The 122,141-nt window shown below is 34.2% G+C and overlaps 1 long non-coding RNA gene across 1 annotated transcript; it reads left to right on the forward strand.

Moving 5' to 3' along the window:
- The first annotated feature begins 53,208 nt into the window (after nucleotides 1-53,208).
- LOC106003242 lies at nucleotides 53,209-120,619 on the forward strand. Its single transcript, XR_001175989.1, has 3 exons — nucleotides 53,209-53,327; nucleotides 63,566-63,663; nucleotides 120,480-120,619. It is a non-coding gene; the product is annotated as an uncharacterized LOC106003242 (long non-coding RNA).
- Nucleotides 120,620-122,141: the final 1,522 nt, after the last annotated feature.

Here is a 122,141-nt window from a genome sequence, read left to right on the forward strand (position 1 = left end):
GATCAGAACCAAACTACTGTAGTTAAAACCCTTTTATCACCTGAAACTGACTTCTAAGGATTGAGTGATAAAACATGCTCTCAAGAAATGCTGCAGAAATTGTCCACTCATTTTAGTAACTCATCTTTTTGCTTGAGAAGGGTCAAAAAAAGGGTATTAACACAGATCTGGAAACAAGGAGAGAGATTCCTGGTGACACCTCTTCTCCCACTAGTTGAATCTTTTAAAAGGTGATTTTTGTGGCACTATAATAAAAGAGCAATAGGAGAATCAAAGAAATTAAAATGCAAACCATTTTCAGATTAAATGCTGGGAAATCCTTTGGAAAGCAATGTATAATTAATCTGTCAAATGCTTTACCTCACACAGTATTCAGACAAACAACTGAGAAAAATTCTATCGAAAAGACAATGGAATGTAAACTAACTTGTTGGGAAAGACTACTTTTAATGTTCTCCCTGTATTGTGTATTTTTTTTGTTGTGACAAATCCTCAATATGTAAGAAATATGAATAGCATTTGTAGTTACATTAGCATACATAAAATTACAAGGATTATCAATCCCTGTTTTTATGACACATGTTTGTTATCATCTTTTTATGAAGATAAAACTACTGTTCTTGAAAAAATTGATAAAAGATAAGTCTGTAAAATAGTAGCTTGTCATGGGAAATAAATATTTTTCAGACCAACAGAAGAGTTCTTTGTAATTCTCACTTTTGAGAATTTCAGAAGATGTTTCAAAATGCAATCTGAACTATGAATCAGCTGATAGAATTCTTTTTTTTCTTATTTCAGGACAAAAACACAGATAGTAAGCAGCATTTTCTATAACAAATAAACTCATGTAAATAATTTTCTTAATGTCATATGCATATTTTTTTTCTGATATGCCATATGTACTTTGGTCTCCCTAACTTTTATTAAATATTTTCTCCTCTAAGTTCCATTACAAACCTTTCTGATCTGGCTATTGTACTCACTGAGAGTATATCTTCATCACCTACACACACCATTTTATTTGGCTATACTTTATTCCTGTATAAAGAATAAAGGGCTTGCAATGTCTCAGGGAAGGTTTCCTTTAACCTTTGTGGTCTAGGGTCACAGCTTTCTACTATGCTTACTTTGTCCATTATACTTCCCTCAATTATCCTTAACATATTGCTATAGAGCTGCCCTCCATTCACATGGCTCTCTTTTCTATTCATGCATGTTCCTAAGAATCATATACCCTAACTTCTGATATTTCTATAAGTTGTCAGAGTGTCTATTACAAGGTAGGCATTCACAAAATAGCTTTCAATGAATAAATGAATCAATAAGTCAATGAATAACCTCTTCACCTTAGAAAATAGTACTTAGAAATCTGTCTATAATAACAGGGAATTTGAATGAAAGTATGAAATAAAATCTATACACATATATTTACATATACACACTCTTCATAAAATTTCAATTTGCAGATGTACTAATGTTTTGTTAATATTATGGAAATAGTAAGTAAACAAAACATTGGTGTATTTTCACTTGAATATTACATTTTTATGTCATCTTTTAACCAAATAAGGAAAATTTAAAGAATATATTGAAAAATGTCCCTTATTCTTATGAAGTGGGGAGATCAGGTCTGACCAGTGCCACCTTGTCCACAGGGTGGATGACTGGGTGTGGTATCTTGTCCTCCTGGTGGGGGAAGTTGAAGCCCCCAACTCCCAGGTGACAGGCATGCCTGAATCCCTGGAGACAGGAGCAGGAACTTGAATGATCAATTAACAAACCTGTCAGTCCATTGCCCAGGATTTTCTGTGACCTTGCCCGCTGACCTGACCCTATTTAGGCCCAGACCAGCTCAGGCACCATTATACCATGCTTCCTGTCTACTTGTTCCTATCCTGTCTCTGGTTTCCTGGCTCTTCTCCCATCACCCTGGCATCCTACTTCAGCTCTCCATTGAAGCTGAATAGGCTTGTTGATACTGTTTTTGTTCTTTCTTACCTCTCCAGCCTTTATGGCTCAGTCTCCTCACAGTGTTAAGTGTATTTGCTGGCTGCTGGTTTTTGAGACAAGGGTCCATCATGCAGTTGCCAGCCTTTTAGTAAAGACTCTAAGATTGATCCTTCAAAATGTAGCTTCTCTATAATGGGCTACGAAATTCACCTTACAACAATTATAAAATATTCTTTTCACAGAATACATCAGTTATCAAACAGAATAGTATTCATTGTTTTATGCCAATTAACATTCATTTCATAAAATAGCATCTTTTATTCTGATGATACATTTTTCAACTATCCAGAGTTGGACAGATAATCACTAATGTCATTGATAGACTCCTCTCTCTCTCTCTCTCTCTCTCTCTCTCTCTCTCTCTCTCTGCCTCTCTTTTATCTTTTTCTCTATCTTGACCATCTCCACATGGAGTGAGAGACAATTTCAGTAAAAATTATATATTCTATTAACATTTTCCTATATTCTACCCTTTATATTCACTTCTCCTCATATAACAAAAATTTTCTTTACTTCATAGCTACACAATGAAATTGTCCTACGCTATGTGTGACATCTTGAACCATTTATATCAGTGATAATTAGGTTCCCAACCACTGAATCTTCTGAACCTGACTTTCAATTTTTAAAATAGGGACAATGATCACATTAGTTATTGCAAGAAAGCCTATGGAGAGCAAATCTTATAAATTATGTTGTTGCATGTTATAAATTTACAATTAGCAGCTATAAAATGATGTTCACTGCCTACTGATATTTCTTTAGCAACTGTAGATTACCATAGATTACAAACTAGAAGAGCCTAACACTATTAACAACAGCTTCTTTCATACCACTTTATACTTTGGTGCAAAGAGGAACATATCTATATGTCTTAAGTCTTCTCTTTATATATTACTTCTTTCATGTATCTCTTAAATATTAGAAGGCAGATTTCATTTTTATATCCCAGTAATTATGCAAAAAAATTCAGGACAGAAGACCAAGTTTTTCTCTTCATAGGAAGTAAAAGTATGGAAGAAAAAGGGTGTCCACTTTTAAATGATTATGATTATCCTATATTATCTATAGACATATGAAAATTAAATTATAATTGATTTCTATTCCAGTCAATGAAAAGATTTCATACCTAGGAGGGAATTTTAACTGAGTTAAAACTTCTATTTTGTTTTTTAGCTGATTATTGGATGATTTAAAGTGACTTTGTTTGGTTGGTTTTGTTTTGTTTTTGGTATGCAGTGAGCACATTAGGAGAAAAGGTGGAAATTGCATGAATAGATGTTTTGGCAAAGATAAAATTTTTAATGGCATACTTAACTAGATAATTATGATAATTCTCTAATCGACTATTTATGTGTAGATACTCCCAGAAAAATCTGGATGAAACAAACATATCTAATTGTTCTGGTGTGCTTTGTTTTAGGTTTTTTTCCTTTTTGTCTTTCTGGTATAAATCAAATTGAATGGAAAAGTTTTGTCAGAGCAGCATAAAGACATTGTATTGAATGTACATAGAAATACAAAAAACTGTAACAGTAGCTTCTAACCTGAGGTGGTAGGGTAGGCATCAAATTATTTCAAAATGCACTAGAATTCACTAGGCTCAAATGGTACTACTATATTTCAGAGTTAGCTACTTGAAATTTCCTGTGGTATCTTTAAAAACTGAGGCTGAAAATGATTGAATTGGTCTTTCAGGAGTCTTTTCCTGCAGTTTGGATATTCGCTTTCTAAAACAAACTATTTTTGTTAGGGCTGAGAATTCAGCTTTTTCTACATATGTCAGGCTAACTGATGAATTATTGGGCTGATGAATTATTTGAGCTTGAGGTATATTTTTATAATATGAAGACAGAATATTCGAGTGGAATCACTTTTGCTTACCAGTTGTTTTTTTTTTTTTATCAATAGTACCAGGAATATTTTGAATGAGTACTTTCTTAGTCATACAAATAGTAACACAGAGATCAATAAGCATCACGCGATTTGAATATTGAATTCTCCCTTAGAAAAGGCCTTAGAAAGTTAGCTCATTGATGTGGGAAGTCTTTAATTGCAGTTGACTTTAGATGAACACAAAATCCAAATGTCAGAGGCTCCTTTGTAATTGGGAGAGCAATGAAGTTAAAACAGCCATGGTCATCAAAGTGCTGAGTTCAGGAAATTCCAGGAAATCACCAGTCCTTTGAAAAGCCAGGAGCAGTTGGGTCAACATTAGCATATATTGTGTGGATAAAGGGCTGCTTTTATTCACTGTTATGTCCCATTTTTTTAATGTAAAGATATATTTCAATTAAAGTGGCAAGATGATAATGCCTAAGAACACTTGAATGGCTTCTCTAATATGCAAGATTAAAATCAGTTAACAGAGCTAAGTAGGCAGTTTAAGAGTCTAGATTTGAGGCTAGGATGTCAGGGGTGAGGCTCTCTAATACATACATAAATCATGAACTTCTGTGTCTGCATAGCACCATAGAGCTTAAATCTGTGATTTAAAAAAATGAGCAAAGGAATAATGATATAGTTTAAATGACTTGAGGAATATAATTTTGCATTCAGGTGGTTAGACTTGAATTGTGGAAATGGTGAAGAGAGAATCGAGTGATAAATTGGCCTGAACTTTGAAAACTGATGGTTGTACTGAAGACACACAATTTTTCTATTATAATTACTTTTCACGTATTGAAAATACAGTGAATCTTAGTGAAATTATTTACAATAATATTAACAACAACAAGGACTAATGGCACTGTTAATGATCAATTGTTAGGATATTCATTTCTTATATGGTAACCTATTTAATCATATTAAACCTCAACAGAGCACATTTGTAATTGCCCAAGTCTGGTCATGTGAGAGAACACCATGAAGCTTGAAACTGATGGTCTATAGAATTTGTCATTATAAAGATCGTTTTCTGAGAAGTTTTATTATCTATTTTATATTCACTGGTCTCTGCATCCTATCTTTAGACTTGGGAAATGGAGTATTTTTTGTTTTCTATTAGCAGCTTACATTCTAACAATATTAATTTCACTTAATATTTATACATGTTAGCTACATCTGGCTAGCAGTTTTTACTTTGCCAGGTTAATTAGTAGCAAAATTTCTTTTGTCTAGTGATCATTTAGTCACAAACACAGAAAATGAAAATAAGAATGACTTTTGTTTTTTCTTTTTGGTGGATCTGGAAAATTAAAGGAGGAAGCACACACACTCTTTATGTACTACTACTTTCATGTTCAGCAAGAAGAGAAAAAAATGGACACATCTTCAACAAAAAGCAGTGCAAGTACATGCTGAATATGTGTAGCCAACAAAACACATCTATAATACATTGACGTGCAAGATAATTGAAATTGGTAAACACAAAGGAAAATGTTGCCACTTTCTTCAGTGATTAAAATGTTGCTCTGTTAAATGCTGATGATGTTATATTACTGGTCAGGGTTGAAAGCAGTAATTAATACTTGGAGTCTTTATACTGAAGCTTATTGTACTTGGAATACAACATCAAACCTTAGACATATTACCAGCATTTAAAGTAAAGCAGCCAAAGTAAGGAGAATATTTGCTTTCTGATGTAGCTACAGTTTATACTCAACACTAATTGCTAATATTTGTCATTTCACAGTTTATTGATTGGTTGGTCTTTGTTGCTTATTAAGATATGAGTTGCCAAGTACTTGCCAATACATTCAGTTGTTGAAAGTTAAAGAAAGAAATTCTCTCAGAAAATTGCAGAAAGAATGGCTCACAATTATAAAACTAGGTCTCATTATCTAAAAAGTGGGTCTGTCATTTCCAATGACTTTGCTCTCTTATGTTGTCTTTTCTTCTGTTCAGGCTTTTATATGCAGTGCCCTGCAGCTCTGTGAATTCAAAGGCTAACTTAAACTTTCTGTTATTTTCCATTCCCAGGATTTGTTCATTATTCAAGCTGACTGTTTTGTGGTGGTGCTTGTTCAGTACTTCAACAAGCATTTATTACAAGTTCATTTATGTGCATGGGACAGTGTGCCAAGTGCTCTATTGGTTTTTAAAAAATCAGATTTGGTGGGTACTAGATTCTTCAAACAATTTTGTCAGCACCACTTATTTCTTTAGTGATATTATTTGATATAACTAAAACGCTATTAGTTTACCTTTGCCCTCGAAATTCTTTTAGCATGTGTTCTGAATTAATAATCATATGGTACTTTGTCAGTACCTTTAACACTTTCTCTACCTCCACTACTAGCAATCTAACATATTAATTCAAAGATACATACCACATTCGGATTTGAATAGTTTCCATGTTTATAAAATTAAATTAATCAAATGAATCCTGGTGAATTAATTTCAGTTTCCTCCAGTCACATACAAACCCCACGTTTTCCATGTCATTCCTTATTACAAAAGTACTATATTCATTGTTTTTGTGTGCATTTTAAGTTTTCTTAGGCTCTAACCTCTTTCCAAACCAACTCATCAAACTATTTCTTTATGCTCTCCGCAGTCCACATCATTGTATCAGTTTGCTTACCCTAACCATAGAAAGTACCACAGACTGTAAGAATTCAACCTTAAAAATTTGTCTTCTCTCAGTTCTGTAGAAGTCTGAAGTCAACTAGACTTCAGGATTGTTTTCTTGTTCACAGCTAACATTCTACTACTTGAGACAGGCCTCCAGTCCATTCATGACTGAGTTCTTCTGAAATCTCTCAGTAAGCCAGTAGACATCATTCTTTCTCCTGTGTCCTCACATAGTTTTCTCTCTGTTATTATCTGTGTCTACATTTCCTCTTCTTAAAAACCACCAAATCTATTGCACAGGGATCCAGTTTAATGCTTTAATTTTCATTTAATTACCATTTTAAAATCTTGTCTCCAATCACATTCCAAGGTGCTATGGCTGATATGTCAGTAAACAGGGCAAGCAAATAGAACATCAGAATGGGGCCAATTAACAAGGAGAAGAGTGGACTACAATGAAATGAGAAAGTAAATTAAAACTGTGCAATGCTAGAAAGCACAAACCCAGGGAAACCTTCCCACCACAAGAGAAAAAAAGGGATGGCAACAATTAAGGCCCTTTTCCAAAATTCAAGCTATCCTAAGAAGTGCATATACTTAAATTACCCAAAAGAAAAGAAGAAAAACAACTTAAAGTGGAATCAGATAAGATTAAAGCCCATGGTAGTCAACCAATGAGGAACTTCTGCACATTAAGGAAAGAATTACTTGAAGTAACCAGAGTGTGTTTGCCTAAGAGACACACAACTTTTCACAACACCAGTAAAGCCTCAATTCTGCTGCAGTTTGGTCTCTGAGTCCATTCTTTGAGCTTACACAGGTAAATTTATTTCTTGAAGACAGTCCATTACATAATTCCTTCCTTATTAAAAAATCCTTTACCTCTTTCTATATTTCAAATACCATAAATTGATCATTACCTTAATTTTGGCATCTTCAGTATTATAATTTTGTGTGATGTACTTCGCAATAACCCATTCTAGGACCTATATTCTAACCATCTTCTAACAATTGAGCTAACCAATTAATTCTACCTATTTGCCACTTTCAGGCATTTTCTATTACTTGGTTTTAAAATGTAGTTTGGTTTCCTTTTCCTCCTTCTATTCTATAACATCTGAGTAAACTCCACCCTGTTCAGGTCGGCTATCTTGACTTTCCACTAGCATTTGAGAAGATTAATAAGACTAGAAGCATATGCCTCTGTAGTAATGTCACTGTTTTAAACAAATGACCCTAATTTGAGGTGACCCTTATAAGAAATATTTCTTCTTTATGTGTCTCGTCAAGTCCGTTTCCTTATGTCTGAGTTGACATTTTCAAACATTAATCCTCTGTTAATCCTCCTGTAATCTCTCCTCTGTTCTCACTTCTATCTGAAAATTCAATTTTTTTTACATTTAGACTATCATATATTACCATAAGAAATGTGTAGTGAACTGAATAATGTGCTCCTCCCTCCTCTAAGGATGCTCATGCCCTAATTTCTGGAACCTATGAATAGTTTAAAAATAGGATATAGTCCTACTTACTCAATTATAAGTGTATTTATTATAAACCACATGTAGTAAAGATGCACCTGAATATTTGATACTGACATGTAAGTTAAATCATATTATTAATCAATTTCTTTTTTATTTCTTTTTTTTAGATTTATTAGGGCATTACAGATACATTAAAACTATGTGCTTGGTGGGCTATTTTGTATATAGATTTTCTTTTAGGGTGATAAAATGAATCTTAAAATGCATAATAGTATGAGGGCAATGGGCATGGTGGGTTGAAGTCATAATAATAAGTGATCTTATATACCCTTGGATAGTAAAATATATCTATTGATTAAATTTTTTCTCTATGTCTGTCTCTTCTAAACTAGAGTCACACTTTCAAGCACCAGCTTACCATTTCTATTAAGAATTCAAGCAGACATTGTAAGTGTGAAACTATAGTTTTAAAACTTCCTTCCTAATCGACCCTTTCTCTAATGTTCCCATTACAATTTCACGAAAGAATTTCACTCTTCATCCTGTTTCTCAAGCAAAACACCTACAATTCTTCCTTGATTCTGTGTGTCAATTCCATGTCTGTCACTGAGCAAGTTCTTTCTGCACCATCTAGTATTTTCCCCAGCTCACTAGTTCCCAGTCTCCTCTCTCAGCAACATTTACATATCTTAGCTTGTGTGGGCAGTAATAACTTCCTTTTGTATTAGATTTGCATTATATTTCTGGATGCTGGGGTCTGGGTACACAGCACAAAACTTGCCTCATTTCCTTGAATTAGGAATGAAAAAAAGCAGCCAAATTGGAAAGAAATGGTTTTTCATTTAGTGTAATTAAAATTGGATATAGATTAAGAATCTTAGGGGCTGGGAAGGTGGCTCAATGGTAAAGTGCTTGCCCTGCATGCATGAGGCTCTGGGTTCAATTCCTCAGCAATACATAAGCAGAAAAAGCCAGAAGTGGCATTGTGTCAAGTGATAGAGCACTAGCCTTGAGCTGAATTGCTGAGGGACAGTACCTAGACCCAGAGTTCAGACCCCAGGACCGACAAAAAAGAAATACAAAAGAATCTTAATTACAAAGCAGAGAAAAACTAAATGTCTCATGTAAATAGCCAATTATATTCTGAATTTATAATGAGAATCTCTCACTTTTTTTTAACCTTCCTTTATTCTTCATTCCCTCTTTCTCTGATTTCTTCCCTTTCTTGTCCCTCTATTTCAACTTTCTCTGGCTTCCTTTCTTCATTCCTTCCTCCTTTCTTTTTCTGAAATTTTCCAGTTCTATACAGGGAAACATAAACAAATAAAACCAAACTATGAATAATAAAATAATTTAATACCCATCTTTAAATGGAAAACTAGAAGTAGGAGATAGGCATTTCTTTATTCAGCCATATTTATTAATCTCCTTTCTGATACTAGATATTTTACTGATAATAAGAAATAAATAACTAATCACATAGTATTTGTTTTTAAAGAGTTACCTTATGAGGTGGACATGGATGTACATGCCTATAATTTCAGTACTCAGGAGGACAAGAAACAGGAGTGTAGTTAAGTTAAAGGCCAGCCTGGGCTATATAGTGAAATTTGTCTCAAAGATAAAATCGTTAATGTATAGTAAATAGTTCAGAAAATGATCATTTGTCTCAAGAGATTAGAGTATCTGAAAAGGATGATACTTAAAAATCAATGTTTGGGCTGGGCGCTGGTGGGTCATGCCTATAATCCTAGCTACTCAGGAGGCTGAGATCTCAGGATCATAGTTTAAAGCTTGCCTGGGTAAAAAAAGACTGTGAGACTTTTATTTTCACTTAACTACCAAAAAACTTAAAGTAGAACTATGGCTCTAGTTTTAGAGAGCTAGCTTTGTGTTAAAAGCTCAGGAACAATGCCCAAGTGCTGAGATCATACTCCAGGACAAGCATGTACAAACACACACAGACACACACAGACACACACACACACACACAGACACACACACACACAAACACACACATACAACCAGTATTTGGTAAGATAAAGTTGGTTGGTAAGATGTCTTTATGAGAAAGTGACTAAGTAGAGACTTGACCAATGAAAAACTATCAATATAATACTCAGTGTAAAAAGCTGCAAAGGTCAGTTGTGCTTTAGAAAGATCATTTAAACATTGGAGCAATGAAGAAGAGGATGTTGTAAAAAGCTAAACCACAGAACATGATGGCTGTTGTCAGGTATGACAAAAAATTATTTTAATTGCAAGTGTGGTAGGAAGCTCTGATATAGTTTTAAGAAGCACGAAATCCTAGTTTACCTCAAGAAAATAATCTGTTCTTGTGTGGAAAATACATGGTAAGGAGACAGAATCACAGGAAGACTGATAAGTGCTCTGCCATCAATTTGTGAGAGAAAACAGTGAGTTTTCTCTAAAAGAATGTTTATGTAGAAGAATGAAGAGACTCTAAGTTTGACTGGACTATAGTAGAAGAGAAATGATAAAAGGTTTACCGAGTGTGAGGGATTGTATATGCTATCTGAGATCACAGGTATTAGTGGCCCCAGGGCATACATATGAGAACAAGACCTCATCCATATTTTGACAATCTGAAGTAGAGCAAGAATTAGCATGACCAACACTCTCTGTCCATATTTCTGAGTGGATTTCATATGAATCATAATGGGTTAACTTCCAAGTAAACAGTATATTTTACCTTCATGTGGACTCTACCTTTTGATAATGGACTGTACAACCTGATGTTAAAGGATTTTAATAGTGCATTTGTCTGGGATTTTTGAAATGTAATATTTTAGACATATCATGTGCAATACAAGTTTATGAGATTTCTCAAGTCTATAGAAGCCTGATTGAAATGAGTGAACTCATCAAATCCTGTTCTTACTAGGATAAGAATAAATCTAGTTACAGCTAAGTGCCCCATACTTCACCGGGAGTTAATGGATGCCATCAAATAAAGGTTAGATGACACAGTGAGTCATTCTCCAATTAGGTCTAGTGGTCAGCCTCCTGATAGGGAAGAAAGTGTTGTGGACATTTGCATGGTTTTGCCTTCCCAGAAATGGAAAGAAAGGCCATAAAGTAGGAATTCAAAACTCCTCTTCCATCACTGGGATATAAGTATAAAAATGAGAATATTAACATTGCTGGTGCAACATCCTGGCATTCTTCGGTGTGTTATGGGAAAACCACTCTGAGGATTGCAATTCAAAGCCAGCCCTGGCAGGAAAGTCCATGAGACTCTTATCTCTGATAAACCATTAGAAAACCTGAAGTGGCGCTGTAGCTCAAGTGGTAGAGCGCAAGCCTTGTGCTGAAGAGCTGAGGGACAGCGCCCAGGCCCAGAGATCAAGCCAAAAAAAAAAAAGTCCATAATTTAAGTATCAAGTAACAGAAATATTTAGTTGACCCTTAGCCATTTGTGCTTTAGGGTCATCTTCCCTACTCATAGTCCTTGTACAGTTAAACATGCAAATGTAACTTTCATAAAACATATGTAAACTCATGCAAAATGTGTGTTTTCAGTATTTTGGCTTTATTGGTGAGGTAACTACTAATTTCTACCACTTCTCTTTGTGCAGGCTAGTTGGAATCCTGTAGTCAAAGTGTGCATATGATGTATAGTTGGCACCTGTGGCAGGGCTATCTGTCCTCCGGCTGGAATCCCCAGTGCTTGCCTCTCCAGCATTCTTTTGTCTACTTGCACTCTTCTGATAATTCTACTGCTAATCATGTGTAGAACAACTATACCTTGGAAAGCATCTGTAATAGTTATGAACTGCTGCATAGTTACAGGCTTGAACTGCAGTCACACTGGGGCATTTGACACTCCTCACCCATTTTTTAAATTCAATACTAACACCTAGAGGTTCTTGATCAGCAACCATACTTCCTAGCTTTTTCTTTGTAAAAGTTTGTCTCCTTCCTTGCTGATAGTTTCGGCGATGAAAGTATGTTCATTTTTTAAAATTATTGAATGATGTTAGCATTTTCACAAAATGTATTGTGATGACCTGGTCAGGCCTCAATTCTTGTGTCTTGTGCTACCTGCTGTCCATGGTACCAAGTGTAATGTTAACTGTTTTGAGGTTTGGTGCTGCTGATTGGCTGGGGAATTTGCCTTGCTGGTCAGATTACAGGGATAGTGACTGAGCTATGTGCTATGCACATGTGGATTCTTTCTGGATGTGGTAGCAACTAGGCTTGAAGCATGGTGGGTCTCTTTGGGACTCTGTGAGGTTCCTTCTGTTCTCTAGATATCAATGAAACTCCTATATAACCATAACTCCTTAATTTTAAATACCAATAGTGGTGTCAAGTATATCTACATACATTTTGCATGTTATGCCTAATTATTTACAATGAAAAATAGATCATCTCACAAAGCCCAATCTTTTAAAGGTCCATAGCCACTCTTAATTGCTCTACTGTGGGGACCAGGCCTTTATATATATAGACACTCAATATCTGAACCATAGAGAGAGACGCAGATAACAGCACTGCATGTTTGAATGTAACATAAGAAATATTTCCTAGGTAATTAAAATTTTCTCTTCGGTACAATGAGAGTAGAAACTGAATAGAAGGGAAGATAGAATTTATAGGGAATAAAAAGGTTATACCTTACAAAAAAAATAGAAAATAACCATAAAAACTAAGTACATGAGCCGGGTATTGGTGGCTCACGCCTGTAATCCTAACTACTCAGGAGGCTGAGATCTGAGGATCAAGGTTCAAAGCCAGCCCTGGCAGGAAAGTCCGTGAGACTTTTATCTTCAATAAACCACTAGAAAACTGGAAGTGGTACTGTGGCTCAAGCGGTAGAGCACTCGCCTTGAGTTGAAGAGTGCAAGGACAGCGCCCAAACCCAGAGTTCAAGCCCCATGACCGACCCAAAAAAACCCAAAACAAAACAAAAAACAAAAAAAAAACTAAGTACATGGCAACTCTGAGCACTAAAGGATGGAAACTATCCTGTAATTGAACAAACAGTATTTGTCAGGATACTGCATCTACTGTAACCAAAATGCAGTGCTAATTTAGTGATTTAAAATAAAATTATGTAATTTGAAAAAAGTATTCTGTTTTTGATAATTATGTAACAAATTCAATTTGTTAACTCTCCTGACTCTTCTCAAAGATGTGACTTAGAATCTTCTTATTTTCAGCCATGACTCTATTTATTTGGAGAGAACATACAGTTCTATCCAATGAAGCCAAGATTGGAAGCAGCACTCACACTAGTCCTAGTATGGCATTATCCCAAATAGAATTTCATGGTCACACTTATTTCAAGATATTCTCAGGTCATATACTCAGTGTGGTCAAGTGTATTCAGCACTTGTTTTTGAGTTTTGCAGACTAGTATTGTCTGGAGAGACCATTTTTACTTAAGGCAAGGTGCTGACTAAAATTTTTAATAAAAAGAGAGGACCCAGTGCACAGACCAGGGAGTGATCAGGGATGGCTATGAATCAGGGTCAGAAGAGAAGAAAGAGAGATTATTAAAGGATGAGAGTATGGGATGATGTAGATATCTTGAGATATTTACATGCTATGTGGTGATGAGAGTAACCTGGAGATGAAAGTGTATTGGCTAAGATCAAAATTTCCCCTTGGGCTCAAGTGTACCTTCTAGATACTCTAGACACAGGGAATTTTGCTAAGTATTCTGACCCTTGAAATCCTGTGACATGAAGTCTGAATAAATATACACAATTTGTGCCTATGAAATGCTCACCATATATATCAACATATAATCTATTCTTTTCAATTTTTGTTAATGTCTTCTGCTATATTCTATACATAAATGCAATTTTATGTGATACTACTTTGGTATTCTCCCTTGCCATTGGATATATCTTTCTAAAACCTATGTTATATGTGTATAATTTATACTTGATTATATGAGATATTTGTAATTATTTATGTAAAGATGAGCATAGGTCCTCATGATGAACAATGGAAAATCCTATTATAATTATGTTCTAATAGGAAAAAAACATTTGGGCACCATTATTTCAAATTACAATCCCTTTTCCAGAAGTTTAAACTGCAATAAATATGAAGATTGTCTTTTGAGTAGAATATGTTAATAAAAACATTTTTATAAGGAAGGCATAGTTTAATACCATATAAGAAGTTATTATTAGTACTGTGTTAGAAATTCTTAGGAATAGGAGAAGTCCTCAGTTGTTTCAGAAAAAAATGAGTTCAAAGATTCATATGCTAAGCCTATTCCTTTTTGGAATAAAACAACACCACAGTATTTTTGAATGCATGCAACAGTTTGTTGATACAATTGTTTTTCATCATCCTATGTGCTATTACTATGCATATGCTGCTATCTACATATGTCACTCTATATTACTGTAATTGGAAACAAAGAACTAGAGAAGACTAGGAAGCCATTAATCAAGCAAAAGTTGGGAGTTGGGAGAATGTGGTGGATAGACATCAGGGAACCAACAGAAATCTCTCTGAGGAAGCAGAGCTTAAGAGTCCCATCAAGTTATCCACATCTAGAGAGTCACATCAAATAAGCTATAATTACAAAGCCAGTTATATCAAAGAAGAAAATTATAAGCTATCTCCATAAAAAGACAGAATTAAGTGCCTGCTGGTGGCAGTGTTGACAGTGGTGGCAGCAACACAGGGAGCTGGGGCAGAGACAGAGACAGCACACAAGTTTTCTACTTACTTTCACTGTGAATTAAGAGCAGGAATGGGAAACCACATACCAACTGGCTACAGACAGACAGGGAGACATCACATCACATTGCAGATTGCCCAAAACACCAAAATAATGTGTTAGTAGTCTACAAAAGACATACTCCCTCCCAGGGAACAACATCTGAGGAAAAACCGAAAAACAAAAAACAAGAGAGAAGGGATAGTAGGGGAAAAACAAAGGAGGAGGCAACAATGCTGGATAAGAAATGTACTCCATTGTTCATGTAACAGTAACCTATCTGTACAGAATTTTCACAATAAAAAACTTAATTAAAAGAAAAAAAACCCTTCTTCTACTCTAGAAGAACACCATTTTTGAAAGTGGCATAGAGCCTGCCAGAGCATCTGGCCAGAAACACTTGCTGGATACGTGGTGCCCTTTTGAAGATGAAAAAGGAATCTGATATCCTTGTACCTCCCCTCTCTGGCAGAAAGCAGAATAACTCACCCAGGAGGAGGCAGTCCTGCCCAAGGGGAGGCAGCCCTGACCCAGGGGGGACAGGTTGAGCAGGTAGAGGCAGCCCTGCCCATCAGCAGCAAACAAAGAAAAGCTCATGCTGCAACTCAGCCCACAGCTAGCCAGGCACCTTGGAATCGCAAGATCAAAAGTCTCAAAAAAACTCACTTAGAAAAACCGGACAGGTCATAAAACTGAGGGTGATTTTTGGGCTGGGTCAAAAGGAGGGTCTCAGGAGCTTTCTTCCACCCCCAGGAAAACCCCAGATTCTAGATATATCAACAGTAAGACAAACACCCAAGCTCACTGCAGAGATCCTAAGCAGCATAATATAGCTATCTCCATCCTGTTCTATCACACAAAGCAAATCCTACCTCAGTTTAAGTTAGGCTGTGAGGAGGCCTACAAAGGCTCCAAGTTTGTAAGGCAGACATTATTCTGGCCTCTCTATCATTTGAGAATTCATCTGTTTACTTTGAGTTACAAGTACTGTTTAGACAAGCCTGAGTGAGGGAATTTAGGAAACAGTCACACCCCCATATCCAGAAGGCTTCTGCCACAAGGAAAGCTGACCACAAGAAGGAAATCAGATATTCCATTAAGTGACTGAATAGTGGACATCAGGGAGACACAAGGTCCCCCAAACAAATTGGAGAACGATTTTCTTTCTTTTTTCTTTTTCATAGCCTCTGTATTTAGTCCAGATATATAGTCTACAGTGATTACTCATCCTCTTTCTTAATTATACACATACTTAATTCTGGTTATATATATATTTTTTTTTTTTTTTTTGGGTCCGGTTGTGGGGCCTGAACTCTGGGCCTGGGCGCTGTCCCTCAGCTCTTCAGCTCAAGGCTAGTGCTCTACCATTTGAGCCACAGCGCCACTTCCGGCTTTTTTTCTTTTTGCTTATGTGGTGCTGAGGAATCGAACCCAGGGCCTCGAGCATGCAAGGCAAGCGCTCTACCACTGAGCCACCTTCCCAGCCCCCTCTGGTTATATTTTTGATTGCTCAATTTTCTGTTTCTGTATTTTCCTTAGTATTTTTAAAATTTCATTATTGTTTTTATCTATGCAATTTTTAAAGTTTTATTTATTTATTTATTCATTCATTCATTTATTTATTTATTTTGGTCCAGTGGTGGGACCTGAACTCTGGGCTTGGGCGCTGTCCCTCAACTCTTCAGCTCAAGGCTAGTGCTCTACCACTTGAGCTACAACACCACTTCCAGCTTTTTTCTTTTTGCTTATGTGATGCTGAGGAATCGAACCCAGGGCCTCAGTCATACAAGGCAAGTGCTCTACCACTGAGCCACCTTCCCAGCCCTTTAAAAATTTTTTGATTTTAGGTGTTTTCCTTTTATTCCTTTTGCTTTCTTTATTCTTCTATTCTTATTTGATCCTCCCTCTATTTTACATTATATCTCTTACTACTTCTTTTAATTCTTTTAATTTCACTTCATCTTGTTTTCCTTTATTTCTAGTCCTCACCTTCATTTTTTTAGTGTATTGATTCTTATTTGTCTGTGAATTAGAATATATGTGTTTCCTTTTGACTGTGTCTAACTGGCTCATCTTGTTATCCTTCCAGTTCAGATTGTTTTGTGGCTTACAACAGATTTGCCCACTGACTACAACTTCCAATATTCTCCTTTCCTGAGCCACAATGCCTGTCCCCAAACCGAGAAAAGGAGAGCTAGATTGGGGAATACTTATCTATGACTTTGAACCTCTGAAGTCTGTGCAATTGCACATAATTCGAGCATAGAACATAATGAGCATAAAAAATGATAAGCCCATTCAGATACAAGAAGCCATGGAAACCCCAAACAGACCGGATCAGAACAGAACATCCCATTGTCACATTCTAATTTGGACAAGATCAATAGAGACAATGAAAGGATCCTTAAAGTTGTGAGGGAGAAAAAAAATTATCTATGAAGGAAAACCCATCAGAATAAGTACACATTTCTCATCAGAACATAGAAGCAAGGAGAACCTGGAATGAAGTATGCCACACCTTAAAAACAAAAAAAAATTATCAACCAAGAATAGTGTATCCTGATAAATTTTCCTTCATAACTAAGAGACAAATAAATACTTTCCATAAGAAGGAAAAAATTGAAACAATTAATCTCTATCAAGCCAGAATTGCAGAAGATACTCAAAGATGTACTACACATTGACAAACAACAAGAACATAATATTGGCATAGAAGTGGCTCCTTATCAGAGAACCAGATAAATACTGTAAGAAATGATAAGACACAGCTCCTAAAAATGTGGATAATATGCCAGGAACTACCAAATACTTCTTAGGCATAACTCTCAATATTAATGGACTTAACTCTCCCATTAAATGACATAGATTGACTAATTGGATCAGAAAGTAAGATCCATCTATCTGTTGTTTTCAAGGGACACATCTCGCCCACAAAAATAAACTTATTCTGAAAGTAAAAGCTGCAATAAAATCTATCAAGTAAATGGTTCCTGTAAACAGGTCAAAGTTGCAATTGCAATATCAGATAAAAATAGACTTCAAATTAAAATTAGTGAAAACAGACAAAGAAGGATATTACATACTAGTAAACGGATTTCTCTTACAGGAGATTAACATAATTCTAAATACCGATACACCAAATGCTAGAGGACCCAACTTCATCAAACAAATAATCCTAACCCTAAAACCACACATAGATTCAAACACAGTGATTGTTGGTGAATTCAACACATCATTGTCACCTCTGGATAGTTAAACATGGCAAAAATTACAGAGAAACCTCAGAACTAAGTAATTGCATTGGCCATTTAGGTTTAACAGATATCTACAGAATATTGCATCAAGCAGTATGATAATATTCTTCTCAACAGCACATGGAACATTCTCCAAAATATATCACATTTTAGGCCACAAAGTAAATGTTTGCAAATTCAGAAATATTGAAATTATTCCCTGAATTCTGTCAGGCCATAACTGAATAAAATTAGAAATCAACAGCAAAATCCACAAACAAAATTCAGTAATTCATGGAGACTGAACAACACCTTTGTTGAATGACCAATAGGTCATTTAAGAGCATCAGAATGGAAATTCAAACCTTTATGGAATTTAACAGAAACAAATTCATACAGTACCAGCTCCTCTGTGACAATGCAAAGGCAATGCACAGTTGAAAATTTATAGGTCTGAGTGCCTACATCAACAAATTGGAGAAATTTCAAACCAACAATTTAATGATGCACCTTAAGCTCCTTGAAAAAGAGGAATAAGCAAAAAATCCCCAAAGCAGACAGAAAAAAATAATTAAAATTAAATTAGAAAAAATAAATTAGATACTAAAAAATCATAAAAACTATCAATAAAACAAAGAGTTGGTTCTTTGAAAAAATTAACAAAACTGAAAGACGCTCAGACAATCTGACCTATAAAAGAAGAGAACACACCCACAAAAATAAAATTAGCGGTGAGAATGGGAACATAGTGACAGAAACAAGCAAGGTTTAGAACATTATAAGGGAATATTTTGCTAACCTTTATGTGAACAAATTCAAGAATTTGGAATAAATGGAAGAATTCTAGCAAATATTGATATATCTAAACCAAACAAAGAAAAATTAAGGCAATTAAATATATTCATAACAAGTAATGAAATAGAAATAGTAATAAAAGAACTCCCATCCAAATAACCCCAAGACCAGATGTATTCACAACCAAATTTTGTAAGGTCTTCAAAGCACAACTCATTCCAATTCTTCTAAAACTCTTCAATGAAATTGAGAGTGAAAGATCACTACCAAACTCATTCCATGAAGCCATCTTAACCCTTATCCCAAAACTCATCAGAGAAAGAGAACTATAGACCCATCTCTTTGATGAACATTGATGCAAACTTCTCAATAAAATTCTGGCAAAACGACATTAATAACTAATGAAAATAATCATACACTAGGATCAAATGGGATTCATTCCAGTGATGCAAAGCTGGTTCAATATAAGCAAGTCAGTTAATACAACTCAAAGTAACAATAGGATCAAGAACAAGAACAAAAGTATCATCCCAATAGATGCAGGAAACATATTTGTCAAGATCCAACACCCCTTTATGATAAAAGCTATGAAGAAACTAGGAATCCATGGAACATTCCTCAGTGTAATAAAGACTGTATATGACAAACCTACAGCCATCATTATAATTAATGGTGAAAAGTCAAAAGCATTTTCTCTAAAATCAGGAATGAGATAAGGATGCCAGTTCTCGCTGCTCCTCTTCACTATAGTATTGGAATACCTAGCTAGAGCAATAGGCAAGAGACAAACATAAAGGTTTTTCAAACAGAGAAAGAAGTAAAACTCTCCCTCTTTGCAGATTATATGTTCCTATATTTAAAGAACCCCATATATTTCTCTCCCAAGTTACTTGCACTGACCTGAAACTTTGGCAAACCAGTAGAATATAAAATTAACCCAGAAAAAAATAGCTTTTCTGTATGTGAATAATGAGAAAAGTGACACTGAAATTGGGAAAGCAATTCCTTTTATAATAGTCCCTCAAAACAAAACAAAAACAAACAAAAAACCCTAGGAATTATCTTAACCAAAGATACGAAGAAGTTCTATAATGAAAAATTTAAAAACCTGAAAAAGGAAATTAAAGAAGATTTAAGGAAGTTGAAAAACCTCCCATGCTCCTGGATTGGGAGGATTAACATTATGAAAATGACAATAGTGGTCAAAGCTATCTAAAATTCAATGCAATGCCCATCAAAATTCCAAAAACATTCTTAAATTATATAGGAGAAACAATTCAAAAGCTCATATAGAATAATAAAATACCCTGAATAACAAAAATAAGAAAAAAAACAATGCTGGAGGATAACAATACCAAACTTCAAGCTCTATTACAAAGCCAGAGTTATAAAAACAGCTTGGTACTGGCACAAGAACAGGCCTGAGGACCAATAGAGTAGAATCAGAGACCCGGAAAGGAATCCACAGACCTGTAGCCACATAATATTTGATAAGTGATCCAGAAAGACAGAATGGAAGACAGCCTCTCCAACAAATGGTGCTGGCAGAATTGGCTATAAGTGTGTTGAAAACTGAAACAAGATCCTTATCTATTACCCTGTACTAGAATCAATTACAAATGGATCAAAAACCTCAATGTAAGACCAGATACCCTGAAAATATCACAGGAAAGGATAGGGGAAACACTAGGGCTCCTTGACACAGGTCAAAATTTCCTAAATAAAGACCCAGAAACACAATCATTGAAGAAAGAAAGGCTGGATAAATAGGACTGCATACATTGAAGAGTTTCTGCATGGCAAAGGACATAGATAGCAAGATAAATAGAAAGCCCACAGAATGGGACGAGATCTTTACTAGCTATACATCAGACAAAGGCCTCATACCCAAAATATACTTAGAGCTCAAAAATCCTCCAAAAACAAATCCTCAGAAACGAAAAAAGGAACAATCCCATTAGTAAGTGGGCTAAAGATTTAGAGACTTCTCTGAAGAAGAAATAATAATGGCCAATAAATACCTGAAGAAATGTTCAACATGTCTGGACATAAAGAAATGTAAATCAGAGCAACAATGACATTCCACCTCACCCCAGTAAGAAGACATTATCAAGAGAACAAATAATAACATATGCTGGGAGGAATGTGGCTACTACACTGTTGGTGGGAATGTAAACTGGTTCAACCCTTCTGGAAAGAAGTATGGTGGATCCTCAAAAGACCAAAGATGGAGCTCCCCTCTGACCTGGAAATCACACTCCTGGGCATTTACCCAAATGTCCACAAAACAACCTGCACTAATGCCACCAGCACAGTTCATTGCAGCATTATTTACCATAGCTAAGAAATGAAATCAACCCAAATTTCTCTGAGGAGATGAATGGATCAAGAAAATGTGGTATATATACACAATGGAATTCTAAGCTTCCATTCGAAAGAATGACATTACTCCATTTGTAGGGAAATGGAAAGACTTGGAAAAAATTATATTAAGTAAAGTAAGCCAGACCCAAAGAAACATAGGCTCCATGGTTTCCCTCATTTGTAATAACTAGAATATGCCTAGGATATTCTTAAGAGAGGACCATGATAGCTCAATAGCTATGTGCAAATGACCATATAAAATGATGCTTATTGAAATGAACTCCAAGGAACAGAAACAAGAGGGGTTTTTTTGGGTTTGTTGGGGGGTACTATTTGCAGTTACTTCTTTTTCTTTCTTTCTTTTCCCCTGGTGTATTTCATCATATCACCGTTTTTTTTTTTTTTTATGTCTTGCATGTAAGTTTATCTGATTTGGGAAAGGAAGGGGAGTGACAGAAACAGTGGAACACAGGGTGAAACAATTCAACAATGTTCTCATTAGACACTATGTTGGAAATTAACTTTACCACTTGGGGAGGAGGGGGTTTGGGAGGAGAGCATTGGGAGAACTTCAAGGAGTGGGGGTAACATTGTTAAAAAAGAAATGTCCTTGTTACTTGACTTGCATAACTGTAACCCTTCCATACATCACCTTTGGATAAAATTTAAATTAAAAAGAAATTAATTATGGGGCAATTAAAAATGAAATTTAAACATGTAGTTCAAGTGGTAGAATACTTGTCAATCATCTTCCTAAGCCTTGAGTTTAATCCCTAGTACTGCCAAAACGTAAATTGTAGTATAATGTTTCCTTAGCTGAGATCAAGTACAGCATTACTTTGATAAAATTAATTTAAAAAAAGAAAAAATAGAAAACAAAATTTACTCCTGTCTTATAGGCATTGCTTCATCCACTTTTTTGACGAGTAACTGAAACTTTATTCACCAATATGTGTTTCAGCTTTAGTTTCTCTCCCAATTTCTAAGTTTATTGATTTTAAATTAAGCAACTATTACATAGTCAAGTTTAGTAGATTTCTGATTGGAAATGGATCATTCTTCCTTTGTAATGGCTGATTTACATGATATATTTATTGTCCTCTCCACCTACTTTAATTTTTTAAACAATGAAATACAGATAGAAGAAAAACGTTATTTATATGTCCACTAAGACATTCATTTCTTTCTTTCTTCATGGATATACATTTTTAAATATTATATCAAATGCTCAAAAATATATAAGCTACTAGAATAAGAGGTGAAATTATAGCTAGATTTTGTGAATATTCATTTTAGAATAAGTAAAACTGTAGTTAGATTTTGAATTATTCATTGTTAAAAGCATAAAATGTACACAGTTCTTATAAAACACATAGGAAGAAAAGATCAATCTTCAACAAAAAAGGTCAAAGCTGGTCTGATCTGTTGTCTGATACTGTTTAATTGGCTTAAATCCAGTTAAACTCAGAATAATTAAAAAGGGCTAAGAAGCTAAAATCCTTCTCAGTTGGCTTTCAAGTGTATGCAACGTTGTCAGAAAATCACGTAAGCAGATGAGAAAATACATCCACTGCATTGGAAGGCCACAGAATTGAGCTGTCTGAGAATCGAGTTAAGACAGAAGACAAGATCACGGTGACAGCTATTCTAAGTCACTAATACAGGTGGAGAGGGAGATTGTTATCAAATTGCTGATTATAAATACAACAATTTAACATTAATCTAAGACATTATAGGGAACATTAGTGTGTAATTACTTCAGTTGATAAAGTATAGGCTTTGTTTCATACAAATTTTAATGGGTAATTTCTATTTCCCTAAGTGTATATAAGATAACTAATAAAATTGTTATTAAATATTTTAAGTAGAGATCCTCCATATTTTTATACAAGTACTTTAAATTGAGGGAAAACTAATACAAGTCTCCTAAGATCATAAGACTAAGTCATAGACCACTCACTGCTGGAAATTTCTTGGAAAGATTGTACTATGATTTCTAAATTCATATCAATCTTTTAGTCCCTTTCAGTTAATATGTAAATTGTGCAGAGTTAGCAAAAGAATTCTAGGGGAAAAACATCTAACAAAGTACCAAGAGGATTTGGGTGCTATTCTTGATTCTGATATAAGCAAAAAAAAAAATCATCTTGATAAACACACTTCAGTATTTCCTAACAGCATCCTCTTATCAACAAAATGGGTTTATCATACCCTTATACAAGTATGGGCTGATCAAATGAGCTGAGTATCATAGAGAGAATTCTCAGATATTGCTTTCATAAAATATTGCTATTTTCTACAGTTATGTATGTATTTCATATGAAATAAACAAGTATATATCTATGTATCTATAATATTGTATACTGTGAATCAAATCACTAAATATATAGTTGTAAATATGAGGATCATTTAAATTACTAAAGTTTACTAAGCCATAAGTTCACATTGAAGGATTTTTGCTGTATTTGGAATCAGATGATCTTTGTTTGAATGAAAAAACAAAAAACAAAACAACACTGATGAGACATGGAACTTTTGCAAATTACCTAATCTTCTAAACTTTAATTTCTTCATTAATAATTGCTTACAGCTGAGCAAATAAAGACATGTAATGAAAAACTATTTACTTCTACCTGAAATTTTATTCACCTTATTACTGAAACAAAATCACATACTATAAAATATATGTATTAAACAATTTTAATTATGCCTATATTTTTCCTCAATAGGTGAATGGATCAAGAAAATGTGGTACATATACAAGTGAAATTTTTAGTCATCCATTATAAAGGATAGTAATGTATCATTTGCAAAAAAAAAGAAAAATGTAAGGATCTGGAAAACAGTATGTAAAGTGAATTAAGTCAGGCCCAGATAGACAAAGGTTGTGTGTTTTCTCACATATGTGGAGGCTAGAACTATTTTACAAACATGTAAGTAAAGATGTTGGATGTTATGCAAATGCATATGAATGTGTTAACTAAAATATGGTAGGTGCAAGGGAGAACTCAAATAGTATAATTCTTAAAAAAAAGCAATATCAAAATTCAAGAAAATAAACAGTAGGAAGTACAGCGTGCAAAGGATGGGGTTGGGCCAAGGGAAGAAGAGTAGACAAATGAAGAAGAGAAGGTGGGGGAAAAAGCAGCAAAAATTCAATGTATATCTGACAAAATTAATAAAAATCGAGGAAAGGTTTGGGTTGGGAGGGATGAGTGAGAATGTTTGAAAGGAGTGACATTGATCAAGATGCATAATATTCATAGAATGCTTTGTTAAATGGAATCTCCTTTATTTAATTACTTAAGGATAATTTTTTTAAAAAAGTATGAGTATATTGGATATAAGCATATTTGAACGTTTTTTATTCTGGAGAACTAAAACTCTGCCCATTGAACAAGTCCACCTTCCATTACATTTTATTTTATTTCTGTGTATCTTTGTATATCATACCATATAGTTTGGTTTTAATAGCTCTGCATCATGTTCAGGAACTAAGAAGTATGAGGCTCCAAACTTTGTCTTTCTCAAGATTATATAAGGAGCTGATAGAGTGCCTGATTAGCAAGGTCAAGATCCTGAGTTCAAGCCAAAGGATTGCCCTTCTAAAAAGTGATTGTTTTAGCTGCTCAAAAGTCCTATGACACTTAACATATTTTTTGATGTCTGGTATATTCTGACTATATTTTATTGTTTTATGCATTTTTATTGTAAAATAATACTGTACAGAGGAGTTTCAGTTACATGAGCAAGGTAATGAGTACATTTCTTATCAAGCATTGTTACCTCTTCCTTTGTTTTTCCCCTACCATCCCTTCCCTTCCACCTCTACAACTACCCTCCCCTCCGCCCCGCCTAAATTGTAAAGTTCCTTTTTCAACATAATGTCTTGTGCATCTCATTGTTACAATGGGTCAACCTGTATCCCTATTTAAGCGTTTTGCTTTTTTCCCTTCCCCTCCCCGAGCTAGAGAAGTGTACATACAAGATGCAGGGCACAGCAATCAAATACAGTGTAAACAGGGGTTCTACTGTGGAGGAGGAACATACAGAGAAACAAAAAATCACACGGTACATTATAAATTCATTAGAAACAATAGCAATAAAGAAAAAACTACTTGTGTCCCTATCTTAGGGTTCCTTTTGCTTAACATCATCTTATATGGTCATATGTTCATAGCTGTTGACCTTTTCTGCTTGTCCTAGACATATACTAGTTATTGCAAATAAGGAAAATCGTGGAACTTATGTTTCTTTGGGCCTTGCTTATTTCACTTAATATAAATTTTAAAATATGTTTTTTTCTATTTCTACAAAAAGTAATATTGATATTTTGTAGGGATGGAATCAAGTTTGTACATAATTGGAAGTAGTGTGGACACTTAACCACATTTTATTTTTAAATCATGAACCTCAGATTTCATTCATACTTATTTCAAGAGCCACAACATAAATATTTCCATCAATTACATTCTCCAGTAAGGCTTTATCTTCTTTATGTTAAACAAACAACATTCACTAATACAGAATCCAGGCAGACAGTATCTTTTGGTGCAAGTGTAGAAAGACTAAACATACTCAATTACACGCTGCTGTCAGCTAATTCTTCCACGTAGTAATATTGTTCACACATTTACAAACAATGTTTCCAGAATGTTTAGTGTGGCATAGACCTGTGAGATATGTGCAAATGACGAAATTGAAATCAGTGTGTCTTATGAGATGTAGTAAAAACATATCCAAATTCAGTCTAAAATAATAAGACAACCTGTGTGTTAGAGAATGAGAGGAGAGATGTATCTTCTTCAGTAAAGCTGGCTGGGCAGAGAGGTACCTGAAGAAGTGAGATTTAGGTTAAAACCTTGGAAGCATGAAAGAGCATGTCACATAAATAGTGTGATAACCTCAGAGTGCATTTTTTTTAATAATTGACTTATCACACTATTCCTTTTCTAGAACTGTTCTGGACTGCAAATTTTATAAGACACAACTGTGAGACAAACTTAATACATAGCTACCAGAAATAGTGGGAGAAGAAACGTGAAAATGAATGCAGGTAATAGCATACACAAATAGTCTTTCTAGTATTTTCCATATTGATCAACCTTAGGAGATTTATTTTACCACTTTCTTGGTGACCATAAACCACTCACATTTCACCCAGCAAAGAGACTTTGCCATTGACCTTAACATTATTTAAAAATGATGGCTGCCATTTTACTCAGTAGACTTGTGTGATGTATCACAACTCTCTTACTCTCCCTGAACTGGATGTTTTTCTAATAGCTCAGTGCTTGTTAACCTAGCAAGCAGATATTGTCCTCTCCTTCTCCCTGCCAGAATAGCTCAACCCTCATTACAAAGGTTGAAAAGGCTTGGTGCTCATTTTCCCATTCTCCCTTACAGCAAATACACTGATAAATTATTCTCTTTTCCAACAGGGCACAGCGTAACGTTTCTAGGAATGTCTTTTTGCCTTAAAAGAAAATATCCAACACAACTATGTCTATCACAGCATTATTCACCATAGCTAAGATATGGAACCAACCCAGATGTCCCTCAGTAGATGAATGGGTCAAGAAAATGTGATAAATATATATACATACATGTATATATGTATATATATATATATATATATATGAATTCTATGCTGCCATCAGAAAGAATGACATCACCCATTTGTTAGGAAATGGAAAGACTTGGAAAAAATCATATTAAGTGAAGTAAGCCACTCCCAAAGAAATTTAGGACCCATTGTTTCCCTTCTTTGAAATACTTATATATATATATATATATATATATATATATACATACATACATACACAATCTTATCAGATGAGCAGAAAAGATCAAAAAGCATATACAAATGACCATATACGGTGATGCTAAGTGAAATAAACCCTAAGATATGGACTCAAGAGGTCTTTGTTATTGCTTTAAATGTACTATGTGATTTTTTTTGTTTCCTTTGTATGTTGTTCCCCCCTATGGTATCTATGGTATATCCTTGTTGTTATTGTACTTGATTTTGATGCCCTGAATCTCCTATATACATTTGTCTAATCTGGGGAGGGGAAGGGGATTAACAAAACGTGGAAGTAAGGACATAGGATGACCCATTGCAACAATGTTACCCACAGGACAGTATATTGGAAATGAACTCTACAACTTTGTGCAGGGGTCAGAGGTAAGAGTGGGGTGGGGTGAGGAGGAGTGTGGGAGTTGGGGGAGGGACAGGATATTGGGACAACAGCAAGGGAAGGGGTAACAATGATTGACAGGTAATGTACTCATTGCCTTACTCATGTAACTGATCTATACTGCATCTTTACAATAAAATTTTAAAAAAAATACCTAATTACAGAACATTTTTCTTCTATTTTACTAACTTTAAAAATTGGCATATTTAAGATGTACTTATAGAAGCTTTTATAGTTTTTTTTAAATAAAGAAGCATTAAGACCCTTTGGCATTATTGAGTTTCTGAATTAACTAAACACATAACCACACAAAACCAGACTCTCTACAATATGGGATTTGTTGGTAGATTAATTAAGTTGTACAAAACATGACTAAATGTTCTAATTTCTACAGTTCTAATGATTATTTGTATAACATAGATCTTAAAAATCATGGTAGTGTTGTCATGGACACATTTCTTCACCATGACATACCTTGGATTTCTCCATATTGTGTGGATAGCAGTATAATTATCTCAGAAGTTTGTTCTGAAGATCAATGCAAGAAAATTCATTAAGCATTTGCACTGATACTCAGGAGCGGCTATGTAAGGAAACTGTTCTCATCTTTATTTTTCATGCCATTTTAGCTCCCTTTCTTCTTTAATATGCTGTCTCTGCTATTTGCAATTCTTCCCCACCCATTCCAACTTGTCAGCCTTTCTTTCCCCTTCATGTCAAAGTCACCTTCATGTTGAAAAATCTAATGGTCCATTCTTGCTCCCATTTTATATGAAAAAGGGATAGCATTCCATAATTATTACTATTATCTCTGGCTCCCAAGTCATTACACTCAGTTTATTTTTGTTTACTTTTCTAACTAATTAATTTGTTTCTATTTTTGTTTCATCTTCATTGCTCCTTGTGTGACTCACCCACTTTAGAAAATAAAACAAAACAAAATCCCACAAATCTGTTCCTACAATAGTTAATTTCCGTAAAATGAAATGGAACTTCTTAGTCTTGTCCAGATAAATCCATCTTAAATCAGCTTAGTCTTCTTACTTTCAAACCTTATACTTTCCTATCAATCTATACAATTGGTTTTACTTTTAATCACCTTAGTGCAAGAAAATTATTCTAATACCATCAATTCTTACCTCATGTCTGATAATTGCAATAGGAAAATAGATTTATGGAAACTGAAGGATAGAAAAAGTTTTAAAAATAAGAATTATTTTCTATTAACTTTTATATTCAAGATAGATACATTTTTAATGATATAAATTTATATGCACATTTAATTTTAAATAAAAATAAATTCTCATTAAGGACCTTAACTTTTTGAAGATAAGCCTGTGATGAATTTGAAGGTATTTTATTCATAAGGAAATGATCATTATAATGCATATCTTTTGCCTAATCCCAAGAATACTTAGATTTTGCAGTAAAGGATTAGAAATACTTCTATTTTATGTGACATCAATGGTTAAAATGATAAGTGTATGAAAGATTCATATACACATAAATATGAGAAAAAATCATTGAGAGGTCATGGTAGCATCCCATGAGCCTAGAGACGAAGTTATTTAAAGTAAGACATGATGGTAAGATAATTTATCAGATTACTAAGATTTGAAGCCTAATTGAGAACTGAAAATGTAATACTTAAATGAATTACAGACCATACTGAAAAGAGAAAATATCTTTGTGCTAATGCCCACAGAAATATCAAATGAATTCCCTGACCTGAACATTCACATGATTTTGTATTAGTACATTTGCAGTGTACAGAATGTTAATATACTAGGAACAGAATGAACAAATAAAGGATCCATTGGCAATATTTTAAATTTTAATTTAAATCTTTATTTTAAAGTTAAATTTGGGGGCTTGGAATGTGGCTTAGTGGTAGAATGCTTGTCTAGCATGCATGAAGCTCTGGGTTCAATTCCTTAGTACCATATAAATAGAAAAAGCCAGAAGTGGCGCTGTGGCTCAAGTGGTAGAGCGCTAACCTTGAGCAAAAAAACGTTCAGGGACAGTGCTCAGACCCTGAGTTCAAGCACCAGAGCTTGCAGAAAAAAAAGTTAAATTTTATATTATTTATGGTACAGATATTCTGGATTTTCTAAAGGAAATATTTATTTTAAACTCTATTCAATACTGTTCAGAGCATTTTTTTTCCATTTTGCTTTCAGAAAAATACTGTCTTTCTTCTGAGCTTTTGAATATTCTTGCTTTCACAGAATCCATGATGCTATTCTGAAAAAAATAATTCATGTAAATCTTCTTCAAGACACTGTAATTCTTTTCTCTAAACATTAAATTTTTCCCATGTGTTCAAAAACGTCTAAAGTTTCTCAAACTCCAATGATCTAAAGATGACTACATCACATGTTTAAGTTTAAAAATTTATTATATTACAGTTCAATTCTGATATATTTTTTCTACCTCATGTTAATTAAGATATTTTTCCCGGATTATGAAACTGGTTTGTTTAGTATTATAAATGAAAAATTTAAACAAATATAGGATACAAGGGAAGATTACAGATACTAAAATTTTTTACACATTGTAAGGAAAATAAAATTTCATATGTAAATGTAGTGAGTTATGATTTGGCCATATTACTTATTATGGGCTTTCGTTTGAAAGACCATTTCTTTCAGAAATCACTGATGGGTATGTGTAGTTCTTAGTGAGTAATGAGTATGCATTCTTCATAATCTTGACCAGGACTCGATAGACTAGGTAGTATCATTATTATTACTAATGTGTCACTGTTGTTATTATTGTTATCAGTTATGGAGATCTACAAATTGAAACTTCATAAAATTAAGATGACCAGTGTTACAACATGAATAATGGTGGAGACATGTTTCAAACCCAGAGTTCAACCCCAAGTCTGTTGTTATACAATATTTTAAATTCTGTGTATTTCAGTAATTATTAAGTAACTGCATAGCATGTATGACTATAGGTTTGTCCTATTAAAAATGTCATTTTTGAAATGAATTTAGTACTAAAATTCTTGGGACATGAAATTCCACTTTTCTGGTAGAAAGGTTAAATTTGGCTTCACTAGATTATAGTGCATCACATTGTGGAGTAAACAAAATATCAACAGAAAAGATAATATCCAGCAATGAATTCTAGTACAAATAATATTCAGAACCTAATATGTAGACACTACTATACTAAAAACGGATGCAGTGGGAAACACAGAGGATCCATCAAGCATGATATATGAGTGGAATTTCTTATTTCAAAGCAGTTTGAAAGACAGTAACTACAAAAATGTGCTTGAAAATGTCAGTGTTACTATTTTCTTTATGTGCTTTTTGTTCCATAAACGTGATTTACAAAATGAAATAGATGCAGTAGCTCACTGAATGAAATCATTTTGATAAAGGAACATATGACATGACTAGTGGGAAACTTATACATCATAGATATACTGAAAATAAAATACAGAAATCATCTTACATTGTGATAATTATACACCATTTTTCCTTGCTTGATAAATTGATTCTCCTAAGATTGTGGATGCCTGCACCCAACTTTCCATCTCTCAATTTTCTCATACATAAAGTAGAAAAGATATTTAAAGTAGATCACACAGTTTATTTTGGGCTTAACATTTTTCAAGAGACTGTCCATTGGGCTAGGAAAGAATAAAAAGACTCAAGAAATAAAACTAATTGGTAATTTATGGAGACATAAATTTACTTTTGCTTTGCAATTCAACTGCAGACTTTTAAAAAAGGTTTTGTCTCACTCCTAGTGGCTTCCACTTCTGCCCTATCCATTAGTGTACATCGACTTTCTGCCTCTGCTGTTCTTTAGGGAAAGTCTGTGTTGTCCGGGTTAAACACACTATGTATTTGAGTAAGTTTTCTATTCTAGATTTGGTTCTTTTGAAAATCCAGTTCCCAGACGTGATTTTATAGAGGAAAAACATAGAGACATCAATAAACGAGGCAAAGAGGAATGACAGGATGATATGCCAAGGAGAGATGGGGCAGCCTCTGAATATCAGGTGGCCCAGATCTATAGGTAAATGTTCAGTAAACTTTCCAAATCAAGAAATAACTGCTTCACTGCAGCGTTGGCACAGAAGAAACAGTACCACTAAGTTTCTAAGAACTGTAGTGCTTAGCATTCATGTTATGCTGAAGATTCAAGGTCTTTGCCTCCTTTCCTAGGTCCATTTCATCTTTGGCTTTTCATAAAATCCTTACCACAAAAGAATAGGGAGCTGCAATCAGTCTGATCTCAATAGATTTTTAAGAAATGAAGTATAAAAAAATGTAAGGCAATGGCGCTTCATCCACATGATTTTTTGAATGAAGCCTTATCACTTGCTCATAAAGCATTCAGCCAAAAACTATTTTAAAAAAACATTATTATAGGTGGAATCTAAGTTCTGGAATGATTTCAGCCACTGGATTGAGAACAACAGATTGAAAGATCTATTTTTATTAGGCGAATTTGGGGTATTCTTGTCATTGGTAATAGGGCTTTAGCAATGGCCTGGTAGGCTATTTAAAATAATATATAGAATGAATAAAAGCATTAAGGCTGGCTGTGTACTCCTCCAAGTGTAGGCCACTCACAGGCATATAGAAACATGAGCAGTTGCTTATCTAGAAGAGAAGTGATAATCCAAAATAAAATCCTGAATATTTCAGGGATATTTTAATCTTGGTTAGAAAACACTCTTCAGTTGGTGCAGAGGCAATGACTTATTGAATAACTGACAGCTGTGGCCTCTGAGGCCACTTTCTCTCTCAGGAACAGAAGTCAGATTTTAGTGATGGGGAAGGTAGTGTAAATCTTTACAATCTGAGGTCATGCTAATCATCTGAAATCCATTTGTCAGACAGATAATGCAAAGAAGTGTCTGTTAATATTGAGATTAAAGACTTAGCTAACATGGATCCTGGACCACATAGCTTTTGAGTCAGAGGATGTAGAAGAAATCTATTTAGAATGGATGTGAGCAGGCATTTAATAAGTATGCTGGATCGTTGCTGCTGAAAGCTACATATGATTGAAATTAACAATGTCTTCAGAGTTAGTGAAGTCAATGGAGAAAATAGATCAAGGAATATTGTCAGGCATAAAATATTGTCAGGTGAAAAGGAGAACAGGAAAATATCCCTTTCTTTCTGTGGCTTAGCCTCAGTTTATCAGCTAGCATGAGAAAATGCTCATCAGAATTATGAAAACTCCCCAATGACAGTTTGCTGCCTTTGGTATGCTTTCCACTCAGTCTTTTTCAATGCTCGTTCTTTTAAGCTCTACGCACCTCTAGCACCAATACAAACATGAATAGATGATCCAGTTTGTGCATGTACTGGTTTCTACATAGCTTCTGAAACTCATGCAGCACAGACCAGACAAAACTATTCTGGTTCCTAGTCACCACTGTTTCAGGACTCTTGTCAATGATCTGTATTGAAACTCTTGGGGCCTTTCAATCTATTCTCAAACCTCTTGTTACATCTTATGATCAATATTCTCAGAAAGTGAGCAACCTCCTAAGTCTGAGACCATATGGGTATGGGACTGGACTTCAGGTCTGTTTGCTTCATGTCCTTTAGGAAACAACTCTTCCCTCCCCTCACTGCATTTGTTCTGACAGGAGATCCACATCTCCCAAGTCCTAGAAGCATAGGAAAGGCCGGTACCTAGAATGACTTTGAAACAATGCAATAGTGTCATTACAAAGGTGCTTGTGAAAAGCTCCAACTGCCCAGTAGCCACCATTTAAATCACTTGATTTTATAATTGTGTAACAATTTGCTACAAAAGAAAAGAAGCCGATGTAGCCTGCATGCCTTTAGATTCAGATAGTCTTAATTACAGAGAAATATGCTTCCATTCTGAAGGCTGCAGTGAATGCCACAGTGGCATTCTGCCTTGTCGACTTTATTATGTGGGGGAATATTTCCAGAATACAACAGACTTTCTGGCTGGGTCTTTTGTTTATCAAATATTTTATATGTTGACATTGAGAATTTTCTATTTGCTTTATTTCAGATGGTCATATATTACATAAAATATTAGAAATGATTATTGGTTATAACTTTTCCTAAGTCAGGAAAAATTCAATATCGACTTTATTGTTCATATTTTTCTCTATGTAATATTGAAAAGTAAATTTCTAACTTCTGAATGCTTTCCCAGCTTTACTGCTGGTAATGACAATGGATTATATTTTGCTAGCAGCATTTCTGATTCTAACCCAGTTCAGCTATTTGCTCTTATGTCTTTATGTTGTACAAGAAGAATAGGAGTGATCTAAATTGCTAAACGGTATATTCCTGGTGTATGCATTGCTCTTCTTTATGTAGACTCCTTCATGATTCTTATTAAGGAAAAAAATCAGAACCAGACATTATGTAAGTAAAAATATGAAAGTGAAGAATCAGAAGTCCTTGAAATGTAATACATAGAGCACACTGACATTTGAGGGTGAACTCAAAGAAAACATAAGGATTAATAGTAACTAAGCAGGATATGGCTGATAAGAAGTAGAAGTTGAACTTTTGAGGCTTGTGTTAGCATTCAGTCATGCAGCTTTATCTAGGCTTCAAGAACAAAGGGAGAACTATGCAATAGAATGAAGCTAAGACGTAATATGATAAGACTGTCATCAGATAAATATGTCACCTGTTCGCCTTCCACTAAAGTGACATTGGTTTTAATATAGTAATTATTGGAGCAAGATATGGCCCTTATTTCAAAAATCCATTTCATCTTTAGTCATATACATTTTACAGATAGAGACAGCAGTTGCCTTCACACTGCCTTAGTAGTAATACATGTTTGAGTCCTTTTGTTTGTGGTTTTGAAGAAAGAACTTGCTGTCATTTCTACATAGTACCAAGATAAGCAAAGCAAAACCACTCTATGATTATATGAAACTGGCTTAAACATTCTTATTTGTGAGGATAAATTAAACTTCAATCTTTTTTTTTTGCCTTAACCAATCTTTCAGCATTACTTTTTTTTCACACAATGGGTATGGTTTTCCACTTTTTCCATGCTATTTATGGTACCTATGAAAATACCTGCTCAGTTTATTCACTGTATTTGTTAATAGCCTACTATGTGGGAGACACATATTCTTCTTCATATGAAATTGAACATATATATCAGAAAAAGAAATGGCTTCACTGATAGCTAACAAAAGAGATACTATATGATTTTTAATTAAAAGTGAGACACAGGCACTTCCAGAGAAACTTTTATGTATCAGTATTTAGGAAGACCATGAGAATTAAATTTCTCATTGTTTGTGATAAATATGTTTGCTAAAAAATACTGCTTGGAATGTTAAGAAACAGGGGCCTAATTTACCCAAATGTTTACAAACAAGACCACACTAAAGCTACCAACACAACTATGTTTATTGCAGCATTATTTACCATAGCTAAGATATGGAACCAACCCAGATGCCCCTCAGTAGATCAAGAAAATGTGGTATATATGCACAATGGAATTTTATGCCTCCATCAGAAAGAATGACATTGCCCCATTTGTTAGGAAATGGAAAAACTTGGAAAATATTATATTAAGTAAAGTAAGCCAGGCCCAAAGAAACATAGGTCCCATGGTTTCCCTTATTTGCGATATCTAGTATAAGAATGAGTCAATCGGAAAAGGTCAGATAATGTGATGTCAGGAAAATGACCCCTTAGATATGTATTTTAATGCTTTTTTATTTCATGCATTTGTTTCTAACGCATTCATAAGATTATCTCTTTGTTGCTTGGTATGTCCCTCCCCCACAGTATAACCCCTGCTTTCACTATATTTGATGTCAGTATAACTTGTGGAGGAGATGGGGAAAAACAAGTCGTTTAAGGATACAGGTGGACCTGTTGCAACAATGAGAAGTACAAGGTTATGTCAAAACGAGCTTTACAACGTTGGTGCGGGGCGGGGGGGGGGGTTAGGGGGGGGGGGGGGAGGGGGGGAGGCTGGGAAGGGATGTGAAGGGTAAACAAAGGAGGAGGCTGCAATGCTTGGTAAGAAATGTATGCATTATCCTGCCCATGTAATTGTAACCCTTCTGTACAGTATGTTCACACAAAAAAAATTAAATTAAATTAAAAAAGAAACAGGGGCCTAAAACATTAGCTTATGGCTCTCATAACTGTTGCTTTGCGAGAGCTCATTGTCCTAGCCAGCTCTACAAAGAAGCTCTTCAGTGTTTTATTGAGCTGTCAGAATTGTCTTTCAAAGTTTGGCTTTGGCTCAGCTGTGGATACCTGAACTCTAAGATTTAACCTGCTCAGCAGGGCACAACTGTCAATCTGTCAGAGCCACAAAACTATGAAGCAGACCTCTCTTACACCTGGAAAATAATCCATTGTTAGACAATCCTGTGGTAGACATTGTAATACACAAACATTTCATTGCTAGAGTCTTATTTTGTAGATTGCTTCTTTGCTTATTTAAACAATACAAAGAGTTGACTCCTATAGGCTTTTCTACTTTGAAAAATATGATTATTTATTTATAGTAGGTTAATATGATAGTAATGAAAAAGAAACAAATGGCATACCTTGAAGAGCCCATAAGGGTGGGCACTTTGAAATATAATCAGAAAACCCTTATGCCTTTGTATTTTGATGTGTTTTTTTCCCCTTAAAAGTAGGGCTTGTCTTAATCCTAAATTTCAAATGTCAGGGTCTGAATTTGTGTGCTCTCATTTTCACATCATTACGCACATTCATTTGGTTTATTAGAATTTTTATTATGTTATATTGTCTTTTCTAATATATTTTGTATTTCTTCAGAAGTTGAGCTTTGCTCTTATGCTGCTGCTTTGTCCTTTGTGCTAAACATATTGCCTAGCAAATATTAGGTCTTAATATTAGTATATAAAAAGAACAAATTAATTCTTCATTGATATCTATTCTCTAATGGGAAATAAAGATTATTATGTCAAGGTAATACTAATCCTATCTCACTAGTTGCATAGGTACGTTTTTACCACAAATTTTAAGTTTAAAAAAGAATAAATTAAAATATTTTTCCTTTGTGGGAGAAAGTGGAGCTGTAAGGAAACTGACTACACCAAAGTACCAGAGTATTCCAATACTCAACAAAGTGTATTTTAGTGTTTACAGATACAAATTCATTCACTATAAATTCCATTACCAAAAAATTCATATATTTGTTCCTAAGATCAGGTGTATGAAATTTAAAATTATTTGAATAGCCAAATATTTAATAAAAATAAGTGTGTATTAATTTATCAAATTATTATAAAATTGTAATTGTTCAGTTAGGAACATTTTACTTAGAAAAGACAAACCCAGATTTATAAGAAATGGCACAGAATGAAAGTAAGATACTTGACATTTGTGAAGCTTTTTTTTTCAATTAGTTAATCACATTTCCACACATTTTCTGATATGATCATCCTGAAAACTTGATGGCAAAATGGAATCAAATCTCTCATTTTACAAAATCTAGGACTCAGTAAACAAAAAAACTAATGAATCAGTTCAAGAAAAAAATATTAATGACTCAATTCAGGACACACTACACACATTACACACACACACACACACACACACACACACACACACACGCATACACACACACTTGCTATGAAGAAAAAGGCAGGAAGAGGGCTGAGATTCATTCTTGCTTTACAAATATCCTCATTTTTGTACTAAGGACAGGGTCTTGAGTCTCAGGAGTAGATGTGTAAAAAGGACCAGACAAACAGCATAGATTTCTATTTCTAGGCTACCTAAAAAGGTTCAAAACTGAATCCAAGCCAACTGCTAGAGTACAACCTGTTTCTGAGCCTTCACTAGAAGCAGTTGGTGTTTCTGCAGTACCTCATTTTTATCATGTCTCTACCCTTCAATAGACATTTATACTTGATTGACACATTTCTCCATTCTTACATGAAAGTTTACATTAAAATTCAGTTTAACAATTTTCAAACATTGATTTCATTCTTTCACATCTCTTCTGAAGTCTTATCTTTCAACCCCACGTTCAAACTTATGTTGGGAATTCTTTCCCATTGCTGACAGAATCTCATGTCTTCCATCCTAGACACACTTGGTTTTTCTCTCTCATATAACTACAAGGTCTTTCCATTTATTTTACTTAAACATCAAAGAAACAATATACAGAGCCAGGAACAGAAGTGATAGAACTGAAAGGATCCTCCTCCTTTTCCTTCATTTATTAAAAGCATGGTAAAGGAAAATAGAGATCATTCTATTCAATATGGAAAGTGTTGAAGCAAAGATATAAATTTACTTTTATATTAGCATGAATTAATTAGACAAACATAATGGGTTTTATTACAATATTTTCACACATGTACATAATGTGTATCTTTCACATATGTGTAGTAAGAACGCCAAACTTCTAATCACTCCAGTAGCCCAGGAACTTACATCTGTTTAGTGGAGCCAAAATTGATTCATATTGTCCAAAAGACAAAAGAGATGCATTAAATGTGAAGGTATGTCTAGAGAAACAGCTATGCATCTGATCATGGCAAGGTTTAATCCTATCTAGCCAAAATAGTTTTATATGTAGATCTGGCTGTATAAGAAATACCAGGAAATGTTATTAATATAATTATATTAATGTCTGATTATTGCAATGTAAGATACAAACCTCTAGATTTTCCAAAAAGTGATTCTGATCTAACACAACTATAGGAGCTAGTGCCCCAGCAATGTATGAGTTACTTTAAGTGGGTAAATCACATGTGAATAAATTATGTTGTAGATAGATCTTTCTGTTAAAAGAACAGAGGGAGGATTTAATGGGTGCAAACAAGACAGAATAGCTTTAACCTGAAGAATTCAAATCTTGAAATGCCTCAAAAAGTTGCTGTTTCCAAACCCCAGTGAATAGCTGCCAGGAAGCCACCAGCGAGCTCACTATGACCTTATGCCCAACCACAGGGAACTGCTACTCAAAGCTGCTATTATCCCACATGGAGCCCTAGCAGAAAGCTGGCAGGATCCCATGAGCACACATAAATATCAGAGAGATGCCATTTCATAAACAAGCATAAGCATTTGTAAGCACAGTGGGGGTTGTGTTTGTCCACACTTATCTTGGCGATTATAAGAATTATTCTTATATCCCCTTCTTGCCCACCCCTCTTACAGTGACATGCATTCCTAGCTCCAGAGCAGCCACAAACATAGCCAATCTCCATCATTTTCCCACCCATGAAAAATCAGCTCAGTAACCATGTACCCCTGGCACGTAGACTCTCATTCTTCATCTTTCACGTGCTTTTTATTTTGCCTTACATCTTTAATATACTAGTGTTGCAATTCTCTCAAGCAAAGAGTCTTTCATATCTTCATAAATTTCCAGATGTAAGAGCATGAAAACTTACTTCCTTATATATTACTTTCATCCCTTTATGTCTTTATTTCTTGTTTTCCTAGAGATCTATTTCATCAACTATGTTCTTAGTAATATACTCATTTCTCTTCCCTTAGCCTCTTTCTATATAACATTAACTAGCAAATGCCCAACGTGAATAAGACTTGGATTCCAGATCCAATTTCTTTCTTTTCTTCTTTCTTTCATTCTTTCTTCCTTCCTTCCTTTCTCTTTCTTTCTTCCTTTCTCTTTCTCTACTTTACTCTTTCTTTCATTCTCTTTCTTTCTTTCTCTTTTTCTTTCTTCCTTTCTCTTTCTCTACTTTGCTCTTCTTTCTTTCTTTCTTTCTCCCCTCCTTCCCTCCTTCCATTCTTCCCTTCCTCCCTTCCTCCCTCCTTCCCTTCCTTCCTTCCTTCCTTTCTTCCTTCTTCCTTCCTCTCTCTCTTTTTCTTTCTTTCATTCTTTATTTCCTGTCCTGCGGCTTGAACTCAGGGTCCTCTGTGCTGTCCCTGAACTTCTTTGTGCTTAAGGCTAGCACTCTACCACTTGAACCATAGAGCCATTTCCCAGCTTCCATTTCTTTACTTCAACAGGCAGATATTGATGGAGAGCACCACAATACTCAAGTACTGTTTTTGAACTAAGTTAATATTCTTGAGGCCTCTTTATTCCTCTAGTAAGCTTGTCTTCTAATTCCTACAATTTAATAGTTGCTCACTCCTACAGCCTCACCCTTTATTATTCACCTTCATTTTTCTTTTCTCTCTCTCTCTTTTTTTTTTTTTTTTTGGTTGGTCATGGGGCTTGAACTCTGGGCTTAGGCACTTTCCCTGTGCTGTTCAGCTCACTGTGAGTGCTCTACTGCTTGAGCCACAGCGCCACTTCCAGTTTTCTAGTGGTTTATTGGAGATAAGAGTCTCAAAGACTTTCCTGCCTGGGCTGGCTTTGAACCGCGATCCTCACATCTCAGCCTCCTGAGTAGCTAGGATTACAGGCATGAGCCACCAGTGCCTGGCTCATTTTTCTTTAAATGGATAATATCTTTAGGTAAGTCCACCAGTGTTTCATATCCCATTCTCCACAACAGAATACAGAATAGCAGCTTCAACTTATCTGATATTCCTCACCAGGAATGTATCATCGTTGTAGCAAAAATACATGGATGATGCTACAGAATTGCTTTAAAATCTCTCAAGAACTTTCCATTATATGTAGAATAAAAGGTAAACTCGTTTTTCAAAGATTCCAGAAACTGCATATCTGGTCTTTTCTGTCTCTTTAATCTGATGATATTTTAGTCACATTAGTACTTGTCACACTTTTTCAAAAATACCAAGCTTTGTCCAACTTTGAATGCTATTCTGGACCTCTGGAGCTCCTTGCCAACATTCTGCTACGACGAAACATGTGCTTACATTTTTATCTTAATTTACGTCTCAGGAAAATATCTTTCTAGGCCAGTCTTTCCTGACTGTGCTCTTAAAGTTGTTCTTGACTCTTACCCTCTCCCTCAATCTTATGCTTATTTCTTTTTCTGTAAAATAACCAGACTAAAAATGAGACTTACCGCTAATTCAGACACCATGAAATAATACCTTGTCGTCTTACTCCTTCAGAAGTATGGGGAGGGACGGGGAGGCAAAGTTCTCAACTTTTGTTCTACCTTAGGGTAGAGAGGATGTTTTTGCATTTAATTTGGCTTTAGCATTATATCACAGCAGGCTTTTAAATTGTAGTTCCTGCCTACTGAAATTTATTGCCCTAAGATACGAGAAAGAAGGTTATAAGTAGAGGGACTACTTCATTCCCATCCAATGTTTATGTATATAGTGCTTGTATATCTGTACATATATATAATATACTATCTGTACATTTTATATATAGTGTACGTATAACATATATGCTATATTGTGCACCTAAAGTATATATGCACTATATGGTATATACAGTAAATATAAACCATCACAGTGTCTATAATATATAATAATAGAATGCACAAAATATATTATATTATATTATATATACCATATTATATTATATATACCATATCTATATATGGTATATATATATATATATAATATAAAATATATACTATATACATTGTGTGTAGTATGTGCATGTGTCCCTTTGTAGGGACATACTACCAAACCCATTTCAACAAAATTTAAAGCACTTGGTATGTGATGTGTGTATCCATTTTTACTTAATTCAGAAATCTTAAACTTTCCAAAAAATTTAAAACTTTACATCTCCATAAACCTTTGTTTCTTTAAGCATCTTTACGCCTCTTAAAATTACAGGTAAAAAGGAAGTAATATTTCAAAAGTGTTCTTACACAGACTACTCTCTGCCTCAAATATTTCATGTATCCTTTGCTCTTATAGCATTTGATGCTTGCCAAGTACATTAAGAAGAACACTTTTTTTTGTAACATATTGGTAATGGTTATAGAGAATAAAATGTTGCTAAGTAAATTTGGCAAAGGCTAACTTAAAAATAATAAGTTTCTCTACCATGGAAATTTCTTTTTTTAATTTTTATTTATTTTTTATTGTAAAAATACTGTACAGAGGGGTTACAATTACATGGGCAAGATAATGAGTACATTTCTTATCAAGCATTGTAGCCTCCTCCTTTGTTTCCCCTTCCCATCCCTTCCCAGCCTCCCCCTGCCCCCCACCCTACCATGGAAATTTCTTTAAGAATCTCTACCATGGAAATTTTTTGAGTTGATTCTTAAGATGTCTTGCAAGATCCTTATGTAGCCTTGAAACTTTTATCGTTTTGTTCAAGTACTGAGGCTTGAACTCAATGCCTGGGCAATATCCTTCAGCTTTTTTCTTCAAGGCTGGTGGTTTACTACTTGACCCACAGCTCTACTTCTTGCTTTTTGGTGATTAATTGGAGTAAAATTCTCATGAACTTTTCTGCCCAAGCTGGCTTTGAATTCCAGTTCTAAGATCTCTGCCTCTCAAGTAGCAAGGATTATAGAAGAGGGTTGCTACTTCCTGGCTAAAACCTTTCCATTTTAGAATGGCTGATGGTATGAATACCCAAGATACATTAGCTGGTTAAACCTTGGTCTAAACCCCTCATATGCCTATGAGTAGAATATCATTGCCAGTATTCCATAGTACTCAATCACTTGAAGTTTAACAAGGATGGGGATTATGCCTTTTCTATTTTAATTTTGTGTCTAGGTATTTTTGGTAAAATAATATTTCATTACTAGTATCTAGCTCACTTAGATGTACTAAGAAAGGAAGCATTCATACTTACCTGCTATGAGCAATTCTCTAGTCTCTTCCCTATTCTTACTCTAGAGGGGCACACATGCTATATCCCTATATATTGGAAGTATCTAGTTAAGCATGCTGACTTAGCTGTGTCAGCTTAGTCAGCTCCAAAGTGCTTAGCTAATGGACTACAGTTACAAGGTCTCAGTCTTTACTTTCTTTGTGACTGTTTGCAAAAACTGTACTACTGCATTGTTTCCTTATTTTTCTCCTTTCCAATAAATCCTATTATTGAAACTAAAGGTACTTGCAATCATCTGGAATAAATGGAAAGAAGCTGAATATGAATGAGAGAAAAGGCAATTCACTTTTGATATTTCCTGAGTATATAGCCATATTCTCCGAAAGCAAAAATACATTGTAGTCTATCATGAAGGTGTGTTGTAATTCTCATTCCCAGGATACGTGGATTGTAATAAACTCACAGACAGATTGTAGCATTACTACATATAATACATATTTGTGTCAAGTGAGAGTTAATTAAGAATATATTTGCTTTACTTGGTATATTTTACAATTAGTTTTTAAACTACTTTATATTTACCATTTTATATTATGTTTTAAACATTAGATATTTTAATCATCATTTAAAAGTGTGCATATTGTTATTTGATGTGTATCTTTTATGTAACTTTTTGTTGTTGTTGTTGTTGGTTGTGTGGCTTGAACTCTGGGTTTGGGTGCTGTCCATGAGCTCTTCAGCTCAAGGTGAATGCTCTACCACTTCCAGTTTTCTGGTGGTTAATTGGAGATACGAGTCTCATGGATATTCCTCCCTGCGCTGGTTTTGAACCATGATCTTCAGATCTCAGCCTCCACAGTAGCTAGGATTACACATGTGAACTACCAGCACTCACTTATAACTTGTATTTTTTTAAAGTTACTTTGATTAGAACTAGTTTTTGGGGGGTTGGGGAAGGGCAAAAACTGCACTATATATTCACTTTTTTCCTAGCTTCTTAAATGTATTGCTCAAATTTCCATTTTTTACTAATCTGGTTTTTAACCTGATCTATAATTTGCCAAGGTATGTTTGTTAAAATTTTCCATTATGATGCTGGTTTTGTTAAATTTACCTTGTAGTTTTCCCCTTCATAAATATATAGATATATATTTATTAAAATTATATTACAGAGATACATTTACACAGATAATTATATTTTCTTCATGAGTTGATTATTTCATGATGACATAATGACTCTTATTACTTATTTGTATTGTGTGAAAATTTGTGTTCTGGTAAAATGACCTCAGCAAATCTCCTGTGTTATAAACTCTTTGACACTTCTCTTTGTGAACTATGGATCTTTTTTTCTCTCTCGTGAACACAGCAATATTGTAATTAGGAAGGAATACAGGATTGCTTTTTTAGGACTAAAATATAAAAGGGTGTAGATGAACATGAGGGCTATGTAGAGAGGTCTCAAGTAGGTTTTCTGGCTGGTTGCCAACGTCCAAGATCATAGTAGCATCAACACCAAACAAGAGAATACATTTTCTGGATGACTTCTTTTTCTTTTCTTTTCTTTTTCTTTCTTTCTTTCTTTTTTTTTTTTTTTGTCGGTCTTAGGGGATGAACTCTGGGCCTGGGTGCTGTCCCTTGGCTTTTCAACTCAAGGATAGTGCCCTACCACTTGAGCCACAGCGCCACTTCTGGCTTTTGTCTGCTTATGTGGTGCTGAGGAATCGAACCCAGGGCCCCATACACATGAGGCAGTACCACTGAGCCAAGTTCCCAGTCCTAGATGACTTCTCAACAGAAGATACTGCCTGGTCTTTCAATTTTTCTAGATATTGAATGATATTGTGAATTGTTGACTACAGATTCTAAATAATTACTAATATTATTTTAAACTCTTATTTTTGTAGTGATACATTATGCTTCAATAGATAGCTGGAATAATCTGATCATAATCCTGCTAGCTTTATCTCATTATATTCAGGATATGCATTTGGGGACTTTCTATAGCTATATGTGACTGAAAAACCCAAAATGAACTACACTGTGACTTTTATTCTTTTTTTAGGAAGGAAGTTTGCAGACGGGCAGTCCAGAGCTGAAAGGGCAATCCTTAGTTACCACGGAACAATACACTTCATCTCTTTTTTTTTCCCCTTCTGTCATTTTTAGCACCATGCTTTAATCTTAACCTTCACCTCATATCCACATTTCAGGCATTAGTGAAGGAAAATGGCAGGAAGTACACAATGGGTCTTCCCTGCAATTGAGTGAACTTCTATTAAACAGATTTCCTTGAAATGTTTATGTTTCATTGGCTATACCTACTGCAAAGGAGTCTGGAAAAATGCAGTTTTAAGTCTAACAAATTTCCATTTGAAGAAAATCAGTGTTCAGTTGCTAAGGAAAAATGAGAGAATGTATTTGAAGTAGTTCCTACAGACATTATTTGCTGCAAGTGGTATATCATGTCTTTTGCTCTAGTTATGTTTCTTCTGTTCTACTTTGTTTCTTAGATAGAGGACATAGCTGGAGTATTTGCAGTTGAGCAAAACAAGTTTAATACATTCATATTTCCTATGATTAGGCTGACATTCTACTAACTTGATTTATATTTCTTTTGCTTTTTAAATAAAACTGGGAATGATTAAAAGAGGCATATTTATAAAGGACTAAAACAACCATATATTTACATTGACAATGATGAATCATAGCTTTGTGATTTTATCTTTAACACTATGATATCTAGCAATAAAGAAGGTTTTTAGACAGAATTGTTTCTAAATGAACTCAGATATAATTTATTATTATCATTATTTTCATTATTATTATAATTATTATTATCAAACAAAGCTAGCATCAAACACTTGAACATAATAGGCTAGCACTGTACCTTGAGCTTTTTTCTCAGCCCCTGGTTTTCTAAGACAAAGTCTCATATTGTGACATAGGCTAACCCTGAACTCCCTATGAAGCCTAGGCTAATCTCAAACCCAAGATCTTCCTACTTCAGGCTACCAAATGCTGGGATTTAGAGATGTGCTGCTGTAATGTTGTAATTTTAATTTAAATCTCATCTGAAAATAATGATATTAATGATACATTGGTTCTGAGAGATCAAAGAACAATTTGTGCCAGGGGAAATTAAGTCTGATAGCCAGGGAACAGAAATGGTAGTAACACATGGTGGCTAGTGTAATCCTAAGAGTTTGTTAGATAAGTTCTTTTTATTATAGGATAAGAGCTGAATCCCACTTGTTCTAGAAAAGAGAGATTTTGTGTAAGAAAATGAGATAAGGCTAGAAGTCAAAATATGACCAGGCTTTAATATGTCCAAAGCCAAAAATTGGAGAGCTGTTATTATAGGGCACAATTGCCTCGAAGGCAGATTCAGCATGTTATACTTTTTCTTCCCTATTTCTCATCTCCATGGATGCCCAGCTTGATTCATAAGTCTATTTCATTTTTTTCTTTCCTGCATTTAGGTTCTCAGTTATTCTTCTCATCCCATAATGGTTGACCCAGTTTATTTCACTTGTGGCAAAGTAGTATGCATTATTTTTGTCACTACCGAACACTAGCAAACTATCATCCATTTTGTTACAGTCAGATTTTGCTGAGCAAAATTTTTGAACCAGATCAGAACCATAGTTCATTGGCTGGAAAATGGACCAACTTTCCTTGATTATTTTTTGGACATTTAATCCATTAAAACTAAAATTTTGTGAAGTCTTTTCTGATATACATTGGTAGGGATAGTCAGGAACCCACATGGAGATACATTTCTTTCATCAAATATTTACATAGATGTTTCATTACTGGCAATTCTTTGAGGATGCAATTTTTGATATTATATTTTAAAACTCACATATGCACCATTTACTCATTGGAAAAATTTCAATAGTCTCAAATTATGAAAAAAATACTAATTTTAAGTTTTTTCAACTCCTAAGTGCTTTTTCTTTCATGTTTTTTTAAAAACAAGCTTTTAATTAGAACAGAATCTGTGCATGCTCCATATTGAGTTTATTGTACTATTAACTACATTACCATGGTACACTTGTCACAATTATTGAATCAATACTAATATCTTACTATTAACTAGCAATCACAATTTATTCTGATTTTCTATTTTCCCCATGATCCTTTTTCAGTTGCAAGATCTCATCTAGAGTATCATAATACATTTAATAGGCATATCTTCTTAGGCTTATTTTGATTATAGTTTTCCTTTTTCTTTTCCTTTTTAAATTCAAGGTTGTTTCTAGATTTTCTTTGAAATTCATATTTCTAGAGCTCCAGAAATTATGTGTCAGAGTTAAAGCTTTAGTAATTCTGTATGTTAACGTATGAAATTATAAGCAAAATAAAATTCAAGGGTAAAATATTCATATACAGAGATATTATTTTTTTAAATGACATTTAAAATCCTGTGATACAAATAGTCTTGGTGCAGTTGTTTTACTTAGAACATGCATTTACAAAATTTTACTGGTGAAATAAATTATTGCTGCATTTAGCATGTACCTAATTAAACATTAAAAATCTACAAGTCACATTTGTTTAAAGTTCTTTAATAATTTTCAATTTAATTATCTAAAAACTATCAATCATCTTATTAGTCAATATTTGAAACTTCATGCATGTCAATGTAATTATTAATGCCAGCCCATTTACTGGCTCATTTACTCTGGCTATGCACAATTATATGTGACATTTAAAAAAAAACATTGTTTTCATCATGACAGAATCATTTTTCTGAAGATCAACAGAAGATCTATTTTTTGATAATTCTCTCCTGTATTGTTTTCATGACTAAATTCATAGACTGAGATGAACCAGATGGTAATGGAAAATACACCAGTGGTACTCCACTTAATTAGCATCTTAAATTGTTTTTCTTTTTACTCCAAAATAATCTATATTTTATTATAGGAAGCCAAGAAAACACACTATCTCCTATCTGATGATATTTTTACTTTCATTTCTCATTTGATGCTCACACATATTCAGCTATAGATAAAGTAAATAGAAACTCAGCACTCCAGGACTCATTCAAGTTTGAATAAAAGTGGAAGCAGGGGGCTGGGAACGTGGCTCAGTGGTAGAGAGCTTGCTTTGCATGCATGAGGCCCTGGGTTCGATTCCTCAGAACCACATAAGAAAAAAGAAAAAAACCGGAAGTGGTGCTGTGGCTCAAGTGGTAGAGTGCTAGCCTTGAGCTGAAGAGCTGAGGGACAGCACCCAGGCCCAGAGTTCAGGCCCCACGACCCACCTCCCCTAAAAGTGGAAGCAGTATTAGCTTCCATATTTTGTTTATTTAACCACACTTACAATATATAGTGTCTCTATCTCTTTTCCTAGAAATTCCATTCTTTCTCTTGAGAAATGCATTCTTATACAGCCATTGGTTAAGATGTAATGTTAATTCTTGCTGGCATACTAAATATACCTTTTTTTTGACAGGGGTTTGTGTAACCCACTTTTTCCCAATCACATCATTTAATCTTCCATTTAACATATTTGTATAATTCCTACTTTATGACAACTCTGTTTTAGATGTAATGGTTTTAGCATTCAATAATACACTGGCTTTTCAGCTTTAGGGATTTTGTACACGTAAATAGATAACTAAAATAAACAATAAATATGCAAATCAATAAGCATAAGAAGGTAATGCTACTATGAAGAAAATGAAATACTGTTGTACAGGAAAGGTGATATAGATGCTACAGAGGTAATAGATAGGTGGAGATCCAGTGAAGAGGAGTCAAATACAAAGAACCAAAGGAATGTGTTCCAAACAAAAGGGATAACGAGTTAAAAATCTTAGGATGGGAACTTTATGCACTTGAGAGTTATTTCCAAAAGTTATATTACTATATTGAATAAGTGGGAGAATTTAAACAAGTATTTCAAAGAAGCCCTGCTTTGACCAGACTACCTTGCCATTTCACAAAAGAAACAATCCTAAAAGTAAGATTCTTACAGAAAGCAGTCATCTAAACTAATTGGATGCAAACTTTCAGTCTTTCTGTTATACTTGATGTTACCTTTTCATATACACATACATTTTTCAGTTTTTGTTTTGCCTTTCTGGATCTCATTTTTCTCTCCTATCTCCACAGAAAACCTTATTCAAGCCAGGCATTGATAAGCTCATGCCTTGAACCTAGCCATGTGGGAGGTAGAAATTGAGAGAATATGGTTCAAGGCCAGCTGGGACAAAAAGTTCATGAGATACAATAGCTGGACATAGTGTCATGTACTAGTCTTCCCAGTTAACATGAGAGGCATGAAAAGAGGATCGTAGTCTAGTCCTAGCAAAAGCAGAGATTTTTTTTTAAATTTAAATTGTATTGTAAAGGTGATATACAGGTAATGAATATAGGTGATTCAGGTAATGAGTACATTTCTTTTTGAATAATGTCACCCCCTCCCTCATTCTGTTCCAGTTTTTCCCCTCCTGACTCCTTTCTCCACAGTTGTATTGTTCATTTCCAACATGGTGTCTAGTGGGTTTTACTGCTGAACTGTGATTTTTAACTCCAACCAAAAAGGGTTGGGGATGTGGTTTAAGCAGTAGAATACTGTGTTGAAAGTGTAAGGACCTGAATCCAAATCTTAGTACTACTTTCATCACCACCCCTTCAAGAAAAAAGACAGATTCATTTTTTATGTCACCTTTTGATTGTTCCCTTCAAAAAGAAATTCTCAACCTCCCCAGACTCTCAGCAACTAGACTACTCTGACTTTTCTTTAAGTGAACTTACTATGTAAGGCACTACAAACTGCTCTCTTCACACTATGCATTTGCCATTGAAAGATGCTTGCTCATTTGTTTTTGTATTTTTCTATCCCTGCTAAGCCTTACTTGCAGAACAAAATTACTAATTATTGGTTTAATAATTATTCATTATTATTAATTATTATAGTTATTGATTTAGTAATGTATGAATTAATGAACATGAAAATCATAAAGAACTTTAATATTCATGAAGAAACATTTTTATTTGAGATTAAGACAAATTAGTAGAAGAAAATAATGACTCAAAATTAGGAATATAAAAATAATAACAGATGCATATTGATTATGTTTCGTTGGTTAATGGAGAAAACTATAGGAAAGCTGGTAGTGACTTAGCTGCTCTTTTAATTGTCTACAAAGTAAGAATTTGGCTGATTCATATCCAAATATTTAAGTCAATTATTACTCATAGACTTTTTGGAAAGCAACAAGGAAGAATACTTTGACTATTTTTAACATTCTTGGCATTTTATTCTTGAGGCAAACTTGAAAGTATGTATTATAAAAAGTAAATTCTAAGTAAACTTCTGGCTGGGATTTCAAAATATATTTCCAGGCTGACATCTTTCTCAATGTTAAAAAGAAGATGTCAGTGTATCTGGTATATTGTTGACATTTTGGTGACAACATTACCATCAACTATTAATGTTAACTTACCCTGAAAGGGTTAAAAAGAAATCCTATAAGGGAATGAATAATGTTCTCATGCAAACAAAAAGACCGAGCAGAGATTGTTAGTACAAGTGACACAGGTTATCTAGCTAGCTAGCTAGCTAGCTATCTACCTCCCTCTCTCTCTATATATATTTTTTTTCTTCTCTATAACCAGAAAATGAAGATTTCTGTGATTATGATTGGGAAAGTGCTTAGAGAGATAAATTTAAACAGATGAGGAATTTGTTTGAAGTCACTTTACGCCTTTAAACAAGATGGGTTTTGTGATAAAGTATAATTGAAATTTTCAAATGTTTAACTGCAATTTTAACTATCAGCCAGACTATATTTAACTTCACAATATAAAATGTTTACATGGAAATATCTAGTGCAGTAAAATGGTAATACTCTCTCCTAAAACAAACAAACAAACAAAACCCAACTATTCATGTCTATCCAGTAGCCTTAGGCCCTGGATAAAAGAACTTGAAGCACTGCAATCATGAAATAGTGAATGAAGACTATTCTATTGTCCATTTTTGATGCACAGAACTTTAGAATACCTGCCTGAACTATTCTGTCTTATGTTCTGAGCTCACACATATAAAAAGAAATGAGGACTGAGCTTTAAAGTGTAAAGAGGACTTGGGAATGAGCAATTGTGTTTTACGTGGATTCACTGACCCTTTTTCTAGGGCCCAAGGTCAACAAGAAGCACAGTAAAGGAGGTGAGCAATCCTTTGGTATAGTGACACCGCATGTTGGAGTCTTGTATGCTAACAATTAGTGTGGAACTTAATTTTAACTACAGTTCTCTCATTTCATATTCAGTTCTTTTGGGGTGTGTGTGTGTGTGTGTGTGCGCGCGCGCGCACATCTGTGCTAGTCCTGGGTCTTGAACTCAGGGGTGGGCACTGTACCTGAATATTTTTTTTACAAGGCTAGAGCTCTACTACTTGAGCCACATCTTGACATCCAGCTTTTGTTCCCCCTCTCACACATGCCCCAAACTGCAATCCTCCAAGCTCAGTTTCCTGAGTAGTTAGGATTACAGGTGTGAGCTACCAGTGCTGGGCTCTTCAGTTTTTCGTAATCCATGGCTCTATTAATAATTACTCAAATTTTGACTTCATAGCAACATTAATAAAATTGCTTACTTTAATATTTTCTCACATTTTAAATTTCCTAATACATTTAATGAAGTTATTTTGTAATGCATAAACATCTAAGGAAGAGGGAAAAATATGTACTGATCTTCCAAAAAGTATTGACAGTATTATATATATTTTGAATGTCTAAACACAATGTTTGTATTATATTCTTCTGTATAATTTGAGTCATAGTATTTTACTTTTCCTATTTACATTATTTCCAAATTCATACTAACAAGGTTAAAACCACAAGACCATCTTTATGCCTAAAACTTTATATTTTTTCTTACAAACATCTTCCAAGATTTACTTAAGTGTAAGATACAATTTCTTTAAAAAATGGACAAAAAATGTTTTTGTGAACACCATCTTTCATTGGTTCCTGTAAAAATTGTCCAAATGTATAGTCTGCTCTAAAAGACTGCTGATATGTCATAAACCCTTGAAAGTCTGAAATTTAAATGCTACTATAGTACAAATAACACATCTCTGTTTCAATTCACATTAACATTATTGTGATAGAATATTTCTAAGTTAATGTATTCTAAAGTTGAGACATATAAACCATTGGCAATGGGGAAGGGGAAAATAGTTTCCAGTGCACTTTTCTTTCCTGTGTGAACATTTTCATCAGCTTCCGTGAGGGGGGGTTACTTTTGCCATTGTATTCTAAGATGAATATTGAAATTTTAAACTTCACATACACATTGTAAGAGCAGAATAACAAGATTTTGAGTTTACATTAGAAAAGAATGAGTAGCGGTATGGTGTTATTTGAAAACTGGTAAATGATCTTTAGGGTTGAAAATGGAACATATCAATAATACACTTAAAAATACAATAGTATAGCTGAGCACTGGTGGCTCAGGCCTGTAATCCTAGCTACTCAGGATGCTGAAATCTGAGGACTGCAGTTCAAAGCCAGCCTAGGCAGGAAAGTCTGTAAGACACTTATCTCTAACAAACCACTCAGAAAACCGGAAGTGGTGCCGTGGCTTAAATGGTAGAGTGCTAGCCTGAGCTGAAGGGCTGAGGGACAGCACCCAGGCCCAGAGTTCAAGACCCATGATTTAAAAACAAAGCAAAGCAAAACAAAACAATAGTATTTGAATAGATAGGTATCCATCCAAATTTAACATTGAACATATTATAAAAATAATGTGAGAGACGGGTGCTGGTGGCTCACGCCTGTAATCCTAGCTACTCAGGAGGCTGAGATCTGAGGATCGCGGTTCAAAGCCAGCCCGGGCAGGAGAGACTGTGAGACTCCTATCTCCAATAAACCACCAGAAAACTGGAAGTGGCTCTGTAGCTCAAGTGGTAGAGAACTTGCCTTGAGCTGAAGAGCTGAGGGACAGCGCCCAGGCCCAGAGTTCAAGCCCCACCACTGACCAAAATAATAATAATAATAATAATGTGAGAATATATATTATATAGACTATACGTTAGGTTTGATATCAAAATTCTATGAGCAAGCCAATTGTACTGATTGTATATAACTAATTCACATAATTGTATGACACATGTTTGAGTGCAAACAAACAGACAAACAGAAGATGTTGTCCTACTGAGAAACATCACCCTGGGTGACATGCTCACATGAGAAGTATTACTTGCTTGTTATTGGACCTTGCTTGTTATGTACACTTGGCAAACTGCCTAGAGATGAGGAAAAGTATAATTGAAAACTTGGAAATTAAAAGCAATTTTTTTAAATTGAAGTTATGTCTGCCCAAATTTACATTTCAAAACTTTTAAACAGTGGCATTAATAGAATTATTTTCTTATTTTGAGTAGGTGGATGGATAGAAGGAAGGAGGTTTCTGTTTTACTGAGGTATCATAGTGAAGTATGCTTGATATAAAAAGAGCCAGCTAATAAATATTCACAGAGTGGAAAAGATGTGAATACAAATATATCTAAACACAGGGCTCTCAATACTGAGGCTGAATCAAGCTGTTAGATGTAACAAGAAGAAATATTAGGTCACTTGCTAACTAAGCTACTATTTGAATGCCAAACATCTCCTATCTCACTACTTACTAACCTTTAGTCATAGGAGTAAAGAAAGCTAAGCAATTTAATTGATAGCCTTCTGAAGAACAAATAGAATTAGCATAGATGAATAGTTTCTTTCCCCATTCTGGGACATTTTTCTCTGTTCTATCTTTATTAGTGACACGTGTAGTGTATCTCAGTTATTGTCTTCTGTTTCTCCATTGGCTCTCCCTTCTGAAGGCAGCTGTCACACTGTATTTACCTCACTCTGCATTCTGTCAATGCTGTGAGCTAGCTGTAGGGTATCTGCTTAGGAACGACTAGAGGGTTCCCAATAGGGACCAGTGACAGCGGAAAGAATAAGCAAAACTACCCACAGACGCACTGGCTTCCAACAATTTCGCGGAAGTGTGAAGATTTATAGTAGAAAATAAAGCACCTCACGCTGGGTCTGGCTTCAAGCTTCCCTTGAGAACCTTCCATCTAGGCAATCTCTTTTATCCTGCGAACACAGTGTTCTATCTGTGGGAGTTTAAGTTTCATATTAACAAATTGGCTTAATTATTTTTAACCAAATCATTAACTACCTGCAGAGACTTTAGAAAGAGCTCCCAACAAGTTTGACTTGTTCTTTCAGGGGAAAATTACACAAAGCTGTTAAAATTCTGAATAGTTTTCTAGGAAGGGGCATGGATTCTTCTCCTAGGGAGAGCCTAGGCATACAGGTAGGCAATTCACAGGAAACCACAGCTTCTAGAGAAATAACTAAAAAGTAAGTGAGCTTGCCTGCAGCAACAGAGTTTGTTTATCATGAAAGACTGATTTCCATTAGGTTGTTTAAATTTCTAATCTGGTAGTCATCAAATAGAAGCATTGAGGTATGTTAATTGAGGTGTGTTCTGCCAAACTCCTCAGAGCATATAGATATGAATATTTTATTACGAAGAAGAATCCAGAGCAAAGAAAATCAATCTGGTGGGTTTAGTTTTGCCCACTGGGTATGGCAATATTCATTTAAAACTAATTGTGGTCAAGAATTAGTTTCTCTTCGTTAACTCGGATATATCTATGCAACACCACATTCACCATTCTAAATCTCAAAAGTTTGAGGAGTCACAAAATTATTGAATATTTTATACATGATGATTGACTAGAGAAGTTTCATAGCCTTAGAGAAATGTGCAAATATGTCTATTAGAAACTTATTATTTTACTGACATTGCAGGAAAAATCGGAGGTGTATCCATTTTGGGCTATCATGTTAAATATGACTTTGTTTTATTATGCTGAGTCCATTCAAATTTTCAGTCATAATTTTCTATTGCTACTTAGATGCAATTTGTATATGTACATTATACTGAGTCCATAGCCATACATAGCTCAATATTCTATTAATCCTCACGATATAATAGTATGCTGTAAAAACATAATTCTGTCCACTTAATCAGTATCCTAAAGGTAGTTAAAAGTACTTCCTAAGTGTTACAGAGGAACTTCTTGAGCATCTTGTTGCTGCTCTCTAAGAGATGGGTATGGATGACCAACAATTCATCTTTTCAGCTTAAATAAACTGTAGCCAGCCTTCTGCCTAACTCCCTTTTGCATCTCCCTTTTGCTTTCAGACTGAGTCTTTTCTCTCTCTTTACCAATCTTACATATCAGAAATCTCTTTGTCAGGGAACTGAGAGCCATCCTCTTCAAAAGCAAACATCAACACAGATAGCTCTCAGTTTCCTGGCAGGATAGGTGGCTAACTTTTGTAAGAGATAAGTGATAAGTAGCAATTAGCAAACCCATGTGGCTTATAAGTAGATGAGTCTGCCCTCAACATCCTCCAGTATTTTTCTGTTAGCTTTCACCAGCACTTAAAACCCCTCTTGCCTATTGTTTCAATGAAGTTTTAAGTTCAATTGCTCCTACTAATTGTAGTGATAATCCTGAATACAACCTTTGTTGCCAGTTTAACTCCATTTTCTGGACCTGGCAAATTTTCAGCATTAGAATTATGAATGATGCTGATGACTATAAGGATCACTTGACAATTGGAAAGAAATTTCAGAGGATTAGTTATACAATGTTTGATCATGATAATAAGAATATGTAGAAATACTGTGGGGAGGGAAGGGATGGTAGGGGAAAAACAAAGGAGGAGGTAACAATGTGCCATAGGAAATGTGCTCATTACCTTACTCATGTAACTATACAGTATTTTTACAATAAAAAACATAAAAGGACTTCTAGATTCTTTATGAAGAATGATTGAAGTTTCATCACTGAGATTATTAGATCTATTAAAATAGATATTCATGTTCATGTGCACATGTGTATGCATGTGTATGCGTGTTTGTGTGTAAGTGTGTGTGTATGTGGTCCCTCTCATTGCTTCATGAAATAAAGATCTTAAGCAATAAATTAAAAAATAATGGAATTAATTTAAATCAACAATTGCACTGTTCTTAAGAAAACTTCATTATCAATAGTTTAGTATTGTATTTATTTATTTTTTTAGTGTGAAAATACTGTACAGAGGGGTTACAATTACATGGGCAAGATAACGAGTACATTTCTTATCAAGCATTGTTGCCTCCTCCTTGTTTCCCCTTCTCATCCCTTCCCATACTCCTCCCCTCCCCCCACCCGATTCTCCCCCAACCCCCCACCAAAGTTGTTAAGTTCGTTTTTTGACATAACGACTTGTACATCTCATTGTTGCAATGAGTCCACGTGTATCCCTAGTTAAATGATTTGTTTTTTCCCCCTTCCCCTCCACAAATTATACCAACATCAAAAACAGTGAAAGTATGGGTTATACTGTGGGGAATAGACATACAAAGCAACATAGAAATCATCTTATAAATATGATAGAAACAATTGCATGAAAGAAAAAAAATTGAATACTTATCTTGGGGTTCATTTTCCTAACATCAACTTATCTGACCTTTTCTGCTTGACTCAGACATATATCAGTTATTGCAAATAAGGAAAACCATGGGACCTATGTTTCTTTGGGCCTGGCTTACTTCACTTAATAGAATTTTTTTCCATTTCCTAACAAATGGAGCACTGTCATTCTTTCTGATGGAGGCATAGAATTCCATTGTGTATATATACCACATTTTCTTGATCCATTCATCTTCTGAGGGGCATCTGGGTTGGTTCCATATCTTAGCTATGGTAAATAATGCTGCAATAAACATAGTCATGCTGGTAGTAGTTTAGTATTTAAATATTTAAATGTTTAGAAAGGAAACAATAAGTCTTGAATTTTTGCTGGAATATCATTTTCTTATTTCATGTTAAATATACACATAGCTACCCCCAAGACTTGACTGAAACATAATTGTCCATGAGTATTTTGTAGGCAACTGTCTATTTTATTTGTACCTTTTAAGACTAGATGTCTGGTTTGAATACTGCTGACCGTGTCTTTGACAGCACTCTGTTTTTTGAATTTTCTAGAATTAACATGGGTTTCTTTGGAGAAGTTCTTCATCCTTATATTCTTCTTACAATTGTTTCCTTTAGGGAATGGTTTGTGCTTTGCCGAATTACTTTCTGATTCCCTTAGGGCTTGTTTGAAATTCTATTTAGCTTTATGTTTAGATATTTTTAGTGAATCGCATTATTCAGTGTGTGGCCTGCAGTGTCATATGTATGCAGACGATACCCAGATATTCTTTCCAGTCCCTGAAGACCTATGAAGCGACTTGATGTTTTGCATAATTGTCTGTGTGATATTCAAGCATGGATGTGTTCAAATTTCCCTGAATTTAGTACAGATAAAATTGGATTGGTACTGATGGATTCACTGGCATAAATGTTGAAAGTGTAATTGAAGTTGGTAACCTTAAAGAAGATGATTTCTTCAGCTCTAAAAGAAAATTACTCTTTGACCTTAGGATTAGTGCAAACTCATGTGTGTGTGTGTGTGTGCGTGCATGTGTGTAAATGTGTTATTAACTATAGTTTTCATTTCTGTACTTGCCATATGCTGATGTGCCACATCATGAATTCCCAATTTTAGAAGAGTTTCTATCACAATTTACAATCAGTGACCTCCACCTGCCACCTTTCAGTCTGATTTTAATAGATTACAAATCCTTCTACATCCTTCCCTTCAGAACTGGAATCTATTCTTTTATGCATGAGGACTTTACATATACTGTTGATTTGTAAGGTTGAACTAAAAGGCTTATTTGTTTGATTTAGGCTTTTAAATATTTATTGTATCTTCATTTGTATTAAGTCCACATAGCCACAAGATATAGACACATGAAGGACACTTCATAAATGTAATTGGGTTGATTGATAAGCTATGTGCCATGTTTGCAGAAAATACTATTTTACAATGAGAGAAACCATTAATGAATCCACAGTGAATCTGATCTGTGAATAAATATATATCTAATATATCTTCTCACCAGGCAGCCAAAAAGTGTACAACATTTTAGCTACTGACTTAAATAAATGAGCTAGAACAAAATTCCTATGGAATGGTCTCAATTAATTAGCTTAGTAAATTCCAGGTACGGCTTTAACTAACACAGATACCTTGAACTTTCTTCAAGTTCTTAAAAAAATGTGGCTTCACATTCCTGTTTCAGGGCCTGTGGATGCCGAAGTAGTTAAGACTACACTAAATAGAAAAAAAAATGATTTAATTGATACAGAAACACAACTGCCAGATACAGTTAGGGATGTCTGAATTTAGTCAAGACTTTCTGGTAAGAGTGGAGAATGTGATACCAGAAGTGGAGCAGGCTCACACACAGTTTGCAGAGCACTTTAGGAATCCCTTCTGTGTTCTGTGGAAATCATTAACACACCAAAGAATGTCTCTACACTTGTGCTGTCTCCCAAGAAGAACCAGTGACCTTCAGTGTTATCAATTTACCTAAGTTAAAAAGACCTCCCCTCAAGAGTACAAAAATGATTACCATTATGTCAAGTAAGATTAAACTTTTTCATCAGCAATACAAAGATTACTTGACCTCAACACTGTAGCAACTTAGGTTGTGCTCTTCATTTCCTTTGACTTGAACTGTCACAGAAAAAGCTATTACATATTGTTTCTAACTAAGAACAGTGGGGGAACATGTTCACATAACCCTGTATCCCTGTATCCCTGTGGAAGAAACCTGATGAGTTTTCTAGATGTTGCATTTTCCATTGTTACATATCCTACCTGATATTCCTGGTATTGCACTGCAAGAAATAAAAGGAGAGTGTTTTTTGAAAAAATTATTCATTATGTTCTTCTTTCTCTAACCTTTTAAAGTATTATTCTATGTCCCAATAGAATCACTCATATATATATTTTTCTTACTGTTTTCTATGATTTTATTATGTTTTATGCTGTGATATAAAGTCATCTGAGGAATTAATATGGCTTAACACAGCAATAAAACCATGTGAGACAAATGTTCAGACTTGTTTATTTTCCATAGCATTCCATATTAAGGTAGTGAGTATTGCTAAGTCTTTTTTTTTTCAATTGTGAAAATACCGTACAGAGGGGTTACAATTACATGGGCAAGGTAATGAGTGCATTTCTTATCAAGCATTGTTGCCTCCTCCTTTGTTTCCCCTTACCATCCCTTCCTATCTCCCCCCAACCCCCAAACCCTCCTCTGCCCGTGCCAAAGTTGTAAAGTTAATTTTTGACATAACATCTTGTATATCTCATTTTTGCAATGGGTCCACCTGTATCACTATTTAAACAATTTGTTTTTTCCCTTCCCCTCCACAAATTATACCAACATCAAATACAGTGAAAACAGGGGTTATAACGTGGGGGAGAGACATACAAAACAACAAAGAAGTATCTTAAATATGTTAGACAAAATAGCAAGAAAGAAAAAAAAACATTTGAGTCCTTAACTTGAGGTTTATTTCACTTAACATCAACTTATCTGACCATTTCTGTTTGTCTCAGAAAGGAAATGAAGTTGTTGAGACATGGAAATTGGATTAAATTATTGGATACTCAATTGGTGTCTACTGGAGAATTGGCTGCCAGTAGGGAGAAACCTTCACATATTTTGGTGATCAGAATCAGAGTGCATTGAACACCAAATATGGAGGAGAAGAAAAAGCAGTTTCATGTCCAGTTAATCAATATATGTACTGAGGTAACAGAGAATATAAACTTAGAGGATTCCAAATGCATAACATGTCAATACAAACCATCTTTAAGTTTCAGTGATTTGAGCCTATTTTTCCTCAGTCTGACAATGGCTCATTATGTAAGTAACTCACTGTGACATGCTAATTCCTTTCATAATAGTTCTGGGTAGACCTTGAATTTAAAAGAATTTAACAATTTAGGCTATAAAACAAGAAATTGTGTTGTCTTTACTTATGCTGTTAGATACAGTTAGTCTTAGATCCCATTTTTGGTGTGTTATAGATAGAAAAGTCTGTGAAACTCTTATCTTTAATTAACCACAGATGCAAAGAATGCAGAAGTGGAGTTATGGATCATAGAGCACTAGCCTTAGCACAAAAGGTTAGGGACATCACTCCAGCAAAGAGTTCAAGACCCAGAAACAACAGCAAAGAGAGAGGAGAGGAGGAAGGAAGGGAGGGAAAGAGAAATACACAGAGACACAGAGAGAAATAGGAAACCAGTATTATAAGAAGAAGCTATTAAAATACAACAAAATAATATTCTACTACTTTCACAACCAGATAGTATTTCTAAAATCAATAGCAAAACAAAAGAACATGTATATAATTCAAGAAACAAAAAATGTATGAACAATGAAAAAGAAAATGCATGATATCTTTAACCATGATCAGAAAGGGAATTAGTAGGAGGAAAGTAGTCACATACAGTTGTCTGTGGGTAAATCACTTATCAGATTATACCAAAAAGCAAAATTAGGGAGAGAGTTACAAAGATACAAATGCATTCATTGGTAGACTGGATGTGTATAAAATCAAGATTAAGAAATTCGATGAAGTTTCAAAGATTTGGCACGGTACTATTAACTGATGAATGAGGGCTGAAGCTTGCTATGAAATTGTTAAGTATTTTGGAAATGAAAGCCTACAAATGGATGTAGCAACCTAAGGCTTCCCCAGGGCATGCAATTTCTTACCGCCTTACTTCTCATCTTCAAATGTGTTTGTTGGGTGGTCTCTAAGAACAGGCATATGGAAATCTGAGACTTCAGAAAATAAAATATAGGAAGGAAGGAAGGAAGGAAGGAAAGAAAGAAAGAAGGAAGGAAGGAAGGAAGGTAGGAAGGAAGGAAGGAAGGGAAGGAAGAAAGGAAGGAAGGAAGAAAGGGGTCTGGGAAGGTGGCTCAGTGGTAGAGTGCTTGCCTTGCATGCATGAGCCCCTGGGTTAGATTTTTATTTAGCACCACATAAGCAGAAAAAGCCAGAAGTGGCACTGTGGCTCAAGTGGTAGCGCGCTAGCCTTGAGCTGAAGAGCTGAGGGACAGCATTCAGGCCCAGAGTTCAGGCCCCACGACTGCCCCTCCCCCAAAGGAAAGAAAGTAGGAAGGAAGGAAAATTTGCTTTCTATTTCAGCCACTTTTAAGGAGCCTCAAAGGGCATTTTATGGTGAGGCACTATGTTAAAAAAAATCTCTGTCAAAGGTAGATGATGGAATAATTTACTATGACCAAATTAAAGGATGCTGTAATATCACATAAATGCACATAGAGGAAAATCAATTTCATTGCACCCTTTACATGGAATTTAGAATTAGCAGATACCCCAACCTGCTGTCATACAGCTGATATATTATTGGACTATGGTATTTAAAGTTGTTAATTCAGAAAATTACCATTTGAGAGTGAATTATTACCTTATAATCAAATGAAGATTTTATACATGGACAAAAAAAATTCTTGGTAAAACCAATACATCCAGTCGTTTGCATTAGTATTTTTTTCCTTATTGTGATTAAAAATGAAGATGGGAAGGGGAAACAAAGGAGGAGGCAACAATGCTTGATAAGAAATGTACTCATTACCTTGTCCATGTAATTATTTTTTAATTTAATTTAATTTTATTTGTGAACATACTGTACAGAGGGGTTACAATTACATGGGCAGGATAATGTATACATTTCTTACCAAGCATTGCAGCCTTTACCCTTCACATCCCTTCCCAGCCTCCCCCCCGCCCCCCAACCCCAATCCTTCCCCCCCCCCCACCGATGTTGTAAAGCTTGTTTTGGACATGACAACTTGTACTTCTCATTGTTGCAACAGGTCCACCTGTATTGTCCATGTAATTGTAAATTAAAAACTTAAAATATGAAGAAACCCTGTCATATACCTTTGCTTCTCAGAATCAATTAACTAAGGATGGAAGACAGAACACAAATAAATCAAAATGAGAATTCCCAGTTATGAAATACTTAAACATATTTTTTTTCATTTTGGAATTGGGAAAGAACAAATGAAAAGAACACATTCAACCATAAGTTAGTGTAGATTCTTGACACACAGCACTATTTGCATTTTTTTCCTTATGCAGTCAGGCAGTTTGTGCATATTTAATGTCTGACTTCCATTTCCCTGCCTGTGAACAAACAGGCAGTAGCAGTTACACATGGGAACAGGATGTCTTATGCATAGAAAACATGTACCAAAAGAGGAAAGTTTTGATGAAAACTTAGAAAACAAATATCTCATTGGAATACAATTTGTGAATTTTTTAGCAGTTTTATGAAAAACTGAAAACTATTTGCAAAGAATAAATGAGCAATTTCACACAACTCTAGTTTGCTTCTTCTTGTTTCCTGTTTTGCTCTGTTATGCATGGGAGAGAATCTTATGCAGAAATGTCTTATATTACTGACCCAGCTCTTTCTGAAAGTGGTTTTGTCATCTTTCAAGTCCTTAAAGAATAAGATGAAAGGAGAAATAGGTAAGAGTTTGCGTTGAGGAAAATGAAAGTTGAAAGGCACAAAATACAGCGAACATAGGGGCTGAGTATTCTGATAGCTGTTCATTATCTAATGAACATTCCAAAATATTACCTCAATATAAAGAAATAGTCTGCTTGAGTGGAAAAGCAGAGTGATTAGAAAACAATTTTAGAGGAAATAGAAAAGATTTAGAATTCCTAAAACATACAAAGGAGTTTCAGTTCACAGCCTGTAGAATTCAAACGTGAATTGGTAAAGTTAGTATTTGATATAATGTTAACCTAATATTGAAAAATGGAAATACAAAGTGGTTGAACAAGTTTACACTCCCACGAACAATGTAGTAAGGTTCCCTTCTGTCCACATCCCCTCCAGCATCTGTTGTTATTAGAGTTCTTGATTCTAGCCATTCTAACTGGGGTGAGGTGGTATCTCAATGTTGTTTTGATTTGCATTTCTTTTATGGCTAGAGAGGTTGAGCATTTCTTCATGTTTCTATTGGCCATCCTTCTTTCCTCTTCAGAGAAGTTTCTCTGTAAGTCTTTAGTCCACTTATTTATTGGGCAGTTGTTTTTTGAGGATTTGTTGTTGGGGGATTTAATTTTTTGAGTTCCAGGTATATTTTAGATATGAGACCCTTGTCCATTGTATGGCTAGTGAAGACCTTCTCCCAATCCATGGGTATGGAGATTCCTCAAAAGGCTCCACATAGAGCTCCCCTATGATCCAGCATTCCCACTTTTGGGCATTTACCAAAATGATCACAAACAAGACCATACTAAAGCTACCAGCATAACTATGTTTATTGCATCATTATTTACCCTAGCTAAGATATGGAACCAACTCAGATGCCCCACAGTAGATGAATGGATCAAGAAAATGTGGTATATATACACAATGGAATTCTATGCCTCCATCAGAAAGAATGACATTGCTCCATTTGTTAGGAAATGGAAAGATTTGGAAAAAAATTATATGAAGTGAAGTAAGCCAGGCCCAAAGAAACATAGGTCCCATGGTTTCCCTTATTTGCAATAACTAGCATATGTCTGAGTCAAGCAGAAAAGGTCTGATAAGTTGATGTTAGGATAATGAACCCCAAGAAAAATATTCAAATGTTTTTTTTTCTTTCATGTAATTGTTTCTAGCATATTTATCAGATGATTTCTATGTTGCTCTGTATGTCCCTCCCCCATGGTATAGCCCCTGTTTTCACTGTGTTTGTATAATTTGTGGAGGGGAAGGGCAAAAACAAATCGTTTAACTAGGGATACACGTGGACCCATTACAACAATGAGACGTACAAGTCCTTATGTCGAAAAACGAACTTTACACCTTTGGTGGGTACGTGAGGATAGGGTGGGGGGAGGTCGAGGGAGTATGGGAAGGGATGGGAAGGGCAACCAAAGAGGAGGCAACAATGCTTGATAAGAAATATAGTCGTTATCTTGCCCATGTAATTGTAACTCCTCTGTACGGCATTCTTAATATATATATAAAACAGCAATATCAATAAATTATCAATAACAAATATAGTATATATGAGATTCTTTTGCAGTGAACATTGTCCTTAGAGTATATCTCATGGGAAATTATTTCAGCATAGTAGATTCAAAATTTGTTTATTATTTTCTGTTTGTTTGTTTTTTGGGGGTCCAGTCGCGGGGCTTGAACTCTGGGCCTGGGCGCTGTCCCTCAGCTCTTCAACTCAAGGCTAGCACTCTACCACTTGAGCCACAGTGCCACTTCCGGCTTTTTCTTTTTGCTTATGTGGTGCTGAGGAATCGAACCCAGGGCCTCTGGCATGCAAGGCATGCGCTCTACCACTGAGCCACCTTCCTAGCCCCTGTTTATTATTTTTTTAAATAATTAATTCTTAGGGGAAACAAAGGAGAAGGCAACAATGCTTGATAGGAAATGTACTCGTTACCTTACCCATGTAATTGTAACCCCTCTGTGTGATATTTTCACAATAAAAATTTTAAAAAGAGAAAAATGGAAATATATTATATTCTAATAAAATTGCAGCTTATGTTCCAAATTCTAAGCACAATAAGCCTGACAGAATTTTTCTTCCTCAAAGAACTGTTTTTAAAGTCAACCTTACTTTTTCCCCCTAGGAAGTAAAAACAGTCATTTCCAGAAACCTTAGAAGTTAACTTTGTTTCTTCCCTCAATTTTGAAGATGCTATTCTTTTTAAAAGAGGAATTACTGTAGGTGAGTCACATATTAAGTTATGACAAAGAAAATGACAAATGAAGAATTTTTTTTACCTTTGTATCTCTTATCTTGTTTCTAAATAATTATTTAGGGTATGATAGGGTATTAGTACTGAGTCTGTATTAAAATGGACACATGTCAAGAGTGTCCTAAAATAGTTGGACAATCAGATTGTGTTTTTATAAATGAAAAATCTCTACTTTATAAATGAAAATCTCTTCTTTAGGAAAGGGAATATGAAACAGTTGGATATGATTTAATTGAAGGTTGTTTATAACCTCTTTATCAACTCAAATTCAGGGAAAGAACATAATAAAATTTAAAATTTTCATTGCCATAGGGTAACAGACTAATATGGTAATATACACATAACCACACTACTCACAAAACTTTCTTTTTTGGGATTTGATGCATTGTATTTTATTTTTTATTTTATTTTATTGCAAGGATGCTGTACAGAGGGATTACAGTTACATGAATAAGGCAAGGAGGACATTTCTTGTTGAGCATTGTTTTCCCCTCCTTTGTTTTTCTCCCACTATCCCTTCCCTCCCCCACACCCCTCATTCCCCTCCCACCCTTACCCAAAGTTGTAAAGTTAATTTCCAATATACTTTCTGTGGGTATCATTGTTGCAATGGGTCATCCCGTGTGCTTGTTTCAACATTTTGTTATTTCCCCTTCCCCTCCTCAAATTATACAAATGTATATACAAGTTGCAGAGTACCAAAATCAAGTACAGTGATAACAGGGGATATAAAACTTTCTTAAGTGTCTGGTAGGTCCTATGGAAAATAAGGCTTACTAGAATAAATAATACCTGTGTGGGCATATTAATTTTTTACAATGATGTTAATACCATTTTCACATTTAATGTCACATGAGTAAGAACTGCAACTCACTATTTGTTCTCTACTGTAGGATCTTTCAAAGGTTGTAAATTGGTGATTGCCATGATAGTGCTTTAATATCTGATTATCTCATTCCCAATTTAATCCCAGAGCAGTGATAGACACTGATTTTTCTCAGGACATACAGCGGACAATGGCAGGTAAGGACACTAAATCCAAGCTGAGTGAAACAGCTATTTTAAAATGTTCTTTAGCTGGGTGCCAGTTAATTCATGGTTGAAATTTAGCTGAGATCTGAGGATTGAGGTTCAAAGATAGCTTGTGTACCAAAGTCCATGAGATACTTAACCACCAAAGAGCTGGAAGTGGAGCACTGGCTCAAATGATAGAGTGTTAATCTTCAGCAAAAAGCTCAGAGACAGAGCTCAGGACCTGAGTTCTAGACACATAATTGGCACACACACACACACACACACACACACACACACAAGCACTCTCCTCCCCCTCCCTTGCTTTGCTGCTTCTGATACATTTATTGACATTGCAATTTATTGAGGTTCTATTAATGGAAAGAGGGATATGAGTACTTTTACCCAGGCTTTTGTTTCTTTTTATTATTATCTAACTATTTCTACAAAGGAGTTGCCTTTTAACAAAGTGTATGAATACAATATATCTTGATCAATGTCTTGACTAAGTTTTTGACATGATTTTAATCATATTTTCTAAGACAAATCATGTCATATCTGTAAACTAGGGTGTAATGATAAGAATACTGGACTGGAAATTCATCTGTGTTTTTTTTTTTTTTTTTTGCCAGTCCTGGTGCTTGAACTCAGGGCCAGGGCACTGTCCTTGAATTTCTTTTGCTCAAAGCTAGCATTGTACTTACTTGAGCTACAGCACCCCTTACAACTTTTCTGTTTATGTGCTACTGAGGAATTGAACCTAGGGCTTTATGCATGTAAGACAAGCACTCTACCACTGAGCCATATGCTCAGCCCCTCATCTGTGTTTTTATTACATTATATCCTTTGGATGGTTTTAATTGATTAGGAAACTTTGGTGGTAAGAATATAACATCTAGGTATGGGTACAAAAATGTACTGAATGCAATGGATAGATTACAGGGCTCTTTGTAAAACCTTAATAATGTAATGACCCTTGCAACCCTATATCAAACTCTTAGATTTTATACACACACAAAAAGTGTCTCTATCTCCCTAGATTACAAAATTTATAAGACACATGATAAAAGGGCCCCTATTTTAAAGCTGTGCTAGCTGTCAAGAACCTCTTTAGATCACTATTTTATTCTTTAGCAAAAATCAATAGAAGTCACTTATTGTGCTTTTTTGTGGACAGAAATAGGATGGAGATCATCGATGGGTATAATTAAAAAATCCCAAACTGTGCGTATAAATTGAGAATCACTGAGACAATGGAGGTAACTGCTTGCAAAATTTACATAGATTCATTTGAGGAGAGTGGAAGCATTAGTTACTTTACCAAATGGTTGTTTCTCGACTGGTATTTCAATAGCACTCTTTCATGCATGGAAATTTCCACAAGATTTTAAAATGCTTCAGTATCTGAGCAACTTGTATATAAAGCATTTTTTTTAATGTGTGGATGCTTCTGAAAATTGAGGTTGTAATAAAATATGCTGAGCAATAGTAGTTGATGTTTCTGAGAGGCCAGAAAAGACACAATCCTTTAAGATGCCATAACTAGTAATCATTAAGAGGAAGAATTAATCATTATAGAATATATGGTATTTAACATTCAAAAAATAATATTTTTATTTTCTTCACCTAAAATAGATTCTATATGCTTATGAAGTATATGGTTCAAAGAACATGTAACTTATTAATTGAAATTAGTATGACACATGACTATAGTAGGCAATGAAACACATTAATCTGATACATAGTATAGCATACAATATATAGTACATATAAAATATATATAATACATTTATATAATATGATGCAATATTATATGATTAATTTTTATAAACACCGGCTATTTGTCAGACATAATGCTAACACTATAAATTTTAAGCTTATAGATCTTCATGTGAAATCAGTGTTATTCCAATTCTACAAACTCCGCAAAAATCCCGACATCTTATTTTCCATGTTTATTAAAAGTCTGCTTTACCTACATTTTACTTCATTTAGTTTGGACACAGTTTCCCTTTGACTTTGAACATATTCATTTATTCTCCCTCAATTTTTAAATGTGTATTTGTGAACTATTTCTATTTTATATGGTCACAGAAGAAACATTACACTTTATTAAGTATGTTATCTTGTTCATAATATATACCTTCTAATAAATTCTAAGACAGACATCAAATGAAATTGACACAGGAAAAATATCAGTTATTTAGTTTACTATCTATTGGAGAATATTTAGACACAAGAATGGTAGGCTACTAATTGAAGGAGAGAACATTGAATTAAAGACTTTTAAGCCCTTAATATACCAGAGAGATAGCATGATACCATAAAATAGACAGAGCATAAACAGCTATTTCCAGCAGACTTCATACAAAGTAAAAATGAAACACAAGGAGACCCATCAGGGAGCCACACTGTAGAAGCAATTGCTGTTAGTAGAGACAGTTGAGCTCTGGGATAGAGTGCTGTGCTGCTTCATAGCTCAGTGGGAGCTCATGGAGGAACAGCCACCCCCTATAGACAGGAATGCAAAAACAATGGACTGGACATTTGCTGACAATGGGACTCTAACATACTATTCTCTGAATAGTATGATTACTTCCAAAGATGACAGAAAGTTTTCTAGGCACCTTTTGCTGTGTCCTCTAAGTGGCTGTCCCTCAGCTTATTTCATTAAACAAGGAAATTGACAATATTGTAAAGGAGGGAAATGACTTTCAAGGTTTCATAGAAGAGAAGTCCTGGAATGTTTTCATCATTATGTTTATTAGAATCAGAAAAAGCAAATAAATTTAATTGCCTTCTTCAAATAACTATATACTCAGGAGTTATATAAATAATTCTTTGATTTCCAAATACCAAGTTAAATACAATCAGAATACTGGTAGATAATTAGCATGCCTGCCTAGCTACCTGTCTGCCTGACTTCTTTCCCTCCTTCCTTCTCTCCTCCCTTCCTTCCTTCTTTCCTATCTTTTTCTTTTTTGTTTCTGACAACATTGGGTTTGAACTCAAGGCTTTCTACTTGCTAGGCATGTACTACAATGTCCTACCCAAGCCTATAGTATAATACAATATTTTTTCCCCTGTAGTTCTGGCTTTTGAACTCAGGACCTTGGGCTTTTCAAGCAGTCACTTTACCAACAAGTCTAGACTCCAACCTATTTTGTCTGAATATAGTTTGCTGTAAGTAATAGAAGTGAATGGAAAGTAGATAAGTTATCTGTTTTTTCTCACTAATATTATTTATACCCTAACAAGTACTGACACTAAGCATTCACTTTATTATCTGTTGCTTTTCTCAGAAAACCTCATGAGCGAGGACTTAGGAAAGTAAACCTTCAAAAGCCCTGGGACAAAGGAAATGGTCTCAATGCTAAATATTATTTTTTCTCTGTAGTAAAATTGGTTTTAAAAAATGAAGAAATCAGTCTCCCCACTAAAGCAAAGTATATTGTTTGAAACTACACACATCTGTAATATGCTGATTAAAGGTACCCAAAGAAAACCAGTCCCACTTCTTGGATCCTGTGAATCTTACATTATATATAGTAAAAAGCAAAACTAAACAAATAAAGTTTTTTGCCAATGTGATTAACAATACTGAAACTGGGAAATAATCCTGGAGCATTACATGGGCACCCCAAAGACAGCCACACTTGTCCTTGTAAAAGAGAGGCAGAGATGAATTCCATCATGGCAAAGGACCCATTACAGTAAGGATCCAACTTGAGCCGAGAGAGAGAGAGAGAGAGAGAGAGAGGAGAGAGAGAGAGAGAGAGAGAGAGAGAGAGAGAGAGAGAGATTTGAAATGTTACTTTCTGCACTTTGAAGATGGAGAAAAAGAGACATGAATCAAATGCTATAGATCTAGAAGCTGAAAAGGCCAAGAAATAAATTCTGACACTGTAATTTCAGTCCCAGTGAAACTGCTTTTACATTTCTGGAACTGTAAGGGCATAAATTTGCATGACTCTGAGCCATCAGGTTTGTGGCAATTTGTTATAGCAGCTATAGGAAACTAATACAATGCATGTAAATATTTTCAGGACAAATGAAAATTGTCAGAGACCAGGAAAGAAAAAGAGACTATGTTGGGGGATGGAAATCAGCATGTATGGGGGACAGGGATAGAGTGGGTGAATAAGGGTGAATATGGTTGAAATAATTCATATGTCTATATGAACAAAGAAGTAAAAACTGCTAAAATGTTTTTCAAAAAGGAAAAGGGGAGATTAGGAATAGAGATGGACCCAATGAGTTTCATTGGATTGTATGTATGGATAGAACGCCCACAAAGAACTTCCAAAGTAATTAAATTTCAGCAACAACTCTCAAAAATATTAATGCATATAAGAATAATCTTGGGAAATATTCAAAAATCATATTCCTAACCTTACTGTCAATAAATCTGACATAAGCAAATTGAAGAGAACCTGGGATCTATGTTATAATTATTCACTGTAGATAATATTCAGAAAAAAAAATCTTGTCTTAATGTTGCCCTTGGTTCAATTTCGTTTTTGTCGGTCGTGGGTGCTGAACTCTGGGCGTGGGTGCTGTCCCTCAGCTCTTCAGCTCAAGGCTAGCGCTCTACCATTTGAGCCACAGCATCACTTCTGGCTTTTCTCTGTTTATGTGATGCCAAGGAATCGAACACAGGGTCTCATACATGTGAGGCAAGCACTCTACCAACTGAGCCAACTTCCCAGCCTTGGGTTCAATTTAAAAAATATATATATAATTACTAGACCCTGTATTTTTCAAGGTAAAAGGTTTGTTGGAAAAAAAGTCTTCTTTGTCTTGCATATCTTACTTCAGTGTTGAACTAGTGAGGTACATCCTAACCCTTCCTGATTTTTATGTGCTTTGTAATTGAAAAAACAGCCATTGTTCCCAGTCTTTGTATATGGGCTTTAGACAAGGCAGTATATTCGCAAGTTGCCTGGTCAAAGGTCCTAGGACCCCTCAACATTTTTTTTCTGATTTTCCACTGGCCCTGTCCTTAGCCTACAGAATGGTAGATCTACAATGATACCTGTTTACAGCAGTGTCTAAACTTGGCAACCATTCTGTCAACTCTCTAAGTCAGTGGAGATAGCAACAAATCCACCAGGGAGCCTCCAGACAAGCCAATCACAGCTCCAACTCTTCTTTTGGAGTCTTTAGTCACATGGTCCACTCCTGTGCTTCCTTCCCTAGAAAGCAGAGGGAATCCAAAGCCTTCCTCTCAGTTACTCTGGCTTTGCTTCACAGGGACAATAGCATGCATATGTGTGTGTGAGATATAAAAAATTCCACTTTTCCACAGAAGTCTAGTGTTGGTTTAGAGTAGCCTAGATACAGTAGCTGCTCAGTTGTCACTAGAGTATGGCCAGAGTTATTCTAGTCTATGTATATTTGCTATCTGCCTTGGGGAAGAAGAGCCTCTGATTACATCTTGTTAGATTCACATTTGCCTGTGCTTACATTTTCATGTTTCGAAAATGAGATAGATGTTTCATCAAGTAGTACCATAATCATATTTTCCCCCTTTGGTGCTACATAAAGGAAAATTCTATGTTAAAATGATTTAAATTTGATGAAACATCTAAGTAAAAGAATGAAGTTCTATCATCCATTGTAAAATGGTGACAATAAAATTAGATCCAGTTCCATAGTTAGAGTTCAGGCTGATCATTAATACAACATTTTTTTCATGAAATTGTTGCTATTTTTATCCCTTGACAGTCTCTAATCCTCAGAAGACAGAGCATAAGAACTTATAGTTTTGTCCATAGTCATCCCCTTTATTGGTAGATATTTCCCACATGTAGAAAATGCTGAGAAGCTAGATATTCAGTAAATCATCAGCTGATTAGGGATTTCCATTGAATTTCCCTTGAAATAAAAGTGTTTTTGCACAAAATATCAGGAAAACAGGCTCAGTGCAGGGATAGAGTGAGTTCTAGAAATATTTGAAATTATTGTTACACCCCATTTTCCCTGTTTTTGTACATTCTATTAAAAAGGAAGAATAAACTTCCAAAAAGCTCCCATGGAAATCTTCATAGTTTATAACACCATCATACATTGCTTAAATATTCAATTTCCCTCTGTATAGAGAGGTTTCACTTAGTGGAATAAAGCTGCGATAAATATTTTTTGATGAACTACATTGTATATTGAAATTACCTAAAAACTACAGTTTGATAAACAAAATCATTTAACTGAATTTCATTTGGAAAATACTTGATTAAGTATTTTTCATTCAAATAAAATAAGAATAAGGAATCACAGACAACCTTAACTTTTAGGACCAAAAATAGCTCACATGATGGTTTTGCCTGAGCTTAATTATGACCACACCTATGTGGCATATTTTACAGCATATAATCTGAAAATATTTCTCCTCTAATTTAATTATTATTTACAAGTGGGAAATAGTCATGATTTTCCTGACAGAAGCTGTTTTTTATGTATCATTCAGTCTTTTGGCGCCTTGAAAACTAAATTGATATTAAACATTTTTTCCAATGTCCCCAAATACTGGTGAATAGTTCTTAAACAAAGGTTCCTTATGACAAAATAAATCTATACCTAAAGGATCCATATGTGTACATCTGTTTGCACATCTACTAGGCAGGCAAACTGTTATAAGTGTTAACGTGGCTGCATTTGGTAGATGTGCAAATGCCCTGGTCCCAGTCACTCCATTCTAGTGTTCCTTTCTCCAATGGTGGAGAAAGGACTTTTTAAATTCAATGCCTTGCATGAAATATTGGCTATTCTCTTCTTTTTCTTATGTGGTTAATAATTTGCCATTCAATAATTCGCCCATTTTTTATTTAAAATCTCCAGCATTTGTTTCTTATTTTTTCTCTCAACTGCCACTATTCAAGTTCAGACTCACATATTGAATCATTGCAATAGCTTCTTGATTAGTTTTCCTCTGCAGCTTTCCCCTTTGCATTATTTTCAAATCCAATGACATAGTAACCTTTTTAAATTACTGTTTTTATCATTGTATTTCTCTGTGCATAAACTTTCTAGGGTGGTCTTTGTGGGATTAAATCCAAATTCGTCAGCCTTGCATGAAATCTTGTTCACCATCTGACCCTGTTCACTCATTTAACAAGTATTTATTGAGAGTTGACTGTGTGCATTCTCAGTTTTTTTTTTTATAATTCTCAGTATCTTAAAGGACTTCAGATTTATGTTGGATATATGTGGAAAATACTGGTAATTAATTAAAAAACTGATCTAGATATCAACTTCAAATGTCTTAAAAGACAGCCTATCATGTACAATTTATGTGAGTATATTTGGCAAATATTCTATGTTGAATAGCAATAATATCTTGTTTTAATCTGCATTACAATGCTTACCATTATAATAACATGCATTATTACACATTTTATAGGCTAATGCATGAATAAACATACTTTATTTTATTTTTAATTTTTATAATTTATGTTTATTGTAAAGATGATGTACAGAGGGGTTACAGTTATATAGAAGGCAGATAAAAAGCAAATTTCTTTATGAACAGTGTCATTCCCTCACTAATATGCTTTTTGTAATCCAACTGAAAAAATATAGAGACAAATTAGTGTTTAAATAGAATATTATTCAAATTAAAGTATTTTTGTATAATAATCCTGTGACTGAGTCCAATTATGTTAGATTTATTAGTTCTTATTTTGTCTGTTTATGCATAGGTTATATATGTATTTTTCTGCCACTAGAACTATAACTATTACAGGATGTAGCAACATATCACACATTTCTTATTCTTGGGCACATAGAATGCCTATGATTTATCTTACTCCTTCTGTCTAGCAACTAGATTCAATTAATTACATGATAGAGTTGTGATTGAAGTGCATGGATGTTAGTGAGATGAACCCGTTTTAAGTCTGTCTCCTTTCCATTGTTTCCCAGACTTCTCTGTTGGCATGTCTGTGCAGTTACCTTGTATCTGAAAGCTTAGCTACTAATATAATGACAATATGAATTGCTTCAGACTTTGTACATGCAGAAAACCAACCATATTATGTTAAATTATCAAAACTTTGGGGGCTTTTGTCATTGCAGCACCCTGATGGCTGCAGGCATACTATGTAGTAGATGTAAATTCTCATGCCCATTGAAATGCTATCAGAGTGATTTTGGCTAGCACTGTTGGAAATGTACAGCTGGACACAATGGCTGAGACACAAGCAGTGAAGTTGACTATCAATAATCTTCCTGGAGATTTCTTATCAATCATGGCTGGCTCATGATCATGCATTATCTGTGATTGGTACCTCTGGTGTCATACTTATTGGCTATGTTTTCCTCATTCCCATAATTCCCCTGAGTTTCTCATTGTTTTAATTTTCTAGTAGATTTATTAGCATGCTTATTCTCTTCTTTTTAAAAAAAATATTATCATTAAGTAGCTGTGTAAAGAAGGAGCCAATTCAACAAAGCAGTTTATAAATACAATATACAAGATATCTTGATAAATGTGACTCCTTTTAACATTCTCACCCATCTCTCTTACCCACTCTTCCACACTCTTCTTAATTTTGTAGGCTATCCATTGGGTTCTGGAGGGCATTTTCTCCCTCTTCTCTTCATTGTCTACTTCTTCCCTCTTGGCCTCACCCTTTTCAACCTGTTTCTTGGTGGTTTATTTTGCTGAACTTTAATTGTGCTTTACTAAGGAAGTACACTTTTTGAGATCTCCCTTGAATCTCCTGATTTTCAGTTAAAACATTTCTATACACTTGCATACTGCCTGACATATTTACTTATGAGTTTATAATCTATATCTAACTTTCACATGCAGGGGGGGGAGGGGTTAGGGTGGAGTGTAGTTGTGGAGTTAGGAGATAAGTGATGGTAGGGGAAAAAACGAGGAGGCAACAATGCTTGATAAGAAATGTACTCATCACCTTGCTCATGTAACTGTAACCCCTCTGTACAGTATTTTCACAATAAAAACTTATTAAAAAAAGAAAAACATGCATTGCTTCACTTGGTATATTCTTTCAGGTTTTTGTATTTATTTACAAATGGTACACTATCAACATTTCTAATGGATGAGTAAACCTCCATTTATTTTTCATAAGCTCTGAAACTTTTGAGGGAAGATGCCTTTTTATCTTTGCTTGGTCTTCTTCTTCTAATACAAGTTTTAAAAAATAAAATTTTCTTAATAAAGTCTAAGTGATTCAATCAATGTATGAAAGCAATTAATAATATAATTTGAAGGTTTTTTAAGTTCTTTTAAGTTTTAATATTTGTATTTCTGTAGGTAGCTAGAAATTGAATACATTTTTATTTCTTGGATAAAACTCTAAAACATGCCATTGCAGACTCTCACTTCTGGTTTATATATAAATGACCTTTATATTTTTACCTGTCATTGTCATTTCTGAGTATTCAAATTAAATTAAATGTTTTAAATTTCATGTACAAGAAACTTTTTCAAACCTTCAAATTACAAACACAATTCTTAATTACTCTGGTAGTTTGTAGGGTAATGTCAAACTTCCAGAGCAATTGTTACCCTCTAATTTCAGAGCAACTTTTTCCTCTGGTTCCTACCCAAACACAACGCTTCTTTGCGCTGTTTGTTGGGACTTTTGCTGAACCTTCTTTATGACATTTAGCATAATGAATATTTTGAACACATCTGCCTTAATCACTTTACTTCTAAATATCAGGGACTTTTTCATTAAAGCTCCATGTAGAAACTAATTTCGAGATTCATTTCTAACTTTTTCACTAACCCTATTACTCTAGACCAGGCCTTTTCAAAGTCTCCCTTTGGGAATTTACAAAATACTGGTTTATTTTTCATTGCATTCTTTCCAGTTAAATATGTTTGAGATTCACTGCCATATAACTCAGAATACCTAGGAAATTCTACTTTTTATCATTTTAAGATGATGAAATTAGTTTCTATTTCATAGTCAAGATTAGACATATAAAGTGGAGACAGTTTACTTAAGCATAATCTAAAAATATAAAATGTTTACTTATAAAAAGTTTACTTAAGTGTAATCTAAAAATATAAAATTAAAATTTTTCTTGCATACATTATTTAAAAATAATATACTTTAAAGTAAAAAAATGTACTAGGAGATTTGCCTCCTAATTTAATATAAAGCGGAACAACAGAAAGCAATAGATTGAAGTATTAAATAACCTCAATTATACCTTAATATTTATTAAAGGAAATCCTGTTTTTTAATCTATGATTTTGTTAGGTAGGAAACATTTTTGTAACTAAAGGACTAGATATTACTAGACTATTATAGCATTGAGCTCCATAAATAAAAGAAATCATGTATTACATAATAAGTTATTTGATAGTCCTATGATACCTGACTTATAGAATGAAATCTTCATTAAGTAACAGAAACTTATAAATATCTAATTTTAAAATATTTACTTGTTGAATATTCCTTGGATAAAGCATTAACTCTAAATTGAGGTTTGTTTATTCTAGATACAGGTTATTATTATTATTATTATCTTGGTTGGTCCTGGGGCTTGAGTGCTGTCCCTCAGCTCTTCAGCTCAAAGCAAGTGCTCTACAACTTGAGTCACAGTGCCTCTTCTGGTTTTCTGGTGGTTAATTGGAGATAAGAGTCACATGGACTTTTCCTGCCAGGGCTGGCTTTGAAGCGTATTCTCAGATTTCAGCCTCCTGAGTAGTTAGAATCTCAGGTATGAGCCAGTAGTGCCCAGCTAGATGCAATTATAATCCATCAAATTAGAACAAGCCAAAGATTAAATACATCCACAACTATTCTCCACATCATCTATAAGATAATAGTATCTTCACAAAGCCAAGCTTGATAGTTAACATATATATGTATGTGCTCACTTAGGTTTTGGACCTTCCTCATCGTGGAAAGTGAGCATTTTGATGTCTATGCTGATTAAGACTCTCACAAACAGCAAATGTAAATGAGAACATCTCATGACCAATTCGCCACAGCTTGCCTGTTTCATCCTGCAAATGGAAATTCAATTACCCATTCAAACCTTTGCTTTTGGCAATGTTAATACAATTAATGAAGGTGCAACAATTTAAAACACCATTGGCTAGCAAAATTTCGTGTTTTGCAAGATTAAGTATGCTTCAATATTATACCTAAACATTTGGATCTTATGCCTAATAAATTTTAACCTTTGAATCAACCTTACTAAAAGCACAATAAAAATGTAGGATAAAACATATTTTTAGGAGAATTAAGTGTTAATATTCCAGATAGACTTTGTTTCTAAGTGAGTAATAGAATAGAGTGGGCTGCAATTGCTCTAATTTTGTCTGTTCTTTGGCAAATAAACAAAACCTAAATGTATACAGATATCTCTCTTTGCTGAGCAATTTCATTGCAACCTATAATTGCTCCACTATTAGTGATAAATTCTGATTTACAGCTTAATTGGCCAGAAGTGAATATAGCTTCAAGGTCATTGCAATAAAGATAACAAGAACTTTAGGGGTATATAAGTTAAGCTAGACATTGTTTTGTGCAGCAGTGGAGAAGATCTGTTTAATACATTAGAATACAATATGAGCTGTATTGTGTGGCACTGACTCCATGCATATAACACAAGAAAGGTCAATTTGAAGTACTCACAGAAATCATGCAGTAAAATATTTTATATTTAACAACATGACTCTGTTGCTTTTTCCCTACAAGAGATACCAATAATTACATGATGCCAAAAGGGATTAAAAATGGACCAATTAAAGCCTCTAGGAAAGTTAAGCTCTAAAAGAAGCAGTAGAAAATACTCGAAAAATAGAAGCAAGGATTTTAGGAACCTAAAAATCTAAAATTGCATACTGAGCTGATGCATAGAGAGAGCCTGTTATTTCTTCATAAAATATAAGTGGAATCTTAGGATGTAGGGAGTGATCCTGACTATGATAGAAGAAACAGTAACAAAGGCATTTATACAGAACTTTGAAGCTCATTATTTTCTAAAGCACATTGAAATATGTAAAAGACATCTTTGCGTTTTCATGGAAATAGAAGAGGAAATCTGGTTGGTATATGAACAACTAATTTTCAACTGATACCCAAATCACACAAATTTGAGGCATGATTTATAGAAGAAAGAATAACATTTTTCACATTAAAAAAGAAACAATACTATCTAAAAAAAGAATAACATGTAAAATTAAATACTAGAATAAGCCTAGTCCCTAGAGATATGAATAAAGTAAGAAAGTATAAGATTTTTTGACTGCCTACAGTTGAAGAAATACTCAGAAAGCTAACAAAACTTCCACTATTAATAGCCATGCTTGTCAGGTAGAATGCTAACATATTTGTCTAGTTAGAAGGATGTTTCTTTAATAATACCTAAAGCCAATTATTGTTATTCTATTAAACAGGCATTATGTGCTAATAAGATGATCTTCATATAAAGTACATGGTTAGAATTAGCCTCTCTGCATTAGTTTCACATATTTTAAGTCTCATATAAAAAATGAAGAAAATGTCTTAAAACAGAGAGAAAACTTGGATAGAGGAGGAAGATGGCATCATGGGAGAGTGGCAGCAAATAGGAACAGAGGGTTTTGAGTTAATCCCCTGTATTGCAAATAAATAAAAACCAAACACAAGAAAAACAGTGGGATGGTAGACACTGTATGAAAGCTAATACCACATTTAAATGTTGATATTTCTATTAGTAGATTTTGAGAGGGAGCCCTGATAAGTGCATGCACAGACTGTCTGAAAAGTGAGTCATAAGAGAGTAAAAAGAACTATATTTCATATAAACTATCTGAGAAGTAGATCTTGGTTGCATTCATGGCTTGAATTGATCTGCTTTGTGAATAGACTGTTTCCCCCCACTCCCTGAGATAAACTGCATTCACAGAGATTCCAGTATGTCTACACTATTAGGAATTTTTTTAAGAGGTGATTCTTAGATTTGTGTTTTTCCCTTCTGGTGCTCTTTTTCACCATAAGCACTAGCTCCTAGAGACTCAAGAGAGCCACAAAACCCTATTGTAAGTAAATCTATAGGCAGGAAAGGGCTTGGTGAGGACAACACATCCAAGAAATATGGACAAATAAGAGCAGTTACCTCTGCACAGACATTACTGGAACCAGAAATCTAGACACTATTATTATTGTAGGCAATCAATAGGGTCTACATAGATCCTTGTCTCCCTCTAGCACCTGGATTTTTCAGAAGAATATAACTTACCAAGAAAAAAAAAGAAATAAAGGCAAAACATTTCAAATAAAATGAGGGAGAATGGAACATTAGCCTTATGGGAATTATTGTATACTCTTCAGGAATATATTTACTCATAGATAAGTGGTTAGATGAGACATTGTTCTGTTTACACTGATTAAGAAGGCCAGGTGAAGTCTGGCTGAGATCTGATGATGTTTGTTTAAAGCCAATCCAGGCAGGAAAGTCTGTGATACTCTTATGTCCAATTAATCACCAAAAAGCCAGAAGTAGATCTGTGGCTCAAGTTGCAGAGAACTAACCTTGATCAGAAAAGCTCAGAGGTATCTTCTTTCCTGGCATACATAGAGATTTCTATACCACATTCACTTCTCAGAAATCAAATGAAGGTTCACACAGTGAGAGAACTCTTAGTGATATGAATTTAAATAGGAGCTGTACAATGCACCAGGTATGTGACATTGAGGCTAACATTAATCTCATTGAGTCTTACATTCTTGGGAATTATAATATCCATGTAGTTAGATTATTTCAATAATCAACTGATATCCACATTTTTTCATTTATTGTAATTGTTTTTAATATATATTTCCCATATATATTTTTATTTTAAAAATACTGTTCAGAGGGGTTACAGTAAGGTAATGAGTACATTTCGTATCAATTATTGTTAATTCCTCCTTTGTTTTTCCCCTACCATCCCTTCCCTCCCCACCTTCCCATTAATATATATTTTCATTGTAGAGCTACTGTACAGACGCATTATGGGTATATGAGAAAGTAATGAGTACATTTCCTGTTGAGCATTGTTACCCCTTCCTTTGTTTCTCCCCTACCATCCCTTCCATCTCCACCTCCCCAACTCCTCCCCTGCAAAGTTGTAAAGTTGGTTTTCAACATAGTGTCTTGTGCATCACCTTGTTATGATGGGTCAACCTGTGTCCTTTTTTCAGCATTTTGTTATTTCCCTTCCCCTCTACAAATTAGAAACATGTAATTGTTTTTTTTAATGTGCTCATTTACCACCTTTTAAAATGTGCTCATATACAACAAAAGTATGTGATGTGGATATGGTTTCAATGAATATGTTGGAATTTGTTCTTTAGGAGGGGAGATGGTAGGGGCTGTACGAGGTGGGCCTAGAAGGTGGATCTTGAGTTATTGAGGGCATTGGCACTGAAGAAACCCTTACAGCTCTTTGAAGAGGTTTGCTATAAAAGGAGCAAACCTTTCCCCTCTTTATCTACTTTCTGACTCAAAATTAGACCATTTTTTAAAGACAGTATTAAGTATTACATGTTGAATGAACTGCAGCTGGCCATGGAGAAAGTTGGAGAAAAGACATTCCAAGAACAGGAAAGTGGAGTTTTAGAGGCAGTATGTAGAACTCTGGTTTAGGGTCGAGAGAGATCACTGTATAGAATGTAGAATAGATATAACATAATGCTGACACAAAGGATATGAGGTATTTTTTGCTTTATAAGCTATAGCGATTAATCAGACTCTTAAATATTTCTTAGTGTGATACACATTTTTAGAAGATAAAGGAGGAAGAAGAATTTGATATATATAAATAAATAAGGGCATACTGAAATCTGAAAAAAAAATGTCATTGAAGGTAAGGGTTTAACCATGAGGACATAGGGGCTAGAAGGAAGTGGAACTTTCCAGGTTAAAGAAAAAGCCAATGGAAAGTCAACATGCTCTGAAAAGGAGCAAACTTCCTTCATTCTGAATTCCAGGTCTCAATGCAATTGAAGCAGCAAAGCAGTGTTATAATCCTGAGAGCCAGGACTCTGTTGATACTGGATTTTGAGTTTCAGAGAACACAAAATAAATGATTTGAGTAAATAAGAATGTATAATATAAGGGGCAAGAAAAGCATAGAGTCCAATAAGGATTAGAATCTAGAGGGAGGTATACAATCCAGAAGCACAGGATGGTTGATGGTGAAGAATCTCTACAAGAACCAAGGCCATGATGTGCTTACCCTTCACTGTCATATTCAGTTCTGGAAAGTCCACAGCCATGAATAGAGGAAAGGCAGTATTACACCATCCTGTTCTCTGTATTAGCGTTTTCAACACTACCAACAGTATGAAGTTCATGTTTTCATCAACAATATTGAGTGCGAAGGAGACACAGAGAGAGAAATAGAGAGCAGGAAGAGCAAAAGAAAAAGGAGGAGAGGGGAGAGAAGCAGAGATGAAGAAAAGGGAGAAGTATAGATTGAGCTCAGAATCAAATACAGCCTTGATAACAACTAATGATATGAAAACTATATCTGCTATATTCATGTTCCTAGAGAGCAGAAACAGACAGAACATTCCATAGTGAGAATTTATATGGAGAGAAAACCTAGGCATAATCAAATCAACCTCTACATAGTTTCACCTAAAAATCTATCCCTTGACCTTCTTCATCAAGGTCTGAAATCTACAGTTTGGAAAATACCATTCCATATTCTGTCGGTCTAACATTCTTGTGGTGTGAGAGTCATGGGTCAGAGGATATGTAGTGGCCTATGGTTTTCCCACAGATTCCAAAGGGAATTGCATCAGAGTAGTCAAAATTATTTCTTGGAGAGTTAAGAAAATCAAAATAGGTAGATTTTTGTTTTATATAATTTTGTCTTCTATTTTGTATGCTTTTTGATGAACATAATAGTTATGTGCAACTTATCCATATAAAACAATGCGAGGCATAATGAAAAATAATTTTACTCATGAAATGGACAATTAAAGTTAAAAATCTTTTAACTTTAACTTTTAACTTTTTAGCTAAAAAAGATTTGGTCTGTCCTTATACACCCACACTATCTAGCTTTGTGATGCTAGCTGGAAGGAGGAGAATCTGGTTGACTGTTGTAGTCATCTGTCTGTTGATCTTTAAAATGTATATGTGAGCTACAGAATTATTTGAGAAGCACTGCTTCTCGCTGAATATGTTGTGTATTTCTTTTATTAGAATCACAATTATTCTCAATTTCAAGACACAAATAGCTTCAAAGAGTTTTTAGATCAAGTATTATAGACTGTTAAGAATATGTCATAAGTTTGTTCCTAAAAATAATTTTGGTAAGTGAAAATCCTAGGACCCAAATTCAGTACTAACTCTACATACTATTTATCAAGAGAATATAGTAATTCAAACATTCTATGAGTGGTTGAATCATCTTATGTATCAATACTCTAAACTTGGCATTTTGTTAACTGCACAAAATGTTTTAATTAAGGTATGTTAGTCATGCGTACATACTTACAGATATACTGTGATGTGTTCATAACCAAATACAAATTGTGTTTTAATTATCTTCATATTTATCTTAGCCTTAGCCATTCTTTCCTAAATGTGATTATGTCTGAGGTATGATTGTCCCCTATATATATATATATTATATATATATATTAGATTAGATTAAATAAATCAAGATTTCAGGGATGAACACATAACACTGAACCAATTCTGTCAATTGGAAGGTTGACAAATGAGATCATTTTTATAACTACAGAAAAGCTGTATTCTAAACACTGAACATTTTGCTGAGATGGGTGACCTAAAATATCAAACTCATAGACATGTCTCAGAAGACAAAGACAAACTACCAGAAAGCACATGTGTTAACTTACTATTGAGGGAGAACTTTAAAAGGGATGACATGACATATAACAGCAGTTATCACTAAAATGGGAAAATCTGGAGAGCCAGGCAGATTTTGTGCTAAGAATGGTAACATAATTAGGGGGAAAAATGATGGCAGCTCTATATGTACTTTGTGACATCACCATTGAGACTGCTGTTAGGAAGAAAAATAAAGTTCAAGTGAATGTTATTGTATGGAATGACATAAAAAAGGAAAGAATTATGAGCATACTACCATTCTTAAATATTTTAGTATGAATAAAAAATTTATCAGGGAGAAGATGTAAATTCTTTGTGATTGGGGATTCTGTAGCTTCAAATAGTATAGCAATGCATATGCATAGGAAGTGCCAGTGGGTACCCCCAGTAAAACACCTCTCAAATGGAAACTAATGTATTTATGTTCTGAGCTGGCTGGAGGCAGGCACACCAATATGTCTAAGGAAAATCATGGCCACTAAAAGTGCTCCTAGCTTGAGGCTGATTTTAGACATTTTCTGTAAGTCAGATGAGGAAAGTTGATATGCCTATTTTTAGAATAGAAATGTCAACAGGGTCGTTTTGAAGACATTAGCCTAATTTCCTATAATTTATTAATAAATTCACGCTGTGGTTATTTATATACATATTCATATATTTTACTTATTTATGTCTGTGTATGACCCTCAAAGACCCCTCAGCTCTCCTCTAAGCCAAGGAGATGACCTTACCTCTATTGTCACAAAGTGACTTTCCTCAAGATTGGAGCTTTTTATACTTGCACAAAATACGTGGAGTTCAAAGTAATATTATTAGTTATATCTATACTCTGTTTAAGTAAACATACCGAGACACATGTGGGTGTCAAAGCTCTGTTGCCTTTAGGAAGAAAGCTAAGGGATTGGTGGCAATAAATCCAAAGAGACCAATAGAAGCCTAGAAGTAAGGGAGATAAACCAGAAAAGATTCAGGAATTAGAAGTGGAAATTTTCATGTGTGTGTTGTTGTACATCCCCTACTTTGTGGGCACGTTGCCTCTACTGGTATTCACAACTTGAGCATCTCTGGTTCTTAATGCATTTGCAGCTTTCCACATCAGTGAAGCTGTCAGTGAAAAAGATATTTAGAAATTTCCTGGGGTACAATTCCACTTTGGGGTATTTACCCAAATAGTCACAAACAAGGCCATACTAAAGCTCCCAGCACAACTATGTTTATGGCAGCATTATTCAGCACAGCTAAGATACGGAACCAACCCAGATGCCCCTCAGTAGATGAATGGATCAAGAAAGTGTGGTATATATACACAATGGAATCCTATGCCTCCATCAGAAAGAATGCCATCTACCTCATTTGTTAGGAAATGGAAAGACTTGGAAAAATTATATTAAATGAAATAATCCAGACCCAAAGAAATTTAGGTTCCATGGTCTCCTTTATTTGCAATAACTAGTAAACGTCTGGGATAATCTTACCAGACAAGTAGAAAAGGTCAAAAGCTATGTACATATGACCATATAAGATGATGCTAAACTAAATGAATCCCAAGATAGGGACACAAGAGGTCTTTTTCTTTGTAGCTGTTGTTTTTAATGTACTTATAATGTACTATGTGATTTTTTTTGTTTCTTTTGTATATCTCCACCCACCCACCCATGGTATAACCCTTATTTTCACAGTATTTGATGTTGGTGCCCTGCATCTTGTATATGCATTTTTTCTAATTTAGGGAGGGGAAGTGAAAAAACAAAATGTTGAAATAAAGATACAGATTGACCCATTGTAACAATGAGATGTACAAGACACTATATTGAAAATTAACTTTATAACTTGGGGGTGAGGAGGGAGGAGTTGGGGAGATGGGGAGGGAAGGGATGATAGGAGAAAAACAAAGGAAGGAGTAACAATGCTCCATAGGAAATGTACTCATTACCTTTCTCATGTAACTGTAACTCTTGTAACCTGTACAGTATCTCACATATATATAATATAATGTTTCTAATATAATATAATGTATAATATATTATATAATATAATATATTATATATATAAGAAATTTGCTGGGGTATATGGCCATAATTTTTATTTTGGTTAGTTAAATCTATTTTATAGTTGATACAGTTGAAGAGACTCTCCTAACAATTGGTGCAAATTGCTCATGTTTAGAGTTGCATATTAAAAAATAATTAAAACGTAAACCAATTTTACCATTTAGTAAATTATACCTTACTAGCTATCTATCCATCTATCTATCTATCATATATATGTCAAATATTCTAAATGATTTATTGAAGTCTAGATAATCTACTACATAGAAAGTTATTTTCCTTGATTTTTTCCTTACTAATAAAACTAAATAGCTACCAATGATGTTTCTGTCAGCAAAATCTGCGTAAATTCCAAGAGGGCAATATTCAGATTTATGGTATATTATGAGAGATTATTCCTGGAAGGTTTTAATTATGTTGCATATGTCTACATTTTCTACTGGCCAACAAAATTGTAAAGAAGTACAAAGCAAGATTGTTGTTTATAATTTTAAAACAAAAAAGATAGCAGAATAATTTTGTGCTTTTAGAAAATTTGAAAATATAGCGCAGATAGTTGTCATGTAGGCATAGCTATTTCCTCTATTATTACATTAATGCATATTTATATTGTATTACTAACATTTATATATTTTTAGCTAATATCACATTTTCTTAGTTTTCACCTAATAATCATTTTTGCTTGCAAACTATCATCAAGGATTCCACATAGTATTTAGTCATTGTAATCCTTAGATTGTTCTTGGATGTGATAGGTCCTGAGTTTACTCATTTTTGATATCAAATTTTGTTTACAGAAGTATGTTATGAATAGAAGTATGTTTCTATTGCTTTCCTCCATTTCTACCTTCTCTCCCTCCCTCCTTTTCTCCTTCCCACCCCTCCTTTCCTCTCCCTCACTTCCTCCCTCCCTCCCTGCCCACTTTTTCCTTCCTTCCTTCCTTCCTTCTTTCCTTCCTTCCTTCCTTCCTTCCTTCCTTCCTTCCTTCCTTCCTTCCTTCCTTCCTTCCTTCCTTCCTCTCTTTCTCTCTTTCTCCCTCTCCCTCTCTCTCTTTCTCTTTCTTTCTTTCTTTTTTTCTTTCTTCTTTCACTTAAACTCAGGACCCTGTTCTCTCAAGAGGCTTTTTCTCTCACAATTGATGCTCTAACCCTTGAATCATGACACAAGTTCCGATTTTTCGCTGGTTAATTAAAGGTAAAATTTTATAGATTAGTTTCTCCAAGCTGGCTTTAAAACAAGATCTTTAGATTTCATTCTCCTGAGTAGCTAGGATTATAGGCATGAGTATTTAGCATCTTGCTTTCCTATTGTTTACTAAATTATAACTATAAAATAAATAAAATCCATATAAAAATCACACGTATAAAAACTAGTATCAACACATACATAGGCACTTTTATTATTGACTTTTAAATGTTTACAAGGTTAATTAATAATTTTCATACTTCCTTTGTGCAGACTTTTGACATCTAAGGCTTTTTCTATAGTATATGTGGAAAATTTATGTGGGGACTGCTATCTTTAAATAGTAGTCTACAATGGTTATCATTCAACATCCCAGTTTATTAGGACAATGAAAACTGTTAAATATTCATCATTCTGCTCTTTCATTTTTAACTCCACCCCTTCCATCAATTTTCTTAGTTACATAAAATATGCAGTGAATATTAAGTCCTTAGATAATTTATCTATGCCACTATTACAGATTCCATTAATAAATATGTCTTTATTATAGTTACCAGAAAATTTCACTGCAAATTATATTTTAGTGTTGTTGGGCATGACTGGCTTACACCTATAATCCTAGGTACTGAGGAGGCTGAGATCTAACCATAGGTTTGAAGTCATCCCAGACAGGAAAGTTTATGAAACTTTTACTCTAAGTAAGCACCAACAAAAGCCAGGAGTAGAGCTGTGGCTCATGTGGAAGTGTTAGCCATAAGCAATAAAGCTCAGGATGGTACTCAGTCCCTGTGTTCAAGCCCCAGGACTGGCATAAAAATATTGATGCTTAGTACAAATACAAACTTTATATTTATATTAGTAGTCTTAGGAGCATTGATACAAAGTTTTTCATATAGTTCAATATAAGATGTAACTACTTTCAAATTTTAATTTGAAGGTAGGGCAAGAAACTCAATTATGATACTCAATAAAAATAATAAATTTGAATAACCAAGAAAGACCACAGAATAAAGATAACTAAAATGGATCAAGAGAAATAAAAAGCAAAACAAAACCAGGTTCTACAGTAATCATGTATGTGACTAAATCCTACTTCAAAGGACAACGTAGATAAATCACATGTCATTTTTATGCAAAACCCACACAGTGCTATTCTTGCTATAATAGGTCAATGGAGAAAGAATATTTTTGACAAGATCTATTATTGGTGCAAGGTCTATTATTGTTGCAAGTTTTAAAACAACATTACAGATAAAATCCAGTAACTTCATCAGTTCCCCCCAAATAAAATACAAAACCATATACATATTTAATATATTGAGTCAATATCATATTTTGACATATAAAACTCAGAGCTATAAACCTCTGGGGGGAAAACACATAAGCCATTAACTTACTGTTTACAGAGTAGGGAAATAAAATACTTAATTGGTCAAAAATATTTGTAGCCATTGAAGAAAAAAATAATTGGTAAAAAGAAGCCCTATCAAAGTTAAAATGTCTTTTTCATTAAAGGATAAACCATTAAGAAAACTCAAGTCATAGCAAATATATCTGTAAGTAGTCTTGAGCTCAGACTATATACATAACTAGATTACATCAACAATACCAATATGAAAACTCCCACATAAGTTGGGAAAAGATTTAAAATACTTAAATATTTGGGAAAATTGTCATTACTACTTCCTTGGGATCTGTCAATGTGAGTGTGACCAAATGAAGCAAGGATGTCATATAAGGGAACTTCCAAACACTACCAAGGGAGAGAGAAAATGGAAAATCACTTTGACAATTGTTTCTCAGCCTCTCATGTATTTAAACTTAAATTATCCATATTATCCAGAAACTTGAAGAGAAATGAAAAGAAATGTAAAAGCAAACCTAATAACCATCATTTTCCCATATAGGCTATTTTCAATACTTACACTTATTTCTTTTCTTTTTTAATTGTGAAAATACCGTACAGAGGGGTTACAATTACACGGGCAAGGTAATGAGTACATTTCTTATCAAGCATTGTAGCCTACTCCTTTGTTTCCCCTTCCCATCCCTTCCCATCTTGCCCCACTTCCCCTTCCTCCTTCCCCACCCCCACCCCCCCAGTCAAAGTTGTAAAGTAAGGTGCTTTTATTTATTTATTTTAATGTATTTTTCAATGTTTAAGTTATCTTTAAATAGTTACACAAAGGAGTTGTCATTTCACAAAGCAGTTTATGACTGCAATGCATCTTGATCGATGTCACCACTCACAACATTCTCACGCATCTCTTCCTTATACACACCTCCCCTCACTCTTCTTCTGTAGGATAGACATTGAGTCCTTGACTACATTCTCCCCCTCTGCTCCTCTTCCCTCATCCAACCCTTTCCCCTGGACCCTACCCCAGCCTTTTCGAGTACCTGCTTCCTGTTGTTTATTTCGTTGAACTTTGCCTTTATCTTTAAAAAAAAACAGGAACAAACATTACAGTGGGTTTTAGGGGTTTTATTAAATGATGTCTTCACATACATTTTCTAAATTAACAGTTCCTCTTAGCTTTACTGCTATAGATACATTGCAATAACCCAACTGTGAAGAAGCAACTTCCATAAACTTGTTAGGATAATCAGTTGTTCCACTCCCCTAAATGATACCTGAGAAAAAATTGAGATTTTTTTTAATCATCCTATTCTCAGTGAATAGTGTGCTAAAGCTCTCTAGTAAACATTAAAGATATCCTTGGTAGAGAAAAACTATTTAAAGACTGCTTAGAAGTAACAGTATCCTTTTAATTGAATGGAATCTTCACATACAGGAAATGTTCAATAAATGGATAGCAAAAGCTTGTTGACACAACTAAGGCATAACTCTTTAAGGAGGGCTTCTGATATTGTCACAACAAATGAACTATTAAATCCTTCAAAGAAAAGACAATGCCTGCAATGGTTAACTGTACTGAAAACATCTTTCTATTCAAAGATTTTGATATATCTTGTTTTCTAGTGGTGCAAACACGTTTTGTAGTTGTGACTGTCCATCTTGCATGAAACTTTGTTGGTGTGAAAGCAAAACCTACAATACTACAAAAGTTATGACCATACAGACATAGTTATGAAGGCAAAATAACTTAGCTGGCACCTTGAAAGTTTCCATGAGTGACCTTTGTAGAAAGACAATGTGTGAGATTGCTCTGACTCCATGTCTGAATTGTGGTTTTTGAATCTTCAAGTAGTAGCAATACTGAAAAAACTATTGCAGCACTTATTAAGATGATCCTTACATGACAAAGAAAGTCATTTCTTTCCCATGAACAAGTCTGAAAATCAAAATACTTTTCTCTCTTTGAATTCATTGCCAGTTCCCTTGAAAATAAGATACCCACAGAAAAGGTGGTTTGAAATTTAGTATTCACTGAATTAAACTAAGTGAAGGACACAGGAGTGGGAGAAAATTTAGTCACTTTTTAAACAAAAAAGATTGAATCTGATTGTAAAAGATTAATTTAAGTGGAAGAAGACAATTGATAATTTTTAATATATTTTATACCCTGGAAAAACACATTGGACAAATGTTTCTGAAATTAGCAGTAAAGTCACAGTACAAATACAAATACAGATTTAAGTAATTATTGTGATATATCATAGGAATTTAGAGTTTTATATGCTTCATATTGCAATTAAATATGTATAAAATTTGTGTCACTTGCATATTTTTTTATCTTTCTGTTTTATTTTTGTCAGCAATTTTGTCAATGTAGTGTTAAATTCTTAAGTTCTTTTTTAAATTTTAATAAGGTATTTTATTGTGAAAATACTGCACGGAGAGTTTACAATTACATGAGCAAGGTAATGAGTACATTTCTTATCAAGCATTGTTGCCTCCTCCTTTGTTTCCCCTTCCCATCCCTACCCTCCTATCCCCCTTTCTTTGCCAAAGTTGTAAAGTTCATTTTTCGACATAACGTCTTTTACATCTCATTGGTGCAATGGGTCCACCTGTATCACTAGTTAAACAACTTGTTTTTTCCCTTCCCTTCCCCAAATTACACCAACATCAAATATGAAAACAGGGGTTATAACGTGGGGGAGGGACATACAAAGCAACAAAGAAATCATCTTATAAATATGTTAGAAACAATAGCAAGAAAGAAAAACCATTTGAGTCCTTATCTTGGGGTTCATTTCACCTAACATCAACTTATCTGCCCGTTTCTGCTTGTCTCAGACATATACTAGTTATTGCAAATAAGGGAAACCATGGACCTATGTTTCTTTGGGCCTGGCAGTTGCTCCTCAGTAGATGAATGGATCAAGAAAATGTGGTATATATACACAATGGAATTCTATGCCTCCATCAGAAAGAATGGCATTGCCCCAATCGTTTGGAAATGGAAAGACTTAGAAAAATTATATTAAATTCTTAAGTTCTATATTTCATCCTTATACATTAAAAATATCATGAAATCTGCATTCTCCTCATATGTACTTAGTGATGAATAATGGCACGTTATGCAGTAGAAACATAATTATTTCTTTAGAATTTGGTTGGAAATTCAGAAGTAACTTATCTGTGCAGAAAGGCACAATTCTAGAATAGATGACCTTCTATAACTACTTTACTTCCCCTCCACAGCATTTATGAGGCCTCTCTTAAATGTTATTGCAGTTGCATACTAGAAATTACCCTGTGTTGCATAGTATTCTCATGTTAAGGTTGCACACGGAGGGCTGCTACATAAGCCCCTTTTCTGAGTCTCTGCTGTGCCTACCACTGAGCTGAGCAGATGTTTCATCTTCTCATAGAATGTACAGATGGTACTCTTTACACATGATGGACTATAAAATGGCCCAGGACACTCAGTAGCTGGAAACATCTCTTTACTAACTAATGCCATACCCAATTCAAGGTGTCAATGTTAGAACAATGTCTGTATGATGTCAGTGAATACAGAGTTTGTTTTTTAAGTGGGAGAAATAATTCAATAACAGAATTCAAACAGACTCAGGAAGGCTGATTGGTCACTTTTCAATTTTCTTGTTGAAATTGTGGCATCCTGTAGTCATAAATTATTTGTCTTTCTTTTGTGCCTTCTTATTACATTTTTGGCTTAGCAAGTGCATGAATATATGTATTCTTGCATTCAAATCAGATTTATGGCTGGAAAATACATTTTTAGAAAATTATACCTTCACCTCCTTGGATATTGAAAAAATTGTGAGAGAAAGAGTTATAAATTAGCATCTGAAGTAGTAAAAAAGAAAAACTTCTTTTTGACTACCTAACAGCCTATGATAATAATAATATTGCTAAATGTAAGAAAAGTTCCTATTGGAAATATATAACCCTTTCACCCCCAATTTTCCAATACTGTGGAAAGCTATACATGTTCTATTAACCTGGTAAAAATTTTCATTTAAACTAAATAAGAAAAATAATAAGCATATTACCTTTTATATTAGGAAATAAGTTCAAATTATTTTTCTAGCTTTGATCCAATTTGAAAGTTTAGTAAGCATAATCATAATAGAAAAATATGTAGTCATCGTTTAATATGTTTTTAACTTTATAAGACTTCATAAACTTGCCCATTATGCAGTATTTTAAAAACATGGAAAGAGGAAATTATTTAAAAAAAGAATTATATCTTCCAAAGGTAATGTATTTAAAAGCATTTCTTTCTAGTTATTTTCTGAGTTGAATACATGTTAAGCTATGATCTGTGCATCTTATTTTCTTGTGTGGCATTAATTTGGGTACATTTTAAAACACCAAACCTCTTCAAAATGTTTAACAAATATATAATGTCCCATGATATAAATTATACATGTTTAATTAAAATTCCCCCTAATGTCTCCATATTTTAATAATGTACTAGATATTATATTATGACTACTGATGAACTAAACAGATATGGATGGTTATAGGAATGATTTTGGTTTTCACTAGTGGATCAATACCATAGATATTCTCTTTATTGTTTCAGAAAAATAAACCTACACATTCATGAAGGAAAGCACATAGCTGTCAAGTTTCTATTCCTCTCCTCTCACCTTTTACACAAACCTTGTGAACACTCTTAGGTAATTCACTGTTTAACCACCAAATCCTAAATGAATATTTCCTTTTGGATTTCCCCCATTTGTGGTGGTACAGAGGAAGTTCGTGTAGCTTTCATTTCTGCTGTGGTTTCTTCTGCACCATGTTTACAAACAACTAGTACATGTCCCTAACACACAAATCATAATGTTAATAATCTTCTGATGAAGTAATATAATTGGATGTATGCATGTTTCTTTATTCACAACTTATTTTTATGCTTGGAAGCTTGAAGAATTTCATTACATCAGTTTTCCAAAATTACAAAATGTGAGAATATTTGTTTATATCTATTTCACAGAGACTACTACCTGCTCCTTGTATACTCACTGGCATTAATTTTTAGAAGTACTTTTGATTTGTTTACTTGGTGTATATCTTCTTTTTTATTTTTATTTTTATTGTAAAGATATTGTACAGAGGGGTTACAATTACATGAGCAAGGTAATGAATCCATTTCCTATCGGGCATTGTTACCCCCTCCTTTGTTTTTCCTCTGCCATTCTATTCCTCCCCACCTCCCCAACTTGCCTTCCCCTTGCAAAGTTGTAAAGTTCAACATAGTGTTCATCCTAGTGTCTTGTACACCTCGTTATTACAATGGGTCATCCTGTATCCTTATTTCGGCATTTTGTTATTTCCTTTTCCCTCACCAAATTAGAAAAATGAATATATAAGATGCAGGACACTGGAATCAAATACTGTGACAACAAGGGTTATACCATGGGGGAAGAACATACAAAGAAACAAAAAAAAATCAAATAGTGCATTATAAGTACATTAACAAGATCAGCAAGAAATATAAAATCTCTTGTGTCCCTATCTTAGGGTTCATTTTGCTTAGCATCATCTTATATGGTCATATGTACATAGCTTTTTACCTCTTCTACTTGTCCTAGACATATACTAGTTATTGCAGATAAGGGAAACCATGAGACCTATGTTTCCTTGGGTCTGGTTTACTTCACTTAATATAATTTTTTCCAAGCCTTTCCATTTCCTAACAAATGGGGTGGTTTCATTCTTTCTGATGGAGACATAGAATTCCATTGTGTGTGTGTGTGTGTGTGTGTGTGTAGAAATATATATACAATGCATATATATACATATATCTATATATCCCATTTTCTTGATCCATTCATCTACTAAGGGGCATCTGGGTTAGTTCCCTAACTTAGCTATGATGAATAATGCTGCAATAAACATAGTTGTGCTGATAGCCTGGCCTTGTTTGTGAGTGATCATCTGGGTAAATGCCCCACAGTGGGATTTCTGGGTCATAGCGGAGCTCTATGTGGAGTCTTTTGAGGAACCTCCATACTGCTTTCCATATTGAGTTCTTTCTCTAGAACTAACAGTGACTATTAAACCATTTGGCTAGTAGTTTGCATTTACTGTTTTACTCTTCTATACTCTGTGTTTTAATTTCAGTAGCATATTTAAGTTCCAAAATCTCTATTTCTTCCTTCCCTGTTAAAAGTTGCATTTCCTGCTTGTTTCCAGATGGTGATCTGTAGTTTTCTTTCTAAAGCTTTCTATCTATCTATCTATCTATCTATCTATCTATCTATCTATCTATCTATCTATCTATCTATCTACCTACCTACCTATCTGTGTGCAATATAATAAATTATAAATCATATTTAAGTAAAATATATTAAAATATTTCAATTCTATTTATGCATGTTTCACTTTATTTTTATTCTTTCTAGAGTTTTCTACATGGATTTCCTGGTGTTCTGCTAATTATATGGTATTTTCATACTGTTTTTCTTTTCTTTTAAAACTTTTACTTATGTTTTATTTTATTGTGAAGATGCTGTACAGAGGGGAACAGTTACATGAGTAAGGCAATGAGTGCATTACTTGTTAATCACTGTAACCCCTTCCTATCCTTGCTGTTGTCCCACTATCCCTTCCCTCTTCCACCCTCCAACTCCTTCCCTCCCCATCCCCTCCCCCTCCCACCCGAAGTTGTGAAGTTCTTTCCAATATAATGTCCTTTGGGTATCCTTGTTGCAATGGTTATCCTGTGTCCTTGTTTCAGAGTTTTGTTATTCCCCTCCCCAGATTAGACATATACATATACAAGATGCAGGGTATCAAAATCAAGTACAGTGACAAAAGGGGATATGCCATAGGGGAAAGAACATACAGAGGAAACAACAACAACAACAAAATAAAATCATGTTGTACATTTAAAACAATAACAATAAAGACAGATTTCTTGTGCCCATATCTTGGGGTTCATTTCACTTAGCATCATCTTACATGGTAATTTGTACATGGTTTTTTAGCTTTTCAGCTCATCTGACCATATTATCCAGTGGGTGGAGGGGGTGGCCGGTCGGACGGTGTAGCTGTGGGGGTGGGAGGGAAGGGATGGTAGCCGAAAAACAAAGGAGGAGGCAACAATGCTGGGTAAGAAATGTACTCATAACCTTGCTCATGTAACTGTAACCCCTCTGTGCAGTATTTTCACAATAAATAACTTAATTAAAAAAAAAAAAAGCAGCTCGGGCTGGGAAGGTGGCTCAGTGGTAGAGTGCTTGCCTTGCATGCATGAGGTCCTGGGTTCGATTCCTCAGCACCACATAAGCAAAAAGAAAAAAGCCGGAAGTGGAGCTGTGGCTCAAGTGGTAGAGCGCTAGCCTTGAGCCTTGAGCTGAGGGACAGCGCTCAGGCCCAGAGTTCAAGCCCCACGACCGGAACCAAAAACAAAATATAAAGAAAAAATAAAGAGAAAGAATGCTCGCAGACTGGGAGATCTTCACTAGCTAATGGACAAGGGTCTCATATCTAAAATATACCTGGAACTCAAAAAATTAAATCACCCAAAAACAAACCCTCGAAGAAACAACTGCCCCATTACTAAGTGGGCTAAAGACTTAAAGAGAGACTTCTCTGAAGAGGAAAAAAGAATGGCCAGTAGACACATGAAGAAATGCTCAACTTTTCTAGCCATAAAAGAAATACAAATCAAAACAACATTGAGATTCCACCTCATCCCAATTGATTTCCTTTATTTGCAATAATTAGAATACATATAGGGTATTTTTTTCACCTGTCCTGGGGTTTGAACTCAGGGCCTGGGCACTGTCCCTGGGCTGCTTATGCTCAAGCTAGTGCTCTACCACTTGAGCCACAGTGCCACTTCCAGCCTTTTCTGCTTACATGGTGCTTAGGAATTGAACCCAGGGCCTCATGCATGCAAGGCAAGCTCTCCACCACTGAGCCACCTTCCCAGCCCAATTTTTTTTTACTTTTTATTTCATTTACTTTGATTTCCTTTTTATTATCTTTAAGTAGTTGTACTAAGAAGTTTCCATTTAACTGAAGCAGGTTGTGAGTACTATACATCTTGCTTCTAACTTTCACACTAGAAATAAAAGTATATTTATTCATCTCAATTCTGTGGGAGGCGAGTCAATTAAAGAAATATGCTGATAGCTTCAAGCATTCAGTAAGCATAATTTTTCCTCCCCACTATTTCCATGTGGTATATGCTATGAAGAGATATACATCCTTTCTCTACAATAAATTCTGGTCTTCCCTGGAGATTGAGTGGATAGGTGGTTAGGACAGTTGTTTGACTTTTTTAAGATTTTGGGTGTGGTTTTGACATGAAAATGATTGTAACAGCCTCTGAACAATATTATTCATTATTTAAAATACCCTCATGCAAAGTATAGGGCTTGATCAATTCCTGAGAACTTTGTAAATGAAATTTTTCTTGAAAGAAATGTCTCACTAGATTTGCATTTTCCAAAATATTACTATTTTCTTTTTTGTTACCTTTTTGAGACATTGTTACTTAAAATTCTTAGTTTTCTTCTTTGCCACAAAACAACTAATATTCAATGCTATTCCTACAAGGCAATAAAAAAGTCTAAGTATATATACTCAGGCCAATTTGCTTGGCAGAAGTGCAAAGACCATCTCGTGCTCTTAGCAACAATGTCTGAGATATTTAATTATTTCATTATACTACTAAGATAAAGACTGGTGTCAGTTCAATTTTACAAAAGCAAAAGGCTCTGAGACCATGCAGTATTGCAAGCCAAAGACTTTCCTGCACTGTGGTAATCTACTTTTACTACAGAAGAATAACCTGATTGGTGAAAATTTGCTAGTATTAAAGTGAGCACAATTTTGCAGCCTTCATCTGATGGCTCAGCCTGCAACACGCTTATATGTCCAGCTAAATTGCTGACTACACCTGTGAGTCTCTGTGGTCCAAATCATCATTTACCTAAGAAAAGGCTGAACAGTCCAATTAGTTCTCATTTGAGAGCATGCCAACAGCACAATAAATGTTTCTTAATTTTGCCAATTCAGTAAGTATGGAAATACAAAGACATGAGAAGCCTTTAATCTAAATACTTTACTATAAAGATATAGTAGTGTTCTCACTTGACTGTATTTGCTCCAGAATGAGTGCAAAAAGGATGACTAAGAATTATATATATTTGGTAATTCTTAATTAACAGTATACAGCCATCAATTTAGTTTGGATATAATTGATTAGCATTCCCTATCTATTCCACACTGTCTTAGAAAAGTAAATAATTTCAATCATTTTTACCAGTAGAGTATGGCTTTTGTCACCAATAGGAATTATAAAAGCATTCACGTAAATGTCAGTTGTTGACCAATTGAAATTAAGCAATACTTAAAACTGATTTATTAATCCATTTATTAGATCTTGTTATTTCATGTGTTAATAAAAGCACACAAATTCTGTTCTAAATATGTTTTTCAAATAGCTTGTTAAGCATATTTCAAAATAATGTTTCTATCATAATTTTAGTTATTTTATTTAAGGAATTTAAACACAGAGAAGATTTGTAATCCTACATAAAGGGAAGAGATTCTCCAGAGCAAAATAAATAATAAGTTGATTTATTTTTGTTGGCTGTGAGGCCTGAACTATGGGCCTGGGCACTGTCCCTCAGGTCTTCAGCTCAAGGATAGTGCTCTACCACTTGAGACACAGCACCACTTCCAGCCTTTTCTGCTTATGTGGTGCTGAGGAATTGAACCCAAGTCCTCATGCATGCAAAGTAAGCACTCTACCACTGAGCCACATTCCCAGCCCCAATAAGTTAAATTTTAAAGATGCAAAAAATTCAGTCATATTGTAAAATGGGCCATTTTTCATGTCAATTGAAACTATTGCTATGTTATAAAGCATTTTTAATTTTATATGCTGTCACTTTATTTTGTTCATTTTACATCTTTCCAATTGTTAGTATGTTGCTTTGTTTTCAACTACAGCTGTCCTTCTAAGCAAGGTGTAGAATTAAGGAAGAACTCTAAATGCATCATTTTTTAGACATGTTTCGTTAGATGTGCTGGCAATATTCTAAAGAAATAATGGAACAATTTGCCATTGTAATTTGGCTATTGTAGAACTTAATTTGCTGTACTGTAATCACTGTGGTTTTCATTTTCTGTCAATGCACATTTAAAGTTGAAAGAGCAAATCTGTACTGAACAAAGCAACCAACAGCCAATTAGAGACATCTGGTGATAAAAAGTTTAAGGTGTATAGTCAAACTTGGCCTGGAAATGAATATATATTGTCAAATATAAAACTTGACCCTGGAAAAAATTCTTATGCATTATCTTGGTAAAAAGTAAGTCCAATTTTGTACTTCATAAAATATACAATTAGATCTATCAATTGGGAACTAACCATAAAATCATATTTGTAACTTTACCACATTTTAATTCTTTAATCTGTTATACCAGTGACATCAAGATCCATGCCTTCAAAATAAAATGTTCTGAGTTCTGATATAAAGAACAAAAAAGAAATCTATAAAATTCTGAATAGTGTAATAAATAAAATAGATATACATTACAGGTATATAATGACTACAAATAAAGCAAAAATGTGCTTGTTTGTGAGAGAAAATAGAATGAAGAGGTATTCAGAATTGTTTGAGATTGTTTACCAGATGAGCATATTACAATATTGGACTTGTTATGACTAAAGCAGCTTTGTTGAACTGTCAGGATAAATTTGCTAATTAATACAGTTAGTAACATTTCCTGTAACTTAGGTTAATCTATTTACCCATTTTATCTTTTATTCAAGAGTATCTAAAGACAGGTACTGGTGGGCTCATGCGTGCAATCCTAGATACTTAGGAGGCTGAGATCTGAAGATCACGGTTCAAAGCCAACCCAGGCAGGAAAGTCCGTGAGACTCTTATCTCCAATAAACCACCACAAAACCAGAAATGGCACTGTGGCTCAAGAGGTAGAGCGCTCGCCTTGAGCTGAACAGCTGAGGAACAGTGCCCAAACCCAAAGTTCAAGCCCCACGACTGACAAAGAAAAAAAAAGAATATCTAAAGGATACTCCTAGGAAAAACAAACTGTAATAAAAATAAGAAGACATATGGTGGAACAGAGTACTTCTACCTTTGAGACTATGTATTTTAGACTTATGTCAACTACAAATAATGTCCATTAGTATCTTGAAGAACTATTACATTGAACATATTTTTATCTTTAATCCCACTTTTGTCTCATTTTATTTTACTTTATTGTTAAGATGCTGTATTGAAGGGTTACAGTTACATGAGTATAACAATGATATTGCTTGTTGATCATTGTTACCCCTTCCCTTCCTTCCTTCCTTGTTGTTGTACCACTATACCTTCCCTCCCCCACCTCCCATACTCCCCAGTAAAAGTTGTAAAGTTCATATCCAATATACCATACTGTGGGTATCCTTGTTGCAATGGGTCATCCTGTATCCTTGTTTCAGCATTTTATTATTCCCCTTCCCTTCCCCAGATTAGACATATGTATATTTTAAAATTATAGTTCAAAAGTTTTCACTTTTTGATACATACAATACTCTCAAATCCTAGCATGATCATACTCAATAAATATTTTGACTAAAATAAGCAGTATGAGATCCAAAATGAAAACAAAATAGAAAGAAAAGTATATTAAAAAATACTAGGTAAATGATTGATTTTCATAGTCATTTTCAAGATTAAAAAACATGTAATAAATATAAATGTTAAAAATACTAAAAATTGCATTTTAATAAATTTTAAATTAATGAATAAATATATACAACAATTATTACATGTATTTTGTTTTGAACTACTGGAGAGAACTTGATGAAAGGATTACCTCGGTACCATATATACAATTGGACAACTACTTTAAAATCTCAAAAACTGTCTAACCCTACAAAGCTTTTTTTTGTGTGTGTGAAAATACCGTATAGAGGAGTTACAATTACATGGGCAAGAAAATGAGTACATTTCTTATCAAGCATTGTTGCCTCCTCCTTTGTTTCCCCTTCCCATCCCTTCTCATCTTCTCCCCCCTCCACCAAAGATGTAAAGTTCGTTTTTCGACATAACAACTTGTACATCTCATTGTTGCAATGGATCCACCTGTATACCTATTTAAACGATTTGTTTTTATCTTTCCCCTTCACAAATTATACCAACATCAAATACAGTGAAAGCAGGGGTTATACCATGGGGGAGGGACATACAAAGCAACATAGAAATCATCTTATAAATATGTTAAAAACAATCGCATGAAAGGAAAAAAAAACATTTGAATACTTATCTTGGGGTTCATTTCACCTAACATCAACTTAGCTGATCTTTTCTGCTTGTCTCAGACATATACTAGTTATTGCAAATAAGGGAAATCATGGAACTGTTTCTTTGGGCCTGGCTTACTTCATTTAATATAACTTTTTCCAAGTCTGTCCATTTCCTAACAAATGGGGCAATGTCATTCTTTCTGATGGAGGCATAGAATTCCATTGTGTATATATACCACATATTCTTGATCCATTCATCTACTGAGGGGCATCTGGATTGGTTCCATATCTTAGCTATGGTAAATAATGCTGCAATAAACATAGTTGTGCTGGTAGCTTTAGTATGGTCTTGTTTGTGATCATTTGGGTAAATGCCCAAAAGTGGGATTGTTGTAACCCTATAGATCTTTTGGACCATATAGTAGAGAAATTACTGATCAAGATTTTATTATTGAACACCTCTGAATAAGAGAAAGTTAATAAACTTAAAAGTAAACTACTTTCCAACATTAATGGCATTGTTCCTTTTTTCTTTCCTGAAAGGAAAAACTGAGCCAAGGGAGGAAAAATATGCAACCTGATTGTAATAGCATTACAAATGATTACATATATTTTCTAACACAAATCAGAATCTAAAAACTTTTGAGGAAAATGAAGAAATAATGGTTACCCTGAACTATTGTGAAGTGTATATATATATATATGTATTATATTCAAGAGAAGACAAACTATTTTCTCTTTATTATTTCTTTATGGACAAGATAGTTCTTTACTAGCAAAGAAGGAAAACCATGGACATGAATAAAAATCATCTCAATTAAAACAAAGGCTTTTGTGAAAGATCAGAGTTCTTTCAGACCAGATAATGAGCTGTATATTTTGTGACCTAATAAGAAGTCATAAGAAAATGATACAAACTATGTTGAAGCTACTTAAGACTGAACCAAATGGCTGTCCATTTTATTATCTGCTTAAGAATTTGGTGTCTGAGAAAGATAATAGAATGATTGCTTTTTCACAGTGAATGAAAGCAGTGATGTGGAGTTTTTTTAATACAACTAACATCACTTGAAATAATAGTTAATAGTAAAAATGAGGATGGATCAGGTATTTCCATACATAGTCATTCTTACATCAAAATAAGACCTTCACTTTTAGCAAGGGTTTTCAATTTTGTCCTCAAAATTAATTTTGTGTTTTTAGGGGGAAATTTACAGTATATGTTTTATTGAAGATAGTTTTTAAGTTGTTGCCAAATAATATAATGTGCATCAGTGCTTACAATATGTTTAATCAATGCTTTGGTCTGTGTTCAAATCATTCCAAAGTATGGCCATATTTTTCTCCCTTTAAATTTGATTGTGTTGCAGGTATTTAATTCTGTCTTAAACTGGTTCTTTGTTGACTATCTTCCCAGCCCGTTGCAATGGTCAGACAAGTCATAAAAGTGACTGCCAAGAGCTAAAATTGGCATGCATATAAGTAGTTCTGAAGGGTATTGGCTGTCTGAAACCTGAATGATCCTACAATTTTCAAACCGTTATCCCAAGTCTTTTTCCCATAAAGAAGACCAGAAGAGTGTCTACAAATTTGTGATAGCAACAAAAATATATTACCAAATTATTTTGTAAAATTCTATTTCGTTCCCCTATTTTGTTTGAAGTCATTGATCAAGTTCCACACAAAAAGCACAGAACATGTCCCCAAGATTCTATTTTATGGATATCTATAGTTACAGTACTAAACTTTCTAAACATATGTCTGCTTTAGGTTAAGAATATACACAGTGGATTTATTTTATATTATCTGTAGTTAAGGCTGATTATATCCAAAGTTCTTTGATGGTCTGAAATGAAGGGATTAATCAATATTTTCAGAAAAAACAGACCTGATTCTGTAACTTGTCTTCATTTTCTCTATGGTTCTCAAACATTATTCCTTGGAAACATAATCTGTGATATAATTATTTCCTTGTAGCACTTCTGTGTCTCTGTCCTCTGTCTCTGACTCTGTCTTTCAAATTAATGAATTAAGGACACATCTTCAAATGGAAAAAAATAACTGGTAACAATAAAATGAAACTGATAATGAGTTATGTAAGACATTCAGGTCTAAGACCAGCTGAATTATATTGTGCCTTGTGCAGCTGTTAAGTGAGGATAGAATTTATTATCCCAAATCTTTTAAGTGACTCCTTTAATCTCTATTCATTGAAATTAAGGATATTATGATTAAGTGTAAGAAAAAACAAAACACTTGTGTGTGTACGTGTGTGTGTGTGAGAGAGAGAGAGAGAGAGACAGAGAGAGAGAGAAAGAGAGAGTGAGAGACAGAGAGAGAGAGGTAGAAAGAGAGAGAGAGAGAGAGAGAGAGAGAAAGAGGAGATATCTGGGCACTGTACCTGAACTTCTTTTGCTCAAGGCTAACACTTTACCTATTGAACCAAAGGTTCCCTTTCATTTTTTTTTGGTAGTTTATTGGAGTCTCATGGACTTTCCTGCCTGGTCTGGAATTAAATTGTGATCCTCAGATCTCACATACATTGAGTAGCCAGGATTACAAGTTGAGCCACCAGTGCCCAGTGCCCAGCAAGAGGAACTTTTCATGAAGTTAGGACTAGAAAAAAGGAAAGTAAATGTTAACAGAAAGATTTCATCGATAGTGTGCATATTTTCAGATGTAATTGAAGAGATAGAAAAGTTCTTTACGTGATAAATATGGGAACAACTATTGGTGGATAACTGGAAGTTGTTAATCTCAGAATTTACAAAGTAGAACAAAAGAAGAATTTATTATAGATTTATGAATATGAAATATTCTTATTGTATATCAGAAGACTTGGAAGCAAAAGAGAGAATACAAGGAAGAAAATGTAGTTAACACCAGAGCAGGTGTCAACATTTTTTAACACTCTAATTTGGACACTTGTATAATGAATAATATTTATTAAACCCACATGGGAAGTGTCATGACATTTATTTTCTAACCAACAGGGGAATCTAATTTCAGTGAGGACCCAGTGTAGAATAAATTACTGCCTCCAAGCAAACTGATGCATTCGTCCTTTTCTTACCAAAGTGGTAATGGAGTGAAATGCTGATCAGGCAGTATGCAGAGGCAAGTAGCCAGGGAACAAAGAACACATATTAGAAAAGGATGAAAGGTATCAGCACCAATTAAATAGAGATTCTATTCTCTAGAAGTATTGGCCAATATTCTGAGAATGATGTTGAGAAATAATACTTTCTTAAGTAATGATTTTGAGTCTATCTTGAAAGATACCTACATATATAAATATATGAAATATATATGTAATATATGTCTACACTTTAAATCCAGCTTTAATTCAGAGATACATACTAACATATTTACTTTTAGAGGCTTAAGTTAAGTTGAAATTTCTCTCCTAGATGTTGAAAACACAAAAATAAAAATTACAGGACAAGCCCTAGCCCTCTAATAATATGAAAGAGGTAATTAATTATATTGACTATACTATTTTCTTTTGACAGTGATAGATTAAATGATAATGAACTAGCATTTTTGTTAGAGAAAAAGAAATTATGAAAGAAAACAGATAAAAGTATTTTCCACATATAATGAAAAAGGCAACATGAGCAGCTCTCCTCCCCACCCCCCAAAAAACCTCTTAATCCCCAGGTTGTCACAATCTGGAAGCATTTACTGCATCTCTTGTAAAGAAAGAGTGCATCTTGTTTATACATTCTTCTAATTTGGGGAGGGAAAGGGTAATAACAGAATGCTGAAACAAGGATACAGACTGACCCACTGTAACAATGAGATGTATAAGACACTATGTAGAAAATGAACTTTACAACTTCAATTGTGGGGGTGAGAGGGAGGAGTTAGGGAGGTGGGGAGGGAAGGGATGTTAGGGGAAAAACAAAGGAGAGGGTAATATTGCTTGGTAGGAAATGTACTCATTACCTTATTTATGTATCTGTAACCCCTATGTACAATAACTTTACAATTATATATATATATATATGTAGAGAGAGAGAGAGAGAGAGAGAGAGAGAGAGAGAGAGAGAGAGAGAGAAGTGTTCTGTACATTTCCTAGAATGAGAAGACAGATATTGCAGTTGAGAAATGTGAAATGGCTGGAAATTTTTAAGGTCCATATTAGAGTCTTTTAAGGAAATTCCTCAGGTCTGTAGGAGTTGCCCTTAAGTTCTTAACTCTAAATCACACTTTCAGTGAATGATACTCACTGAAAATAGGAGAGGAATTCCTATCAATGAGGAGTTACTTGCCAAGGAACTATAAGCAAAAAGACTCCTAGATTTCAGAAAGTTGGAATAATTCACAACAGGAACAAGCAGTAGGTGTATCCCATGGTGAATATTTGTGGTATTGGATAGATGTTCCAGAAAGCATACAAATTAGAACTAAACTAATCCGCAATTCAAGTGTTCATTCTGTTTCCTTTCACAAAGCTGGAAATGAAGCCTGGAAGTAATCAAATGGACATAAATTATCTGTGAAAACTAACTTACTATTCCTTTTTCAAAAAAAAGTTTACATTGATTCTCACAAATATTTTACTATTTCCACTATTCAATTTCATTTCTAGACATGATAAGTTGCACCTTGTCCTCTGGAAGCAGAAGGAAAATGATCAAATCAAATAGAAACTCAAAAATGAGAGAAAACATGGAAGTGAAATTAACAAACTTTAAGATAGTTTATAAAAGTCCTCAAGGATTTTGAGATAATGCAACATAATCAAGATAGAAATTAAAACTGTGAGCAAGACAAATAGAATTTATGGAGCTTACAATGCAAACCATGACATAAAAACATAATGGGTGAATAACAGATTACACATTATAGAAAAAAGATCATCAAAACTCGAACGTTATATAGAGAATAACAAAAACTACCAGAGTAAAATAAAAATATAAAATAAAGATAAAAGAATAATGTAATAGTTTACCTGACAGATATGATTAAATAAACTGTAATATTGTCTATGAGACTCTCAGAAGCAAAGAATGTGAAGGAAAGGGAAAATTTGTTTAAAGTAATACACATGAGCTTTCAAGGCTTCCATATGTGATGAAACTCAAGCAAGACAAAGAAAATAATGCCAAGATGTGTTATAATAAAGATACTGGAAATAATTGAAAAGAGAAATTACGTAAAAACCTCCAGAAAGGGAAATGAAGATATCCATATGTTAAAAAGAGATAATTGCAAGTTTATATTTTTTTAAAAGCAAGACAGATGACAACAGAATGACATCTTAAAGTGCAAAAAAATGTGTAAAATTAGAATTCTGCATCTTACTAAATATCCATCAAAATTAAAAGAAAAATAAACACTTAAAAAAATTCCAGGGACAATCTGTTGAGAGTATCTCTACAGTACAAACATTTATTGAATGAATTTCTTCAGGCTGAAGAAAAAGAATCAGAAATGGATTTTCTTTTTTTTCAAAAATGGATTTTCTACAGAGAAAAATAGCGTATTATATTAATACTTATGCAGCTAAGGATTAGTGCAGAGAGATAAAAACATGAGTAAATATATATTTTTCTCATCTAAAATTATCTCAATGTATTTGCCATTGTAAAGAGAAACAAAAGCAATACATTATCGTTCTTAACATTGGAAATGTATAATATCAATATCATAAAAGACAAAAAGAAAATGGGGACATGTTATTCTATGGTACAAAAATTATAGGTGAAAAATGTTGTTCATAAGATAGAATAGTATTGGAGATTAGAGCATTATCAACAAAATATAAAAATAACTTGAATCAATAGAAGAGACAAACTGAAATAAAAAACATCTTGTCATAAAGTATGTTAGATAAAAGAGGAAAAGAATATTTGGAATTAAACTTAAATAAATACTACAATAATACTTTTAAGCCCAATAATAACCCAAAATATAAGTGGACTGAGTAATCTCAATGAAAGAGAGATGATAAGGATATATCAAGAATTTTGCCTGTAATCTTAACTACTTAGGAGACTAAGAATGAAGATAACAATTTTTTATTAATACTTGGGTTTGTATTCAGGGGATCATATATAATAGGGAGTCATGTTTCAAACTTTTTTTCCTGTTATTCTTTTGAATGGCATCTTGCTTTTTTGCTTGAGATTGGCCTCAGCCCACGATCTATTTGTATCTCCAACTTAGTTAGGATTACAGACATGCCAACTTGTCTCACCAAGAGGATACCCTAAGCAACATTGGGAGACTCTCAACTAATAACTTACAATAGAATAAAATGTTATAAAAACAATAAATGATCAAAAACATAGTAAAAAATATCTGAGTAGAAACCAGCAATAAAAATAAAGAACTATAAGTTGTTATAAAATAATGGAAAAGACAAACCATGAAAATAATAGTGGTAAGACACAAGGAATTAATACATTGGTATATAAAACATATATCTTCCTAAAACTATCAAAAAATAAAGTTATGCTATGTGAACTATTTAACACGTAAGTTTCTCCTCCAAAAAATACCTTAGCAGAACCTCTATGAGCATTCATTAGCAACACGTCTGATGTTCCTAAGCTATTGCCACCTTAGTAAGAGAGTTCTCACACTCTTGAGTTAAAACCAGACCTCTGATTACTATTGTCTAATTTTACAGCCTGGTTTCTCATTGGATTCCCCACAAAGAACTTCACTACAGATAGGGCGTGAAACTTGCAGTCATCTAATCAAATGTCTCCATAGTTTTACAGCTTGCACCCCCACCCCCCTTGCTGGAATTTACAGTCTTATTCCTCCACCTGCGTATTTCTTATAAGTAAGTATCAATATCCAGTGTTAGCTCTTAGGTAAAGCTTTCCATTATACTTAAATATGGATAAGACTCTTCAGCCATGAGCTCTGCAATGCTGTTTATTTCACCTATCTCTTCTTGGTTTCTGAACTGTGTTTGCAGGGATTTAAAGTATTTGATGAAAAGACATCGTGTTGTTGTCTCTGTACTCTTAGCAACAAGCTCAGTGCTCAGTAAAAGCAGATACAACTTTTTCAAATTATAAGTAAATTAGAATATTTGATGCCAGTGTTTTTATATGAGCAAAGGTACACTAATTTAAAAGCTAAAGAAATTATTGAACTTAGCAATCGTTTCAGTTACCACGTTATGTTTCCAATGAACAGCTAAACTATATTTCCATAAATAGCAATACTTCCCAAGGCTATCTACAAATTCAATGTGATACCTATCAATATTCCAATATTCTTCAAAGACATAGAAGATGCAATACAAAAATTCTTATAGAACAATAAAAGACCCCGAATAGCAAAAATGATCCTTAACAGAAAGAACAGTGCTGGAGGAATATCAATACCAAATTTCAAACTCTACTACAAAGCTATAGTAATCAAAACAGCTTGGTACTGGCACAAGAACAGACCTGAGGACCAATGGAATAGAATTGAAAACCCAGAAATGAACCCACAGACATATAGCCACCTAAACTTTGATAAGGGAGCTAAAAAAATAGAAAGGAATTAAGACAGCCTCTTCAGTAAATGGTGCTGGCAAAATTGGTTAATCATCTGTAGAGAACTAAAGCTAGATCCCTATATATCACCCTGCATCAGAATCAACTCCTAATGGATCAAAGACCTTGGAGTCAAAGCAGACACCCTGAAAACATTACAGGATGGAATAGGAGAAACCCTAGGTCTCCTTGCCCGAAAATTTCTTAATAGAAACCCAGAAACACAACAAATCAAAGAAAGGTTGGACAAATGGGACTGCATGAAATTACAGAGCTTCTGTATGGCAAAGGACATAGCTAGCAAGATTAATAGAAAGCCCACAGATTGGGAAAAGATCATTAGCCATACAACATACAAGGGTCTCATATTTAAAAATATACCTGGAACTCAAAAAATTAAATCCCTCAAAAATTAAATCTTCAAAGAAACAACTGCCCAATAAATAAGTGGGCTAAAGACTTAAAGAGAAACTTCTCTGAAGAGGAAAGAGGGATGGCCAATAGACACATGAAGAAATGCTCAACCTCCCTAGCCATAAAAGAAATGCAAATCAAAACAACATTGAGATACCACCTCAACCAGTTAGAATGGATATAATCAAGAACTCTAATAACAACAGATGCTGGAGGGAATGTGGACAGAAGGGAACCTTACTGTATTGTTGGTGGGAGTGTAAACTTGTTCAACCACTTTGGAAAGCAGTATGAACATGCAAAGGAAACAAATAAAAAATACCACACAGTATATTAAACAACAACAACAACAACAAAGAAAGACCTCTTGTGTCCATACCTTGGGGTTCATTTCACTTAGCATCATCTTATATGGTCATATGTACATAGCTTTTGAGCTTTTCTGCTCATCTGATAAAATAGTCCTAGACATTTACTAATTATTGCAAATAAGGGAACCCACAGGACCTATATTTCTTTGGGTCTGGCTTACTTCAATTAATATGATTTTTTTCCAAGTCTTTCCATTTCCTAACAAGTGGGTCAGTGTCATTCTTTCTGATGGAAGCATAGAGTTCCATTGTATATATATTCCACATTTTCTTGATACATTAATCTACAGAGGGGCATCTAGGTTGGCTCTATTATTTAGCTACAGTGAATAATAGGAGAAACTCTAGGGCTCCTTGGCCGAGGATGAAATTTTCTTAATAAAGAACCAGAAACTCAACAAATCAAAGAAAGGTTGGATAAGTGGGATTGCATAAAACTGCAGAGCTTCTGCATGGCAAAGGACATAGCTAGCAAGATCAATAGAAAGCCCATGGATTGGGAGATCTTCACTAACCATTCAATGGATAAGGGTCTCATATCTAAAATATGCTTGGAATTCAAAAAATTAAATCCCCAACAACAAATCCTCACTAGACATCTTAAAGATAAACTTGACTTTCACAAAGCTTCAGCAATTTCCAGATCATTTTCCACTAGAAATGAAACAATGTGGGGAGAAAAGAAGCATTTTCATATTTCAATAACAGACAAGCTTAATTTTTAAATTACATTGAAGACATCTTATCCATTATTTTCCATGTCAGTTAGTGTCATTTTAAGTGAGATGAGACATTTAAATTTAAATTATTCCAAGACAAACAACTTGGCTACCAAGTTCATTTCTTCCTTTTATTGACAATACTAAATGTTCTATTTTACTGACAAAACTAATTTACCTAAATAGCAAATTAATTTTGTTTTTACTTACTAGAACACACCTTTTTTCAAGTACTGTACTAGATATTGAGCATGTGTGACATAGGCAAAGAGAAAGTAAAATATTTTTAAAAATTGTACAAAATTTAAAAATTATACGAGCGTTCTCTGTTTGAAATGATATTTGGCATCTGCTACTTACAAATTTCTTAAAGTTTGTATTGCTGATGAAAGAGAAAGACAAAAATAATTCTAGTTAGCAAAAACTTTGGAGATGTATGGTTGGATTTTATCTGGTTTTGTTTTAGTAGCTTTAACTCATGCCATTAATGGTCACTGAGAAGGAAATCCAATCTTCAGTTTTTGATTGCTCAAATACAAGCTTGTAACACTTTTAATTTTTTTAACCTGCTGGTTGCACAATGTACAAAATGAGGTTTTAATTTTTCCTCAAGAACAATTTTCATCATAAGTATTTTCATACATTTAAGATTTTTAGGATTACTTTCACCTTGGTGAAGTGAATTTCTCTGCTCAAAAAAAATCCAAAGATAAACATTGCTACTACTAAGATAAAATTACAAAAAATATATCATATAAGAGGTAATAAGGAATCTTAGAAACAGATATCCTCAGTAAGGACTAATTGGGTGAATGAACTAAGGGGATTTCAAAAAACAAAATAACAATAATATTTTTAAAAAAGAAAAAAAACTGGCTTCACAAGGATTCTCCTGTTTTGATTACAGGGTATGTAGATGTTTTCAAATCTCTATTTTAGAACATTTCTAAACTATCACATAGTTATGCATTATTACAAATGTCAAGCAAAATGTTACTAAGTGCAAAAAACAATACAAGAAGTCTACCTGTCATGGTAGAATTGTTGCTAGGGGTGTGGTTGGAATGTTAGTGTAGGTAGTTGTTATGTGTCCCTAAATGGAAACTTTCCTGCTTATGTTTCTTACATTTTATAGGGAAATTTGTGAAAGTGATTATTCTAATAAGGACATTGGGTATGTGTTCTGCAGGAAGAAATACAGAGCTTGCTGTGAGAAGAATCTATTGTCTGTCTACCTATCTGTCTGTCTGTCTACTATCTATCACCTACCTATCATATATACTTTATCTACTTATGTACTATATTTTGGATAACCAAATCTCTGAAGAAGTATGGACTCCATCATCTGTAAATGGATTTTTTCCAGTGCAGTCATGTCTAAGTAGCTTTTCCAGATTTCTACTTTAGGACTAATTTCTTATACAGTACAAATACACACACTTCTTTCACTCTTTTTTCATTAGAAATGAGTTGAAATGAAGTTCATTGCCTGCTCTCTGCAGAAGCTGAAGGTCTCATAGCTGGTGATATTTTGGCCAACCTTCCTCTGCCTCTTTCTGAAGAGGAAAGTGAAAATCTCTTACAACTTTTTATAGTGAGCTCCAAAGATTATTGTTTAGATAAGCCTTCTTATTTCCCTCCTTTACATGTGTAGTAAAAACAATAGTTTATTATGAGTACTTTCAGAATGCTAATACTAAGTATAATTTTTTAGTATATATCTAGGCTTAAATTTAATTTAGAATTTAACAGACACTTTATTGAAGAAAAAAATGGTCAATGTATTTTCTTAAGGTGTTCATCCTTAGGACAAACCTATAATGAGTATAATCAATATTTTCCTTAAAAATAATTAGTTGAGGGGCTGGGAAGGTGGCTCAGTGGTAGAGCGCTTGTCTTGCATGCCTGAGGCCCTGGGTTCGATTCTTCAGCACCACATAAGCAAAAAATAAAAAAAAGCCGGAAGTGGCGCTGTGGCTCAAGTGGTAGAGCGCTAGCCTTGAGCTGAAGAGCTGAGGGACAGCGCCCAGGCCCAGAGTTCAGGCCCCACCACCGGACCAAAAAAAAAAAAAAAATTAGTTGAGAGCCTAGTGAGGAAAACAGTATTATAGATGCTCACAGAAGGAATATATACTAATTTGCTTATTTTTAAAAATAGTATTTTTGTACCTCCAACTTTCAAACACCTCTAAGTGCTCAAAACTAATATGAACAAACTCTTCTCATTTATCTAGTCCCTAGATCATGATATGATCTATTTAAACTTAAAACTATGATTATCAACATCTCCCCTTTCGAAATTCTAAATTACTTCTTTGGAAACAAGCAACAAAATACCTAATTGCCTTGAAAAATACTTGTTTATTATTATCACAAAATAAATTACAAGGGTAATTTTCCTCTCTGCTTACTTGAGTGATTCTCTGTCTTCTATGAAATTTAATGACAATATTGTTATTTGGAAAATTCTGAAGAATTTTAAATATCAAGCATGGAATACTTTTCATTTCTCTAACAAACTCAATATGATCCCTTTTATTACATTCTTTTTTTAAAGTGTATTATCTTTAAGTAGTTATACAAAATAGTTGCCATTCAATAAAGCAGTTTATGAATACAATGCATATTGATCAATGTTACCACTTTCAACATTTCCAAACATCCCTCTCTTATCCCATCCTTTCCCTCCATCTTCTTAATTTTGTAGGATATAGATTGTATTCCTGACTGCATTTTCACCTCTTATCCTGTTCATTTGCTTACCTCTTTCCACTTTGAACTTGACCCTACCCCACCCCTTTCAAGTAACTGTTTCCTGTTTGTTTTGTTCAAGTTTGACTTTGCCTTTCTAAGAAATTATACTATTTGAGTTCTACCTTGAATCTATTGTATTGCAGTTAATACATAGGTATGAACTTGCATACCACACACACACACACACACACACACACACACAAACACACGTTTGTAAGCATTCTGATAGAGTACATATTTATATAAAAGTACATAGTTTATATGAATGTTCTATCTTATATATAGGTACATAGTGTCTCAATAACCAATTGTAGTAGATTGTTAACCTAATTGCTATTGGTTAAAACAAAGCACAGTTGAGCTAATTATGTATTGGCTCTTTCAGCTTTTCACTGACAGTAGCACAGTGAAAAGCAGAACTCCAATTCTTGGAGAATGGTCACCATTCTTTTGAAATAGCTTAGAGACATTATAGGTACATGCACTTATATGACCTCTTATACCTGTCATATTACTATTTTAAGATGCAAGTATTCTCCATTTAGGAAAACAAAAAAACAAAAAATCCCTAATTCAATTGTGAAAGGTAAAATATCATGTTTTCTCATTCTAGCAATGATTTTATGATCCTGTTGGAAAGCTGTCATCTATAAGCTGTGCTCCTTTCTTTGTTTAAGCTCTTTTATGCCATTGCAAGGCAATATTAGATGCTATTCACAAAGTGATAAGAAAGAAGAAGACAGCATGGAAGTGTGTATAGTTCTGTTCTCCCATTAGCAATAGAGAAGGAGAGGGAAAGGAGATGGCAGAGCCAATCTGTGGCAAATAATAAGAGGTTCTGATGAAAAGGATAAATGTCAAGAGGCTCTGGTTGTATTACATGAGCACGTTTTATTAGAGGTGAAAATTAAATTTAATAAAGATAGTGGCACTGGAAAATGGTGTCCTGAAAATCAGAAAATGAAGTAGCTAAGTGATGGAAGGAGAGAATAAGTGGGAAATAGTAAGGAGACAAAAGGAATATGCCATATTCAATTCTCTTTTGTTAAAGCTATTAAAACAAATTAAAATTGCTAATGCCTTTGAAAACCAATGGAAAAAAACGAGAAATTTATAAAACCATGAATTTGGAATACTGAAAATTATTTAAATTTTTTAAATTTTTTTATTGGGAGAATACCGTACAGAGGAATTACAATTACATGGGCAACATAATGAGTACATTTCTTATCAAGCTTGTTGCCTCCTCTTTGTTTTCCCTTCTCATCCCTTCCCATACTCCCCCCATCCCCAACCACAGTTGTAAAGTTCGTTTTTTGACATAAAAACTTGTACATCTCATTGTTGCAATGAGTCCCCAACCACAGTTGTAAAGTTCGTTTTTTGACATAAAAACTTGTACATCTCATTGTTGCAATGAGTCCACGTGTATCCCTAGTTAAACGATTTGTTTTTTCCCTTCCCCTCCACAGATTATACCAACATCAAATACAGTAAAAGCATGGGTTATACCGTGGGGGAGGGACATACAAAGCAACATAGAAATCATCTTATAAATATGTTAAATCTATTGCATGAAAGAAAAAAAACAAAAAGAAAACATTTGAATACTTATCTTGGAGTTCATTCCCCTAACATCAACTTATTTGATCTTTTCTGATTGACTCAGACATATACTAGTTATTGCAAATAAGGGAAACCATGGGACCTATGTTTCTTTGGGCCTGGCTTACTTCACTTAATATGGATATTTTTTTTCCAGGTCTTTCCATTTCCTAACAAATGGGGCAATGTCATTCTTTCTGATGGAGGCATAGAATTCCATTGTGTATATATACCCCATTTTCTTGATCCATTCATCTACCCAGGAGCATCTGGGTTGATTCCATATCTTAGCTATGGTAAATAATGCTGCAATAAACATAGTTGTGCTGGTAGCTTTAGTATAGTCTTGTTTGTGATCATTTGGGTAAATGCCCAGAAGCGGGATTGCTGGGTCATATGGGAGCTCTATGTGGAGTCTTTTGAGGAACCTCCATACTGCTTTCCCCAAAAAACAAATCTTCAAAGAAACAACTGCCCAATAAGTAAGTGGGCTAAGACTTAAAGAAAAACTTCTCTGAAGTGGAAAGAAGGATGTCCAATAGACACATGAAGAAATGCTCAACCTCTCTAGCCATAAAAGAAATGCAAATCAAAGCAACATTGAGATACCACTTCACCCCAGTTAGAATGGCTAGAATCAAGAACTCTAATAACAACAGATGGTAGAGGGGATGACGACAGAAGGGAACCTTACTACATTGTTGGTGGGAGTGTAAGCTTGTTTAAAAATTGTTTTTAAAAACATAATATAAACAATGCTTTCATGATCTTATACCTGTTATTATAAAATGTAAAAATAAAATACAAACGTCCCTAGCCATAAAAAAATGCAAATAAAAACAACATTGAGATACCACCACCCCAGTTATAATGGCAAAAATCAAGAACTCTAACAACAACAGATGCTGGAGGAGATGTGGACAGAAGGGACCTTACTTCATTGTTGGTGGGAATGTAAACTTGTTCAACCACTTTGGAAAGCAGTATGGAGGTTCCTCAAAAGACTTCACATAGAACTCCCCTATGACCCAGCAATCCCACTTTTGGGCATTTACCCAAATGTTTACAAACAAGACCACACTAAAGCTACCAGCACAACTATGTTTATTGCAGCATTATTTACCATAGCTAAGATATGGAACCAACCCAGATGCCCCTCAGTAGATGAATGGATCAAGAAAATGTGGTATATATACACAATGGAATTCTATACCTCTATCAGAAAGAATGACATTGCCCCATTTGTTAGGAAATGGAAAAACTTGGAAAAAATTATATTAAGTGAAGTAAGCCAGGCCCAAAGAAACATAGGTCCCATGGTTTCCCTTATTTGCAATATTTAGTATATGTGTGAGTCAAGCAGAAAAGGTCAGAAAATGTGATGTTAAGAGAATGAACCCTTAGATATGTATTTTAATTTTTTTCTTTCATGCATGTGTTTCTAATGCATTTATAAGATTATCTCTTTGTTGCTTTGTATGTCCCTCCCCCACAGTATAACCCCTGCTTTCACTATATTTGATGTCAGTATAACTTGTGAAGGAGATGGGGAAAAACAAGTCGTTTAAGGATACAGGTGGACCTGTTGCAACAATGAGAAGTACAAGTTGTCATGTCCAAAACGAGCTCTACAACGTCGGTGGGGGGGGCAGGGGTGGGGAGGGGAAGGATTGGGATTGGGATTGGGATTGGGATTTGGAGGGGGGAGGCTGGGAAGGGATGTGAAGGGTAAACAAAGGAGGAGGCTGCAATGCTTGGTAAGAAATGTAGGCATTATCCTGCCCATGTAATTGTAACCCCTCTGTACAGTATGTTCACAAATAAAATAAAATTAAATTTAAAAAAATTAAAATACATTTCTCATCAACAGTTTATAAATCAATTTTTCCCAAAATTTATACCTTAGCATTAAAATGTGACTTGCCATAGCACACATTATAATATCTCTAAAGCCTTCAAAATTATTGTGTGAATAATCCATTTTAAAATTATGAGATCATCTGCCAGTGTAACAAATTTCATTATTTTAGTAGCTGGTAAAATATTAAAAGAATAACATTCATAGATTTTCTAAGTTAATTTGCAGTTTTATTATTTTCTGTTTCATTTATTCATATATGACATTAAAGACTCTGCAGTCTTTGTGTTTCAACTGAAAGTTTAAATTAAACATTCTGACAATAAAACTGTGTTATTGTAATTATAATGTGCATTTTTGCTATGTGTGTTCATATATTCTATCTGCTATATTTTAAATTTCTTTAGATCTGATCCCCTTTTACTTCTATGTTGTCTTGCACGTAGTTTGTACCTAGTAGACACTGAAGAAATTCTACAAAGTCATTGGCTGTTGAGGGAATTTGCCTGTCACAATGTAAATTTGTTTTGTGGGGATGAATTATTTCTTCCAATGATAATGAGGTTGTATAAGTGCATGATGTCATGGCTATCACAAGAGAAGAAAACAGAATTTTGTTAGCAACCTTTCAACTCAGTATTTTCCCTAAATGATGGTTGGCTTACATCAAATAGTATACCCAGACCTAATGTTGCCATCACAGGTATATTGGATCTTAGAGTGGAAACCACAGTCAGATTGTCTTCTGGGTCTTTGAGTATGGGCTTAGTTTCTTTTCCTTTTATAAGGGAGCTGACACCTTCTAAGATCTCTTTATTACACTATTTTCTCGGCCATCAAATAAACATTGATTCCACCAAAGCCAATTAAAGATGGTCACTGATGGCTTGCATGGCTTTAAGTAGAAAGCAGAGGGCATTCTTCACTGTTGTGGGTATAGAAGGATCGACGTTCCTTTCATGAGAAGCTTTGGGTCATGATTCTAGTCTCATTAAGTGGAAGTGTCAGATCTCATATAGATTTTCACATTCGATGAATGCTATTGAAACTGACAGCTGCTGTATGAGAGCAAACAAGGCAAAGAAGAGAAACTTCAGGTATAAAAATTAAGCTAAAAAGGTAAAGAAAACATTTATGTTTTTCTGGTTTTTAAATGCTGAAAGTTCTTTTTCTAGGATATTCTTTAGAAAGATTAGGTCAGAGGTTATTCTTTTAAAAGTATTCTTTTGAGTTGGGCTACTACAATAATTTAAGAGTTTCTTTGATGCTATAGTTTAGCTCCAGATAGGCCCCCAATAATCCATGCATTGAGCTGTGATCACAGCGGGTGATACCACAGCCAGAAGATAGGGAGACACAGAAGAAAGATTGGTCAGTGGAACTTGCCTTTGAAAGGAATGTTGGAATCTGATCTACCTCCCTCACTTCCTGACTGCCATTAGGTGAGCAGTCTATGTTGCCATGCATTCCCACTATAATTTATTGTTCCATCAAAGCCAACAAGGCACACCAATCATGGGCTGAAATATCTGAAGCTCCAAGACAAACATTTTCCTTAATGAAGTTTGTCTTCTCAGGCATTTGTTGGCTAACACATTTGATCGATACACTTCTTAGTTTTTCTGGTTACTTTTCAATAATTTAAAAGCAACTGGTCACTGCAAAGAGCCCCTCTGTATTATTTTATCACCCATGCTTTCCCTTTGACAGGGTGTACAAAATGAGCTAAATATTATACAACTATTTCTAAATTACCATCTATTTTCTAGTTCATTAAAAATTCCCACCATTCTTAAGGACTGACAAAGTTCTAAGATGTTTTTGAAATCTATCTTGCCTTGTTCCTGCTGAAATAAGCTTGCTTTATTCTTTATAAAATTATACGTTTTCAATAAAAATTGAGCTCTACAAAAACTTAAAAAAACACCTATTGCTTTCATCCTTGTTTATATTATTTATTTTATGAGTATATAGATATACTATATGTATACACCTGTGTGTAGGTCACAGTGCCTAGTACACATTTACATATACATATTTGTGTATACATGCCTATGTCTTTATATAATATGTATATATGCCTATATATATATATATATATATATATACACAAAGACCATCCCCAAATGGCACAAAAACACTAAAATATCAAAGAGAAATTCTTTTGTTATGCTGTGAAAATTAATATCACATATGTATTCATGTCAACCATAGAGGGATGACATTTACCAAGAAAATGAAATAGGAGACAATTTTTACTATATCTGTTACCAGACATAGTAAGAAAAAAAGCAGACATACATTACTTTTTAGCTGAAACAATTTAGTTTTTCCTCTTTTTTTCTTACAGATTTCAATTAATAGAACGATCTATTTTATCAATCATTATTTGGATTGATATTTTAAATTAACATATTGTAATTATACCACTGAAAATATAGTTCCCAAACAGTGTTGATGGTTCATGTCTGTAATCCTAGTTGTTCAGGTGGCTGAACTCGGAGAATCTCAATTCAAAGCCCATCCTGGCAGAAAAAACTGTGAGACTCTTATCTCCAATTAACCACCAGAAAACCAGAAGTGGAGCTATGGTTGTGGTAGTGGTAGAGCACTAGCCTTTAGTGAAAAATCAGACTCAGGCCCATGATCAACCAAAAACAAAACAAAGCAACACAAAACAAAAACAACCTCAAAACCCTGAAATTAATATTTTATCCTTTTGTTCTGATTAATTCTTTTGTTCTTATAGCTGTTTCTTCACACAATCTAAGTGCTATTAAATGATTATTCTTTCATTTACTTGTATAATCATATTTAACACTAGTACATGCTAGGTGAGTCACCTTTCAAACAAATATTTGCATTGCCTCCAAGCTCTTACATTGAAATTTTGACCCCCAGTTGGTGTACCAGGGCCTTTGTTAGTCAGTCTAGTTGTGAGGGCTAGTTCTACATAAATGGTTTTTATGCCTTTATAGATAGAACTTGGTGAGCTCCCTTGCCTATTTTACCAAGTGAGGACACAAGACAGTACTATGAATCAGAGACCAAATCCCACCAGACATCACATCTTCATGTACCTTGATCTTATACTTCCCTGCATCTAGAGCTGTAAGAAATGAATTTCTGTTATTTATAAGGCACCTACTCTAACATCCTCTGTTATATAGCCTTCATGAGCCAACACAAATGATGTTAAGATTTTTTTTATTGTGAAAATACCATCAGGAGGGGTTACAATTACATAGGCAAGATAATGAGTACATTTCTTATCAAGCATTGTTGCCTCGTCCTTTGTTTCCCCTTCCCGTCGTTCTTCGACATAACGACTTGTACATCTCATTGTTGCAATGGGTCTACCTGTATCACTATTTAAACGATTTGTTTTCCTTTTTCCCTTCCCCTCCACAAATTATACCAATGTCAAATACAGTGAAAGCAGGGAGTACAATGTGGGGAGGGACATACAAAGCAACAAAGAAATCATCTTATAAATATGTTAGAAACAATCACATGAAAGAAAAAACATTTGAATACTTATCTTGGGGTTCATTTCACCTAACATCAACTTATCTGACCTTTTCTGCTTGTCTCAACATATACTAGTTATTGCAAATTACTGTAGCACTTCACTGAGTTTTGTATTGTTCTAAGATTCACTTTTCTTCACTTTAAAACTGTATTTAGAAGCAAACAAAAGCCTGTGATGGTCTAAACAGAAGTTTAGTAGATCAAACTATCTGATACATATAATATTCAAATAAGAGAAAAATCATAAAAAGTACACTGACAAAAGTTCATCTCTTATATTTATGAAAATGAATATGCCAAGCATATTCATAGTCAATCAGAAGAGAGTGACAAGAAAATACATTTTCCAAGTAAGTAAAATTGTAGATAATTATTACTATCTCTTTTCCTGTGGGTTGAAAAAGAAAAGTCATAAACTTAGAAAGTCATTACAGATGATACCTGAGTGATTGTTGGAGTCCTATAATCTTCATTTCCCATAGATATGATATAGTTACCTTCCTACTCATTTCCAAGACTTTTCTCCAGATGCTTTTAGTCTTTGTTTCCAAAATCTTAAAGAATGAATAATTCATACTACAGTATGACTAGATTAAAAAATACATTCCTGCTCATTCTTTCTATTTTATTCAGGGAACTTTAATTCATACAAAGATCCTATAGCTCCCTGACTCAAATTAACAAGTAAAACTAATTATATGGAATTAATATTTTATATAAATAATTAATTTCTTACTTTTAATCTAAATTAAAATTAAATATTCTATCAATGCTCATCTTTATGCACTTATAATCTGCATATGCTTAAACATATAGAAGAATGACTAATCCAAACTATACTACCACTCATTAACAGCTCACAATAGATTTTTATTCCATGTCTGTTAAAATAAACATGTGAGACAATGAAAACATTTCTAATTTCTGTGGGCTTGGGCTGGAAGGTGATTCATAATTAATAAGAAAATAATGTTTCTAGGCAAGTTTAGATGCATTTGTAATTTATGTCTGTTAATACAAGTCCATCTCTGTACATGGGAATTAATTTGTCGGCAGACTGACTAAACTCAAAAAGTGAATGATTTATTTTTTGAATTATTTTTCACAATTACCCTTCTCGAAATACAAAATAGGATCAAAATCAAGGATAGAACTTCTTTCCTTTCTTAGTTCTGTAGCTAATCTGGGTCTTTATTTTATGAGACTGAATTATGCCCTACTGGCTCATGCCTGTTTTGTGAGGTAATCTCTCCATGTACATTTTGAGGACTCCTTGACTCATTCTTAAGCGTAATTTTATTACCTGAGGTTACTATCTGCAATATCAGAATAGAAACACATTGTCTTTGTCATTTATTTTTGGCAACTCAGATACATCACAAATTTTTCTTCAGCTATCCTTGTTTCCTTCCCTTCTCTTTCTCCTTTCCCTTTCTTTCTTCTCCTCCTAGCTCCCTCTCTGTCACCCCTCTCCTCTTCTTGTCCTCTCCCTCTCTCTTTTTCTTTCTCTCTTTTCCTCCAAGTCCCTATTCTCCACCTAGCTGCCTCATTTCTCTTCATTTCTTTCCTCTTGAGGACATACTTCTTGTGGTTTTCATATATCATTTCCACATCGTTGTTTTGGGAATTGGTTTTGGAAAGCTGATCCCCTATAGAAGTTGGTACAAATTTTGGTAAAAGGTTGTGATTTTCCAAGTTACAATTAGCACAAGTGGAACACGTGTATCTTGATCTTTTTAAACCTTAATCTTTATTTAGTCTTTCTTACTCTAGTCACTGAAAAGAAAGTCCCCTGAATCATCTTGAAATTCAGTTTATTATTTCATTCAACACAAATACCCATGTATTATCATCTGTATAATTTGTCAGCTAATTTAATAATAAATACAATAAAGAAATTTCAGAGATCAACTGATACAATTTCACTATATAGTACACAAAGAATATGAGGCTGAAAGACTACAAATTTTCAGAATTGAAGTGTATAGATCATAGTTAGAGCAAAAAAAAAGTCACTACTTATTCAATATTTTTCTCCTTTTATCACTGAAAAATCAATTTTTATATTTAATTTTTGTTTGACCTAAGTCATGCTTAGTAAAAGTTACTAGAATTTAACCACCATATGGCTGATAGAGGAGAGTAAATTGGTCTCCTTTGAACTGAGCAAGGTAATTTCTTTGTCAAAATAGTTTTATCATTACATAGTTTTTCATGTAGGTAATATTAATAACAATTTACATAGTGGGAAATTGAGATTCAGATGATCTGATCTCTACACAGTAAATTCTAATTTTGACTAATGCAGTTACTGATTTTCCTGTACGTACAAACATGTTCAATGCTGGATCAAAATTTGATAACACTGCTCCATGCCAGTGGCTCACATCTATAATCCTAGCTGTTTAGGAGATTAAGCCATCTCAAGCAGGAAAGTCCTTGAGACCCTTCTTTCTAATTCGCTGCCAGAAAACCAGAAGTGGAGCTTTGGATGAAATGGCAAAACAGTAGCTTCGAGCTTTCTCAGGGACACAGTCCAGGCCCTGAGTTCAAGCCCCAGTAATGGTGCAAGCATACATGCACACACCCACACCCACACCCAAACATGTGCTCACGTGCACATATAGAAAATGTATGTTTTTAATGAAATGAATTTAAAAAGTGGGTTTCATTCTAATACACATATATTATTTACTATATAGAAGCTGTAGTTGACATAGATGCTATGCAGAGAAATGTATTCTAGTATGTTCTTTGAAATTCATCATATATATATATATATATATATATATATAAATTGTTATCAGTCTTTCTGTTAATTTTGTCCCTGTCACCAAAGAAAGGTATCAAAACCGTTATTGAAACAAACCCAGAAGAAATAAGGGAAATTAATGAGTTAATGTAATCTATTTATGACTTATTTATTACAACCATATTTTACACAAGAAGAATAATTTTAAATTAAGATATAATCAATTAGACCTGAGTTCTAAATATTGATGTTCAATATCAGGCTGGGAAAGAACAAATTAATCATCTGCATATTTATTATATTTGTTGCTCAGTCCAATACTAAGGAATGTACCATACAAGTTGAGATAAATTGTTCAAATCTGCCACTTTGATTACAATAAACACAAGAACAAAGATAACATACTGGCCTTTTCATTCTTCTTTAGTAATATACTCTAAGAAGTTTCTCATTTTGGGGTATCTTTGGTCAGCAAACATACTAGGGTCTGGCAAAGTGTTTTCAACATACACATTTAATTCTTTCTCTTTTTTTGTATAGGAGGATTGAGAAACTGTCTCTCCAATACCAGTTGGTCCAAAAGAAGCTAATTCCTCTATTAGCTTTCTGAGCAATTCTGGCTTCATCCTTTCAGTTTGGAGGATTTATATCTCGTGAAGGCAGTAATAGGTAATAAACTGCCTTATTGCCTTCTTAAGTTACAGCTACCACTTTTATGGTAATTTAAAATCCCACAATCTATTCCTTTATAAATTCCGTTTAGTTTGAGGAAGTTTAAAGCTTACTATGGCTGTCTTACTAAGTGAAGAATGTTGGAGCAAAGGAATAATTGGTCTTGTGAGTCTGTGGGGCAGAAGTATGATCGTCAACATAACAAAGAATTGTCATTCATTGTAGCCTATTGGAACATTCATAGTGGGAAAGAAGAATGAAAGTAATTGTTATCCTCCAAGCTAACATGGACTTCTCTACTGTGAGTTCATTTCTCTCCAAATTTAATAATATATTAGAAAGCAGTAATGATTTCCTACTTCACAATAAAATATGAGCTTTTTTTTAATTAAACACATAATTTACTTCAAAAATTTCTGCAAAGCAGAGAGCTGTGTGTATCTTATGTAGATAACATGTAATTGTTGATGTGAGGTTAACATGAATTTATATCATCTTTTTTTAATATTGTGTCAATCCTGAGGCTTGAACTCAGGCCTCATACTCTTGCTCATGGCTGGCACTCTACCACCTGAGTTTTGTCTATACTACTGGCATTTTGATGGCAATTTGGTGATAAGAATCTCATATATTTGCATTCCTAGGCTGATCTTAACCACAATACTCAGATGTCAACTCCTAAGAATTCAAGATAATAAATGTGACACATTGACACCTATCAAATATTTATCTTCATAGTACCGGATAAATTGTTTGCATGTAATCTCTTTATATATATGCTTACTATAGAAACAAATATATTGTGTTGAAAATTTTCATCCTGTAAGTTCCAATTTTAATGTTTTGTTGACATTTTTATTCTGTATACTTTGTTATTTGGTGTATATCCTGTTTCAGTATTTTGTCTTTGCTCTAGCAATCAAAATGTTATTGTTTTTAATAACTATATACAGAGAGGCATGTACTTTTTATTATTAATAAAAGTTTTACTTATAATAATGTATCATTAAAATAATTTCTTTTGTTTTTAACTACAGATTTTAACATATATATTCATGTATGCAACTATATTTTATATGTTTAGAAAATAAAATTTCTTTAGTATCCAAATAACACAAATTTTATCCAAACAGGAACACTGTGAAAGAAATGCCACTATTTTTGTAGTAAATGATCAAACCCAGAATATTGAATATATTAAGCAGTTTTTCTCTCATTGAGTTACACTTTAACCTCTCACAGAGGAACTCTTTAGCTTTCAGATGAAAAGCTGAAATAATACTTAATTTTAAAAATGTAATAAACGTAAGGGAGGTTAACAAACACTTAAGTAACTGTTTTCATAAGATGGATATGAAATCTAACTTTTTCTATATTTCATCACCAGCATAGATAGTATTTATCTATTTCTATTTTTTTTTTTTTTTGTCCGTCATGGGGCTTGAACTCTGGGCATGGGCGCTGTCCCTCAGCTCTTCAGCTCAAGGCGAGCGCTCTACCACTTGAGCTACAGTGCCACTTCCGGTTTTC

This window comes from Dipodomys ordii, unplaced genomic scaffold (assembly GCF_000151885.1).
Source record: "Dipodomys ordii isolate 6190 unplaced genomic scaffold, Dord_2.0 Scaffold1, whole genome shotgun sequence".
Lineage (NCBI taxonomy): Eukaryota > Metazoa > Chordata > Mammalia > Rodentia > Heteromyidae > Dipodomys > Dipodomys ordii.